This window comes from Rhyacophila brunnea, unplaced genomic scaffold (genome assembly GCF_057557595.1).
Source record: "Rhyacophila brunnea isolate RB1 unplaced genomic scaffold, BYU_Rbru_1.0 scaffold_13, whole genome shotgun sequence".
In the NCBI taxonomy this organism is placed as follows: Eukaryota; Metazoa; Arthropoda; class Insecta; order Trichoptera; family Rhyacophilidae; genus Rhyacophila; species Rhyacophila brunnea.
This window is the reverse complement of record NW_028232785.1, coordinates 4,847,567-4,991,745: the sequence shown is the minus strand read 5'-3', so window position 1 is coordinate 4,991,745 and position 144,179 is coordinate 4,847,567. Positions and strand designations below refer to the sequence as shown.

General features: G+C 34.9%; 4 protein-coding genes and 1 long non-coding RNA gene across 5 annotated transcripts; 2 read left to right on the top strand and 3 right to left on the bottom strand.

The window, feature by feature from the left end:
• Positions 1-12,228: 12,228 nt before the first annotated feature.
• On the bottom strand, positions 12,229-14,783 carry LOC147076225 (uncharacterized). Its single transcript, XM_085940343.1, has one exon. The coding sequence runs from the start codon at positions 14,539-14,541 to the stop codon at positions 12,229-12,231; it is 2,313 nt and encodes a 770-aa protein (XP_085796469.1). The 5' UTR covers positions 14,542-14,783.
• A 35,320-nt stretch (positions 14,784-50,103) lies between these two features.
• Positions 50,104-56,366, bottom strand: LOC147076224 (uncharacterized). The gene is made up of 5 exons (XM_085941483.1): positions 56,168-56,366; positions 55,205-55,348; positions 53,372-53,518; positions 52,065-52,202; positions 50,104-51,758 (listed from the first exon to the last, which is right to left on the bottom strand). The coding sequence occupies exons 1-5, from the start codon at positions 56,333-56,335 to the stop codon at positions 51,345-51,347; spliced, it is 1,011 nt and encodes a 336-aa protein (XP_085797609.1). The 5' UTR covers positions 56,336-56,366; the 3' UTR covers positions 50,104-51,344.
• Positions 56,367-84,613: 28,247 nt separating this feature from the next.
• LOC147076223 (uncharacterized) lies at positions 84,614-90,462 on the top strand. The gene is made up of 4 exons (XM_085941358.1): positions 84,614-84,808; positions 85,209-85,340; positions 87,309-87,461; positions 89,761-90,462. Exons 1-4 carry the CDS (start codon positions 84,674-84,676, stop codon positions 90,367-90,369), a joined length of 1,029 nt encoding a protein of 342 aa, XP_085797484.1. The 5' UTR covers positions 84,614-84,673; the 3' UTR covers positions 90,370-90,462.
• A 25,240-nt stretch (positions 90,463-115,702) lies between these two features.
• Positions 115,703-120,376, top strand: LOC147076222 (uncharacterized). The gene is made up of 3 exons (XM_085941217.1): positions 115,703-115,942; positions 116,829-116,960; positions 119,282-120,376. Exons 1-3 carry the CDS (start codon positions 115,799-115,801, stop codon positions 119,459-119,461), a joined length of 456 nt encoding a protein of 151 aa, XP_085797343.1. The 5' UTR covers positions 115,703-115,798; the 3' UTR covers positions 119,462-120,376.
• A 7,960-nt stretch (positions 120,377-128,336) lies between these two features.
• Positions 128,337-129,821, bottom strand: LOC147076221 (uncharacterized). The gene is made up of 3 exons (XR_015069798.1): positions 129,779-129,821; positions 128,981-129,150; positions 128,337-128,730 (listed from the first exon to the last, which is right to left on the bottom strand). It is a non-coding gene; the product is annotated as an uncharacterized LOC147076221 (long non-coding RNA).
• Between the last annotated feature and the right edge of the window lie 14,358 nt (positions 129,822-144,179).

The following is a 144,179-nucleotide window of genomic DNA, read 5'->3' as shown; positions in this document are numbered from 1 at the left end:
TTAGTTTGGCATTTATCGTCAGATGCACGGAACATTTTAAATTTCAAGGTTCGTTATATTATGGGAGGATTTATACGAGCCATCAGTCATATAATTAAATTGAACAAACACATAAATTGGTCTCGCTGTTCTAACAAATAACATTTTATAATAGTGTCTCACTTTACAAAATTATTATGTGGGTTTCTCTAACGTATATCTTTTTACATAGCCCTATCACTGTCTTATCAAAATATCGATCAGACTTTGGAAAATGATTAATTTTATATAGAAAACATTCAATTAAACTACTTGTGCATTTTTATTTTTACGCATAAGCATTTTATCTACAAATAGCTAAAAGTAGATTTTTTTGTATATAATAATAAATGGGGTATCCATGATTTAAGGGCCTAAATAAAGTACGAGTTCTTCATGGCAACGGGAGTGTTAACAGTGTATGTCTTTTGTGTAATAAAAACTGTGTGCAAATGCGACACAGTTCCGAGCGGCCTACGTCATCCGTATAGCTCTAGTTAGTTTTGCTGCAAACACTGTCCCTGTACTTTTAACTATGAGTTTTCGTAACAATTGATACCACATTGACATTGTTATTGATACCATTGCCCACAAACAAGGCATTTATTTCCATTTTGGTAGTATTGACTTGTGTGTCCCTGATAACTACCTTAGAAATCGGAAGCATCACTTGTTTGTTCTCCCGAGGTGCAGAACTAACCTACCTTGGTGATGCCAATTGGGAGGGCAATAACTCTGTTCAACGAAATCGCTTCGGATGTTGATATATTCCATCTACGTGAGGATAAGTATAGGTGGACGTTATTTTATAAATTCTTGAAATAAGGTCTGCTTAACTCATCCGGTGTACTTCCTTGTACTTATATATTTTTTTGTATTTAAACATTTATACTGTGGAATCTATCTCTTTTATTATGTACCTAATATTGTTTTAATAATATTTCGTTGTTTCTAAATGTCATGTTGTGAACGTCTTAAACTTATAATTTGAAATGTCCACAATATGTAAAATAAATGAATGGGATTGAATTGAATTGAATAAAATAAAGTCAGCTGCTGTAAACATGGGACTCCGGATAAACGAAACTAAAACAATGTACATTCCTGTTCTTGACAGTGCAACAAATGATAATAAAAGTTTTGTTATTGGCGGCGACGATTTTGAAACTGAATTCATTTATTTTTCAAGGGTAGAAATAAATCGCCGGATCATTTATTTTTGAATTAACATTTAGTATTCTTCTAGAGGTTTATAGCAATTGGTTTGGCCGACATAATTTTCGAGTATGGACAAGTTTCCTTCAATTATATTCATAATATTATTTAGTTTTATTTCAAATTAATGTATACTAATTACTGATATTGACAATTCTAATATTATGGTAGATTAGTACCCAATGTTTGCAATAAATATGCTTGATGTCATTATATTTTTAAATACTTGTTCTTATTAGACAACGGCAGACACCATGTCCATATTGCAGAGTGTAAGAGCTGAGAACTCTCGAGTGTGTGGTCGAGCTTCACACGTATTGTCAGTCGTGCTAAAAATATTCTTGGTTTTATAACAAACGTAATATTTTATTTTTCAGAATATTGTTTCAGACCCGACATCAATAACATTGAAAAGAGATACTCAGCTACTTGACATCAAGACTGAGTCTATTGAAGACGTAAAATATCCATTCAATTATGAAGCTCAGCAACAGGGTTGTTCTTATTCGGAGAGAGTGAATCGGGTAGGTAGTTTTATTTTAAATACTGATAGAAATACTGATCGTGTGAAAACTGTAAGAGATGGAATGAACAGACAAATGTCAATACCTACATAAATAATCATATATGCTATTTATTTACCAACAGTCTTGATTCTACAACGCAAAAAAATGAAAGCCGATGTTTTATTAATAGAAACAAAATGAACATCTTGACCAACGTTGAATGTCTCAATACGTAAATATTTTGTTCGCTATGGTTTTTACTGCCATGGTTCTGGCCATACTGAATCCCATTTACAATAGACGTACCCATCCCTCAGTTGATAACCTTTCCATGCAACATTCAGTTCCTACTTTCACCTAACGTATGTTTCTTCATGCGGTGGGTGCAAACGAAATAAAGGCCCGCACAAGATGCCTTTTCTAGAACAATCTCCCATTAGATTTCCCAATACCGTAAGTAGGGTGCACCCTTATCAAAAAACCGATTTTTTTTATTTTAAAATGTAGTTATAAATAAATTATTGTTGTTTCAGAAGGCCACTAAACAATCTGATATTAATTTTCAGGGAGTTGATTTTAAAGAAGAGTATGTTGAAGACACAATAAGCCAAAGCATTCATGAGGTTCCAGAACCCGGTTGCTCTTATTCGGAATTCACACCAGTAAATCAGGTAGGTACACAATATTCTAAAAAAGTTGAACATGCGTTACGTTCTGAAACGGAGAAGTTTATGTCAGAGGGTTTGTTTCCACTTTGAAATCACACAACGGGGCAAGCGAATATAAGTAATAGTTTTCTTTTCATAAGAAATATTATAACGAGATATGTAGATGATATGCTTACTACCACAATTATTGTTACAAATTATGTAACAATTGTCAATATGTCACGAGTGCTTTGATATTAGGAATGGTATACTGTTTTTTTTTTGGCTGAGAAAACGCAGATGTGCGCGGGTATAATTGCACCTGCACATATTCATTTTCAATTTGTTCACTATGTTATAAAAAGTTACATTGAAATCTTCAATGCATAAAAATATAAACACTTATATTATGTTATCGTCATAAGATTAGACTTATATGATTTTTTTTTTATTTATACAATTGATATAATCAATGCCTACCAGTAAAGCAATTAATTACACAATATTCCAATATATTGTAAACAATATTGTTAATGTGACTTGCACTCAGGAAGAAGTACTAGTCTGCTGTTAAAAATATGTAGGTGGTCACCGAATATAGGTACATAGGATAAGGATTTTTTGATGAACATAGATAGAAGACTGGTGTCTTATTATGAATCTCCATAAAGTCTAGTGAATTCAGTATGTGGCCAGATTCCCTATAAGTGTTATTTTTAGGGTTAACGCATACCTGCCATATATATCTAAAGAAGATAATATGTTGTGTTGGGAACATAAGCAATCTTCTGACATAATATATTAAGGATTCATGAGTATTTACTTGAACTAAACATACTGATATATCTTACCAATACACCATTTCATTCTGTAAAAAGGTTCCTACATATCGGTAAGATGTTTGATTTTTAAATCTTATTTTCTGATATACCTATGTTGTTTGTCACCCTTTTAATGGAATATACTCCACGTTATTTAGTTGATTCCTGCAACCACTGCCATGACATATTCCGCTAGTCTCGGATTGCCAGAGAGGATCGTAGAAGTACAAGAGCCATACGATGAAGTACAGATTGACTATCAAGACATTAAAAAAGAATTGGGGCTATATGAAACGATTACTAATTTAGTCAGTCGCAGTGCTAAACGTAAGCAAATACAATCTAACGTCACAGATTCCGATTCATTAGAGGCCGTTATAAGGTTAGAAAAAAAATCGTTTTATAACGAAAATTTTGTGTGCAGTTTTTGTTTTGATATTTTTACATCGCTATCTCTATTACAGCTTCACAAAGCTTGTCATAAAAAAATATTTGCGGAGAAAACGGGTAATTACTTTAGCCGTCGATCTAATCCGATGAAACTACAGAAAATGACTCATTCTGGTGAAAAGCCGTTTAAATGTGATCAATGCGATTACTCTTGTAGACTATTTGCTGATATGAAAATACACAGAAGGAGACATTCTGGAGAAAAACCTTTCAAATGTGATCAATGTAATTACTCGTGTATTAGATCTGGTGAAATGAAATTGCACAAAATGGTACATTCTGGTGAAAAGCCATACAAGTGTGACCAGTGTGATTACTCGTGTATAGGATCTAGTGGGCTGAAAATGCACAAAATGACTCATTCTGGTGAATATCCATATAAATGTGACGATTGTAATTACACTTGTATACGGTCTGGTGCTATGAAAATACACAAAATGATTCATTCTGGTGAAAAGCCATTTAAATGTAATCAATGTGATTACTCTTGTATACAATCTGGTGATATGAAATCACACAAAATGGTACACTCTGGTGAAAAACCTTTTAAATGTGATAAATGTAATTACTCGTGTGTAAGATCTAACAGGATGAAATCGCACAAAATGGTGCATTCTGGTGAAAAGCCATTGAAATGTAACCAATGTGATTACTCTTGTATACAATCTAGTGATATGAAAACACACAAAATGGTACACTCTGGTGAAAAGCCATTTAAATGTGACCAATGTTATTACTGTTCTAGAACATCTGGTAGGATGAGAAAACACAAAATGTCTCATTCTGCTGAAACCATGTAAGTGTGCCCAATGTAATTACACATTTATAAAATCGGATTCGAAGAAAAAACACAGAATGACTCATTCTGGTGTTTAGTTATTTCGATGTTGTCAGTGTTATTCATATTGTGCACGTTCGGAAAACATGAAACTTCAAAAAAGTTACTCATTCTGGTGAAACGCAATTAGAAGTGATCAATGTATTTACTCATTTACTTCTAGTTTTATAAAATTACAAAATTACTCATTCTCCTTCGACTTCGTAAACTTTGCCAGCATATCACTCAACTTTTGTTTATTACTTTTAAAAAATATTTTTAATTATAAATTATTTTTTTTAACTTGGTCAGACATGGATCCTTAACACCCAAACAGTGTTCTAGCCTGCAAGTTTTGGCCGCCGATTCGAGATATCCCCAGTTGTGTGCTAGCTCAGGGTATTGGTTGAATTCAGGATTCACAAAAATAATTAAATAAAACAGTATTTTTCCTTTGGTGATCATGTTGCTTTGTATTTTACAATTGTACATGTACTGTACAAAAAAAGAAACTTGTGGAAAGTGACATAGGTATTTATTATTATCGTTTCTGTAGTCCCTAATTAACTATTTCTTAATATCACTTATATTCTAATTATTATTGGTCGACATTCGTTTTATTTTAGGCGCGAGAGAGTTCGCGTCTCAATTCCACGTCTGCTCGCGACTACGTGTTTTTTCGACTCCTTTAAATGTTTTTTTAAGGGCCGCCTGATAGTTCAGCGTGTACAGTTATGCAAAAGAAATATCATGCTATCTCTCTTCCACTCTTACATCTTTTACATCCATCTCTTTCATACTCATAAAAAATCTTACATAGACTTACAAGTTATTCCTGTTACAAAATTATTTACAATTTCAATGCTATGAAACTTAATACATATTATAATTAGAATTCTAAATCTAAAATTTTCCTTATATCCAGATAGCCAAGTGATTTATTTATTCCGGCTCCCCATTGACGACGGGAAGTCCAGGAGCAAGTCAATACATATGGAAAAATATTGTGAAATTAATTCTTAATGTTATGAAATTGCGAAATCATATTATACCTATTCAGGCACTGACCATGCACAGTACATGAAAAATGAATATTCGATAAATAATACCTACTATATTTTTTATTGCGATCTGGGTCCCAGGAATCTAATGAAAACCACAAATAATTTCGAGAACTTAAAGTCAGACAACGTTATCTACAAAAAAGTGTTTTTTTTTTTTTTGAGATAACGTTATTTTACATTTACGGCTAAATGATAGGCAAACAACGTTATGTCAATCTTTTCTAATTTCTTATTAAATCGTCAGTAAAGTTTAACGCTTATTACATAAGTTACCCTTGTTTTCATATTTTTTAAAAACTATCCCTATAAATTTTAACATCATCATAAGCAAGATAAATGTACAATACACAATAAAATATAAATATTAACATTAGGTTTTAAATAAACATTTCCCTTGTTAAGTTACAAGAATCTAAAATAACGATTTTTGGCTCTCCTGTAAAGTTGCACTTTTGTAGATAGTGTTGTTTGACACTAAGCCCTCGATTTACGCAGACAGCTGTTTTGGGCTATACACCCATCGCATGAACAGTCGATGGGTAATTAACAAAAGTAACTATGTTTTTTAAACCATTATCCTGTAGGTCTGTCACGTAAACTCTAGTTTAATTAATGTAATAAAAATTATGTAAAATTGTATTATTCTCCGTGTAATGTTTTCCGACCGGCTGTAGATTTGTGAGGGCTTATTATTCGGTAACAGTCGTAAAACCATGAAAACATGTGACTATCAAGTTAATAACTTTTAAATGCTTATCCTGAACAAAAGTGTGTTTTGCACGTATGACGTTATTGCATTACACAAATGTCAACTAAATTTATAAAACAATGTATTGATTTGAAAATCAGTTAATCGATACTTTCGTGAACAAAGAAAAACTAACGTCAAAAATGCATTTAAAGCGTCGGCGATCTCTTGTTTCACAGGAGTATCGAAGCCAGGGCCGTTTGAATTATCCATATGTAGATCAAACCATTGCCCTGTGTCCACATCAGATTCGCTGCCTTCTAGTTCACGTTTAACGTCCATCTTGCGGAAATATTCAAAAACAAGGACAATAATAATTACTTTGTATGACATGCGACGTAGGAGTACCCATAGATACCGGCCATATACCCAAGCGATGACGGCCCAGACAGGAACCTAACCTTAAAATTATATTTTTTATTATATTCCGGATCTATCATTTTCTCGGCATGTGGCGTTACTCATGAAGATTATATTATCTTAAGGATTAAAGAAAATAGATGCTAAGCTTTCTTCGGCATTTATATATCATGAAATTCCTATAGTTCCTATATACGATAAGTCCACTTTTAGTCAAAATTGAGATAATGATAACATTTCTTACTACCGGCAGCGCTCCACACTAATAAATTGTTGATCAGTTCATAACGGCGATACATTCATATGAAAGGAGAATTTGAAAATCACGATGAATTCCCATCGGCGATAAGTCCACGGTGCGGTTTGTTCCAAAGGCCGATGAGTTCATGCGACCTTGTAGACAGCCAATTAGCATCGAGCATTTGCAAAAATCAACATGGCCCTTGTACCTAGCAGTTTGCGTTATCAAAAGTGTTTCAAGTTTTTAGTAGAAATACAACGAAATAATGTCTGACCTTACCCATAATGTTTTGCTAAAGTGGAAGGAAATACATCAAGGAAACGAGTCATCAATTAGGAATTATGAAAAAAGAACGTGGTTCATCTGGAAAGGTATTTAAAATACCACCATTTTGCTTTGAATGTTGGCAAATACTGGGTAATTGAGAAATTCCCTCGAATTAAACAATTGTTTTTAATTTAGTTATTTCCTTATTTTTTTGTAATTGTTCTACCTGAACAAAATAAAATTTGTGTGATTGTAAACTTACCTCGTTTCAAATATTATTTTTTTAATAACATTTTGTTCTGTTAAAAATTACTCAGATAACGTTTATTTAAAAAAAATATATATTGTGATTACATTATTGATGGTGCATTGAAAGTGCATGTTGTTTTTTTAATGTATGCTTGAATGGCTAACAACCATTCCTCGTAAAAAAGAGTGTTAATATAATCTTCACTCTGTGGAGGTTCGTTTGAACTGCTTAGGAGCGATGACGGTAATTAGGTTATTTTTTTTTACATTTGTGTATCCTTTTCTACTATAACTTACCTAAAAAACCTTTTAAAGTTACCAGCTAACCATGTTAATATTTTTTTGATTTAATTTTATTAATCACTTGTTTATTAGATGAAGAGAAGACAAAACTTATGTTCGATTCGTTCTAATGTACCTATTAGGTTTTATGATAATAAATAAATTTAAAAAAAATACGAATTTTATTTTACTGACAATAATTTCCACATCACGATTGAAAGCATTCTAACAAATTATTTTTGTTTTTATTGAAATAATATTTGTTTTTATTTCATCGTTATTATTCGTTTTTATTTCATTAATTCATCGTTAGGTTGAGAAACAAAGACCGATAAGTCACACCTACTGGGTTTCTAAATATGATTAATTTGACAGTTGGCTTCAAATGCCGATAATTCCATCACTGTTTTGTCAATTTCTCCGTTACTCCTATGAAAATGATTAATTTTGTTGTGAATATTTGTTTATAAACAACAAACCACTATAGGAGACCAGGAACTATACGACTCAATTGAGATGTTCATATTAGTATTTACACATTTTGCACCATAGGGGTAACTTGTATTAGTTATATTATAGCTTAATAATCAATACGTACATATTATTATTCACGCAAACAAGAAACTGCGTTTGGTCTTATTATCCCAAAATTCCAGCCTTATATTATTCTATGCAGAGTTCGTTTTAATATCTGTACCTCAGAGGCAGACGGATGCAAGTGCCAAATACCCAATTGTTCAGGAGAGCCAAAAACAATTTTTATTTTAAACGAATATTCATAACTTCTAAGAAAATATACATATAATGATCATTATTTTTTTTATTCTAATTCAATTAAATTACTTCTGGAATATGTAAGAAAAGAATAAATATAATACAATTTTAAGTATATCTAAAAAAATAAAATAAAAAACGTAGTGTGGATTTGCATCCTTCGGCCTCTAAAATGTTAAATGTGGATTTGTATCTTATTTACCTAGCCAAAATAAAACAAATTATAAGTTAAAAAAATTTATAGGTATAAATATAACAAAGCAAAACACATTTTTTTTTTAAATTTTATTATGTATTCATCATCATCACCAGCCTGAATCTATTCACTGCTGGATGAAGGCCTCGCTAATCTCCAAGTTGATTCCACTTCTCTCGTCCCTGTGCGTTGCGTTGCCAAGTTTTTCCGCAGAACTTTATCATTTCAACGATCCAGCGGCCTCTAGATCTACCTTGCGGATGTTTTGTACCTCTTGGATACCACTTGATGAATAAATTTGTCCAACGATTGTTCTTTCTTCGACTTAAGTGTCCAGCCCATTTCCATTTGAGGTTTTAAGCAAACTCTATCACATCATTAATCCTTGTCTGTTACCTTATCCACTTATTCTTCTTTTTGTCCGTTTGCGTTATGGCAAGCATGCATCTTTCCATTCCACGTTGTGCTACTCTAAATTTCTGAATCTCTCTTTTACATAGGGTCCATGTTTAACACGCATGTAATTACGTGAAGTACACACTGGTTGAACACTTCGCACTTTAGGCACGTGGGAGGTCATTTTTTAAGAAATTATTCGTGCGGCCAAAAGCACTCCAGCCTAGCTTTACTCTGCGAACAATTTCATCAAATATACATCCATCTATAGACACTTGTTGTGCCAGATAGTAGTAGTTTTTCACCTGTTCGAGCTGAATGCCATTGATGAGGATCTCTTTTTGGCCCGCAAAGCAGTTGAACATGACTTTCTTCTTTGACACATTTATTTTCAAGCCTACTTTGTTGCTGACTCCAGTGAGTTCCTGCATTCTGCTTTGGAGGTCTTCTTAGTCTTGCAAACTACTATTTATTGTCATCGGGAAAGCGCAGATGACTCACGTATTCTCCATTTATGGGGGCCTGCGTCATTCCAGTCAAGTTCTCTAAATAAGTCTTCAAGTGTAGCTGTAAATAGTTTAGGTGAGATTGTATCACCTTGTCGGACTCCTTTGCTGATAGGAAATTCGCGATGGGTTATAGAGATGTTGTTGCGCTACTGTATATATTAATGAAAATATTCATATAGCGCCCGGGGATTCCTTGATTTCTGAGTGCATCGAGTATTGAAAATTTCTTTATGGAATCGAACCCTTTCTCATAGTCTATAAAACCCATTGATAGCGGCAGCTTGTATTCCTGTTACCGCTCTGATTTCTCTGATGATTTGGATATGGTCCATAGTGCTGTATCTTCCTCTAAAGCTCATTCTCCTGGCTGGTTCTCGTCTAGTACATAATTGCAGACGGTTTGAGAGAATTTTATCTTAGTGAATTATTGGATTTGCATCCTTCTGCCTCTAAGGTAGGTATGGTACACTTGCATCTTTATTCTATGCATATTGCATATTGGACTAGGACTTCCATCTCTCTGCCTCTAATAAATAAAGCCATTAGCATGACGATTCTTAAAAAAAATCATTTTCCCCAAAAATGGAGTTGCATCCGTCTGCCTCTGAGATACAGATATTATCATTAGGTACTTACTTCCCTTTTTTAAACATGCCCGATCCTAATAGGTGGCCATATACGTACAGTTTTCGTAACAGGTTGAAATAGCACAGACAATAACTGTTCAATAACTGTACGTTAGTGGCCACACCAAAGATCAGTTTAACTACCCCATTTAAATCTGTCGAACTGTCAACAGACGTGCCCATAATAATATACGTACAGTTATTGTCTGTGGCAGAGCAAGTGTCAAAAACTATGGAGGTTAGGTTCGTGGAGATATTACACAGGGGTATTGTTTCAATTAGTTTTAGGTAGAGTAGGGTGAATGCTATAGTAATGGGACATTTAAGGAAAAGACTTTTTTAAAAAGTGTATAAGTCAAAGAATATTAGCCTCTAGGGAACATATCTGATATGTAAAGATTCGGAATTTAATGAATTTGAAGAAAATGCATGTTAAAATAATATAACCAAAAGCATTTATTATAAATTTATATTCTTCGGAAAAAAATGAGAAAACATAGTAATGGGACACCTTTGACACAGTAATGGGATGCCAGTGGTACAGTTATGGGACACAGCATTTAAATCAAATTATAGATTAATTTAGATACCTAAAGTCTTAGCCTAAAATAAATCTTGAAGGCTATACCTAAATACATAAAAAATTTTCACACTAAACTTACAAAAATAAAACACATTTGATGACAAAAATTATAAATAACCCATGTTGTAGAATCTGAAACACAATACAAAATTGTTTTAGTAATGGGACAGTACAGTGTTATAGTAATTGGACACCCGGTAAATAACTGAACACAAAGAGCTAATCAACTGCAATTTTGTAAATAAGCTAATAATAAATAAGCACGAACCATTAAAGTCCACAGAAACTCATTAATATTAAATAAATTTAAGCAAACACAGTAATTGAACAGGCTGTCCGAATAATAAAACGTATTAAAATCTGTTCTAGTAATTGGACATACTTACCATTAGGTTATTTTTCGAGCTGATAAGTAAATCTCAATGTATATAGATATTTCGTAGCCCCACGCTCTTCCCTGAGAAGTTTTTTCCCGAAATTCACAAAACTTGTATTAAAAAAAATGCCATCGAAAGATCACTGTTCCTTAAAGGAAGTGATAGTACAAACACGTGTTTTTGCGATTTTGAGATGACTTCAACTAAGAATAATTATTATATTTTGTAAGTAGAGCCAACTAGCGAGGGAAAATAACAATTAATGCAGTCATATAAAGAGTAAATGACAGAATAGATCTGTGTCCTTCACGCTTACAAAAATGCTTAGATAATCTTATTTTGTGAGTTTAAAGTTGAGGTGTTCCATAGCTAATGCTGTCCCATTACTATAGCAGTCACCCTAGACTTGAACGATGATACACGAATAATTTTACTTTGAATTTATTATGGTTATAATTGTTTTTATTAGAAACAAATTGACATAAAATACACACCTATGACGTTGGTAAAATAAATCATGATTTCGCTAGTGGATTGTGTATTTTATCGATTCTCTGAAACAATATTATAGACATTCTTCGTGTAAATACAAAATATAGGGTGAAGCACCCAATTATTGGCACTTTAAGGGAACTGAGCAGTTCAAGTTCGCACAGTATTCTATCAATTATCTTTCTAAGTTCCTATGTTTCTGATTTAAATAATATGTTTACTTAACTTTTATTTGAATACTTCCAATAACACTTTTGTATTGTGCATATGCACACAATTGTGATATTTCCTGAGTTTGGCCCTTACTCCAATTATTGGCATACTTTTTCCTATTATTGACACAACCTTTTCCAATTATTGGCACAGTTAATAGAGATCCAAAAAAGTGTATTAATCATGCAAATTAAACACGTTTTACACTAGTATTCATACATTTATTATTAGGTAACATTATTTTTAAAAAACCTCAAAAGAAATAATGATTATATTTAAATAAATTCAGGAACTTATTGAGATCAAAAATTCTCAAAAAATATTTAGGTGTCTAAAATAAATTACGTAAGTTCTTATGATGTTAACCGTTTAAATATTTAATCATCATCATTTAAAATGGCTTCAAGTTCTTCCACCGTGTATGATTTCTTACGACTGCTTAAAATTTTATCAAAAGGATCTCTAATCCCATCATTTTTCTTGTCTTCATCAACTATGGGATTCGAGACTTGTTGGTTAACTATTGGCACTAGAGGCTTGTTCAATCTTATATCGGCCAGTACTTTGATTCTTTTCGTTTCGGGTATCATATTCTCTTTTTTTACATTAGGTTCTCTTTCCACTTGACATTCTCTTTTAGTTGTATTTTGCACAGGTCCGAACTGCACTTTCTTACTCTGTTTATTTATTAACGTTGCTGCTGTTTTTTTTGTAAGGTTTTTCTTTTCTCCTTGTTTAGTTTTCACTTCCTTTTGTTTTTGGATTCTCTCCTCTTTTCTTTTCTTGACTTGTTCTTCTTTAAGACTTTTTTCTCTCCGTTTCTGGGTTTCCTTGCTTTGCCATTCGTCTGAAGTTAAGACAAAGGAAACTCTTTCACTTTGTTTAACGCCTTTTCTTTGAGGTGTTTTCGGTTTTACTAAAACGTCACTTAATTTTACAGGGGTTAAATATTCTTTCTGTTGACTAATAATATCCATAATCTCGCATTCTTTAACTACATGTTCTTTGCACGTTGCTATTAAACCACTTTCTGGAATCTCCATTTCGTTTTTATCTAAAGTAACTAAGTCACTTTCAAGCAAAGTTTTGTGTTCTTTTCTTTCAAATTTGTTTTTTCCCATTTCTTCAATAGATTTCTGCACAGTAACTAAATCAAACTGTGAGTTATCAAGGATATCCATAAATAAAATTGGCATCTCTTCTATAGTGATTTCTTCTGTAAGGTTGTCCTCATGTAATATTTCTGATTCTTGGTGCTTTTCATCATGTTGGAAATAGTTCAAAAGCTTTTTCAGGATTTTGTCACTGTCTATTAGAAAGTCTTTGGTAAGAGTTTGTAAGGCATTCAATTTTTTCTCTCCCACTATGTTATAAAACGTATCTTTTGATAGAGACTTTTCTTTGAAATTGTCATTGTTCTTCTCTTCGGTATTTGAATTTTCAACAGTTTTCTGACGTGCTAGGCATTTGTTAAAATTGATTGCATCACAATTCCATGGACATAAACCGGTGGTTCTTAAACCATTTATAACAGTAGAAGGCTTAATGCCGTTTACGACAGCTTCCTTGAGCACAGGAACAAAATCTGTTTTTGTGAGTGCAGCTAAGGGGTTTTCACGCCTCCACTTCAATACACTTTCTTTCCAAGCTTGCTTAAGTGGCCTGAATGCTGAAACATCGGCTGGCTGCAACAATCTTGTTGCGTTTGGATATAAAGCTACCAGAACTATGTCCAAGCTTTTACACAGTTCACTCACTTCCAGAGAGAGGTGCGTTTTGTGTCCGTCAACAAAAAGTAAAACGGGGAGTTGTCTTTTTGTTTTCAATAGATAAGGGTGTAAAACGTTTTTTATATAATCATAAAATACCTCTGCCTTCATCCATCCCGAATCGCTCAAACCAATACCCCAGTCTCCTGGCACATTTAATGTTATATCCTTAGGCAACCTTTTATTCGGAAATATGATCATTGGAGGCGTGGTATCTCCATTGGCAGAAAACGTGAATAGAACTGTTAGAGCAGATTTGGCAGATGCATGGTCTACTTCATAAACATCCTTCTCACCTCTCATTGCAATAACCTTTCCACTTTTTGGGCATAGCTGAAAGTTTGACTCGTCACCGTTGAACACGCGACTTGGATCCGAGAGAATGGTAAAGTAACTGTTGTCTTTTAAGTAGGTTTCAATTCCAATGAACCAGTTTCTTATATCTTGCTCTGACACTGCCGCACTTGATGCTGTGACTGCCTCAGGTGCACGTATACTTAATCCGGGATGACGATACAAAAAGAGTTGGTACCATTTATTACCAGGTATTTCATCTTTGAATGGATTCTTTCTATTTGCTTTCTTTATGAAATGTGCAACACTCAATTGAACATCTAGTTTTCTTCTAGGGAATCCTTTGCGGCAACAGTCTTTAATCCATTTCACCAAAGTCTCTTCCTCGTTTTTGGTTAATACTGTACTTGGTCCTGGAAGGTATTGATGATCTACTTTCCGTAACCTGAACTGAATAGTTCCTCTCGGTACATGAAAGGTTTTTGCGGCCAGTTTTTTACTCATACCGCACTTTACAGCCTCAAGTGCTTTTACCAAGTTATCATGGTTGTATATTTTTCTTTTTATTATTGTGTTGTCGAGAGTCTTCTTCTTCTCTTTCCTCTTTTTCACATTAACTGGATCCATTTTGAATACTTCAGTCTGAAAATAAAGACACAAGCTATAATTTAACCCTATTATTGGCACAAGCCAAAACCAATTATTAGCATGGGGCTAACATTTGGAAAAAACGAGTGTAACATATTTTTATCAATGGAATTACTTAGAGCCTTAATGATATAGGCTATAGAAATTAAAATCTGTTAAAAATAATACTTTATCAAAATAACCAATTATTAGCACATGTGCCAATAATAGGAAAACTACTCAATCACGATACCAAATGTTGGCACCCTTTAAACATAGACAACGAACAATTAACCTTAAATTAAATTTTAAATTCAAATGCCTGGCTCTATCCCGCAATCATTTAAATCGTCAGTTTATTGATAAACACTTAGATGTAGACAAAATAGCAAGGCTATTGAAACATTTTCTTACCGTGGCAGAAAAAAAATGGCGGAAAAAATCACAAAACACAACGGAGCACTTTTGACGCACTATTTTCTCGCTTTTTTTTTAATCCTGGTGTGATGAATGTTGCTTGTCGTAAACAATATTAATTGCTAAACACATTTTTTATACTTGGCAAACTTAACTATGCTTACATATCTAATATTTTTACGTTAACTTGAAGGGTGCTGATAATTGGTGGAGTGCCAACAATTGGGTGCGTCACTATTCCCTTTAATGGACAGTATTAATTAAGTAAGAAAACGGTAATATTTATAAAGGTATTGATTTTATAATATACAATAAATTTAAACATGCCAAAAAAATATATTTACATCAATCATCAGTATAATAATTAATTACTATGATATTATTAAAATATATAGGTACTTAAATTTTATTTAGATTTAGCGACATTGTCATTCACAATTAGGTATATTAATTTATGTTGTGAACGCCTTAAATTAATAATATTTAATATTCACTACATACAATCAATAAAATTTTTATTTATTTCACAAAGACACGTTGCGCACATAACAAATTATTAATTCAAGACGTTCACAACTAGAAAGAAAACAACGCGAAAGTAATTTCATTGAAAAGAAATAAAATAAAAAAACATTTAAAAAAAATACAAATTAAACAATAAAATTGAATTAAAAACATAGGTACCTACATAATGAATCGCTAAAAATGTCTACATCTCTAGAGAGTGCATTGAATAACCGCAGAGCTCTCGCTATTGGTGCCTAAATAATTAAACCTTTGACTTATAAATCAACTAAATGGCTACCCATTCGTGAAGGATTACTTAATATGTTGTACACTTAAAATAAATGAATAATGAAAGGAGTTTTACCTACCAATAAAACTCTTATTATTCATGTTGACTTTGAAGTCCTTGAGATAGGGTTTGCTCTTTCTTCTTCGCGTGAGGATATATTCTACTAATTTATTTTTCTTTTTCTTGTCGTTGGTCATTTCTCCGTTTTCATTTACTGGTTATACCCGCGCGTCTGTTTTTTATGTATAAAGTTTGGCATCACTTTGTTCATTATGATATGACTCAAGGAACCAGGTAGAAGTTACCTGGACTTCAAAGTCAACATGAATAATAAGAGTTTTATTGGTAGGTAAAACTCCTTTCATTATTCGAATTTGACTTTGAAGTCCTTGAGATATCTGTTTGTTATCACCTGGTGTTGGGTATGCCAAATTCCTGTATGTGACAATAATTCATTGACGAGGTATAGACCATCGTGACTTTCCATGTATATGTTGAATAGAGAAGTTAATGGGTTCTTTTCCCCTTCTGATGGTGGTGTATCCATCGTTCTCTGGTAGTTGTCGACTCACTACGCCAGTTACCTCTCTTTAAAATATCATCTATTGGGTATATTTACAGTTTAAGGAAGCCACTACTGAGCGGACACTACCTGGTGGTTCTTGTACCCCTGCTTCCAACAGTACTGACCATATCCAATTCCCTATAACTGTCCTGGTGGTTGGTTTTGGTGATCCTCTTGAAGATATAAATAATTCCGAAATATACCGACCTTCCCCTCTCTTTAGGTTTGACCAGCGCTCGAAATGGAAAAGATTACAAACCGGAGCGCTCGAAAATTAACATGGTTATCAAATTTTATGTGTATTTTATAAACATAAGTGTGCTAGATTTTTTTTTTTTTTTTTTATTATATGGCATATCTAGCTCGGACGGTCAAATTATTTTGTCCACGAGACGGGGCGATAACTTTACAGATTTCACGAACCGGAACGGCGCTCCGGTGCGTTCCGGTCCATTTCGACCCCTGGGTTTGACATGCAGACGAGTTTCCGTAACCAGAATACTGGGTCGATGTTTTGACACGTGGAAGCGCTTAGCTTCCATTCCGATTGACGATGCTTGGCGGTATCTGTATTTGAGCCAAACATTGGCCATACAATTTGTGGCCACTTTTTTCCACTAATCCATTGTCTACTATTACTGAGTAGTGTGAGGTCATGAACCCTTCGTCCCGATGCGAGAAGCAGCCGAGTAGGTGGCTGTCCTGCGAGAGGTTTCGAATAGGTTGTACTCCACCGGTGTTGTTTTCCTAAGATGATCTACCACTCGTCCTGGATCCCAAACCGGTGGTTTGATGGGTTTCATATTTTCAGTTATCATAACCGAAATTTCCTGTAACATATTGTGTTGTACTACCACGTTGATGCTGATATCTACAATGATAATCGGTTTGCAAAATGTGGCTATGGCTGACTTATGCACCAGGATGGTTATGTACGACAAACCCTCCATGTTGTGCATGTAGCCTAGGTATCTGGCCAATTCCATTGGTTGAGGGCTATTATGATCCATTAGGTTCATGTTACCCATGTCATTGTCTTCCATTTGTTCCAAGCTGGTTTATTTTTAGAGTCGAAGGCCGCCATCTGGAAGTAAGAAGTGCCCTTTCTTCCACCATTCAATTTGATGTTATTTCCACCCCACCCGAAATTATCCATAGTTAAAGGGACAGGTCCCGGGTCCTTGGAGGTGGACCGTTGGTCTCCATACCAACTAGTGTCGTATGTAGGTGAGGCATTGTATAAGCATTGTTTCCAGCTTGGTGCCACTAGTGAGTAATTCCTTCTTGCTGAGTTCAGGTGCGCTAGGACTCGTGAAAGGATGTTTGGTGGGGGAAATATCCACGCGAATCTAAAGTCCTACACTCGGCTGAAGGCGTCGTGAAACAGCGCGCCACTGTCTGTAACGTCTCGTGACACATACGTTGCAATGACATGTGCTGTTTCGCTTGCGAAAAAATCCACCTCGGGAACACCCCATCTTTGAAACAGGGGGGTGGTTGCGGTGTTGATGAGGTGCCATTCGGGAATGAGTTGTCTGCGGGAGAGATGATCTGCCACGCAGTTGTAATTTCTGCGGAAGTATTGTGCAGTAAACGTGATGTTGGTTCGACTGGTAAATACTAGTATCTGTCGGCATAGGTTTGGGAGGGTGACAGATTTTGTGCCGCCCTCGTTGTTGATGTATGCCACCACTGTTTTGTTGTCTGTCTGCAGAAGCAGATCTGATCCTATGATTGATTGTATCTGAGATTGAATTGCAAACATCTCCTTCCTGTTGGAATGCCATGCCATGCTAACTGGTCTTGTTTCCACGTACCTGATAGGTGTGTTCATTCAGTTGGGCTACCTAGCCTGTGTCAGACGCGTCTGTCGTCAGGAGGTGATTGATGTGTGTCAACTCTGAGGAGCCTATCACCTGGAGCCACCACATGATGTCCTGTTAGGCCTGTGGTGGGATTGTCGTCTATTGGCGAGAATGGGACCTCGACAATTTTGATGACTGGAGCTTTGTAGCCGTCGGCAATGCAATCTTCCTCGTGGAGGTAGGATGCGAAGTTAAGTCGCCCCAGAAGGGATTGAACATGTGCCTACCTGAGGGACCAACTGCCTTTTTGTAACTGCGTTGTGTCAAATCTGAGGATCCTATCGCCTAGGGCCACCACAAGATGTCCCGTTGGGCCTGTGGTGGGATTGTCATCAATTAGCGAGGATGGGACCTCGGCCATATTGATGACTGGAGCTTTGTAGCCGTCGGCAATACAACCTTCCTCGTGGAGGTAGGATGTTAAGTTGAGTCGCCCCAGAAGGGATTGGATATGTGCCTGTCTGAGGGACCAACTGCCTTTTCCTGCGTTATGTCAACTTTGAGGATCCTATCGCCTACAGCCACCACATGATGTCCCGTTGGGCCTGTGGTGGGATCGTCATCAATTGGCGAGGATGGGACCTCGACCATATTGATGACTGGAGCGTTGTAGCCGTCGGCAATGCAACCTTCCTCATGGAGGTAGGATGTGAGGTTGAGTCGCCCCAGAAGGGATTGGATATGTGCCTGTCTGGGAGACCAACTGCCTTTTTGTACCTGCATTAGCAGCTGATGGTGACGGAGTGCTACACACTTCTCCGGCGACAGAAACCCCCGCTTGTTGTGTGTGTCCTACGTGATGTCCAGGGACCCTCATTGTTGGCTTGGGTTCAGACAGGATCTTTTAATATTTATAAACCATCCTAAAGACTGTAGGAAGGTTATCCTGTATTCCACCTGAATCGAGACTGTTTCTCGGATTGGTTGGCTACTAAGAATTCGTCTAGGTAAGTGAATATTCTCAGCCATTCTTTCGTAGGCGTTCGGCGACCCAATCGGTCAGGGATGCCAACATAATTGGAGCGGTTGGCAGCACGAACGGGAGTCACGTGAATCGTAGGAGCTCCCCTTGGTAGGGTAGTCGAACGAATCGACGATGTTGAGAAGCCATTGGTACCTGGAGGGACGCCTGGCTTAGATCTATTATTACTAGCCAGTCTTCTGTTTGTAAGACGGCTGGAACCTCGTAATGGTGAATTAGTTTGAATGGCCTTGGCTGTAGGAACGCATTCAAACGCTTTCGGTTGAAAACAGGGCATAGGGCCCCGTCTTCTTTCTTGATCAGAAACAGGGTAAAGAGAAAAACCAGGGGTTTGACCCGCTTCTTCTAGAACCCCTGAGTTCTTTAAGTCCTCGATCTGGAGAGTGACCGCTGCTGATTGTTGCGTTTGAAAATCTTTCCGTAAAAGTAAAGAAGGACTTACCAATGGTGGTATCCGCACAAAAGGTATGCGGGCTACGGCTATTATTTTTACCAATTGTTTTGAGGATTAGTTGCCCAATCCACTAACCCTTGCATACCCTTTCAGAAGCTGTCCCGTTGGGAAAAAATCGCATTCTGGAGGGCCGCGATGGTCCTTTTCGTCAGATGGTTAGCTGATCACGAGTGGTTGCACCGACGCAACTTGTCATTTAGACCTAACTCTACGACCGTAGGGGCCGCCAAGAATTGTTTTTTGGGCGTTGTGGCACTCCTTGCCGGTCCCCCTGCTGAAATAAGGTACGTAACGAGGATACCTCAAACATCAGCATCTTAATCGACGCTGGTACGTTGAACTTTTCCTCCTGTAGCAGTTCTGCTGCGCCGTCTGGTGTCCATTGCTTTTAGAATATCCTCCTCACGGTCATTCAGATGTTGCGCCATAATCACTGATCACTTAACGTTCACTTAACTATCACTTAACGTTCGTCCAAGATAATTATTTTGATAGTTAGAATGAACTGTCAGAAGCAACACGTAAACAAAGTAAGAAGTCAAATCCATAATGGACAAAGTGATGCCAAACTTTATACATAAAAAACAGACGCGCGGGTATGACCAGTAAATGAAAACGGAGAAATGACCAACGACAAGAAAAAGAAAAATAAATTAGTAGAATATATCCTCACGCGAAGAAGAAAGAGCAAACCCTATCTCAAGGACTTCAAAGTCAAATTCGAATAATAAAGTTTTATCGTAAACGACGAGATATAGGATGCTAGAATTTCATAACAATTTGACATTTCAATAAACGTGTCGCTATTTTAGAGAAAAATAAGTTATTGAATTTTATTAATTTAAGTGCCGAGAACACGTCAGAGAAGCGTCCCCGTGGACATGATGCCAAATGGTCCCAAATCCAACAAATCATCCGCCCGGTTTGAATCATTTTCAATGGTATGAGCCTAGCAAGTTTGAATTGCATGGAAAGTTGACCATTCTTCTGTAAGTATAGAGACAAAAATGTATTATTGAATTATTTTAGGTACTGGCAAAACAGATTAGTTGTCGGACACGCGTCATCGTAAAAAATCTGTCAAAAACAAATCCAACCATCCGACTTCGTTTATTTGGTTTGAAATGCTATGAAACACACGTACAAGAAAAACGAACTAACTCCTACTTACGTTCTACAATTATTAATAATTTGTAATAACATGCTTACCTTAAAATAGCACGTGGCATCGTCTGCTTCGTCAACCATAGACAACAACGGGAGAGGCGGAAAAAGTAGGACCAGTCGTTGTGAATGTCTCGGCTTTCTACTTGAGTCGGCAATGATCGAGTTCGATTTAATAATCATCATCAGCCGGGGTCAATCCACTGCTGGATGAAGGCCTCCCCAAGCTTTCTCCAACTTTCTCGGTCCTGTGTCGTTCGCTGCCACGTATTTCCACCGAACTTTACCAGTTCGTCAATCTATGGACTTTTAGGGCGACCCTGTGGCCGTTTCGTGAGGTCGTCAGGGAAATCATAAAGCGCTACCAGGAATACAAACTGCCAATATTTCTTGGTTTTTGAGACTATGAAAAGACGTTTGATTCCATCATAAAATTCTCAAATATAGACGCCCTTAGCAACCAAGGAATTTCCAGACGCTACATAAACATATTGAACAGTATATACAGTGATGCCACAGCATGCGTGAAACTCCACAAACGGTCGTGTATATTCCCCATTGACAAAGGTGTCCGGCAAGGTGATACCATTTCACCTAAACTATTCACCGCTACTCTTGAGGACTTATTTAGGAAACTTGATTGGGAGGAAAAAAGTGTTCCAATTAATGGAGAGCACCTGCGCTTTCCAGATGATATTGTTATACTTTCACAAGACCCGAAAGACCTCCAAGGTAGAATGCAAGAACTCGCGGATGTCAGTGAAACGGTCAGCCTAAAGATAAATGTCTCAAAGACAAAAGTGATGAGGAACCTTTTTTCGTACCCTGCGATTATCTGTATTTATGGCACCCAACTCGAGCAAGTCAGCAGCTACTTCTATCTCGGACAGCAGGTGTTCATAGACGGAAGCATGTACGATGAAATTGTTCGAAGAACAAAGCTGGGATGGAGTGCTTTCGGACGTCTGAATAGTAACTTCAAGAGTGACCTACCATTATGTCTTAAGCGTAGGGTGTTCAACCAATGTGTCCTACCCGTGCTCACGTATGGCTACGAGACGTGGACCCTCAACACGAGAGATGTCCAAAGGCTAAGAGTCACACAGCGAAGCATGGAGAAGTGTATGTTGGGCATCACGCGACCATCGGCGACATCAAGGACCGTAAGAGAAACGAATGGGTTAGGAAGCAGACAGGAGTACGCGATGTAATAGACATTGCCAAACAGCTGAAATGGAGATGGGCGGGGCGGGGCATATTGCTCGACGAAAGGATGGCCGTTGGACAATTAATGCCGTCATCTAGTGAATTTAATAATAATTGTTTCATTACCTAGATCTTGAAAAGGTAAACGACTCTCAGTAGACAGTATTACCTATTTTATTTATTACAAGATGAAGATTGTTAATGTAATGCATAGGACACTAATACCTAATTAAAAATATAATATTGTCATCAAAATGAAAATGCAATGCTCTTAGCTACATACGACATTTTTAATTTCATCTAAGATATTAAGTAAGGTGCCCAATAATATAACATTGTTTTCATATTATTATGTATGTTCGAGACGGTTACTAACCTAACTAAAGTACTAACCTTGCTGACTATACTACCCATTAATATATTATTGACTATGGTACAAGACAGCGTGGTGACGCGCGATTATTCATTAGCGCCAAGCAAAATGGAAGTGAAACACGAACCGGATGATTTCGAGACGGATTCAAAAGGACAGCGTATGTTGAATGCTCAAACCGCCAGTAGTACTTTTGAGGTTAGTTTTTTTAAGAAACCTAGGTATCTATTAATCTTAGTTTTTGGAGTTGTGGACCATGAAAACCTGTGGAACTAAATGTGGTAGGGTACACAAGCATTTAATTCACACGAACTGGTTTGTCACAAATGCGAAATTTTGATATATTGAATTGTTTTGAGAAGTGTAATTTATTTGACACTACGCCATAAAGAATTACGCTGACTTGGCTACATTTAGAATTATCACATGACAGGTCAAGTGTCAAAGGATGAAGCGATCTTTGATATTTTTCAATCAGCGTTGAGGCAGCGGGAGCAGAATTGAACCAATATGAAAATAGACTATGGGAAGAAACGATCATTGCGCTTGTGTTTACAGTGTGCTTTATCTATGACGTTATTAAAAATGCCATAACATTCTTAAAATATGTTTTATTTTTTAGATGCCTGAAACGGAGCATGTCAATATAAAAACCGAGATTGATTCTGAACGAGTTGACTTCAAAGATGAGTGTCTTAAAGACATAAAACACACATTCAATTATGAAAACTCTCAAGCCTTTTGTTCTAATTCGGAATACAAACCAGCAAACAAGGTAAACAATAGTCTCATTTTTAACAACCTACCTAGATAATACATTAGGTATTATAAAATAGGTTTTGTATTGAGTTTGTTTTCGTACTATATTCCCTTAATAACTTAAATAATTTTAGATTCTATGCATCGGGACATCGTATTTAAAACTTTTATCTTGTTCCGTTAGTAGAAATATACATACCTAGATGAACAGACGTCAATTTGACACCACATCTTTTTGTTTTTTTGGTTAATGTTTAATGAATATAGATTTTCAGGATTTTTTTTCGAAATGGAAGCGGTAGATGAAATAAGTTTGGAAATCTATGGACTTTAAATAAATAAAATGCTTATTCCCAGTGCGTTAGATTTAACAAAGAAAATACATGTTTTCGATAAGACAGGATAGAATTAAATCAGTCCTTTTAAAGCTATGCATTAAAAATGATTAAGGATACTAAAACCGTGGCAATCAGCGCAAGGTTCAGTGATACAATTATTGCATGTTTATTATTTTCAGAATTTTTTAAGTATATTATCTTAACTGAGAGGTTTTTAGTTAACAAAATCTGGAGTTGGCCATAACGAGAAAATTGTTTTAAAAAACCTGCTTAGATTCTTTTAAATTTTTGTTTGTATTGTTTTCGTTCCAGGTTAACAATATTAAGTGCAGCATACCGTCTGATGAAAGTGATCTCGTCCATATTTCATCACGTTTTGACAACGCTAATGCATTGCGGATTATGGAATATAATAAACGAGATGATAGTATAACTGTAGACAATGCACTTTTGCCTCAACGTGACTTAATCGATGTCTATCAAGACTTGGATACATCGAATAGGAAGGAAGCTCGCATTGTATTGAAGAGAATTTTATTTTATGACAAATATTACGTATGCAACTTTTGCTACAGATTCTTTTCAACCAAAAACATTATGCAAGAACATAGGACTTGTCGCACGTCTCCCGTTTGCATTGAAGCTGTTCATGATTATCTAAAGAATCAATTTGCTTTAAACCAGGAAGGAATCACCGATTCCAATGGAATATATTATTGTGATGATTTACATTCAAAGAAATTAAACATTAGGCATGAAAAAACATACCAATATCTGCACAGAAAAACTGATACTTCTGGGATACATTCCGAATTACATCAACATGACATTAAAATGGAAATGGATTTTCAAGTATGTGCTATCCTGCAAATTTCTCCTGTTGGCGATGTCACTACTACAGCATCTGATCAAAATAGTAAAACTAATGGATACGAAACACGTTTTCCTCAAGACAAATTGAATAAACCTAACAACTCTACAGGTGTACATCTAAGTCCTTGCAGAACACCTGATCAATCTATAGTTGACACCTCGCTACCGTATTATGATATTGAAATCCACGAAAATGATATTAAAAAGGAATTATTAGCCCTGACCACCGAAAAGGAGTCTGCCTGAAGTTTGAAAAAAATACATTCTACGTTAGAAATTTTGTATGTCATGTTTGCTTCGCCTTTTTCTCATCTGAAGACATTTTGAAGGAACACAAATTGGGTCACGGCCTATCTTTGTCTGGCAATGATAACAATAATCTTAATATAAAATGGTTTGCTTGCAGTGAATGCGGATATAATGCGCCAAACGGTCTCACTTTAAAAAAACATATTACAATCCATAGTGGCAAAATCCCATTTCTGTGCAATATATGTGGTTATGGTACAAGAATAATGAAACACATGAAAAGACATAGCATGATTCACAGTGGAGAAAAACCATTAATGTGCAAAATATGTGATTATAAATGCAGAGATTCCGCTAGATTGGAAATACATATACTGATTCATAGTAGGAGAAAGCCTTTCGCATGCAACGTGTGTGATTATAAATGCAGAGATTCTGGTTCATTAAAGAGACATAAACTGATTCATAGTGGGGAAAAACCTTATGCATGCAACTTATGTGATTATAAATCTAGAGCCAAAAGTACTTTAAACGCACATATGATGGTTCATGTTGGCGTGAAACCTTTTAAATGCTATGTATGCCATTTACGATATAGGACATCAAGCGATTTGAAGAAACACGGAATTATTCATACCAAAAAAGCCATTGAGTGCAATAAATGTGATTTTAAAACCTACCAAAACCACCATATGATAGAACATGTAATGTTTCACACTGGAGAAAAGCCTTTTACGTGTAAATTATGCGATTACGAATGCAGAAGGCGTTTGACACGAGCAGAAACGCCGACCTTCAGTTAGTGTTTGTGGCAGAGTATGGTTTAACGACATAACTATACAAATCTAGCCTTGTAGTCAATTCTACTTCTCAATAGCCTTGCGACAACCTCACGACACGGTTCAGACAGGATATATAAGTCCCATGGTTCTAAACTATGGAAGAATCAAGAATGAAATGGTCAAAAAGACCATGAACAGGTAACCACTAGCGTAATCGTTTAGTATTAGGAAGTAAAATGTATGTTGTTAACCTTTTCTTTGTAAATGTAATAAAATTTTACGTAAAAAATTTTCGCCTCCGAAAATCAAGAGTGCTCCAGTGTAATTGGAACGCTGTGACCACAGACCTCGAGATGACACGTCGCGTAGATTTAGGCGCGATCTAATTTGGAAATAATTTCCGGGAAATCTCCATTAAACTTAGAAAATAAGTTATGGGAGAGATTGTTTACGTAAAATTTAGCAAGGACATGCTTCAATAACTTTTATAGCAATAATGGAAGTGTATGAAAATTGAAAAAGAAAATTGAATATTTATAAATTTATATACTGTATAATTGTGAATAAAGAATTTTAATACTAATTTTATCAATACAAGATAGAAGCTAACTACCGTTATAAAAATACTGTAAACGCGTACCTATATTTATAGACGCGTAATTATAATTATAGATTTTGTTAATGCTATAACTTACTGACTATAACGAATATTGTAAAAGTAACAATTGGAAAAACTTAAGATTCTGGCATAGATGGGTTTCTACCCATAAATAATAATAAATCTTAATCGCATCTTGGGTAAATAAAAGAATTAAATACTGCGACTAAAAATACAAATTGACGCGTGACCTTGAACCTTAACTGAATTCTGTCCGACTAGAATTTACGGCCCAGCTGTGCTGGCTCGCGAGGTAAAAATAGATTCAAGGTTACATCCATATTACTATGGAAAAGCCACTATTAAAGACTAAATAAATTTGTAGTCGCTTGTAATTAACATCTTGTTAGGATTAAGCATTTATATATTTAAGTTGAAATGTTAAGTATAATATTATAGTATTTTCACGTAATAATGTTCGTCCGAAAGGTAAATATCGAATGAAACGTTTTCTGCGGGACCGAACAGTTTTATTAAAACTTAGTAAAATTCTATTGGCCTAAAAAGGCCGAGAGTGGTGGAAAGGACTAGTACATGGGTGTCAACCTTTCGTTTTGACATTTTAAATTTAAAGACTGCCATTCCCTTATTTAGTACCCGAATACTTATTCCGATACCTCGATGGAAAGCTAGAAACTTTCCCCTTCGTTTGAACACGAAAAATCATATAAAATCAACTATTTTGCTTACGTCATCGCAACGGCGTATTTAAGGGACTTGCTCTAGAGGGTGCTCGAAACACCCCTATTGAAACTTTATTTTGTGAAAATAAGGTAGAGTAATTTTAACCCGATTTAATTAGAAGATATCTCTATTAGAAAGTTGCCAGGAACGGGAGATATACGTAAATTTATCCCGTGAGAGAAAGATATACATCTGCTATCCCTTACGGACTGTTTCCTGTTAAACCTCTATCCGAAGGGTATAAAAGGCGACCACTTTTTCCGTAAAATTATTAGTTTCTACACTCTTCACCGGCGATCTTCAACAAGCAGCAGTCCTCACTGCCAAGTTGTGAGACACGGTTCTCAGTACATTCGCGATTCCTACGTACCAGTAAGTCCCCCTTCGGCGGGCAAAACGTAACGCGAATAACACGTATCTGTCGGTAGTGACGTCGGCCGCTAAAACGTAGCTCGAATACCACGTATCTGTCGATAGTAACGCGCTCGCGGAGTAATTTTATTTTTCATTACTCATCATACGAGGTGACGTAATTGGGATAAATTACGTGATCGGATTTGTTTTATAAAAACAAATTAATAAACTCAGTTTGTAATAATAAATTTTACAAATCTTTTTCGGAATTATAAAATAAATTTTTGAAACTTTATTAAGTAAACATAATCATAAAATAAATTTTAGTAAACAAATTCATAAACATAAAAACAAATTTTAGTAAATAAATTTGTAAACATTAAGCAAACCTTTTGTAAACAAGTCTGTAAACACAAATAAATATTTGTAAATACACTGTGAACATAAATAAACTTTATAAACAACAATAAAATAAATTCTATTCTTTTATAAACCTAATACTGTGTGACCAAAGAGTAAATTATATTTTCTTTCTTATGGGAAAATATTTCATGAATTAAGAATATCCAATGAATATCTGCGTATACATTCTCTGAATTAGGTGTGACTTTTTGGGAATTCGTGAAAGATTTCACAGAGATCCTATAGTGAACAAATAAATAGTTTACTGATACTTTAATGAGATTTAATTACGGGAACAATGACAGTTAACCTTATTGTGTGACCGTGAACTCTAGTACTTGGATAAATTCGGCACCACACCAGCTGAGAGTTTTATTCGGGAATTCAAAAGTTGTGATACTACAAAGGAGATCCACCTCTCCTAGTTCATCACTAGTCTCCTCAGTGACGGCCCGGTAGCATTATTGAGCTAGCCGTGAGCCGGGTCATGTCATTATGGCGCCCAACGTGGGGCATCTTCAGGTTGCGAAAACCTGAACGATCCTACAACTAAGATCTACTAAAAGATTTTAAAAACAATATATTGTGAAGTGTATCAATGAATTGTGGTTACCTGAGAGGTTTTAAGAACCTTTTACCGGAGCTACAAGAGCGATCTACCTCAACTTTATAAATGTGAGTACAATGAAATAAAGTGTAACTCGCATTAACGAGGAACCAGTGATGAATACTTTTGAAAAATATAATTTGGAGAAGAATATATACGTAAAGGCGACTGTATATAGAATACTTTTCTTGATATACTTGGAAAAGGAAAGAATAAATAAAATAAATACTTTTGGTAATTTATTAGAGTCAGATACCGACATTAAGCAAAAGTATGTCGATGAGACTATCCAAAGGATCTCTCTGACCCTTTTAAACCATAAAGAAAGTATAAAAATAAATTGTGTTACTCACCGTAACAGAAATAATAGAATTAAGAATAAAATGCACAATAAAAATTTCATGTGAATTTTTAAGCTTTTTTCTAAATTAAAGTTGAGTACCATACAAGTATAGGTACAAGAACCCAGACAAAGAAAAAAATTTTTGAAAAAAATAAATTTATACTACTTTGTATATTAAAATCTCGATAATTATCATAACTACCGTGACGTCATGGGTATAGGTACATGAAGGCCTGTACCTATTACAATATAAGATTTTAAACGGAGAAGATTGGACGCTTGTAACAGGAGTTGCAAGCCTTCAGGGTTATCAGCGACAAGCAGCGCATGCCCTCAAAATACTTTAAGCGTCGATTGCGGACGAACGGGTGGTCGTAGGAAGCTGAAAATTGGCGCAATCGATAGCTGAATTTTTATATGAATTTACGGTCGAAGGTCCGCTTCTTCCAACTCCAGGGGACGGAGGAATTCGAAGAAATTATGCCAAACCCTGTTCCGGGTCCGAGTGTAAAAGAAGACTTCATATTGGAAGAAGGCTTGCAAAACGCGCAAGTATTCCCCGAAGAGGATTCATTTTTGCAAGTAAGCACGTCGGATCCCAAACAAAAAATGGCACCACCAGAACCGGCCGTATGTACCCCGTGCCATGTTAAGCCGGAACTCCATTCCACCTATGAGGGTAGCCCAAAGCAGAGCGTTGAGCTTTTTCTCCGACGCTGCAAAGAATATTGCGAAGCTGTGAAGTACCCAGCTGAGAATTGGACAGAGTTGGCTATGCGTCAGCTCAGAGGAGAGGCCAAGACTTGGGCCAAGAATATTGACACATCGGACAGTTGGCGGTCGTTTAGTAACGATCTGAAAGAGCACTTCGAATCGCCTTCAAGACGTCGTGCTCAACGAACGGAGCTCGAACATAAAGAGCAAGGATCTCAAGAGGGAGCTTATGGTTTCCTCCTGAAGAAGATGGAATTAGCCGAGGTACTCCTTCCGGAAATGAAGTCGGAAACCCTGGCTTCAACCTTTTATGACCTACTCACCGTGAGCGATCAAATAAGGGTTAATCAAGAGAAATGGAAGACGATGGACGAGCTGCTTGAAGTAGCTCATACACTTCGACCATTGAAATCGGCATTGGCTTCCGTGCCATCTCCAGCAAATGCCGTCAAGGCGAACAATGAAAAGAGGCCCGCTCAGCAAAATACTTGGCGCGAGAAGCCGCGTTCGGTACAAGAGACTAACGCGAAATCTGATAAGACCACGGAGGCTGTTGATAAAAGGCCTCCACGGCAATCAGACCAGCAAAACGATTCAGAAAGACCTGCGTACCGCCCACGTCCTCGCATTGAAGAGCGAGGCGGTGCCAGACAAAGGCGCTGTCAACATTGTCCTGGCTTCCATGAAAACAAGGATTGCCCAGACAGGCAAGCAGCTCAGCAGACCAGAAAGGAGCCATGAAGACGGCTCGCGGACCGGGTTGATCGTCGATGGCTCCAACATCGGCAAACGTAAGTAACTGTAGCTTCGTCGATACTGACGACAGACCTCTTGTAACAAATAATTTAACGAATTATTGTGCTTCCGCTAACCATTTGTGTAAAAATATTAATAGTACTAACTATACTAAAGCCGAAGCTGGCAGTTTACTTGATATTAATAGCGATGTATGTAGTTTAGATAGTCGATCGTCGTTGCAATCGAGCAACGAAACTTTAGGAAGGGACTTACCTTTTAAATTAGCGAACAGACCCCACGAGGCTGACGTTAAGAATATTATTAGGAAAAGTCGAACTAATCGTCGACTACAAAACATTAATACCTTCGGTAAATTAAGGCGAAATAAACTTAATGAAGAAGAGCTCATAGCATTAGATGACTATAATTGTTATCTTAAGCAAAAATCAAGTAAATGTAAGTCCTTTAGTATTAAGATTATTAAAAATAAGTTACGTAAGCTTAATAAGATTAATTTTGATAGCGTTAAGTTTGAACTAAGAAATATGAACTTAATGTACATAGATAAAGCTAGATATAGTGACGAAAGAGTTGTTGTGTATGATCATCGTCTCAAAGGCGGTGATATACTCAATAACGGAGAACAAGAGTTATGGGACTCAGCTACGGCGGCCCATGACCAACAAAGCAAAATATCTACGGATTTTCTCGGTTCTGTAAATATTTTAGATCCTAGGGACAGGTGTAGTCGGGGACAGAACTTTGCGGCGTGTCAAAAGACACTACCATCTGTAACGACTGCAGACCGTCCAAATAGCGTAGTCAGAAGTACGTGGACAATTGTAGGTAGTACGTTGGATGCGCCGGGTGAAGAGAAATTGCCAACTACTGCAATTGCACGTAATAAAAATAGTTTACCTTATAAAGATTTAAATATTAAATTTGATAAAAATGTTAATGATAAGAGTGCTTTAAATGCTAGTGATAAGTTTGAAATATTTAAAAGTGATAAGTGTAATATATTTGAAATTAATAGCGGGTCGAACGCCGCCGTGTTGAATGGTATGCCCTCTGCGGGAGTATACAGTGCATGGGGTAGGGGCGCGCCGAAATTGATCGGAGGTCACCTCCTCACACTGCCCTTCCGTATCTTCGGAATAGAAACAGACTATGAGGCTGTCATCGATACAGGTGCGACGCACTCCTTGGTGCGTAGTGACCTACTTCGCCCACCAATTGAGCCGTGCGGGAGGCCTCTGACTTTGACCACGGCCGGGGGTGGATCGCTGTGCACTGAAGGAGTCGTCAATGTGAAAGGTTTTCTTCGAGACACACCGATAGAAATACCGGCTTATGTTTCGAAAGACCTTCATATAGACCTATTAATAGGTCTGGATTGGCTAGAAAAGCAAGAAGCAGTCGTGTATATGAAGCGTCGCTGTTTACATTACGGCGATGGCATAAGGCAGACATTGTACTGTAAAACAACGCGGGAACCACTGCCATGTGGTCCTGTAAAATTAGCAGAGCTTGCGCCCGGAATTCCAGAATCGGCACGGATCGCGTTGACTGAAGTCATGGAAGACTTTAGAGACCGTTTTGCTGAAACTGGACCTCCGTGCCGCACAACTGAGTTTCGCATCTTCTTGAATAAGGAGACTCCATTCCGTCTGGGCCCTTATCGCCAGTCGGAACAGAAACGAAGACAGATTCAGGAAGATGTCGAACAAATGATGGTCGATGGAATAATCGAGCCGAGTTCGAGTCCCTACTCCTCACCCATCGTTTTGGTGCCTAAGAAAGATGGGACATCGAGGTTCTGCATCGATTATCGAAAACTTAATACTTTGACAGTAGATGAAGCAACTACCTTACCTCTGTTCTTGGAAACATTGAAAGATCTGGGAACGGCAAAAATCTTTAGTTCATTGGACCTTAAAAATGGATACTGGCAGGTGAAATTACACCCTAGCACTAAACCCTTAACTGCGTTTACGACTGCTGATGGTGGTTGTTACCAGTTTCGCGTGTTGCCGTTCGGTTTGAAGGGCGCGGTGGGGTCGTTTCAAAGACTCATGTCTCAAGAGGTTCTCATTGGACTCGTCAACAAGATTTGCCTCGTCTACCTCGATGATATTATCATTTATAGCGATACATGGGAAGAACACGCGCAGCACTTGCGAATCGTGTTTGAGAGGCTGCAGTATCATGAACTTCGCGTCGCGCCAAAAAAATGCCAGATAGGGAGACAAGAAGTAGACTATCTGGGACATCATATTACGGCCACGGGAAATGAACCGCAGACTCATCATCTAGCAGAAGTAGAAGCTGCGGCGGTGCCAAAGACTCGAAGGGAGGTGCGTGCCTTCCTCGGCCTTTGCAATTGGCTGAGGGAGTATGTAACTCGTTTCGCTGAGATGGCGGCGCCATTGACGAGATTACTCCGAACCACTGTACGATTTCAGTGGAACGATGAAGCTGAGGGCGCCTTTCGTAGAATAAAGCGTGCCCTATCACAGCCTTTGAGATTAGCCCGACCCGACTTTACTAGATCCTTTTGCCTTCAAACGGATGCTAGCGGGCATGGCATTGCGGCCGTTTTATTCCAGCCAAAGGAAGACGGTGGTCGTGATGTCGTTTCCTTTGCAAGCAAGCGCGTTAATGAGGTGGAAGCTCGTTATCATATTAATGAATTAGAAACAATGGCTGCCGTCTGGGGAATCACTAAGTACCGTGGTTACCTGGAGGACAGAAAGTTTAAATTAATAACCGACAACCAAGCCTTAACGTGGTTAAATACTGCAAAGAATCAGAAGGGGAAGTTGGCCAGATGGGCAATGCTGTTATCGGAGTTCGATTTCGAGACAGAACATTGCCCGGGAAAGGAGAATCACCTCGCTGATCATCTGTCAAGATTCCCCCAGAACCCTGCGGGTGCGACTTTAAGCCCAGAAGTAGAGTGTGCTCGTATGGCAGCTCCGACAAGACGACCGGAAGTAGCAGTACTGTTACTAGAGGCAGTAAACATTCGGGAAGAAATAATTACGAAGCAAAGGACGGATCAACAGTTTATTGAACTGATGGCGTCTCTCGATTCTCCCGCTCATGTGAGGAGGAGGCCTACTGGACTGACTGTACGCGACGGGATTTTAGTACACGTTGACAGCGAATTAAACCCTCGATTAGTAGTACCGGAAAATTTAAGAAGAATAGTAATAGAAATATATCACGATCAGTGTGGACATCCGGGTGCCACTGAAACTGACCGATCAATAAGAGAATGGTATTTTTGGAATAGGCGACGATGCGATGTCCAGAAATATGTGCGCGCCTGTAAGATCTGCGCGACGCGCAAGCGAGGAGCGTTGCAGCCTCCTGCCCCGCAGACCTCGCATATCGAGGCTGTGAGACCTTGGGATATACTCACGCTAGATCTAATAGGTCCGTATCCCGTTACGAAGAAGCGTAACAAATACGTACTTGTCATGTCCGATATGTTCTCGCGATGGGTGGAAGCGTTTGCCATGCGTTCTGCAATGGTTACTGCGATTTTACCGCTTGTGGAAGAGCAGATCCTCAAAAGGTACGGATACCCTCGAGCTATCCTTACAGATAACGGCACGCAATTCGATCATCCGAAATGGCTAGCAGCAATGGAGTCGTGGGGGATTAAACACTGGACGACGGGTATTTATCACCCTCGGGCAAATCCTACCGAACGCCGGAATCAGGAGATCAAGAAAGGACTCCGTGTTCGTCTGGAGAGCGATTCTCACGACGAATGGGACATACACTTGAACGACATTATGTACGACCTACGTTGCAGGAAGAACGCCGCGTCTGGCTTCTCTCCTGCGGAAGTATTGTGGGGATATCCTATTTGCTGACCGGGGCATTTTAATAATCCCCTACGGCCAGAGAGCGACGATCGAGTTAGGCTTGATCGCGACGAAATGAATATAGCGGTTTCGGCCCATCAGAAAGAGTATTTCCGAAAAATGGGTACCAACTCTGGCGTTGAGCCGCTGGCATATGAAGTGGGGTGTAAAGTTTATACTAAAGAACACCCGAAGAAGAGGCCCGGAGCCTGCGCCGGCCTCGACGCCCGGTGGTCAGGGCCTCATACCATAATCATGAAAGTGGGAAAGACCCAATATTTTGTTAATCGTCGCGGAAGACCTTATAAATTCCACGTCGAGCAGATCAGACCTTACATTCCGTCAGCCCCGCCTGAAGGGAATGTAACTAGTGAAAGCGCGGACGACCCAGTGGAACCGCCTGCTCCGCTTTCCGAAGCTACCAACGACAGAGACGAGGGAGTGCACGCCCTGTCAGAACGTCGTATGGATGCGCAGGAATGTGCGCGGGAAGAACTACTGGCGAGTTCAGGAACGGATTCCGAACTTAGCAATGGAGAAGCTGAAGTGGAAAGAATTGTTGACTCGACAATATCTAATGAAGAGAGGATCCTTGGCGAGAGGCTGGATGCGTTGGACGCAGTCTTACAAGACGCCCCCATCAAGATAGCGCCCCCCAAGAGAGAATTTAGGAGGATGGGACGATTGGGAGGGCGGCGCCCTGCGAGGACCGACTTCCCAACGCCCTGGAGCAAAGATCAAGGTACTACCTTTGGCGAGTGGCGGGATGCGTTGGACGCTGTCTTACGAGACGCCCCCATCCGGGATGCGCCCCCCAAACGTCAGTATCAGCGTATAGACCGATCAGGTAAGCGTCGCTCAAAGCGATCGCTACCGCCATCGCCTGTAAGCTAAGTCTCTAACTAAACCAAGCTATAAGTCTTCGAGAGGAGCGATAAAGAAATAAGTCTATTATCGAAGCGAGCGATAAGGCTTCGAGAGGAGCGATAAAGAAATAAGTCTCTGATCGAAGCGAAAAACAAGTCTTTTCTCGAAGCGAGAAAGAAATAAGTCTTCGGGGAGAGCGAAACGAAGAAAGTGTTGCTAATTAAGGCGTGGGGAAGTCCGTGACTTTCACGCTAAGTCCTTATTAGTATTTGGAGCTGCGAAACAAACAAGTCTCTAGTTAGAGCGACCAATAAGTCTCTAACTAAAGCAAACAACAAGTCTTCGAGAGGAGCGATAAAGAAATAAGTCTATTATCGAAGCAAACAACAAGTCTTCGAGAGGAGCGATAAAGAAATAAGTCTATTATCGAAGCAAACCACAAGTCTTCGAGAGGAGCGATAAAGAAATAAGTCTATTATCGAAGCAAACCACAAGTCTTCGAGAGGAGCGATAAAGAAATAAGTCTATTATCGAAGCAAACAACAAGTCTTCGAGAGGAGCGATAAAGAAATAAGTCTATTATCGAAGCAAACCACAAGTCTTCGAGAGGAGCGATAAAGAAATAAGTCTATTATCGAAGCAAACAACAAGTCTTCGAGAGGAGCGATAAAGAAATAAGTCTATTATCGAAGCAAACCACAAGTCTTCGAGAGGAGCGATAAAGAAATAAGTCTATTATCAAAGCAAACAACAAGACTTCGTGAGGAGCGATAAAGAAATAAGTCTCTGATCGAAGCGAGAAATGAGCCTTTATCGGAGCTAGCAATAAGACTTCGAGAGGAGCGATAAAGAAATAAGTCTTTTATCGGAGCGAGCGATAAGTCTTCGAGAAGGGCAAGACGAAAGAAAGTGTTGCTAATTAGGGCATGGGGAAGTCCTTGACTTCCACGCTAAGCCCCTAATAGTATTCGGAGCTGCGAAATGAAGAGAGCGTTGCTAATCTAGGCGTGGGGAAGTTCGTAACTTTCACGCTAAGTCCTTATTAGTATTCGGAGCTGCGAAATGAAGACGTGTTGCTAATCTAGGCGTGGGGAAGTTCGTAACTTTCACGCTAAGTCCTTATTAGTATTCGGAGCTGCGAAAAATAAGTCTCTTGATTGGGATTGATTTCAAATTCTGTAGAATGTAATATATAGCTAGGAGTATTGAGCGTTAGATTAAATAGGTTTAAATGACCCTATGTAATTTAATATTAAAGGTATTGTCAGGGGAGTCTCCCTGGCATATCATGGTACTATGCCGTATTTTCTAGTAAGCGGGAACGTGATTCGCGACGGGAAGTCGAACTCTACTTCTGTCCATGGGTCGTAAAGGGAGCGTCTCCGTGAGCCCTCTTCCTTGCGGTTGTCCCTCGGCAGGAAAAGCAGTAGTCGTCCCATACAGCACTCACCGTCCTCAAAATAAAATTTTTAACTTCAGAATTATTGAATTATATAATTTTCTTTTATTAATTAGAATTTTAAGACCCGAATCTGGGCGAATATTAATTACAAAAAGTAAAAGAAAAACTTTGTGTGCGTGCGCAGATTTTGTGTATTTTATTTTGAATATGCTTTACTGTTGCTTTATCGCTTTGCATTTTTACGGTGTCCTGAGGTGTTGCAATGGTGAATTGAGACTAGACATATACAGTTATGTCTTTATTAAGGGTGGACATTTGACACGAGCAGAAACGCCGACCTTCAGTTAGTGTTTGTGGCAGAGTATGGTTTAACGACATAACTATACAAATCTAGCCTTGTAGTCAATTCTACTTCTCAATAGCCTTGCGACAACCTCACGACACGGTTCAGACAGGATATATAAGTCCCATGGTTCTAAACTATGGAAGAATCAAGAATGAAATGGTCAAAAAGACCATGAACAGGTAACCACTAGCGTAATCGTTTAGTATTAGGAAGTAAAATGTATGTTGTTAACCTTTTCTTTGTAAATGTAATAAAATTTTACGTAAAAAATTTTCGCCTCCGAAAATCAAGAGTGCTCCAGTGTAATTGGAACGCTGTGACCACAGACCTCGAGATGACACGTCGCGTAGATTTAGGCGCGATCTAATTTGGAAATAATTTCCGGGAAATCTCCATTAAACTTAGAAAATAAGTTATGGGAGAGATTGTTTACGTAAAATTTAGCAAGGACATGCTTCAATAACTTTTATAGCAATAATGGAAGTGTATGAAAATTGAAAAAGAAAATTGAATATTTATAAATTTATATACTGTATAATTGTGAATAAAGAATTTTCATACTAATTTTATCAATACAAGATAGAAACTAACTACCGTTATAAAAATACTGTAAACGCGTACCTATATTTATAGACGCGTAATTATAATTATAGATTTTGTTAATGCTATAACTTACTGACTATAACGAATATTGTAAAAGTAACAATTGGAAGAACTTAAGATTCTGGCATAGATGGGTTTCTACCCATAAATAATAATAAATCTTAATCGCATCTTGGGTAAATAAAAGAATTAAATACTGCGACTAAAAATACAAATTGACGCGTGACCTTGAACCTTAACTAAATTCTGTCCGACTAGAATTTACGGCCCAGCTGTGCTGGCTCGCGAGGTAAAAATAGATTCAAGGTTACATCCATATTACTATGGAAAAGCCACTATTAAAGACTAAATAAATTTGTAGTCGCTTGTAATTAACATCTTGTTAGGATTAAGCATTTATATATTTAAGTTGAAATGTTAAGTATAATATTATAGTATTTTCACGTAATAATGTTCGTCCGAAAGGTAAATATCGAATGAAACGTTTTCTGCGGGACCGAACAGTTTTATTAAAACTTACTAAAATTCTATTGGCCTAAAAAGGCCGAGAGTGGTGGAAAGGACTAGTACATGGGTGTCAACCTTTCGTTTTGACATTTTAAATTTAAAGACTGCCATTCCCTTATTTAGTACCCGAATACTTATTCCGATACCTCGATGGAAAGCTAGAAACTTTCCCCTTCGTTTGAACACGAAAAATCATATAAAATCAACTATTTTGCTTACGTCATCGCAACGGCGTATTTAAGGGACTTGCTCTAGAGGGTGCTCGAAACACCCCTATTGAAACTTTATTTTGTGAAAATAAGGTAGAGTAATTTTAACCCGATTTAATTAGAAGATATCTCTATTAGAAAGTTGCCAGGAACGGGAGATATACGTAAATTTATCCCGTGAGAGAAAGATATACATCTGCTATCCCTTACGGACTGTTTCCTGTTAAACCTCTATCCGAAGGGTATAAAAGGCGACCACTTTTTCCGTAAAATTATTAGTTTCTACACTCTTCACCGGCGATCTTCAACAAGCAGCAGTCCTCACTGCCAAGTTGTGAGACACGGTTCTCAGTACATTCGCGATTCCTACGTACCAGTAAGTCCCCCTTCGGCGGGCAAAACGTAACGCGAATAACACGTATCTGTCGGTAGTGACGTCGGCCGCTAAAACGTAGCTCGAATACCACGTATCTGTCGATAGTAACGCGCTCGCGGAGTAATTTCATTTTTCATTACTCATCATACGAGGTGACGTAATTGGGATAAATTACGTGATCGGATTTGTTTTATAAAAACAAATTAATAAACTCAGTTTGTAATAATAAATTTTACAAATCTTTTTCGGAATTATAAAATAAATTTTTGAAACTTTATTAAGTAAACATAATCATAAAATAAATTTTAGTAAACAAATTCATAAACATAAAAACAAATTTTAGTAAATAAATTTGTAAACATTAAGCAAACCTTTTGTAAACAAGTCTGTAAACACAAATAAATATTTGTCAACACACTGTGAACATAAATAAACTTTATAAACAACAATAAAATAAATTCTATTCTTTTATAAACCTAATACTGTGTGACCAAAGAGTAAATTATATTTTCTTTCTTATGGGAAAATATTTCATGAATTAAGAATATCCAATGAATATCTGCGTATACATTCTCTGAATTAGGTGTGACTTTTTGGGAATTCGTGAAAGATTTCACAGAGATCCTATAGTGAACAAATAAATAGTTTACTGATACTTTAATGAGATTTAATTACGGGAACAATGACAGTTAACCTTATTGTGTGACCGTGAACTCTAGTACTTGGATAAATTCGGCACCACACCAGCTGAGAGTTTTATTCGGGAATTCAAAAGTTGTGATACTACAAAGGAGATCCACCTCTCCTAGTTCATCACTAGTCTCCTCAGTGACGGCCCGGTAGCATTATTGAGCTAGCCGTGAGCCGGGTCATGTCACGTTCTCACTTGAAGTTACATAATATGGTTCATAGTGGTGAAAAACCATTTAAGTGCACTGAATGTAATTTTTCCTCGGTACAATATAATGGCTTAAAAATACACAAAATGGTCCATAGTGGTGTTACACCATTTTGCTGCAACTCTTGTGGTTACAAATGTAGATCGGCAAAAACTTTAAAGACACACAAAACGATTCACAGTCGCGAACAAAACCACTAAGTTATTTTTGGTACACTACAGAGGCATGTCACCATTGTACTTTCTCAATAAATTAAATAAAACAATCATTGCCCTGACATATAAGCCTAATTTCTAATGATTAGCGTTCTCCAAGGGTGATCCGCATATTATTCACATAGGTATTTTAAAAGTTTAAAGTAAACTTAGGTAATTCAAAACGATGGTACAGCATCGACTACAACAATGAAACGTTCGTAGCCGTAGGTGGATATTTTCTGTATGTGGAAACAACATTATTTCTCGGGTATATGACGATTTGGCGCCGGAAACTGGCCACAGCAGTATGGCCCCCGCTCATTGGCCACCGGAACAATTGGATGCTGGTTTAATTGGACGCCGGGGTAATTAGGCGCCGGTACAACTAGCCGCTAGGACAACTGGACGCCGGAGGAGTGAACGCCGTACTGTCGAATGAAATGTGCAAAGGAATAGACGTACGTTTCGATTTGGTAGAGAAAGTTGACAAGACAGTTTAATATGCTTCTATCTACTTAGTACCTTATACATTTTGCGCTTGATACATTTTTATTACAGATTGACCATTGTTATGCCTTATAATGTTTATAAAAAGAAAATAATTCTTTCCTCGTTGGAACTTAAAGATGTGCATATTTAAGTAATTTATTGTGTATACATAGGTACATATTTATATTTACAACAAACATTAAAATAGAATGGGCTAGAATGAAGTATTATTATCTTTCAGCGTTTTCTCGACTTTATCTTATAATAAAGTTTAAACGTATATATTATTATACAAACATATTTCGGATGCCACCAAAGAGTGCGGCACTTCGTACTCTTGTGGCACAGCCTCAAGGGTTCCGTCGCCGTGGCCGGCCCTCCCTCACCCTGCAGCGATGCTACAAAAGCGACCTACGTGCTGCAGGTCTGACATGGCGGGAGGCACAGGAGTTGGCGATGGACCGAGGGTGCCAACTTGTGCTTGCCCTATGCCCCAATGTTGGGACGTGACAGGGTGAAAAAAGAAAAAGATATATACATAAGTATTGTAAACTTTCATTTGATAGCTGCTAATTTTAAATTTACTAGATTTATCATCTGTTTCTAATATCAGAATTATAACATTTTCAATTTAAATCTTGATCTTTTGATTCAGTTATCTGTGATATATCGTTAAAGCGTATTTTTGTATTGTTAATAAACACGGATTAAAAATAAAAAGTAGGTATTTTGTAAGAATATTGTTGAATATTAATTGTTTGACTAATAACTTGTTCTCATTGGTTGACTCCATTATATTCCCAATACGCTACCATTGTTCCCAGAATGGATGTTTTTACACCTCTTCAGTATTGTAGTATTGTTATTGTTTATAATTACTAATGATCGATTATTAGGTTTTGACGATTTATACGCTTATCGAGTTGTATTATTAATAATAAGGTAAGCGTTTTTTACAAACACTTCAACTCTTTATAATCAAGAGAAGCTCTTATACACAAGCCTTAGTCGACGTGCCTCCATAGACTAATATACTTTTATAGATCAGCCACTCAGGTCTGAGTGGTTCAAAGTAATACTTTGTCTTCTCTAACATGATGAAGCTTGTGGGCTTTTTTTTTGTTTTTAAATCTGTGGTGCATTATGGTAATAAAAGGCCAAAAAAATTATATATTTATTATTTTTATTGCAGAAATATATTTGTACAACAAAAAATAATATTACATAGCATGAAAAATTAATAATATTCCAGACATGGTACATAATATTACATAGCGATTACAGAAAAAGTAATACAAAGAATTAATTTATAAAGAAAATCATGACAAATATAAATTTTATCAAATACAATAAAATTGTGAATTACATTAAGATTTTACAAATTTCAATTTATCCAAAAAACTGATTATTGTTATCTGTCAACAGCATTATTTTTAAAGATTATAATTCAATTAGGATTTAGTCGTCAGAACCCCAATTTCAACAGTTGAATAATGATTGACAAAAGAAATGGCGTATTTCAAAAAAACACTACCTTATTCTTAGGTCAATAATTATTATAAAGCAATCATTATTCATAAGATGTTTATCACACTTCAATGGTCAAAGACATAGCTTATAATAAATATCTTTAGAATCATCTTCAAATGTGTTAATCTTGCCGATTTTTTGAATAATAAAATGCCTAATTCTTGTCAAATTTGGGATCACAGAGATTATCAAAATAATTTTTTATCGTGAATATTTTACAAAAATTATCTCGTAATAAATTATACCAATGGTTTTATAAATGCGTTTAAAAATTAATAAATGTAAAAAATCTTAACACCACTGCACAGTTCTGTACCGAAATATGACTATATTCTAAAACATTAGAGCGAGAGGTTTAAAAGAATACTATTGTATGTAACAAAAATACTTCATGCAGTCATCAAATGTTTAAAATAACTATAAAGGATAATAAGGCTTCAAAATTATATAAATAGATTATCTACAACGTTTAAGGAGTGTCCAGGATCATGGTTTGAAAATACAATAAAAACTCAATTTTGACCTTCGACGAGCATGTCCCCCCTTAAATAAAGAAGGCAATCTTGAAATAACCAAGAAGCTATAAATGACAATATTATTAGGATGTGGACATTCTAGCTCAACTGTTAAGCCTATCAACAGCTCTAGGCGAAGATCGGCATCTCTGTTGAAGAAGTATATTCCTCGAGGAAACATACCCCCACGACAATGAGCCGTGGAGGTTTCCTGCCATACTTTAATTCAAGGTAGACTGCTAGAGAGCCACCAGGGATCCATACGTGTGAAAGAAATATTTGGCAAAGGGGAATAAAAATTAATGAAGCAGGAATTAGAAGACAGGAAAGAACACTGTATTAAAGAATCAATAATTTATTTACAACAACGAGATTACAGTGTTTATGTTTATGATCAAGAGGAAGATGTCGATCCCTCGATCGACTGCGGGCACTGATGAAATAAAATATGTCCGCTCGTTCGCTATTCGCTGATGCCGACAACTGCGCATCTTGCTTCCTTATATACCGCCCATTGGCTTATAGCTTACTTAGAGCGGAATGCAGAAACATTTGTCATAATTAAAATTTCCTTAACCTTTCCCTTACCATGATAAAAAAATTACGCCCGTTCCCATGCCGTCCACTCAGTGTCCCGATAGAAATTTGGCATTTTAAGGCATTTTAAAAGCTAATTGATTGCTTCAAAAGGTAAAGTATGTTTTTAAATACTGTTTAGTCATCGTTTAACATTTTATTCTGTGTATATTACATGCAATTATCTTATAATCGTGTATAATATCGGACATCGATAAAAGTACGTCATATCTAAGCCACGGCGTGTCTCGGTCTGTTTTAAATGGAACAACCAACATACGCTGCCATTTCACGGAGAGTGGGGGTGGCTAATTCATCCGAAGCGAACGAGGGATGTTATTAGGTAGGATAACATCTGTGTGGACTTGCGTTATCACGTTCACCACATAAAATAATAGTTATAATTTTGCAATATCGATTCCCTATATAATTTTAAAACACTGTGATCTTATTGTATCATGTTATTAAGTATTTTTAAAAATCGTATTTTAAAACACATTAAAATAATATACTTACATAAGAACAATTAATCAAGAAAAATACTCCGATTGATCGTATAGTTTCCACTAAATATATTTTAATATCATGTTTCTTATGCTGAAATAATACACATTAATAAATATAAATAACTACGCTACTTGAACTTATACGCACGTATTAAGTCTATACCTCTAAGACTTTAGATATATCTTACCTACTTTTAGATAATTTCCCTAGTATAAAAAAAAAATACTTATAATTTTGCAATATCGATTCCCTGATTATAATCTATAATATAAAAATGAATATTTGTTAGTTTGTTTGTTCGTTTTTTTATGCGCTGCCATACCGTTCATCCGATTGCGATAAAACTTTGTCAACTTATTGCTTGCACTTGCGCGCAGATTATAGACTATATCTTATACATACAAATGAAAGTCTGTCTGACATATGCGTTCCTATACCATTCATCCGATTGCGACGAAATTTTGGTGAATTGATGTGTGCACTACGGGTGCGAGTCATAGACGCTAAATGTAAAAGCAGCTGAAATGGTGGATTGCTTTGAGAGAAAGATCCTTAGGCGGATATACGGACCCATGAATGATGATGGGGAGTGGAGAATTAGGTACAACACGGAACTATACCGCTTATACCAAGATTCAAAACTCTCCAACTTCATAAAACTCCAGAGGCTAAACTGGGCAGGCCATGTCCAGCGCATGCCTGAGTCACGGATACCGAAGAAGATCCTCGAAGGAAACCCAGGAGGAAAAAGGCCAGTGGGAAAGCCACGCACACGATGGCGTGATAATGTTACAAAAGATGCCAACCAGATACTAAAAATCAGGAACTGGAAAAGACGTGCGGAGGACCGTTCCGGCTGGAGGATAGCGGTGGAGGAGGCCAGGGCTCGACTTGAGCTGTAGCGTCATCGAAGAAGAAGAAGATGTGTGCACACCCACAAAGGTTTCTGAATTAGAAAAACTATCTTCTTCTTCTTCATTATATCTTCTTTTATTCATATGGTTCCTATACCATTCATCGGATTGCGATGAAACCTTCGCCAGTTGTTGTGGCAACACCCGCAAAGGTTTCTGAATCAGTACAACCATCTTCTTCTTCTTCGTCGTCTTCATTCTATATTCTTTTATTCTTATGATTCCTATACCATTCGTCCGATTGCAATGAAACTTGCGTCAGTTGTTGTGCCGACACCTGCGAATGTTTCTGAATTAGTACAACAATTTTCTTCAACCTTTTTTTCTATTCTATCTTCTTCTATTCGTATGCGTTCTTATACCATTCATCCGATTGCGATGAAATTTTGATCAGTTGTTGTGCGCATGCCCGCGAAGATTACTGAATTAGAAAAACCATCTTCTTCGTTATATCTTCTTTTATTCGCATGGTTCCCATACCATTCATCGGATTGCGATGAAACCTTCGTCAGTTGTTGTGGTAACACCTGCAAAGGTTTATGATTTAGTACAACTATTTTCTTCCTCTTCTATTCATATGCGTTCTTATACCATTCATCCGAATGCGATGAAATTTTGATCAGTTGTTGTGCGCATGCCCGCAAAGATCTCTGAACTAGAAAAATCATCTTCTTCTTCTTCATCATATCTTCTTTTATTCATATGGTTCCTATACCATTCATCCGATTGCGATAAAACTTTCGTTAGTTGTTGTGTTAACACCTGAAAAGGTTTCTTAATTAGAACAACCATTTTCTTTTTCTTCTTCATTCTATCTTCATTTATTTTATATAGTTCCTATACCATTCATCCGATTGCGATTAAATTTTGGTGAGTTGTTGTGTGCACACCCGCAAAGGTTTCTGAATTAGAAAAACTATCTCTTCTTCTTCATTATATCTTCTTTTATTCATATGGTTCCTATACCATTCATCGGATTGCGATGAAACCTTCGTCAGTTGTTGTGCTAACACACGCAAAGGTTTCTGAATTAGTACAACCATCTTCTTCTTCTTCATCGTCTTTATTCTATATCCTTTTATTCGTATGATTCCTATACCATTCGTCCGATTGGAATGAAACTTTCGTCAATTGTTGTGCCCACACCTACAAAGGTTTCTGAATTAGTACAACAATATTTTTCCTCTTCTTCTATTCGTATGCGTACCTATTCCATTCATCCGATTTTAATAAAACTTTCGTCAGTAATTGTGCCAACACCCGCGAAGGTTTCTAAATTAGTACAATTATCTTCTTCTTCTTCTTCTTCTATTCGTATGCGTTCTTATAACATTCATCAGATTGCGATGAAATTTTTCTCAGTTGTTGTTCGCACACCTGGGATGGTTAGTATTATATAAAATACAAAGTTTGTTGTTTGTTTGTTCCATCCAATTTTGAATTTTTTACTACATATTAATACTATTAATAACGTTTGCATATTTTGGATTCGATTTTAATTTACAGTTCTTTTGTTTGACCTTTACTCCTATTAGAATTACTTTCATATTGTATTACACAGATATTTTAATATTAAAAAGATAATTTCATTATTATTTTTTAAATATCTAAGGTAAATGTATCCACTAAGCGACCCTGTGCGAAGCCGGGTATCTCACCTATAATATAATTTCAAAACACGTTAAATATTTATATAAGAATAATTAAAAACAAAAATAATTCAATCTTATAGTTTCCACTAAAATTATTTAATGTTATGTTTATTATGCTGAAATAATTACACATAATAAAAATTAAATCACTACGCTATGTGTACCTATACGCATGTAGTAAGTCTATAATATACCCACCTTTCGAGAATTTCATAACAAGAGGTTTTCTAGTCTATGTTAAAATAAATATATTGTATCTCCATAAAAATGTACTTTCATACATATTATATATTGCCAAACTGGTAGGTGCGCAGTGTTGCGAAGGTAGGCACGAAAAGTTTTACACAAATAAAGCCACGTCATAATTTTAGTTTGCAAATAAAGTTTATAAAACAGCCGCTAGTTATAAACTACATAAAAACAGTCCTAAAAAACGTTGTTTGTTAAACTGTCTGAAGATAATATGTAGACTAATTTTTTAATACCTCACTTCTATACTATTGTTGAGTGTGCTGGCTATCTCGTGAAAAAATGATATACAAGGATCAAATCATAATATTGAAATTTGAGGCAAATTTGTTAACGAATGATAACTGTTGTTAAATTTGTCTATTTAGTTAAAATTAAAAAAAAGTGAATAAATCAATGCAAGGACCACTAATGCATTGACTGATTTAAAAAGACAAAGTGAAGGCATACATAAAAAATTGGAGCTTTGGAAATCAAAATTTAAAAAAAAAATCGTCATGTTTCCACTTTTAAATGATTTTGCGCCAGATATATTGAAGCAAACAAAAATCTATTTACTGAGCGTTATGATAGTTTGCTAATGCACTTTCCCCATTATTTATTTCACAAATTTACTCTAATAGTAAAAAAATCATTTGATTTCAAAACTATGATATATTAAATATGTAGGTAGTTGTACGTTTGATGTGATACCTATATCATGAGTGATATATGTAATGATAACTCCCGTGTATGTGTATAATTTAGGAAACACTACATTATAGTACTACACTGCCCTTAACCTCAGAGATAGGTAGGTGGGCCCGACAAATATCCTGGCCTAGGGGCTCGCTTTTCGCAAAATCTTTTTTAAACATCCATCGCATGAAAAATAAATTAATTTAAATAAGTATAAGTAGTAATATAAGTAGTAAAACCTTGTTTATTATTTATATATTTAAGTTTTCTTTATTTTTGTATTAGTGCCTACATTTTTGACTATTTAAAAAGGTGTCTGAATTATTTAATGAAATAAAGGGGGGAGGCGCCAAGTTTCATTTTTTTTTAAAAAGGAGGCGTAATAACATTAAGTTTGGAAATCACTGATGTATTTGATAGGAACCGTAATTTAATACTTGTGTATTTTTGTAGATACTAAACATTATACTTACCTACATATAATAAAACAATCATTAGATTTACTTAGGTGGAAGATAACGGTGTGAAAGACCCCTTACTTCAAAAATTGTACTGAATTCCACACCACCGTGGAGGTACAGTTAAATTGCGGGTTTTTTTAAATCTGTGGTTTTCCCATTACGACTATTTCATTGTACTACGTTTTAACTTAATTTTCTAAGCATAACATATTATACAAACTACAAATGAATATATCTACATAATATTATCTAATTAAAATTTAAATGGTGACTCATAACTTTATATTATAATATAAAACAATCGAAATAATAAAACTACCTACTATTATATTTCTAAGAAAAATACTCACTTTCTGAAATGCAAAATATTAAGAATAACATTACCTACATAATATATACAAAATACATAAAAACATTTTATACATGTGATAGAGGTATTTTTTGCAATTTACATTAAATTTAGTCAATACCATTATGTACGGACTATGTCCAAAATGGTATACCAACATAAAATGAATTGATTTTACAGACATGGGGTGCAGAGAAATAATATTATATTATGTTTATACCTACATCAGATTGAGTATGATAACATTTTTATAATAAAATAATATTATTTGGTACTTATGACATTAAAAGCAAAATTAATAATTAGTAGGTAATCTTAAATGTATTAGTCCTACCTAAATAAATTCACTGATTTCAGGGACATAATAACATGGAGTTAATGTTATAGTATAATAACTACATGTAAATGCAACAGTTTCAATATAATTAATTATTTAGACATGTACCTACTCACTAATATTATTTTTTTTAAATAAAAAAGATAAAAATAAATATCAGTAAGCACTTATTCATTAGACGTAACCAACTGAAAGAAAGCATAGTGGTTCGTACCACGAGAATGTCGTGTATACTATACTATTGAAAATACTAAAAATACTTTCTGCGACTATTGTATACCTACATACTTCATAAACAAAAGAATATCTAGTTGTATTTGAAATGCATGTCCTGACTAAATAATATTCTTTTCGGGCATAAGTTATTATTAGTAATTTATAACTACAATATAATTTATTATAGAGGTAGAATATGCAAGTACTCATATGCACAAAGGAAAACCGACCGCTTGCTGTGCGTTTTTGTGCAGGTCACTCGAGGTAGGTATATTTTCAAATGCACATGTTCCACAAACTGATGTAAACTTTACAGACCTTGTAATAAGGGTTGGTATTCTTCTAAATCTGGGTAAAAAGGTTTTTATGACATGCCCGAGATACCGGGAATTTAAGGTAAGTGTTTAGGAATAAACGTCATATGAAGCAAAGTTAACATGATAAAATAAACACTAATAACATTACATTAAGGGTTAGTTTGGCATTTATCGTCAGATGCACGGAACATTTTAAATTTCAAGGTTCGTTATATTATGGGAGGATTTATACGAGCCATCAGTCATATAATTAAATTGAACAAACACATAAATTGGTCTCGCTGTTCTAACAAATAACATTTTATAATAGTGTCTCACTTTACAAAATTATTATGTGGGTTTCTCTAACGTATATCTTTTTACATAGCCCTATCACTGTCTTATCAAAATATCGATCAGACTTTGGAAAATGATTAATTTTATATAGAAAACATTCAATTAAACTACTTGTGCATTTTTATTTTTACGCATAAGCATTTTATCTACAAATAGCTAAAAGTAGATTTTTTTGTATTTAATAATAAATGGGGTATCCATGATTTAAGGGCCTAAATAAAGTGCGAGTTCTTCATGGCAACGGGAGTGTTAATACAAACCACGATGCAGAAACATCGTCCTTAGTTAAGAAAATGTTGTCTATGGTTCACCTCGTATTAAAAGCATCGTTCGTTTTATCTATTGAAAATAATTACGTATTTAAAATTTCCCTTTCCTATATTTTAGGTAAATTATTTTGTTATTGTTAAACATTGCCAAAAAATATTACAACTGCACTAAATAAATGCTATAACTGTAAAAATATAATTAATATTTAATTATAATACTTTCATGTTTCCGTTATCAGTCATTAAACGTGATTCTGCAGGTACCGCAAGAATTTTTTTTTACATGGTAACACTAACTTTAAGCTGTCACTCTGGGATATTATTTCTTAGGACTGGCTTATAAAATAAAATACTTAAAATGAACGAACGAATAAACATTATCAATATCCATATTGAGATAAATTGTTAAATTAATATGAGTATATGGACTGTTTTATAGACACGCGAATTTATTTTGACAGCAGCGGTAAATGGGAATATAGAAGGGGGCATGTTTATAACAAAAGTAGTCTATAGTTAAGGATTCCTTAACTTTATAGTCAGTATAGTCTACAGTTAAATCATCCCTTTCGGCAACTTATCCTTAAGATCGAAATATTTGATTCTGCATTCAGCTCTTACGATGCAACTAAGGCCCTCCTCCCACGGCGCAACTGAAATCTGGTGGAACTGGTTGGTGATGGTACTCATAAACTGACCAATGTGATGATTCGCACACGGCGCTACTGAAACCACTTGAAATAATAATCACATAACCTCAAACTGTCAAACTGGACCATCAGCTGTTTTGTACAAAAACCAACAACACGCACGCTGCCGCGTTTACTTGAATAAAATTAGGTTATTTCAATTTTGCTTGTCTTGTACTTTTGACGTCTTGGGTTGTAAATGGTTATTATACCTAGCATGACACTTGTTCGCAGTGCTACCAATTTTGGTAAGAAAATATGATTTTTAACCGAATCTAATGATGTTGGTACCACTGTTTTACGGTGACTGGAAACTTGAGAGACCGCGCGACTAGCATGTCGCATCTCTTCGCGACCGTTTTGAAGCCGAGAGATTCCAGTCTCGCCGTCAGCGAACCGCCATTGAAATACATTAGCTAGATACTGGCTGGAATTTTAGTTTCAGTTCCGACGGACATAAGTTGCGCCGTGGGAGGATGGCCTTAGGCAAATCGATAATGCATTATTCTTGCCACCAAAATGGGGTTCAGTGTGATCAGGTTATAAATTTAACCGATTCTCTATTGACTATAGACTTGTTGCATATAATTGACATGTCACACCATGAAAACTATGCCGTCTCTTTAGATCTCCGTAAAATATTATCACAGCAAGTATTAAAACTTTCTTATTCGTAAAATAGAACGCAGTCAATTTTTAATCGAGATACGTCTGTAAACACAGATTTCGTAAAAACGTTATGATGACAATATAATATTGCACGTTTTCGAAAACTTTTCATTCAAAATAAATTGCGAGATATGATTTTTTCACAGGTTATGGACAAATATACAAGTATTATAAAAAAATTAATAAAAGTTAGATGTTATTTCAGACTTATGGCGTTTTTATAGGAGCAGTTGGCATGATGAATGCCAAACAATACTGATAAAAAAAGGTGAATAAGGCAAACGATAGCTTGCTATTTGCTATTACTTGCTAACTAAAGACTAAATATGTATATATAAAAACCACAAATTATCAGATTTCTTTAGTCTAAACATGACAGAAGAATCAAAAATGTGAGATAATTTAAAAAAAATTGGGGCGGTAAAAGCATAGGCAAGGATAAACGAAGTATATTATTTATAGTTTCGAAAGCGATGTAGTGACGAACTAAATTAAGAGGTCTTGAGCGTTTAAGACGTTTAAACTGAATGAGTCTTTTTATGAAATTTCAAGTTATAATCTGTTCTACGTGAGTAATCCCATAGAACACATTTAAACGGCTTTTCACCAGAATGAATCATTTTGTGTAATTTCATACAACCAGACTGAAGACAAGAGTAATTACATTAGTCACATATAAATAGATTTTCACCAGAATGAGTCATTTTGTGTTTTTTCATTGGACCAGATTGTATGCAAGAATAATCACAATGTTGACATTTAAATGGCTTTTCACCAGAGTGAGTCATTTTGTGTAATTTCATACCACCAGCTTGTTTACAAGAGTAATTACATTGGTCACATTTAAATGGCTTTTCAACAGAATGAGTCACTTTGTGTAATTTCATCATACTAGATGTAATAGACGAGTAATCGCACTGGTCACATTTAAAAGGCTTTTCACCAGAATGAGCCATTTTGTGCAATTTCATATTTTGAGATTGTATACAAGAGTAATCACATTGGTCACATTTAAATTGCTTTTCACCAGAATGAGTTAGTTTGTGTTTTTTCATTGTGCCAGATGCTGCACATGAGTAATTACACCGTTCACAATTAAATCGCTTTTCACCAGAATGAATCATTTTGTGTTTTTTTCATTGAGCCAGATGCTATACATGAGTAATTGCATTGGTCACATTTAAATGGCTTTTCACCAGAATGAATCATTGTGTGTATTTTCATTCTACTAAATGTTTTAGATGAGTAGTCACATTGGGCACATTTAAATGGCTTTTCAAAAGAATGAGTCATTTTATGTATGTACATATCACCAGATTTTATATTATATGAGTGATTAAATTGGTTACATTTAAATGGTTTTTTACCAGAATGAGTCATTTTGTGTATTTTCACCATTCTGGATGTAAAACATGAGTAATTACACTGGTCGCATTTAAATGCCTATTTATCAGAATGATTTATTATATTTAGATTCTTAACTGATTCTAGAATGCTTTTGAAATTTTTCATTTTACATGCTATTGATTTTTTATGACAAGTTTTGTGAAGCTTCAATAGAGATAACGATGCAAAAAAATCAAAACAAAAACTGCACACAAAATTTTTGTTATTAAAAGATTTTTTTTCTAACTTTATTACGGCCACTAATAATTTGGGATCTGTGGCGTAAGATTGTATTTCCTTACGTTTAGCAGTGCGAATGACTATATTAGTAATCGTTTCACATACGCCGAATTCTCTTTTAATGTCTTGAGAGTCAATCTGTATTTCATCGTATGGCTCCTGTACTTCTAAGATCCTCTGTGACAATCCGAGACTAGTGGAATATGTCAAGGTAGTGGCTGCAGGAATTAACTAAAAGAAAGTGGTGTATATTATAGTGCAAGGTTTGTGGGAATAACAATGAGTTATATATATATAGATTTGAAAATAAAAAAAACAATATTAAGTATATATTTGTTGAGGCACACCTTACTATTGGTTTATGTATGATATAGCAAACCGGAAGTGTATTCTTTTATGCAGGCATTTTCCATGCCTATGTCACCAAATTCCATACAACCAGGTGCTTGAGAAGAAAATGCCGAATGTTGCATGGAAATAAAGACGTTTGATGTATATATAAGATCCGGAGTACCTAGCTTAGATTAGATTATTTACCTGATTTGCTGCATTGCATTCCGAATAAGACCAACCGGGTTGTGGATCCTCATGAATGCGTTGGCTTATTGTGTCTTCAACACACTCCTCTTTGAAATCAGCTCCCGGAAAATTCATATCAGATTGTTTAGTGGCTTTCTGAAAAAACAATAATTTATAACTACATTTTAAAATACAACAAATCGGCTATTTGATAGGGATGCAGCCTACTATCGGTATTGGCAATTCTAGTACGAAATTATTCTATAGCGGACATCATTTGCGGGCTTTTATTTCGCACACGGTTACCGCATGCCTCTTCATATGTTCACTTCAAGTGAAAGTACTGCATGTTCTAAGGAAAGGGTGACAAATGAGGGGTGGGTACGTCCACTTTACATGGGATTCAGAATGGCCAAAACGATGGCAGGTAAAAAGCATAGCAAACAAAATGTTACGTAGGTACTGAGACATTCAACAGTGGTAGAGCAGTTCGTTTTGTTTTTATTAATAAAACATCGGCTTTCATTTATTCACGTTGTAGAATCAAGACAAATGGTAAATCATTGGGATATACAAGGGTTAGACTTGAGCAGTTTCTGATCACTTTAGCAAGTAGTGATACATTGAAGTTATCACAAAGTGACAAATTACGTGGCTGGGACATGTATTCCGGATGCCGCCAAAGAGTGCGGCACTTCGTACCCTTGTGGCACAGCCTCAAGGGTTCCGTCGCCGTGACCGGCCCTCCCTCACCCTGCAGCGATGCTACAAAAGCGACCTACGTGCTGCAAGTCTGACATGGCGGGAGGCACAGGAGTTGGCAATGGACCGAGGGAAGTGGCGCCAACTTGTGCTTGCCTTATGCCCCAATGTTGGGACGTGACAGGGTGAAAGAAGAAGAAGAGGATACATTGTTTAAAGAACATTGTCTAGACCTAGACAAACAGAGAAACAAAGAGTATTGGCCCACTATGGCCGAGCGGTTTAAGCATCGGCCTCTAAGTTCGTGAGTCTCAGGTACGAATCCTGGGTCTAGGAAATACACATTTTTCCATTTCTATTTGTAGTCAGAGTATGGACCTAATAGGTTGGGCAAGTGGCAACATCCATTTCTCGTAAAAAAATCTATTAATACAAACGTCTACTTTTTGGAGGCTCATAATGATCCTGATAAGATCAGACATGGTCAAAAGTAAGAAATTGGATTTAGAAGATTTTGTCGTCACTAGCATAACTGATTATTCAGTTCAGATAGGTCAGTTCATTCCATCTCTTAGACTTGGACGAACAGTATTTCTGTCAATATTTAAAATAAAAGTACCTACCCGATTCATTGGCTCCGAATAAGAACAACCCTGTTGTGGATCTTCATAATTGAATAGGGATTTAACGTCTTTCAAAGACTCGGTCTTAATGTCAATTAGCTGAGTGTCTGACTTCAATGGTATTATAGCCGGGTCTGAAACATTATTCTGAAAAACAAAATATTATATTATAAAATCAAGAATATTTTTAAGAAGACCGACAACACGTGTGAAGCTTGACCACACACTTGAGAGGTCTCAGCTCTGACACTCTGCAATGTGGACATGGTGTGTCTGTCGTTATCTAACGCCAAACTTCAATAAAAACCAAAGTATTTTCAAATATAATGTCTACAAGCACATTGCAAACAATATGTAGTAATCTACGATTATATTTGAATTGTCAATGTAAATAATTATTCATAACTAGCATAAATTAATTTGAAATAAGACAAAATAATATTATGAATATAATTGGAGGAAACTTAATAAGTATGTCAGCCTATTCAATTGCGATTAACCTCTAGAACAGTGTCGACCAAATTTTTTTACTTCACGGCACACTAGTAAATGGGTACACTGGATTTGTGCAGAAGGTCGTTTTTTAGATCTATTAAAATGTTCTCCTCTGTTAGTGTACCATCAAACCTTGCGAATGGATTGATGACCCACTGGTACATTTTGATAATCAAGTGATGGAAAATACTTGGAAAATGATGCACAAAGGAGTTCTAATGTCCTCTGCACTTCTGCATAAATTTTAAATTTGTTTGAGGAAGCGTCTACACCTGGAAAGCGATCAAGCAGAGGTGAGTTTGAGAGTGATGACAAGCAAATCATACAAAAAAGAACCGACTGGTTTTTTTTCCAGATAATACAAAACCATTCGATTTGATGGGATGGAATTTTTGTTCTGGTTTTCATCTTGTTTACTGTCTCTCATTCTCATTTTTTTTATTTTTCAATAAGAATTTGTCCATCTTAACTCTTCAAAAAAGGTGTGTTTTTATTGAAAAACTGGTTAACATTATTGATGCAGATGATATTATAATATTTCTATAATGTATATTATATTATATTAGCAAAATGGACCGTGATATACTAAACTAAACACTGACAGTTTGTGTTAAAACGAATGAAAATTTATCTCACAAAATGGAATGACTGAATAGAAAAAACTGAATACCTAGGTATTATTTAAAATGAACAGTTTTGAGGCTTCTTCCTTCGCGGCACACAGTTTGGCAGACACTGCTCTAGAATGAGAATACTCAATGTTAAAGTAAAAAGAAATGATCTGACGATACATTTCGTCGTTTGTGTTATTAGTATTTGTGACAACGGACCCTAGAAAAACAAATGAATTCAGTTTCAAAATCTTATTTAAATTAAAATTTACAAAAAAGTAGGTATTGAATGTAGCATGGAAAGGTTATCAACTGAGGGGTGGGTACGTCCATTGTACATGGGATTCAGAATGGCCAGAACCATGGCAGTAAAAACCAAAGCAAACAAAATATTTACGTACTGAGACATTCAACGGTGGTCAAGCTGTTCATTTTGTTTTTATTAATAAAACATCGGCTTTCATTTATTCACGTTGTAGAATCAAGACAGATGGTAAATAATGGGATATACAACGGTTGGACTTGAGCAGTTATACTATATATACTGAGGCTTATTTAGACCCTATTAGGATCAGACAAGGTCGAAAGAAAGAAATTAGAATTCGAAGATTTTGTCGTCTTTGGTATTACTGATTATTCATATATTCGAGTGTCGTCAGTTCATTCTATCTCTTACAGCTTTTACACGATCAGTATTTCTGTCAGTATTTAAAATAAAAGTACATACCCGATGAACTCGCTGTGAATAAGAACAACCCTGTTGCTGATCTTCATAATTTGATGGGGGTTTGAGGTATTCAATAGACTCAGTCTTGATGTCAATTATTGTATTTCTTTTCAATGTTATTGATGTCGGGTCTGAAACAATATTCTGAAAAATAAAATATTACCTATGTTATAAAATCAAGAATATTTTTAGGACGACTGACAATACGTGTAAAGCTCGACCACACACTCGAGGATTCTCAGCTCTTACACTAATAAGAATACGTATTTAAAAATATATCGACAACAAGCATACTCATTGCAAACAATAGGTACTAATCTACGATAATATTTGAATTGACAATGTCAGTAGCATACATTAATTTGACATAAAACTAAATAATATTATGAATATAATTGGAGGATACTTGTCGATACTCAATAATTATGTCGGCCAATCCAATTGCGATAAACCTCTAGAAGAATGAATACTCAATGTTAATTAAAAAAGAAATGATCCGACGATTTATTTAGTCGTTTGTGTTATTACCTAGTGTTTGTGACAACGGAACCTAGAAAAACAAATGAATCCAGTTTCAAAATCGTCGCCGCTAATAATAAATCTTCTATTATCATTTGTTGCACTGTCGAGAACAGGAATGTATATTGTTTTAGTTTCGTTTATCCGGAGTCCCATGTTTACAGCAGCTGACTTTATTTTATGGAAATAAATGCCTTTTTTGAGAGCAATGATATCAACAACAATGTCAATGGTTAAGAAAACTCATAGTTAAAAGTACAGGAACAGTGTTAGCAGCAAAACTAACTAGGGTTATACAGGTGACGTAGGCCGCTCGGAACTGTGTCGCAATTTGCACGCGGTTTTTATTACACAAAATACATAAAGTGTTAATTTAGCCGTACGGCACGCATCTTAAAACAAACAATACTACGACATACAACAATCGCGTTATGAAAAAATAACCTCAAAAGTGTATCCAGCCTCGTCGGTGTCCTCTTGCTTTATGTAGGTAAGCAGCTGGGTGTTTGGATCATGATCTACAGGTACCTCAAACCATTGCTTCCCTTCTGCAACAGGTTCGGAGTCTTCTCGTTCACGTTTAATATTCATTTTATGCATGCAGTTGGTCATCAAGGGCGATCGTGGCACACAGAACGTTCTAGGCGTGACTTGACGTAAGGATTTCACCATAGACAAAAAGAGTTAACCGTGTTGCCACTTTCGCAATATTATAAAAATTAAATACAAAACTAAACTTCCTTTGTTACATCTTCACGTGCCGCCTTCCAGTTATAACAAGCAGATTATAACAATCTACCGAGAAAAGTTGACAGCCGGTCAACTTTACACGCTTACATGCTGGTGTGTGATCCTACAGCGTCTGCGCAGTAGATGGTAGCGACCTCCCGGTAAAAAACGAACTGCTCATTTTGACATTTACCGTTTTGACGTTTTAAAATGGAAACATTATTCGGCAAGCATTTTACTTTCATTTACTTTCCACTTCATAGCGCTAGAGCCCGATAAAAGTAACAATATAATTTATTATGATTTCAACTCGCTAGCTTGTGTATATTATCTATGTTTTTGTGCGTATTTTATCTATTGTCTATGATCTGCAACTACTGGCTTGTGGCTTCTCAGCGAATGGAAAGTTTTGTGAGTCATCATCACAATCGCAGTAGCTGAATCACCCGCTTTTAAATTTGCTAACAAACAGCTTGTAAAGTAGGTAGCTAAAAAAACGTGGCATAATATTATTAAAAACAACCCAGTTCTTGGAAAACATAAAAATTGTGATGTGAGGAATAGTAGAAAAACTTCAAAAGTGGCAACACTGTCATTGAATTTAATGTTGTCTTTGAGAAGGAAAGAAGACGTGTATTCTCACATGTCCGTGTCACATTCTTGATTTAAATACGTGTAATGGATATTTAAATGCGAAGTAAATGAATTCGAAGCTGATGCTGAAAAGAAGAGTAGTCGAGAAGCGAACGGTGTGGCGTATATTAAGCAAGAGATTCCTGATAGTGCCAGCGCCAATTTTGAGGTTAGATTATTAAAAGATATTTTTTACCAACCTTAGTTTTGTTAACCGATTTGGCCGATTAACTCAATAATTCTTATATATTTACATGTTCAATATTGTAACCTAACTACTATGTGCCCATAGAGCAACGCCTGGATAGGTTTGTTACCAATGGAAACAAAATTTGTTGATATAGGTATTGAAATGTGCTGGCCCATTGCTGACTCAAGTAGAAAGCCGATACTTCACAACGACTGTTCTTACTTTTCCGCCCATCCCGTTGTTGTCTATGGATGACATGGCAATATTCTAGAGCTCATACTGACGCGTCTGTCGAATTCACACAGGGAATGGTTAGATTTGGATAGATGAGTTACTGTTACACGGTAAATAATAAACTAGCATGAACACACCTTCTTCAAATGTAATGCATAGGTCAATGCTACATATTTTTTGGAAATCGATATTACCACCGGTTTTTGTGTGAAGGACTAGTCTGAGATTGACAGCTGATGAATAAACAGGAATGTATATTATTTAACACTGATAGTTAACATACTTATTTGATTTGAGATTTTTGTATAATTCAATTTGAAACGAGAAAGGGCGATTCAATATGTCAAGTAATATGGGATCTGATTTTGACAGCTGAAAAGTAGACCACTCGTTGCTTGTGCAAAAAATTATGATCAGGCTTTATTAATCTGAAGATGGCGGTGGCTGGCCATATTATAATTCTTCTGACGGCAGATCAAATCGGAAAAGATGAACCTATAATGTATTGCTTCAACCGATTGATGCAGTTTTAACTTAATTGAACCTCCATATAATAAAAATACAACATGCAGAAATGCGATGTGTGTTTGTGCTCAATTTCAGACATCACAATATTCTTCGTAGGTATAATAAAATAATTGTCATCCAATAACATATGTATCTATTTGTTGCTTCGAGCCCTAAAATGCATCTCACTAAAATTAACTCTATGACTGATTCTGAACAAGTTACGGAAAATCAATTATAAAGATCTCGAACCTCATTAGTCATATTCAGAATGCAGGCCAGTACATATATTAGCATGTTTTATTTATTTTAAATACAGACAATTAAATAGCGTTAAATAATATAAAGATGCAAAGTACCAAAAATACAACAAACCATATTTTACGTGGAATGGGTGCCAAGTACAATCATACGTTAAATAGCAAAGTGGCTATGGCTCCAGAAGTAGGTATAGAAAATATTTTATAGTCTATCAAGAGCTGATGGCAGTGATTAATGACTTCTATATTTTTCAAATCATGGATTGTTATCTATTATTATCATATTGCTTTTTTAAGTAGGTATTGTTACCTATGAGGCGAAATGTGGGGGCTGCATTGTAATTTTACTGACAAAAATGAATAAATGTTTAAAAAAATGTTTTTCTCAATTTCCCACACTTTTGATTTATGGCACATAGAACCTTTCTACTCAATGGTATTAAATTATTATTAACTTGATAATATTATTTTGTTTTCCAAACAGACTCATGTATTAGAACGGAGGTTCCCAGATTGGAGTGCACCTGCGTATTCGTCGAAAGTTGATTGTAGTATATTCACGTTGAAATTATGATTTAGAGGTTATGATTGTTGAATAATAGAGAACATTAATTGTTTTCTGTGTTTCATCATCGGTTCTGCATTAAAAAAAGACTATTAAAGTCATCTTCAGCTCAGGACGAAATTTAGTCAGTACCATACGCATTTAACCGCGGGGATAATCGTAATGATTTTCAGCACCTTTCCTGAAAGTCCGTTTTATGGTGGAAAGCAGAGATTACAGTCATGATAAAAACACTTTCTGCCGAACTTACGAATGCTGACTAGATTTATTTTTGAACGTACATAATTTTGAAAAACACTTTCTGAGAAAATATAATATATCCAATAGAAAAAATCTTTTTGAAAAAAGTAAGCCACTCCAGCAGGGAGCGAACCCTGCTCTCCTGAGTTTACGCCCCGTCCGTCGCATTTACCTCTATGCTACGCAGTGACATACTAATTGCGACAAATTTTAACTATTGGTCTTTTTAATACCTACTCATCACGATATCGGTTAGTAATTGAAGTAATATGTATCTACTTTGAATAATAAAAACAACAACCGATTGCCAAAGTAGCTTGATTTAGTAGAACGCTGATGACTAGGTATTAAAAGGCCAATAGTTAAAATTCGTCGCAGTTAGTATGTCACTGCGTAGCATAGAGGTAAATGCGACGGACGGGGCGTAAGCCCAGGAGATGCAGGGTTTGATTCCCTGCTGGAGTGGCTTACTTTTTTCGAAAAGATTTTTTCTATTGGTTATAATATATTCTCTCAGAAAGTGTTTTTCAAAATTATGTATGTTCAATAATCAGAGTGGTACATTCTTAAATCTTGTGAATTATTCGTTGAATAAAAGAAATAGTTAATTATAGATTTATTTTTATTTTGCAATACAGTCAAATATTGATTTTTCAGAACCGTTCATTAGACCTTCAATACATAAAATCAGAGACTAATCCTCAAGGAATTGAGTTCAGCGACGAGTATGTTGAAGAGAAGATACGCCAAAGCAAATTCGACAACCCACAACCTGGCTGCTCTTATGTGAATAGTGGATCAACAAATCAGGTAAACAATATTCTGTGAAACTTCAACAATGTTGGTTACGTCATAGTTCAATCTTTCAACACACTTAGCAATGACTGCAGTGAAAATTAATTATATTTATTGACAATTTTTTTTTTATGGTTTCGTCATTCCGCAAAATATTTTGAATGATCCCTATCTCAAAAATTCTACAGTATGGAGAGTGCCAACTCTATTTCGAATAAGCGTACACAGCAGACATAGATACTAATTTAATAGAAAATCTACAGAGAAAACCATTGAAAACAAAGAACGACACGCGTGAGGTGACCTCATTATTGTTCTCGTGATTTCGGCAGATTTCGCTAACCAACAATGTTCGTTTAAAAGTTCAAAATGTTCTAAGGGATGGGAGCGTCAGTCTGATAACATTTTAAATAAGTACCAAGAAAAACGACATTATATACGTTTTTTTCCCGTAGCGGCAGCTTATTGTGACAGCACATAACGTGATCATAATGTAACTGAACCTTAAAAGGTCTGCGTGAGAAGTAAATGGTATATTTATCATAAACATTTATTTTGAAAGTATCTAAACTTGAGTGAGTGAGTCTTATTTGATAAGGTCTATTTTGATCCACAAAGGGGTGTCCCCAGGGATCAGTTCTTGGACTCCTATGGAATATCCTTTTTGATGACCTGTCGATCCCGCTTCCAAACGACTGCAGTATTATTGCCTATGTGGATGATGCGCTTCTTCTTGTGATTGCGAACAGCCGCAATGGTCTTGAACTAGCTGCTAACGAGGGTTTGGAAACCATTATGACCTTGGGTTTTACTAACAAACTCACTTTTGCTCCGCATAAAACAGAATCCATCCTTCTTAAGGGAGCAGCCAACCTCACTTCAATGTCGCCCACCATCCATATTGGTAGTACTTTAGTTAAAGTCAAAGACAAGGTTACATATCTAGGCATTTTACTGGATGACAAATTATCATTTCTGCACCACGCCAAAACATCGGTGGCTAAAGCCAAAGCAGCTTACCATCGGGTCTCTTGGCTTACTGGAAGTAATTGGGGTCTTAAGTTCAGATTTCTTGAAATAGCTTACGATGAAATCTTTATGAGTATCGCTGGATATGCCGCCAGCACGTGGTATCATAGATGTAAGTTATTGTCCATCCGGAAAACTCTTCTCAGCGGTAAACGCTCAGCATTACTTGCCCTTATTAAGGCTTATAAGACGACTTCTACCGACGTGTTGCTTGTCCTTGCTGGAGTGCTTCCGTTAGACCTGCACATTCAAATCCATGGTGCCACGACCGCCTTGCTTTGTCTGGGAGCGGAGGTTGGCGGTATCTTTATATCGCCACCTTTAGGTCTTGGATCCATGAGCCGGTGCGCTCGAAAAGTTATTGTACGCGACACGGCGCTGGGTGCGTGGCAGGGGCGATGGACCACTTCTTCCAAGGGCAGACAAACGCATTTGTTTTTTCCTAATATAAAGTGCGCATCGAGATAACCAAATTGACTCCAAAACATTGGACTTCTCAGTTCTTAACCGGACACGGTGGTTTTGACTCCAAGCTCTGTCAGCTTGGCCTAATAGAATCCCCGACTTGCTTATGTGGCGAATTGCTGGATGCCGATCACATCCTCTGGAAGTGTCCCCATATGTCGGTTGAAAGGGAAGAGCTTCTCAAGTCGGTCCGACCCTCAGTTGGACCGGTCGGCCATTGCGACTTGGTATCTACGAGGGAAAATTTCTCAGCTTTTAAGAAGTTTGCGGCATTATACGGCGAGCGAGAAGGTCTTTTCTTATCGAGAATTGACCGTAATACATTATATGGAAGTAGGGATCACGCACACTTTAGTGCACGCCAACCAAGGTCTTGAGATGTTGCTCCTGGGAAACTTTTGGCACAAATTTAAACAGTGCCTATCGTTCGTTACGCCACGGTATACGCCTGCATAACGGGTGTGGAGACGTGGTGGATGGTGGAGGGAAAAGCAAGTCTATCTTGATATCAGAGGAGTACAAGCTGGCACTAAAAGATATAAAAACTTTTCGCGAATATGTTTACCTCGAATTCAGCATCTCTTATAAATATGCATTTAAGACTGGAGCTTACAAGATCAAGGTCAGTGAAGGTCAAGTCTGGAGCCGGCTTTTGAATTCCTGTCATCGTTAGGCTCTATGCGTGGTGTTAAGTTAGCATTCGTTTGAATTGAACTATTTAAATTCCATTAGTTTTCAATTGAAATGATTTAACCGATATAACTACATTAATAGATATACATTAATATTTACCCCTTTTCTACCGTATTCGTATTCTACCGTTTCCAGCATTCCAACATGTCTTTAAGGTGTTTTTAATTTATGGGGTATTATTATTTTATATATGCTTTTGTCTTAACATTAATCTAATATTCGATTTCTTTAAGATAATTCCTGCAACCTCTGCCCTGACATGCATCTCTCGTCTCAGATTGTCAGAGAGAATCTCAGAAATAAAAGAGCCATACGATGAAATTCAGATTGATGAACAACAATTTAAAAAAGAATTTGGAGAATATGAAGCGATTACACCATTTATTTGTGATCAATGTGACTACTCGTGTATAACGTCTAGCAAGATGAAATTACACAAAATGACCCATTATGGTGTAAAGCCATTTTATTGTGATCAATGTGATTACTCATTTTCAACATCCGTTCTCTTGAAAAGACACAAAATGACTCATTCTGGTGAAAAGCCATTTAAATGCGACCAATGTGATTACTCATGTATACAATCTAATAGGATGAAAAAACACAAAATAACTCATTCTAGTGAAAAATCATTCAAATGTGTTCAATGTGACTACTCGTGTAAAACATCTAGTTACATGAAAAAACACAAAATGACACATTCTGGTGAAAAGCCATATAAATGCGACCAGTGTGATTACTCATGTATACGATCTAATGGGATGAAAATACACAAAATAACTCATTCTGGTGAAAAACCATTCAAATGTGTTCAATGTGACTACTCGTGTATAACACCTGACCGCATGAAATCACACAAAATGACTCATTCTGGTAAAAAACCATTCAAATGTGTTCAATGTGACTACTCGTGTATAACACCTGCCCGCATGAAATTTCACAAAATGACCCATTCTGGTGAAAAGCCATTTTATTGTGATCAATGTGATTACTCATCTTCAACATCCGATCTCTTGAAAAGACACAAAATGACTCATTCTGGTGAAAAGCCATTTAAATGCGACCAATGTGACTACTCGTGTATAACACCTACCCGCATGAAATTACACAAAATGACCCATTCTGGTGAAAAGCCATTTTATTGTGTTCAATGTGACTACTCGTGTAAAACATCTAGTTACATGAAAAGACACAAAATGACTCATTCTGGTGAAAAGCCATTTAAATGCGACCAATGTGTTTACTCTTGTATACAATCTGGTGCAATGAAAAGACACAAAATGACTCATTCTGGTGAAAAGCCATTTACTTGCGATCAATGTGATTACTCATCTATAACATCTAGTTACATGAAAAAACACAAAATGACGCATTCTGGTGAAAAGCCAAATAAATGCGACCAGTGTGATTACTCATGTATACAATCTAATGGGATGAAAATACACAAAATAACTCATTCTGTTGGAAACCCGTTCAAATGTGTCCAATTTCCTCAATTGCTTCATCTGCCCAATAAAAAATCTGATATTAATTTTCAGGGAAATGATTTCAATGAGGAGTATGTTGAAGACACAATAAGGCAAAGCATTCATGAGGATTACAAGCCAGGATGCTCTTATTCAGAATGCAAATCATTAACTCAGGTACGTACAGAATATTCTATAAAAGTTGAACAATGTATGTACGTTCTATTATGGAGGCTTAGTTTTATATGTATTAACATCTTTTAAATTACATATAATTATTAAAACTTGGCTGATAGGTCATGTCAATGTCATTCCGTATTTCTGCTAAAACATCCTTATAAATAGCTCATAGGTCATTTTTACGGATCGTCAACACATTAAGGGTTATTGAGATGTGACAATATTTCGACAGGAATTGCCGAAATACATCATTGAGTTGATGGAGAGATATATTATTATTGCAATGCGTTTTGCAAATGCATATTATGTTCCGATGTTTACTCATAAGCCATGTAACAAGAAAAAAATTTAGAAATTTCATAAATTTAGGTAGGTACCTAGAAATATCAATTAGTTTTTTTTTTTTTTTTTTTAAATCGTATGAAAATCGTAATAAACTATGATTGTCGTTTATGTATGATTTTAAGTAATAAAATCTATCATTCCAAATCTGTCATCAAGATCATCGAGACTTGGTAAAGACAAGCGAGAATGTCTTTCTCAATTACGCACTCTAGTGCACGCCAACCAAGGTATTGGGAAGTTGCTCCTTGAATAATCAGCTCAAAATTGAAGTTCGCAATACCAATACAATAAACATAAAAAAGCAAGTGGGCGCTGGTAAAATCGTACCTTTGCATAGTCAATATTAAAATGATCCACTATAGTCACACAACAACGTCGTTTGGCATACATGTTGCGGAACCTCACCGAATTCGTTTCAGGCACATTTTATTATACCGCCGCAAGAATACACTGGTTTGCTTTTTAATTATAAAATTAATGTATTTTTTTAGATCCCTTCAAAATACCCTACCTCTGTAAATTTGGAGACTGATTTCGAGCGGGTTGACTCAGAGAATGAGATTGTTCAAGAGGCTGTAGAGCAAAGAAATTATATGGACCCTCAATATAGTTGCTCTTATTCCGAATGCAACCCAGGAAATCAGGTATTCAACAATCTATATATTTAAAATTATCTACTAATATACTGATTACTTTGTTCTGATACCTTCTTCCTCAATTCTGTCCTCCCTGTATGTCAAGATTAAGAAGTATCTTTAAGATGATTGATTTTTTTTTTAATAATATTCTTTCATATACCTACCTATGTTGTTTGTCTTCTTGTAATATACTCCACGTTCTTTTAGTTGATTCCTGCAACCACTGCAATGACATATTCCGCTAGTCTCGGATTTTCAGAGAGAGATTTACAAGAGCCATACGATGAAATACAGATTGACTATCAAGACATTAAAAAAGAATTGGGCGTATACGAAATGATTACTAATATAGTCAGTCACACTGCTAAACGTAACCATATACAATCTACCCACACAGATCCCGAATTATTAGTAGCTGTTATAAAGTTGGAGAAAAACACATTTAATGAGAAAAATTTTGTGTGCAGTTTTTGTTTTGATTTTTTTGCTTCGCTCTCTCTATTAAAACTTCACAAAGCGTGTTATAAAAAATCAATTGCGGAGACGACAAATTATGTAAGCATTCGATCTGATTACAAGAATCTAAACAAAATGACTCAATCTGGAAAAAAAAAACATTTAAATATGATAAATGCAATTACTCATGTAATAGATCTGATAGAATGAAATTAAACAAAATGTCTCATTCCGGTGAAAGACCATTTAAATGTGACCAATGTAATTGCTTTTCTAAACATCTGATCAGATTAAAACACACAACATGATTCATTCCGGAGAAAATATATTATGACCAACAGAAAAAATCTTTTTTGAAAAAATTAGCGTAGTATTAAGGTAATGCGCGGATGGGGCGTAAACTCGAGAGATGCAGGGATCGATTCCCAGCCCGGGGTGGCTTACTTTTTTCATAAAAACTTTTTCTATTAGTTGTAATATATTTTCTCAGAAAGTGTTTTTCATAATGATGTATGTTCAATAATGTTCTTATTTGCATTACCATTTACCTGCAAGATTATTATTGTTATTATTGTTATAATTAGTATACAAAATATGTATTTCTAATTTTTTCAATCTGTTGCTATGTCTTGGATATTATTTTTAAAATAAAATTTTGTACTTTTTTGTGTTTTACTTGTAGAGTTCACTTTTTTACTTCGCATCACCATCGTTAATTTCATTCTTTAAAATATATTAATAATGTTATGATATTCACAACGACTATAATGAGGCAGCTCTCGTGGTGCAGTGCGTAATGCGCTGACCTTTCATCCGGGAGCTCTGTGTTCACCACTTAAATGGACATTTTCACAAACCGGAGCGCTCGATAATTTAACGAAAATATTAACCTACTTTAGTATCTAATTTAATGTGACTCTTATAAAAATATGTGTAATTGTATTTGTTATATGGCACAGGCTTTCAAGTTAATAATTTTCCACAAGACGGAGCGTTAATTTTGAGGATCTTATGATCCGGATCGGAGCACCTGTGCGCTCCGGTTCATTTCGAGCCCTGTCTGGTTTCAATTCCCTGTGAGGACACAATATATTTATGTTAATTTCTCAAAGCCTATGAGTTTGTGATTGTTCAAAATTACGAACAACTGGTACGAAAAAACATGGACAATGAAAAAGCGTGTTTAACGATATGTTGGGGGGGGGGGCTTCAGGATGTTAGATCCATGGGTCTGAGTGATCAGGACGAATCAGTATTATCAAGCACATGATTGAGAACATGTAAGTAGTATAATAATAGGTTTTGATTATTTTGTCGAAACATTATTAAATGTTGTATTATTATTAAAAAAATATAGAAATATATTTTTAATTACCTAACTATTTTTTTACTAAAAGAATAATTCACAAGATGTAAGAATGTAACATTCTAATTATTGAAAACACTTATGACTCCTTTAGCATAGTGGTCTATGTGGTTACATGTAAGTTGTACGTATGCAGTACTTCGTGAGACACGTATTCGTGCGCCGCAGTACGTGAAACATGAGTTCGTGCAACATTTAATCAAATGACGAGTTCTTCGTTGAAAATTTCACCGTGGAATACGTATTCTACAACATGTGGCGTTAGTTTGCTGTTCTAATTAGATTCAATACGAGTTTTATGAGATATCTTTATTGGATTTAAATAATTTTATGTTGAAACTACATAAATAATATACCTATACGATGTGATTGTATTTATAATCTACTTACCTACCTATTTTTTAATGTGTGTTCCTTGTATTACGATGGTTTTAGTACGTATTTTTAAGTGTTTTATTTAGACATTAATAATGTACGAGTATGTTACCGAAATAGCAATATTTTGTTAAATATTATAAATAAATAATATTATAAAATTATAATTCCCTGTGTAATATATATTATTAAGATTAGCTAGTATTAGTATATTAGTAAGTAATATTGCACTTTAATGGTATAAATTATCAACAGCTATTGGTGGTAATTGGTAAAATATTATATTAGGAGATTATCTTTATTATTAGAATATTATGGTTTCAAATGTTTTATTCAGATTCCTATAATCTTATCAAAACATTTTCATAAAAAAATTATGTGAATAATGTTATCTTATTGTATTAATATGTATATTTATATTTGTATATAAAGCCAGATCAAATGTTTCTTATACACATAAATTTTGCGTGTGGACAATGGACTAGTTGATTTGAAACCTTTAGTAAGTAGGCATTATTGATAATACAAAGATGGCAATACCTACCTACTTTAATTTAAAAAAATAAATGTATATAGGTACAAAGGTATATTATAGATAAATGCTGTTATTTAATTCATTTAGGATAATATTGATTTTTATAGATAAGTACGTAGTACCTACTTTAATTTTAAATATTTGTGCCCGAGTTAGGGGAGCGGTCGTTTATGAAGAGTGGGTTCGATCCCGAGGATGTACCAAAATACATGTTGGTTTTTTAAATGCGTCAAATGTGGCTTATTGCGTTTTATTTTAATTAACTACCAAATATGTTTAAATTTTATTATAGTATTATAGAAAATGTGTGTGCTTATTATTTTTCTTGATTATTATTTGAAATATTATTATGGACAATGTTCATTTGAAACATTTTTGTAAATGGATATTATTGAAAATACGAACGTGTTAATAGCTGCATACTTTAATTTAAAAATCAATATACTTACCTATTTAGGTATTATATATATATTATCTATCATTCAAAATGTATAAACAGTATACACAGGCTTTGTGGATTTAAAGTGCTTTTATCTCTGATTGAGGTTAGTGTGGAATGACTGCTTTGCGTATAACTACGCTCAATTATTATTAGAATCGAATTAAAATGATTATCTCTGCGTTGCTTCGACTTTGTGATTGCACTTTGACAATCGCATGTCATGGTCGTAGAAATGGGACTCGTCGCAACAGCCTATGGGAATATACTCGCAATTACTAACATCATGATGTACAACACAAAGTGATACCGATAACATAAACATTATCTAACTTATAATTATTCATTTTAATATACCCTAATTAACAGTCACCTGTAACGCCCGTCCAAATCCCTCGCTTTAATATTTATCAAATCTATTATATTACATTTTACATTACAATTTAAATCCTGTTTATTAATACTAATCTATACCTGCTAAACATTTACATATTAAAGTAGAACATTGAATTACCTATTTATTTATTTATTATTATTGTAGTTTTTACCTCGATTATTTTGTCACATATAGGTATGTGCATGTTCGGTGACCGATTTATTCCTTCTACAGCTCACCATGAGGGGTCCTTAGACCCATCAAGCTGAGCTGTAGGACTTTTGTACATATTATTTTTATCTTTGTCGAGGGTCATCGTCTTTTACCTAGTGGCAGATTTGACTATTAAGGTCAGATCAAATTGGTTGCGTCGCCAACTATTCCACTTGGAGGGCACCCACGGAGGGCTGACAATTTGTGTTCGTATCATTAGGTATTATAGTGGAAAGAGCTTACTCTGTAAAACGCCACTTGCTCGTATCGATAGTTCCAATCCTGGCGCGTATCAATTATTTTAAAATATTAAAAGAAAATTAGCTACAGCTGATGTTTATAAGAGTATCGTACAGTTAGTAGGTTTCAATCATTTCAAGAAGCATAATTAGAGAAGTTGACTTAAATCAGTCGTATGTACATGCACAACGCGCTGCAGTGACGTCCCGTGGGGGTAGGCAGATTGAGCGTCGCTTGGGGGCGGCAGATACTCGAAGGGCGGCAAATCGAGTAGAATTATTTGGTATTATATAGAAATAGCTACCTATATTAGTTATATTATAACCAGAGCGTTGGAGATGTTTTTTTCCGGATGTTTTTTTTATCCAGTACTTACTATATTTTAGTATGATGTCACCACGCTTCGCGAGGAATTTTTGTTTTATTTTTGACTGCTCGGTTTCGTATACAAATGACAATAAAAAATATTTTTACTACTCTTGCTACGTAGACACATTATAAATGATAAATGTAAAATACCAAAAAACCATAATAAATCAGTCATAATACTCATAAATAATATAATAATATAATGTCATTTGCTCAGATTAAAGAGTTCCTTTCATAACAGTGATATTATGTAGGTATACGCGCAAAAGCCGTCGCGCCATAGCTGGCGCCGAACAAGCGACGTAGGTAGGTATTGAAACAAAATAATACTACCTATATAGATTTCAACGTTGGTGACGAAACAAGGAACATTATGGTAGAGATTTATAGGTAGGTACATACCTCCGTATTTTTTAATTTATCCAAATAATTTTGCTAGTCACTCCCGAGATTTAAAAGTTGCTGGATGTCTATTGCAAAATAGATATTCATAATGATTATTAATCCATTGACATTTGTCATAACAAGTCATAATCAATTAGTATTCGTGCATACTATATTAAGTACCAGCTAATTGTAATAAAAATGTACACTAGTAGGTACCTATCTAGATTATATCGTATTTATCGTGCTGTGAATAACAATATCTTCTTTAAGTCATTTTTTGTAAACATATTTTGTGTTGATAATAGTGTGGATTTGGGTATTTTATTTCAATCATCAACGGTTGAGTGTTGAGACTATTAATTAATAGTATATTTATGATTAAAATTAGGTATATATTAAAAAAAATAACGAGGAAAATTATTGTGTTTACATATTGTAGGGTACAATAATGGCATAGAAAAAATGGTGTAAAAATATTACGTCTGCGTAGGTATTACTAAATGGTACAGACCAAATGTGTCAGACATAGGTATCAACCAAATGGCATCTCAGACTCTGATGATTTGGGTAAGTGTTTAACTAATATTATATTTATTTGATAATTTATTTATTGATATCTAAGTTTAATTTTTTATGATTCAGCTTAGTGGTAGGTATATATTTTGTTAGTAATGTATCCATCCATACCATGCCTCCCACAAGAGGGGGCTGACAGGGCTCTAGCCTGGGTCCCGGGCTCGATAAGTGAAATAAACACATATCTCAAATTCGCTCTAATAGCAAAAAATTCGCCTGCGGCGCTATTTTCTTCAATATTATTAATATTTATAATTATGTGGTTGTACGATACAATTTAAAATTGTGTAGCGATACTTAAAAACTCCATTATTCAAATGGGTGTATTAAAATATACAAAAAACACTAAATATACACATCAATTTTAACGCGTACACCATTTGGAAAACATTACTGTAGAGCGTCACACTGCCTTTATCCTTAGCGATAGGTAGGGGGGCTGCCAAAGATCCTAGCCTGGGGGCCCGCTTCAGGATACGGGAGCCATGCTTCATACAACACATTTCTTAGATATTGGAGTAATGAAAGGATGATAAAAAAAATGGGGCGGCATTTTGACGCTGCCTAGGGGCGGCATTTTGTCTAGGGACGTCACTGACGCGCTGTCTACTTTAACCATTATTTCAGCCAATTATAATAAGTTGGATATTTTCGAAAGAAAGTCTTGGTGAAAGGACAATGAGGATCAGCTTCTTATGCTTAGATGGCCATTCATCGGCTGACAATATCTTTTTGAAAAGATGAAACCATTCCTGTAATATATTATACACAAAGTTAACGGAGTAATAAGCAAAATAAAACGAGAAGATTGTTGATAAAATAATATTCTGTAAGTATAACAATATACTCGTACATATAATGTAATCAAAGAAAATTACTTATAAGATATAAATATGTATCAAATAAAATGTTTACTGTAATCTGAATGTTTTGCTTGTTTTCCCTAGCATCACCTCAAGGATTCTACACTTCTCAATGCGAAAGCTAATCGAGTGACCGGTATGAGTATTATGAGTAAGCAACACAGGCTACAAGAAATAACGAAGGGTCTGAAATATTTAGACGATGAAACCTTAGTCCAGATGTCACGGTGTGAGGTCACAGTATTATTTACATAATCCAACACCTTTATGAATTCTTAGAGACTTGGAGTTCTGTCGCTGTGGTGTTAAATAAAAGACAATATATTTTTTTTAAATCTTCCTATTTTTATTTCGAAAACTATGTGATTGACTGAAGGGGCTTAAATTCTACAAAACATTAGAAAATTAATTGTATCGTCATCGAGTATTGCCACTATTATGGAGCACAAGATAAATAATGTAGGTCATTCAAAAGTAATTTAAATTAAACAAAACAATGTAATCAGTTAACGGCCAAGACGATAATTTTCCCACAATATCCATGGCTGCCAAATATGGGGGAAATTATAAAAATCGGCCTTAGTTACCTTAACAACCCGTTAAACTATATTAACCATTACAATAAAAGTACGTTTTTTACTATTTTAATGTTTGTACTTAGCGTATTTAGATAGGTTACAACATTTAAGGGTTATAAATCAATATTTTAATGTGTAGGTAGCAATAGAAAACAAGTTTATTAAATTTATCGGGTTGAATTAGGTATATTTAACTAAGTCGTATTTGTACTAAAATAACTACCTATATAATTAAATACTAGTTATTATCTATCATGCCATGTTAAAAAGTATTCCCATAAATACTATAAGTAATATTAATAATACTTATTCGAGGGTTCTTACAAAGTTGGAGATTATTTTTTAAAAACAAAAAATTACAAAATATTCAATATATTATATACTTATACTTAAACTATGCACATACTTTTATAATCCATTAAGGTACTACTTCGAGTTGAGGTTTTTTGGTATCTTGTAAATATGTCATTAAATTTACTGTGTATTTTTTAATTTTTAATGAGGAAGGTATATGGGTAATAGATAATATCGATGAGTTTCAAAACCCGCTATAACACCTTTTTAAAATAATTGAGATATATATATCAATGGATTCGTTATTAAAATCTCTACATGAAAATTTTATTGTCTCTTTCAAAGTCCGCTACGATTGACTGTCATTTATGAAAGAAAATCAATGTGTCAAACAATTCACGCTATAACACTATGTGTTACATTTAAAATCCCCCATAACACAACTGACCAATAAGAAGCGAGAATCAGACGAAATGCAACATGGCCGCTAGTACATTTATGTTGTGAGTTGCGGTAGGAGTGCTGTTTTGTTGATTTGATATTCTTACGATTTATAGTCTTAAAATGTGTGACGAACTTATAAATATGGTTAATTCTCCAGTTAATAAAGCTAGGAAGAGGTTGAGCCAACCAAAGTTTTGGAAAGTCAACGAAATACGCCATAAACGGTAAGTTAAATGAGACATAAATGTGTTAAAAATACGCGGGTCATCATCTGAATTTCCAGTGGCGTGTAACTCAATTATGGACTGGTTAAAACTGTTCTTTTCTCTAATATATTTTTATAATTTATAAAAATAAGTTTATTTTTCTGTATAAAACTCTATAAAAACCTTTTGATGGGTAAACGTTATCACTTTATCACATATTCAGCAGTGGCAGTGTTATGTTATTTAGAATATTTGTAGTATGATTTTCTGAAGAAAACAGTTTGTTTGTCAAGCACGCCACTGTTTTAAAGAAAATATTTAGCTCTACAGTATTATTCAAATGGTTGCTTTGATATTAAATTTGATACTTTTCATAACATGTGAGCACCAAACCCCATAAAACCGATTTATTGGTCAGGCACTAATGCGAGACGATAAACCATGTAAATTATTAAATTTTGGAGCATTTTTCAATGGCGCCATTCACAAACCGCACTTGTATGTTATCAATGTGTAGGTACTGTGAAATGTTTTATAATTTATTACACATAATAATTTAGTTACTTTATAAGTATAACAAATACCTTTCACATTCAAGTTCAAGTGGTGATGCTACTGGCTCAGCGCGGTGACAGATTATTTGACTCACTTTTTTACATGTTATGAAAAATAAAGAAGGCAAACAATTAATTTACTCGAGTAAAATATAAAATACATGAATGAAATATGTTTGTAATTTTTAATTATGTTTTTATATTAATGTAACTTTTCCCTAACAAAATACGCCGGTTATTAACGAGTATTTCAAAAACCGCAATAACACTATGTAACTTACAAAAGCCGCTATAACCAATTAATCAGTGGACTAGAATACAATATAAATAGATATGCAAAATATTTCCAAAAATAATCCATCATTGGGCAAAAAAAGAAAAACATCGATACTCCCTTTATCCATAAACTGAGAAGTTTTTATTGATTTTCTCAACAAAATGAAAATGTGTTATAGAGGGTTTTGAAACTCAGCGACAAGTCTTTTGAACTCACTATAATTTAAGAATTTATTATTTCAGTAGTTCATTCCATGTCACCATATTATTATTGTAATTTCTCATTCTATTTAGCATTCAAACCTCAACTTATCTCTTTTGTACATCCCTTTTATATTAAAATATTGTTTTATGTAAGTAATTAATAATACTTCGTTTTTTCAATTAATTACATTGAATGCGGTATTATTTGATGCAGTGAACGTACGTACAAAAAGCCACATATGCGGTTTTAGGCGACCACCACCCCATCGATATTCGACTTTGTCCTGACGATAATCGATGATTACATATTGTAGCGGCCGTTTCTAATAATGCAGAACGAGACAAGACTTAATCGGATGTATGTACATTCTTCGATGTATTGTACGGTATTGTACGGTTTTTGATGTACGATTGCGTGTTAATTGCATGTTATGTACACAAAACAATGTGTTAATCGATGACCAAAAAGTATTTAAAAACATGGTTAACCATTTCAAAGGATCATTTATCTTTAAAAACGCTGTAAAATGCGAAATTTCTTAAATGTAGCAGAGTCTAACGCATGGAATCGTACGATATTTTTAAGATTGCATGGAAAAGGTTAACTTGACAATGTTCTTTTGTTGGGTTATTTCAAATAACCTGATGTTATGGATGGGAAAAAAATTAAGACGTTTTTTACCAGAATTGTCATTTTTGATTTCAGTGATTTCAAGCCACCGTATTTTGTACAGAAGTATCAGAATCAGCGGCGGCTCCTCTTATACCATCCAAGTGCTACGCACCGCCTGCATCTTTGAAGACATCGCTCAACTTTTCATTAATATTCATACCTGTATCACACACTTCGCGAACTATGAACAATACTCCGTTCGTGCGCAAAGCGATTACGATCCAAACTACAAACTACCACATTTATTTCTAAACCACTCAAATACATTCAATAAACAAAAAAACACATCAGTGGTTATTTATTTGGCTGAAACATTGTTCGCCCAGAGCGTAAAGTCGTAAACCGTGACATTTAATTTTCTTTATTGATATTAAATCATTTGAACTGTTTAAAAACTCTTTTTAAGAAATATAATGAATAAACAAAGATATATTTAATTTACCTTCTGAGAAGTTCATCGTTTCGGCTTTTTACACTAAGATATTATCTTAGCTTATTGACACGGCAGCCTTCGGTGATTAAGGTAATCATGGAGAGACGCTTTACGACCTTTACGTGGCTAGGACAAGTGTTCCTGATGCCGCCAAGGAGTGTGACACAGCGCACCCTTATGGCACAGCCTAAAGGGTTCCGTTGCCATGGCCGGCCCTCCCTCACCCTGCAGCGGGGCTACAAAAGCAACCTACGTGCTGCAGGTCTGACATGGCGGGAGGCGCAAGAGTTGGCGTTGAACCGATGGAAGTGGCGTGAACTTGTGCTTTCCCTATGCTCCAATGCTGGGTATAGAAGGTAAACCATTGCGCACTACCAGAAAATGCTATTCGGAAGACCACCGGCCGCCACTGATCAAAATAATTAAAAATTAAAATATTTTACACATTAGTATTAATATTCGACAACCTTAAAATGCTTTGCGCCAGAATGTGATATTTCAAAAATTTTCAGGTTAAGATTGATTACACGACTAATCTCATAGATTTAATTTTAACAGCATTTCACCAGAATGAGTCATTGTATACGATCTAAGTGTATCAGGTCATGCACATGAGTAATTGCATTGATCACATTAAAATGGCTTATCAACAGAATGCGACATTTTGTGTCTATTAAGGCTGCTAGAATGTATACAAGAGTAATCACACTGATCACATTTTGAAGGCTTTTCACCAGAATGAGTCATTTTGTGTTTTTTCATAACATTAGATCGGATACATGAGTAATTACACTGGTCACATTTAAATGGCTTTTCACTAGAATGGCCCGTTTTGTGTAATTTCATTTTACTAGATGTTTTAGATGAATAATTACATTGGTCACATTTAAATGGCTTTTCATCAGAATGAGTCATTTTGTGCATTTTCATATGTTGAGATTGGATACAAGAGTAATTACATTGCGCACATTTAAGTGGCCTTTCACCAGAATGAGTCATTTTGTGTTTTTTCATATCACTAGATGTTATACAAGAGTAATTACATAGCGCACATTTAAGTGGCCTTTTACCAGAATGAGTCATTTTGTGTTTTTTTATATCACTAGATGTTATACAAGAATAATTACATTGCGCACATTTAAGTGGCCTTTCACCAGAATGAGTCATTTTGTGTTTTTTCATATCATTAAATGTTATACAAGAGTAATTACATTGCGCACATTTAAGTGGCCTTTCACCAGAATGAGTCATTTTGTGTTTTTTCATATCACTAGATCCGATACATGAGTAATTACACTGGTCACATTTAAATGGCTTTTCACCAGAATGGGTCATTTTGTGTAATTTCATTTTACTAGATGTTGTAGATGAATAATAACATTGGGCACATTTAAATGGCTTTTCACCAGAATGAGTCATTTTGTGTTTTTTCATATCACTAGATGTTATACAAGAGTAATTACATTGCGCACATTTAAGTGGCCTTTCACCAGAATGAGTCATTTTGTGTTTTTTCATATCACTAGATGTTATACAAGAGTAATTACATTGATCACATTTAAATGGCCTTTCACAAGAATGAGTCATTTTGTGTAATTTCATGTTGCTTGATCGTTTACATGAGTATTCACATTGGCCGCATTTAAATGGCTTTTTATCAGAATGATTTATTATATTTAGATTCTTGACATCATTTCGAATGCTTTTGAATTTATCCATTTTATCCGTTATTGATTTTTTATGACAAGCTTTGTGAAGCTTCAATAGGAGTGACGATGCAAAAAAATCAAAACAAAAACTGCAAGCAAAATTTTTGTTGTTAAACGATTTTTTCTCTACCTTTATTACGGCTACTAATAATTTGGGATCTGTGACGTTATATTGTGTATGCTTAAGCCCCAATTCTTTTTTAATGTCTTGATAGTCAATCTGTATTTCATCGCATGGCTCCTGTACTTCTACGATCCTCTCTGGCAATCCGAGACTAGCGGAATATGTCATGGCAGCGGTTGCAGGAATCAACTAATAGAACGTGGAGTATTTTGCATTAAACAACATATATAGGTATATCAGAGAATAATATTTAAAAAATCACACACCTAAAGATATGTGGGAATATTTAAATACAGAGAGGGTAGAATTTAGAGAAAGAATGGGTGTGTTGAAAAGTTATATCAGTATGTTTATTTGAAGTAAATACGCATGGATCCTAAATATATAATTTCAGACGATTGCTTAATATGTTCCCAACACTACATAAATTATCATCCGATGCCCATTTCTAAGGTATGCGTAAGACCTAAAGATAACACTTATACGGAATTTGGCTACATGTTTTCACTTGACCTTATGGGAGTTCATAATAAAACAGCAGTCTCCAATCTATTTTTATAAAACACTAGTAATTAGGGGCCAGTGGCAAAGGGTGGAGGTAGGCTACTAACATCCTATATAAAAATAGTGCACATTAAACTTTGTCAGTCATACGTAATAATACTACAGTTTACAGATGGTGAAATTATTACAGACATTTTAACGTTTGCGGAAGTTACCATAATATACCTCGTGCGAAAAGGATCGAAAATATCTTGTATTCACATTCTCCGAATCCGTAGTTCAGCCAATTAATAAAACAGTAGACACCTAATAATAACAAAGTGCACGTGACATATTGACAATTATTTAAATAAACTTTAACTTTTGTGGAAGTAACCATATCATCTACATTTATGTCCTAACATTTCGTGTGAAAAGAAAAATATATAAGTACCTTATATTCACTTGCCCCGATATGTGATTTCAAAGTTGAAATAAATCCTCTGACATAAACTTTTCCATGTCATTACTACCTACATGCATTGTTTAAGTTTCTTAGAATATTGTGTACCCACCTGATTTACTATTGTGTATTTAGAATAAGAAGAACCAGGTTTTGGATCCTCATGGATGCTTTGGCTTATTATGTCTTCAACATATTCCTCTTTCAAATCAACTACCAGCAAATTAATTTCAGATGATTTAGCGGCCTTCTGAAAAAATAATAATTTATAATTACATTTAAAAAATAAAAAAAAAAACGGTTTTTGCATTGGAAAATCTGGTAAGAGATTGTTCTAGAAGAGACATGTGCGGGCCTTTATTTTGCCTGCAGCTGCCGCATGAAGAAACATGCGTTAAGAGAAAGTACTGCACGTTGCATGGAAAAGGTATCAACTGAGAGGTAGGTACGTCCAGTGTACATTGGATTCAGAATGGCCAGAACCATGGCAGTTAAAAACCATAGCAAGTAAAAAATATTTACGTACTAGGACATTCAACATTGGTCAAGACGTTCGTTTCATTTATTCGTGTTGTAGAATAAAGACAGTTGGTAAATCAATGGGATATACAACAATTGGACTTGAGCAGTTTTACTATTTATACTGAGGTACATTATGATCCTATTAGGATCAAACATGGTTGAAAGAAAGAAATTAGCAATCGAAGATTTTGTCTTCATTGGTATTACAGATTATTCATATATTCGAGTGTTGTCAGTTCATTCCATCTCTTAAAGTTTTTACACGATTAGTATTTCTGTCAGTATTTAAAATACAAGTACCTACCCGATTCACTCGCTCCGAATAAGAACAACCCTGTTGCTGATCTTCATAATTGAATGGGGATTTGAGGTCTTCAATAGACTCAGTCTTGATGTCAAGTAGCTCAGTATCTCTTTTCAATGTTTTTGATGTCGGGTCTTATACAATATTCTAAAAAACAAAATATTACAGCGAATATTTATACAGTACATTTTAATAGTACATTAAATATAAAAATATTATGACAGTGTTGGCAGCAAAACTAAGTGGGGATATATACGGTTGACGTAGGCCGCTCGGAACTGTGTCGCAATTTTCACGCGGTTTTTATTACACAAAATACATACACTGTTAATAACGTCCGACGACACGCATCTTAAAAAAACAATACTACGACATACAACAATCCGTTATGAAAAACTAACTTCAAAAATGTATCCAGCCTCGTCGGCGTCCTCTTGCTTTATGTAGGTAAGCAGCTGGCTGTTTAGATAATAATTCAAAGGTACCTCAAACAATTGCTTCCCTTGTACAACAGGTTCGGAGTCTTTTAGTTCGCGTTTAATATCCATTTTACGCATACAATTGGTCCTCAAGTTGATCGTGGCACACAGAACGTAGTAGGCGTGACGTGACGTAAGTATTTTGCCATAGACAAAAATAGATAACCGTGTTGCCACTTTTGCAATATAATAAAAATTAAATACAACACTAAACTTCCTTTGGTACATCTCCTCATGCCGCCTTCCCGTAATAATATTCCTAGTCCACTTATGTCCAAAATTATTGGATTGGATCTAGAATGCTAAATTTTTGATAATAATTGTCCCATGTCAGTTAAATTCATTCGGATTTAGACGTTTTTTGCTCGTTGATAGATTTATGTAAGTTCCAAATAATGATATTAATTATTCATCTAGATCCACCTGAGCAGCCGAAAGCAATTATATTATGCAATAATTGACTTCTGATCATTTTGGTTAACAATACAGTAAATAGGTAGGTACCTGGGAAAGTACTATGTAGGTAGGTGAGCGATTTTGAAAAATAATATCCCGAAAGATAATATTATTATCACATCGTCATTATAATATTATAATATTGACCTTATGTGAGTAAAGGTGTGGGCAGACACTTGTCTTATTTGTAGATCCATCCAACACTTTTACCAACTTTGAAAGTAAAAGAATTATTCTTAAACTTAAGGTTAGGCAATATAATATCAAAGCACACCTATCTGTGGTTCGTTGAACCGTCAAACTTTTTCAGTTAAAAACTTGTTATAAGTAGTTTAATTCGGCATCGTTGATATGACCGAATTGACCACGTTCAATGTTTTTTTTTAATTTTCACCCAACTGAGGGTCCTTCTTTTGACCCAAATACATGTCACATAAGAAATCTCTGAAATATAAATGTTAACAACATCGTCATAAACCAACTTATTTGTTTAAATAATTTATGGTACCTACGCATAAAATGCTATGATTTATTTTGTACTGAAGTACCTGGGTACTTATCTAATATCATATTATTCGCTATTGACTCTGAAGTCCCTTGAGATGTTGATCGTATTTTTGCCTTGTGTTCTTCTGCGCTGGCCCCGTTTTACCCCCTTTTCTACTCGATTATTTACCTCTCTGGTTGTTCATCTTGTTTTTTACCGGCTGGCAGGACTGACGCTTGTATCGTGGCGTGCTTTGTCTTTGGTATTCAATTGTGTGATTGTATTGCTTTTGTTCGAAGCGAGAAAATTTTGTCAAACGTTTAACTGTGAAATTTGTGCAATAATGGAGCGTAATGAAGCCAACAACGTCGCGGAGTGACTAGCGATGGAGACCGACTCGAATGAATCGGAATTGCTGTTGGACGATCCAGTGGGTGAATTGAGGGCAACAGTAATGTCTCTTGACAATAAGGTATCACAGATTTTTTCAATCTTGACCCAACAGGGCCTGCCTGCAGCGGTGCCTACTCCGCAGAGGCCGACGGTAAATATCGACTCTCCGGTAAGTTTTTTACGGCCGCCCGCAAGGCCTGAGACAGCGGAAAAACCCAACAGGATTCCGTTGCCTGTATTCAGCGTCATAGTTCAGGAGCCTGCTTTTCCGACGCCAGACAAAGCTCGGGTAGCGGAACTTACCAGGCTCCAACTGTTCGACACAGATAATTGGGCGGGGGTTCGCAACGCTGAAACCCAAAAACAATATTTGGCGGCCCCGTCTTTCGTTGAGTTGGGACTCAACGATGAGTTACGCCCCTACGACCATTCATCGCAAACAATACATTTAGTGGAGCGTACGATTGCCGGCCTCCAAAATGCAATGCTTGCTCAAAAAGAGTGTATTCGGGACGCGTTGCAGCGAGTGGTCGACTCTGTCAGCGACCACACCATCGGTACTGCTCTTTTTGAGACGGTCGTAAAGGAGTTCGGGCCCTCTTCAGCACTCAACAAAGTGTCTGAAGACGTCACCCGAATCCTTTGTGGAAAGCGGGCAGAGTTAGTTCAGACGAGGCGGAAGAAAATCCTCTCCGGTATAAGAGACACCTTCACCCGAGAGGCTCTTAACAAGATCCCACCTACCGCCGAACACATCTTCAATAAAGATAAACTGGCGGTATTCCTAGTGAGAGGTGGGGGTCGTGAGAAGGTCTTCGATCAGACCACCAAAGTGGTTGACCAGGTCAGGGAGAGTCAACCTAGCACTTCGTCAGGTGGACGCAAGGACACCTTTCGGAGGCAGGGATATACGAGAAGGATACCAGACCAGGTTAGGGGTGGCCTGCCGAGAGGCCCACGCCCATCCAACTGAGGTTTTCCCAGAGATAACCGAGGTGGTGCAAGGGGCACTTACCCAAGACGCAGGTGACCGGGTCTCCCTCACCACGTTCAAAGGGGGACGCCTCCAGCATTTCCAGGAAATCTGGCAGGCCAAGGGTGCACCACCACCATTATTAAAAATAATAACGGGAACCCGTATTCCGTTTATAAAGAAACCCCCTCTAATAATGCCTTCCGTGCAATTCCAGAAGGATTTCCAAACGCGACAATCGCCGGAGATCACTTCACAAATCGCGGAACTGAAGAAATCGGGAGTATTGGAATTGGCAGAACCATCTCCAAGCTTCCTCTCAACCCTGTTCCTAGTAAGGAAGCAAGACGGCAGTCAACGACCCGTCTTCAACCTAAAACGCCTAAACGGTTTCCTACAACCAAGGCCGTTCAAACTGTTCCACCACTTCAAGGTCCCAACATTCCTGCAAAGACTGACTGGAGAAGACTGGTTAGTAAAAATAGACCTAAGCCAAGCGTACCTACATGTACCTTTAGCTATACAACATCGTCGATTTCTTCGGCTAGTTTACCAAGGAGAACTCCTTCAATTCACGTGCCTTCCATTTGGACTGTCGGCAGCACCAAGACTGTTTGCCTCGTTAACAAACTGGGTGGCCGAACACCTCCGGGGAAAGGGTATGAGAATCGTCACTTACTTAGACGACTTTCTGATGGCAAATCAGTCCAGAGAGATTCTCCTGTCGCAACTGACTTATATGATAGATTTCATGCAAGCTCTAGGCTGGATAATCAACAAGAAAAAATCTTGTCTGATTCCAAGCCAACAGCGGGAGTTCTTGGGTATCACGTGGGATACTCACAACAATCGGAAATATCTATCAACAGAGAAGTGCACATCACTTCGTCACCACCTGCAATTGCAGATCCAAAAAGGCAGTTGGTCGCTCAGGCAGGCCCAACGCCTCCTCGGGCGACTCAACTTTGCAACCTTCGTCACTCCACAGGGGAGGTTGCATTGCCGACGTCTACAACGTACGAGCGCTCAATTATCGAGGAGCCACCCTCACAAATCAGCATCGATTCCTCCACAAGCTCGAGAGGACATCATGTGGTGGATTCGAGCGGTGGGCTCCTCAGGAAAGATTCACAGGGCAACCTACAATCACTTCCTCACCACAGACGCAGCCGATTCAGGCTGGGGAGCGCAGTTAGACGAGTACCACCTATCAGGTACATGGACAAAACGCCAATCCACGTGGCACTCCAACCGAAAAGAGCTGTTTGCGGTACTTTCAGCCATACAACTCCGGGAACAAACGCTCAGGGGATCAGAATTACTCCTACAAACCGACAACAAAACAGTGGTGGCCTACATCAACAACGAAGGGGGCACAAAGTCCGCAAGCCTACTAAGTCTTTGCCGACAGATCCTGGAAATCGCCAACCAGGCCAGTATATCATTGACTGCACAATACCTTCCAGGAAAATACAACTGCGTGGCAGACCATCTCTCACGCAGCAAAATTATCCCAGAATGGCACCTAGTTATGGCGGCTACAGCTCCCCTACTTCAAAGATGAGGACTCCCAGACGTAGACCTGTTCGCGTCCAACACAGCCCATGTTGTCGCAACGTATGTCTCACGAAATCCGAACGATGCTCTTGCACTGTTCCACGATGCCTTCAGTCGACAGTGGGACTTCAAACTAGCCTGGATATTCCCGCCACCGAATCTAATTCCACAAGTATTGGCACACCTGAACATGGCAAGGGGAAAATATTTACTAGTGGCCCCATGGTGGAAGAAGTGTTCTTGGAGCGCAGACCTACAGCAGAGATCACTGGAACCCCCCTACCCGATCCCGCACTTGGAGTCATTTCTAGTGGATACAGTGACAAACCATCCACCTCCACAAGTCCGGGACCTATCACTCCAGTTATGGATAATTTTGGGTGGGCAGAGTTAGTTTCTAGCTGGTCGGTAGAGGACAGATCACTTCTCACTTCTGGCTGGCGACCATCCACTTTGAAGACTTATAGACCGGCATGGGACAAATGGAAGACATGGTGCATGGCCAACACGATAAGCTATAATACCCCCGAGCCGATTGAAGTGGCTAGATACCTGGGTCACTTATACAATAAGGAAGGTCTTTCGTATAACACTATTCTTGTACATAAGTCAGCCATAGCTACCTTTTGCAAACCTATGATCAGTAAAGACATCAGCAGTAACATAGTTGTGCGTCATATGTTAAAAGCCATATCCACCCGCAAGACTAGACCTACAAAACCACCGATTTGGGATCCTAGAATAATCGTGGACTACCTCAAGAAAACAACACCACTAGTATACAACCTATATGAGGTTTCACGCAGAACAGCTATACTATTATTACTCGCATCGGGACGACCGGTTCATGACCTTACCCTACTCAGTATAGCGGATAATGGCCTAGTCGATAATGGCGACCATATAATTCTATGGCCAGTGTTTGGTTCCAAGACGGACACATCAAGGCACCGCCAATCTGGATGGTAATTAAGCGCTTCCAGTTGCCAAAACATCGATCCAGTTTTTTGGCTACGAAAACTTATCTGCGTTTCCAATGAGAGAAGAGAAGAGGGTGGTAATATTCCGGCATTATTTATCTCGTCAAGAGGCCCCCCAAAACCTGCGACTCGAGCAGTCATTGGAAATTGGGTGAAGTCAGTACTCGCTGAAGCAGGGTACAGGAATCACCAGGCAGTACTCGATCAGCAGTCACCTCTCTAAATTGGTTAAAGAACTACCCCATAGATGACATCCTGCAGAGAGGTAATTGGCGCCAAGAAGCTACTTTTAAGACATTTTACCAGAGACCGATAGACACACAGACTTCTACAGCGGGGGAACAAAATATGTTGACCTCTCTATTCAGCCCGGTACACTGAGCCTAAAAGCAAGGAGATGTTATACCTAATTCTCATGTTAGGTTCATCCACCTTATCTTGCAGGATCTATCTTGCTTTACCAGGTGATAACAAACAGATATCTCAAGGGACTTCAGAGTCAATAGCGAATAATGAAAGGAGTTTTACCTACCATTAAAACTCTTATTATTCTTGTTGACTCTGAAGTCCAGAGAACACCTACCTGGTTTCCTTGAGACATATCAAATTGAATACCAAAGACAAAGCACGCCACGATACAAGCGTCAGTCCTGCCAGCCGGTAAAAAACAAGATGAACAACCAGAGAGGTAAACAATCGAGAAGAAAAGGGGGTAAAAAGGGGCCAGCGCAGAAGAACACAAGGCAAAAATACGATCAACATCTCAAGGGACTTCAGAGTCAACAAGAATAATAAGAGTTTTAATGGTAGGTAAAACTCCTTTCATTATCTATGATGTAGTTTTAGGTAGGTAATGATTTTTTCATAATTACATCAACAGCATTCAGACCTACAAACTTATCTGAAAAATGGGATGGGAGAGACATTGTCAAAACAACCCAACCAAGACTCGTAACTGGGCAAAATCTGACATTCGAATGGAATTTTCAGAGTTGCGTCCTATTAATTGTTTGTAGTTCCATTTTTGGCCATTCAATAGATAAGTACGTACGTCTGTAAAATTGTCGCAGTGACAGTGCAGACGTTTTGTCTATGGCCGAGAGATGAATTAACTTTAGTCAACTGTCTATTGTCACGTCTGTCAATCTACTTACCGAGTCTTGTGAAATTTTTGCTTCAATTAAACTTCGTAAAATGGATATAAAACGTGAACTAGATGATGGGGAAGTGCAGCATTGTTTTGGTTTTCCCATTATCCATCCAAACAATCCGCTTACAAACATTTCTATAAAGCAGGAGAATGCGTACGATGTCAACAGGACTATTGAGGTTAGGTTTTCCAAACTTATTAATCATTGTAAAAAAATGTTTATTCTAAGTTGAAGTGGTTCCTTACTGATGCAAATAAAACAGTTGCGTGACATACCTATTGGACTTTACTAACTGAAACATCCAATAAAACTTATACACCGTTGTGTTGACACTTAAGTAATAACGATTGTTTTACCAAGTAGGTACCTACCTACCTATAGGTCCTGCGTCCCTATGGCTGCAGGCTAACTACTTTCATTCATCTGAAGACAGCTGTTGCACGTTTATTAATAATAGATAAACAGTATCAAACCGTGATAATACCTATGTCACATACAGAAACCGTGTGTGTGTGCTCAACGCATAATAATATGGGTGTAAACACGTATTATAAAATACCTTATGTCTTGTGTTTCAGAGCCCTGTAACCAGCCTTGTCAATGTTAAAACTGAGATTGATCCTCTGCGAGTTGATTTCAAAGAAGAATTTGTAGAAGACAGTGATCCGCAACCTAGCTGCTCATATTCAAAATGCGAGCCAATAAATCAGGTGCTTACATACTTATACAATATTGTGTAATATACATACATCGTGCTTGTAAGTGATCATGTCTTTTTGGCTCGGTTATTATGATAACATTGAATACAGCGTATTTTGTAAGAATATGTTGTATATAAATTTATCGTAACCAACAAAACGGTACATAATATATTATCAATGTTTAGATTTTAGCTTCATCGGTGCTTTGTTTTAGGTTAGGCAATGACATATTAATGTCATTGAGGATAGGTACTAGATTTGCGAAAAGGACTCCTGTTATTTAGTATATTTTGTATTCTGTTATTGACATTCATTAAGTGCGTCTCATAAATGTGTTGCATATTAAACCCGGTGTTGTGCGTATCTACAGCGATGTTTTGTTCTGCATATTTATTATTTAGGAGCAATGTTTCATGTCAGGTATTTAGTATTATTGTTTACTGTGTGGAAAGCAGCGAATTGCAAAATAAAGTCAGGTCTTGTGTTCAATACGAAGGTACCTATCGAAACATTTTATATTTTTTATTTTTATTTAAAGCTCCTTTTCCTATGCCACGAAGCGCATAAAAAGTAAACAAACAAACATGATACACAAATAAACAACTAAAGTCGTAAAAACATCATTTATTTGAATAAAGTATATAGTGATTTCCATGGCCCCCACATCCTTAAGCGGGCCCCCAGTCCAAGCTCTTTGGTGGCCCCCCTACACATCACTAAGATTTAAGACAGTGTGGCGTTCTATAGTAGCGTTTTTTAAATGGTGTTAGAGGTAAAATTAAGGGTATTCAGTGTATCAACAAATATGCAATTTCACAACCACATATTTTAAAACGTTAATACGCCTGAAGGAATTTAGCCCCGCAGGCGATTTCTTTTTATGATTAGAGCAAATTTGTGATGTGCGTTCTTCTCACGTATCTTGTCAATTCCCAGGCTAGAGCCCTGTCAGTCCGCCCTTTGTGGGGGCCATGGTGATTTCCAAAGGTCAGTTCAATTTTCGTCTGGCAAATCGTCTTAATTCCTTTTCTTAGTGTTAGATTATGGCCAAATGTCTTCCACTGAGTAACCACCGATAAATGTATTTTGAAGGACCAACAAGTGTCAAAGGTGGTCCGACGAGTTTGATGACCCGAGACTGTTTTGGTCTTCAACGAAACTCTTATTGGTGTAATAATTAGATTCATTTGCGAACATTTGCGTTCACATTCACTTGAAGAAATGGTAATAGAATTCAATGCGTACATCAAACGCGATAGTTTTCCAGATATATTTGTCTTTTCGTATGAGATGATTCAGGAAAATTAACTTGTACTATGTGAGCGCGAACATTGTTTTGTCTAATTGCTTTTGAAACTCTAAAAATGGGTATCATTGTCACCAATTAAATTTTATTGTAGATGCGCTAGAGACTTTCAATGTGTAATACGCAAACAGGTGTTTGTGTGCTGTGCTGTTGCCATGCGTTACAGACAGATGACACATAACATAATATAAGTATAATATATTATTTAGTATTTGAAAATGTCAGTGATTAATTTATTCATGCTCATAAAGTGTTGTGAGTTATATTGTGGAGTACAAATTAAAATAAGCACATGTAATGGTACGCAGGGTAGCGAAAATTCGGTTAGTCGATATATCTAGTTAATATCACTGTGTAAGGATTATGACAATATATTTCTGTACTAACTAAATGACTATGCGATCACAGATTTTTCTGGTTTGATTTCTTTCTTGACTATCTTTATGGTAGGTATGTTTTTGTCGATTTTTGTTTAACAAAAGTATTAATTGGTCGAAAACAGTTGATTTTTTGACATCTCTATTGAGGTGTAACTTTTTAATAGAAGGCAAAAATATTTTGATACACTATGTCACTATTCTACATACACAATTTTTCGATACACTATATTATATTTTCAGAAGAAGACACTGATATGCTTTTATATTTATAAAATTAATGAATTTTTTTAGATCGCTTCAAAATACCCTTCCGATTTAAAATCGGAGACTGATTTCGAGCTAATTGACTCAGAGAATGAGATTGTTCAAGAGGATGTAAGGCAAAGCAATGATGCTCACCCTCAACCTAGTTGCTCTTATTCCGAATGCAACGCAGGAAATGAGGTATATAGAAATCTATTAATTTAAAATAATCTACTAATACTGATAACACTTAACAACTTATATCATATTGTACACTTATTTCTTTTAAATTCGATCCTCCCAGATGGTCAAAATTCCTACATAATATATTATTTAATAAATCCTTCACTCTGGTCAATTTTTTTCAAAACGTATTAGCTTCTCTGATCAAAATTCTGGACTTTCTTGTAGATGTTTAAAGTAGAAAACTTGCGATGTTTATATTAAATAATAACTTAATACTTATCCAGCGAGTGAAAAATGTCAATAAATTTGTTTGTTGTACCTGAATATACAAGAAAAACTCATTTTTCTAAATTTGATATTTTAAAAAAAAAACTTCATTAGATTTAGAACACCGTGTTTGACAATTCGTATAACTATTACAGACTGACGAAATGGTTTTTGTTACGATTTGCAAAAAAATGCTTTATAGGATTTAAATTTACTAAAAGTAATACGTATGCATTTAATATATTATTGTATAGTATTATATATTACCCATATATTATGTGAATAGTTCAGAACACAGGTAACATAACCGTAAATGGTACTTCAATTCTTGGAGCGGTTTCTTTTTAATTATCCTGCGACTCATTGCAATTTCGTTCGCATGCAGACTCTTAATTGGCTGTAATATTCAAGATGACGTCTGGTATTAATTTGTGTATAGGCTACTTATGTAAAAGGGGCGTACCTTTGGGTCGAATGTATAAACAAGCGATTCCACTAGTTTTGATCACTGTACATGGTGTTTAACACATAATATTTACAATGTACTTAATAAATGATATTTGTTTTAAATTTTGTTATAACAATAAAAATAGTTTGCGATTTAAACCTTTAAACCAATGGTAACGTGCGTTAATCAGAATATATTTTGAAAGTATGAATTTTTTTAAAGCATCCGCCCACATGAAGTGCCGGCTTGTTTACCCAACTGAAAATAGTCTATGGGGTCCAAACAATTTGTTGGTATATTTGCCCCAACTATTCTATTCTTTGAGGTGAAATGGTGGTAGACAATGAGTACCTACCATGTTTTCGATGAGTTACATGATGTGGTAGGATTAATGGGTGTTGAAGGTCTTATATCTTCTTCATCACTATCATCGCTGAGATATGCACTTCTCCTTATTTTGGGCGGGATGATATCGCTTTCACTATCTGTATCATTATGATAATTAACGGCCCTCCCGATCAAACTATTTTCTTCACTTTTTTCGCTCAAAATCAATTCTATCAAATGTATACAATTAATATTCGTCGGCACTTGTATCGAAATGATCATTGACATTTTTGGTGTTTTCCATGGTGATTGTTATTTAATTATTTTCTAATCACGTCAATTACTGTAGTTATTTTTAATTATTAATAGATACTGCTATGGAACGGCGAGATGAACTTCATTAAACACAAATTTATATTAATTTAACTGGCTTTATTAGAATGTAATATAATTATAATAGATTATATTGTGTTGGACATTGATTTCTTAACCATTACTAGATGCACTTATTTACGGTCGAGACAATACTGAAGTTGAAAGGGTACTAAGATTATATTAAATAATCATATTATTCAGTGCATTGTTAGATATTTACATTAATAAGAGAAGTGTAACTCAACAGAATATACTTAATTCATACAAAAATAATGAGGCGTTCAAAGGACATTGTAAATAACAATAAAACAATTAAGATAAGCAATCAAAAGCGTTCTTATAGCCCGTTATACATTGATTGTTTGATTACACATTCGATATTAGCTAATTTAATTTAAGTTCAAATTATTAAATGTATTAAAAATATCATATATATTAGAAAAATACTAGTTCTATAATACAATCAAATATGGTCACTGTCAGTGGGAAAAGCATTGTAATTCCGCCCCTTATACGATGGACTATCTCAAAATTATTTGAAAATTAAAAATATTTATTCAGTTGGATAGATAGGTACATCAATTTTTCCAAGAATTTATTCAACCCAACGGTGGATACTAACGTAAATTTGATGATTTATCCTGCATGTTACAATGTAGTTAAATTTGTCGGCAATAACATTTTGTAGAATTCGTTTTCGATTTTGATAAATCGGGGAGTAAATGTATACCTGCTCTGCAGCTGAGCTTCTTACTAGAATCGTTCGGGCCAGAATGTCTGGCCAAGAGAGTGCAAAGAGTTGATTTGAAAGATTTTTGATTTTTTAAATATTATTCTCTCATATACCTATATCGCGTCTGCCTGTGTTAATGCGATACTTCACCTTACCTATTTTAGTTGATTTCTACAACCACTGCAGTGACCTATTTCGATAGTCTCGACGTGTCAGAGAGGATCATAGAGGTACAAGAGCCATACGATGAAATACAGATTGACTATCAATACAATAAAAAAGAATTGGGGTTATATGAAACCAATACAAGTACAGTCAGTCGCACTGCTAAACGTAAGCATATCCAATCTTACGTCACAGATAAAAAACTATTAGTAGCTGTCATAAAGTTGGAGAAAAAAACCTTCAATGACATAAATTTTGCGTGCAGTTTTTGTTTTGATTTTTTCGCATCGTTATCTCTATTGAAGCTTCACAAAGCTTGTCATAAAAAATCAATAGCGCATAAAATGGAAAAGTACAAAAGCAGTCTATCTGATTCCAAAAATGAAAACATAGTAAATCATTCTGGTAAAAAGTCATTTCAATGCGACCAATGTAATTACTCATGTATAAAATCTAGTGTGTTGAAAACACACAAAATGACTCATTCTGGCGAAAAGCCATTGAAATGTGACCAATGTAATTACTCATGTATAAGATCTAATAATATGAAAATACACAAAATGACTCATTCTTGTGAAAAGCCATTTAAATGCGACCAATGTAATTAATCGTGTATAGGATCTAGTGGGATGAAAACACACAAAATGACTCATTCAGGCGAAAAGCCATTTAATTGTGACCAGTGTTATTATGCATGTATTACATCAAGTACTCTGAAAATACACAAAATGACACATTCTGGTGAAAAACCATTCATATGTGCCCAATGTGACTATTCATGTAAAACATCTAGTTATATGAAAATACACAAAATGATTCATTCTTGTGAAAAACCATTTAAATGTGACCAATGTAATTACTCTTGTACAATATCTCGTAATTTGAAAATACACAAAATGACTCATTCAGGTGAAAAACCATTTAAATGTGACCTGTGTGATTACTCTAGTAAAACATCTGGTAATCTAAAATTACACAAAAAGACTCATTCTGGTGAAATACGATTTCAATGTGACCGATGTAATTACTCTTGTATAACATTTTCTAATATGAAAAAACACGAAATCACACATTCTGGTGAAAAGCTATTTCATTGTTAACAATAAAATTACTGTTGTATTCGATCTAGCGATATAAAATTAGACAAAATAATTCATTCTGGTAAAAAGCTATTTAAATGTGACCACTGTTATTACCTTTGTATAACATCTCGTAACATGAAGAAATACAAATAGTTTTTAATATGATCAATATAATTACTCGTGTATTGTTGCATTATAAAGTACACAAATTTACTCATTCTGGTAAAAAGCCTTTTAAATGTGATCAATTTAGTTACTCTTGTATCACATCTCGAAATATGAAATTACACAAAATGCCTCATCCTGTTGAAAAGTATTAACGACTATTTCTGGTGAACAGCCTCTTAAATGTAACCAACATAATTTATTGTGTGGGTATATCATCTGATGCGATAAATCAATAATAATTCATAATATATTACATCCGGTGCGATGAAAATAAACAAAATGACTCACTGGTGAAAAGTGGTTTAAAACTGATATTATTAGTTTTTCGTGTATAACGTTCGGGCGAAAGTTTTAAATGTAACAACTGTAATTTCACATGTATATCAACTGTTGGATGAAGGCACACAATCAAATTCATATTGGCTCATATAAGATATTATGATAATTTTGTTGTTATCTTATATATAGAAACTGTATCATTCATGTATCTTAAATTAGTCCAGAACTAGAGTCCAGATCAACCGATTGAGTCAATTTTAATTCTGTACGCATGGCATCAACATTACATGAAAATTGAGATGTTACTGCATTGTTGTATTATCAGAATTTTTCGTAAAATTTAATAATAAATAAATATAACTAAACTGGTAGATTTAATATTCATATAAACAACAGGTTTAATAAGGGAAATATACCATCAATTTTATAATTCATTACTAAACCATGATCGAGCTACTCTATGAAGAAGTTGTAACATTATTTTGTCTTTTTATCTTTATATTTATATATTTTTTTTGTTTTAGAAGGATTTTAGTATAATACAATAAAGATAATAAAGAAAAATGTTATAATAAAATAATTCAACAATTAGTTTGTACAATTATAAATTCTTTCTAATTTTGTCAATCTGTTCATCAATATGTTATCATGTCTAGGATATTTTTTTGACAATAAAATTTAGTTGTATAGTTTTTTGTTTTATTTGTAGTGTACTTTTGTACTTGCCATAATTTTTTTCATAAAAATAATGCTATGATACTCGCATCCGGAATAATTAATATAATATTAACCTAGCTAAGTATCTAATTTTATGTGTATCTTATAAAAATAAGTGTGTCAGTTTTTGTTATAGGTAGTAATATGGCATATTTATCTCAGACGGTCAAGTATTTTTTCATGAGATGACGGAGCGATAATTTTGGGGACCTTATGAACCGGGACAGAGCTCTCTTGCGCTCCGGTCCATTTCAAGCCGTGTCTGGGTTCGATTCACACAGGACAAAACTCATAGCCTGTGTGTTTGTGATTGGCTGCGTTTGGCGCTGTTCGGGTTGCCAGTCGTAGGATTTCAGGTATACTCAGTGGGTCAAGTATCATAACAATCTTGATGAACCCTTTTGCGCATATCGGAGAAAGCACTATAATCATTCGGGCACTTCCATCATTAATGATAGATGGTTTTCAAGCCGATGGATTTAATAATGTCATGAGTGGAGCATTACCAGTAAGTACTTTATTATAAAGCATTCCAATCAATACTCTACCTTAGAATAAATTCCATTTATTAAAAAAGGAAGTCTCCGAGTTAACAGAATAGAAAATATTGCTGTTTCTAAGATGACTATTGGAAAAATTGTGATAATCGACTGGCAACTCAACTAATAGAGCAGGATGCTAAGCATCTTCCTGAACAATGAGATCAACGCAAGCATTCACCTGTGCGTTACAATCTGCATCTGCCAAGACCAAGTCCAATATGCGTAATTTCAAATTTTTAATTTGAGAAAACTGTTAACAGTGCACAGAGATAGCGCGCAGTCTTGTGGCCAGGCTCTGCGTTATGATGAGAGATCCATCTAATTTTTGCGAGTCGCGTCATTGCTGTCAAAAATATGGTTGATTGTCGAGTATACCTAGTCATTTATGGTATTATTATTGGTTCTGTAGCCAGTGAGACTTGGCAGGTTGTTGGGCTAGGTAGGTACCTCACTTTAGCCTCAGATCAAAAATGTTGAGGAACAGGAGTCCGGAGTAGGTGGCACAAGTTTTAAAAAGGCACAGATAATAAAACACTGAAATTAAACTCGAGGATTAATTTGTATATTATTTTTATTTGTTTATTTATTTAGAAAAGAGTATTACGGCATTACAGCGATTGGGCAATGCGCCATAATACAAAATTATAAAAATGGTTTAATTACAAAATAACAACCAGTATAACAATAAAGTAGAAAAGACAGAATATGCTTATGTAGATATTAGAGTAAAATAATAAATATAATTATAAATTTACCCTATTTAACACGTCCAAAAACATGATTGTAATTAATTAAAAACAAACCAACCTTAATGGTGCCATCAAATAAGACAAGTTAATCGCACGATACACAGCATCATGAAAAAGCACATCAGTTTTGCGACGAGGTATCATGAAGACCGTAGTGTTACGAGTAATATTGGTGGGAACATGAAAATTAATATTTGCAAGTATATACGGATTGTAAACGAACCCACGAAGAAGTAAAGAGAAATGCTTTAATAGAGCAATCACTCTTCGGGTGGACAGAGATTGCATTGATAGCATACCCAAAAGAAAACTATTATCTCTGTCATAAGGAAAGAATCAGTATGTTTTTAAGTAGAGAAATCTAAGAAATCTATTGTGGACTCGATCCAACTTAATTGTGTGGACGAATCTGTTAGGTCTCCAAATAATGCTGGCATGTTCAAGAATACTCAACACAATTGATACGTATAATATACGAGGGTGGGTCAATAATTCCTTAGAAAAAAGCATTAAAACAGGTTTTATTTTTGTATTTTTTTTTTATTTCTCAACATAATTTCCTTGGAGCTCAATAGACTTGGTTAGACGTTTCTCAATTTTTTTTAAACCGTCAGAAAAATAAGTTTTCGGAAGGTCCTCAAAATAAGCATTTGTCCGATCGATGACTTCTTCATTTGAAAAAAAAACGTTGTCCACTTAGCCATTTTTTTAAGTTTGGGAAAAGGAAAAAGTCACTGGGGGCTAAATCTGGCGAATACGGTGGGTGGTCGACCAATTCGAACTTCAATTCTTCAATTTTAGCCATTGATCGTAAACATGTGTGAACACGGGCATTGTCCTGATGAAAGAGGATTTTTTTCCTGTTTAAATGAGGCCGTTTTTCTTCAATTTTGTTTTTTAGCTGGTCCAATAAAGATGCATAATAATCCCCTGTTATTGTTTTTCCTTTTTCCAAATAGTCAACGAAAATAATTTCACGCGCATCCCAAAATACAGTAGCCATAACCTTACCAGCTGATTTTACGGTTTTCGCCTTCTTTGGACATGGTTTGCCTTCGCAATCCACTGCTTTGACTGTTCTTTCGTCTCGGGAGTATAGTGGTGTATCCATGTTTCATCTACAGTCACAAAGCGACGAAAAAATTCATCCGGATTGCGTTGCATGAGCGACAACAGAGCTTTAGAGGCCACCACCCTACTGCGTTTATTGTCGACTGTGAGAAAACGCGGCACCCATCTTGCAGAAATATTTTTCATGCCCAATTTGTCATGTAAAATAGAAATGACGCTACCTTTTGAGATCCCTGTAACCTCAATTATCTCACTCAACTTTAATCTTCGGTCACTTAACACCATATCGTGGATTTTATTGATCATTTCTAGTGTAGTCACCTCTACAGGACGTCCTGAGCGTGGTTTATCCTTTGTTGATGTACGACCACGTTTAAATTCATTTAACCAGTTATAAATAGTTGCAAGTGAAGGAGCAGATATGCCGTGAACTAAATCCAACTCATTTTTTATTTCCTTTGCTGTTAACCCTTTTATATTAAAATGTTTAATAACAACTCTAAACTCAATTTTCTCCATTTTCCATTTTTCCATTTTCCACAAGCAAATTTTTTTTTAAAATGTACGAGAAACACACAACAACCCGACCAATCTGATTGAAACTTCGCAGCATACTGAATCGGTAGTGCCGCTGCATGAAAACAAACCGCTTGCAGTACTAGTCGCGCCACCTGTCGGCTTTTCTAAGGACTTATTGACCCACCCTCGTACCTACGTAGCACTCGGACGTTTGCAAATGATTTTGAAACCTTCATAACAAAACCAAGCATTTTGCTAGATCTAGTACTGATGTGAAGAAGAAGCTGATTTAAAGTAAACTTTGCATCATATAATACACCTAAATCATTTACCTCCATTACCCTACTCACTATTATACCAGACAATGTATATGGGAACAATAAGGTGTGCCTTGAACGACTGTATGAAATAACATGACATTGGAGGTAGCAAATTCAAGTTTATTCAAAATAGACCATTGCGCGATAGCATCTAGATCAGACTGCAGAATGCTAGTAATTTTTGAAATATCAGTGTATGAAGTTATTGGGTTTAATATTAATATTTATTTATTATAACTAAGTTACAGAGATCGTATCGTGAAATAGACATAAAAAAGAAAGGAAATGATCAATATCATTTACATCGATACAAACAATCAAAACCTAATAATGGCGCATCTGGACTCTAGGGAATTCCGCCAGATGACGGTGGTTTGAGAACCAAAGTCGCGAAATACAAAACGGAAGATAAAAAAGGAAATTAACGATATAGTACAATAGAGATAATATCTATGTTATAAATTATCGAGATAATATTAAAAGACTTAATCCTTGGTCAGACTAACAAGGAATCTTGTTCTTAAACACACAAATTAATATTAAATAATTACCAACACACTTTACAGTTATATTGCATGAGAAAAACACTATTATAATATTCAATAAAGCTATGAGAGAATGTTCGTCTTATTGAGATTACTTTAAAAAGAATCGCAGGTTATACAGAATACAACGACAATAGGTTGTAAATTCTTAATAGATATGGAAATGGGAGAAATATTTTAAATAGTAATATTAAGATTAATTAAAAGATGGTGTGGATGATAATGGTACTCAATGTTTTTGGCGGGCGGGTAGCTGAGTTCGGGGCCTTCGGGCGGTGGTGCAGAGGGAGACCGTCAGGTCTGCAGGTCATGCAGGTCGTCAGGGAGAAAAAGAAGCCTTCTCCTCCTCGTGGAAGCTTATTTAATGCCTCCTTGGCGTGTGTCATAGGGGTGGGGGGTTCGGTCAACACCTGTGGGGACTCTATTCGCCGCTTGGGGGCGAATGTCGGCGGGTTTTATATTCAAAGTTTATGGATTGGCTTTAGGTGATAGTCAGATCATCGTAGTGTTTATCAGTTTTCTATTAATACGTTGATTGGGGTGGTTATTTGATCGACGAGGTCGGGTTTGTTCTTTCCGCTGGGGTATGGTTGTTGCTCGGGGTACGTACAACTTTTATGCAGGGGGCGCTTTGTTTTCCGAACTAACGCAACATGCCAGGTACCTGTCGTTTAGGGTGCTTTGGCCTTGGGAGGCCGGACCTTGGTGCGTCGCGCTGTCTATATGACTGCATCGGACGCATCCCGTTGGTCAAGGGGTTACCATTCGTACTGTGGTTTGTTAGGTTGGTAAATTTTGATTTGGTAATCGTACATAGTGGTTTACAATAAATTATAAATCGACAATCTAACTTTTTGTCATTTGAAAGGTGTTTTCAAGGTATGTATGTTCATTATATGGAATATTACATTATCAAATCTTGTTAAAAGAAATCGTTTATTAAATATATACATGTCCTTAATTTCTTAAACATTAGATTGCATGTAAAAAATAATTGACACTCTTGCTATTGTGTATCTTATGGATTGTTCTAACTCTTTATGAAACAATTGATAAACCCTTTAGGTGAAAAATAAGACCAATCGCTTTACACAATTTTGACACAAACTGGTTCGCGTATTCGCAATTGAACGAATCGACGACTGATATTAAAAGTAACGTTTTATAATTTTTCAGTTCGCTATGAACACATTTAAATAGCTTTTCACCAGAATGAGTGATTTTGTTGTAATTTTATGAAACCAGATGTAAATGAGTATTACATTGATCACTTCTAATTGGCGTTTCAACATAATGAGTCATTTTGTGTTGTTTCATATATTCCGAATGTGCACAATATAAATAACACTTTGACAATATCGAAATAACTTTACATCAGAATGAGTCATTGCGTTCTTTCTTTGAATCAGATTTTATAGATGCATTGCTACATTAGGTACAATTGCATGGTTTACAACAGAATGAGAAATTTTGTGTTTGTCATATAACTAAACCGCATACAAGTGTAATTAAATTTATCACATTAAAATGGCTTTCCACCAGAATGAGACAGTTTATGTAATTTAATCTTACCTGATGTTGCAGAGCAGTAATTACATTGGTCAAATTTAAATGGCTTTATAACAGTGTACCATTTTGTGCAAATTCATGCATCACATTTAATGCATGAGTAATTACAGTGATCACATTTTTAATGTTTTTCATCTGAATGTTTAATTTTGTATATTTTCGTATCACCAGATTGTATGCAAGAGTAATCACATTGTTAATAGTCATTTAAATGGCGTTTCACGAGAATAAGTCCTTTTATGTGTTTGTAAACCACGTGATACACATACAAGTGACATTCGTGAAAGACATTCGTCACATTAAAAAGGATATTCAATGTGTAATATCAGATCTAATACATGTGTAATTAGTACTGATCACATTTAAAAGGCTTCTGTAAAAAACTGGTGTTATTTAAACGGCCTTTCACAAGAATGAGACATTTTATGTGATTTCAAATTAGTAGATGTTATAGAACAGTAATTACATTGGTCACATTTAAATGGCTTTTCACCAGAATGAGTCATTTTGTGGTTTTTCATCGTATAGGATGTAATACACGAGTAATCACATTGATCACATATATATGGCTTTTCACCAGAATGAGTCATTATGTGTTTTTTCATACCACCAGAATGTATACAAGAGTAATCACATTGTTCACATTTAAAAGGCTTTTCGCCAGAATGAGTCATTTTGTGGTTTTTCATCGAATAGGATGTAATACAGGAGTAATCACATTGATCACATATATGTGGCTTTTCACCAGAATGAGTCCTTTTGTGCCTTTTCATCGCACTGGATGAAATACACGAATAGTCACATTGATCACATTTTGATAGCTTTTCACCAGAATGAGTCATTTTGTGGTTTTTCAACAGACAGGATGTAGTACATGAATAATCACATTGATCACATATAAATGGCTTTTCACCAGAATGAGTCTTTTTGTGCCTTTTTATCGACGAATATGAAAAACACGAATAGTCACATTGATCACATTTTAATGGCTTTTCACCAGAATGGATCATTTTGTGACGTTTCATCAAATCGCGTCTCTTGCATGAATGATTACATTGATCACATTTAAATTGCCTTACAACAGTACGCGTCATTTCATGCATTTTCAATGAATCAGATGGACTGCTATAATTAACCATCTTTTCTGGTTTTAATTTTTTATGACAAGCTGTGTGAAGCCGTAATAGAGATAGCGATGCAAAAAAATCAAAACAAATACTGCATACAAAATTTTCCTTATGAAACTGTTTCTTTTCAATCTTTATAACAGCTACTAATAATTCTTGATCTGTGACTGTAGATTGCATTTGATTACATTTGGCAGTGTAACTGACGGCGTCTGTATTAGTACTGTGTTCATAATATATCCCGAGTTCTCTCTTAATTTCTTGTTCGTCAATCTGTATTTCATCGTATGGCTCTTGTAATTCTGAGATTTTCTTTGACAATGTGACACTAGCGGTATCGGTCAATGCACAAGTTGCAGGAATCAACTAAAAGAATATCAAAGTGAATAGTAAAAAATGTATTTAAAAAAAAAAACAATTAAATAACAACCACTGAATACGCATGAACCTTAAATATATTATTTCAGACGATTGCTTAATGTAACCACAGGATTTGCTAATGATGTATTTTGTACGCATGTGGCTTAAATATAAAAGGAATGCGAACCCAGATACAGATACACTCATATTGCGTCAATTACATTGAGCTACTTTACGGGCTGTCTGTTGGCAAATGTACAATCTGCCTGAAAAGTCGTCCAGTGTCATCATTGAACAAGCTAACAAGCTGATTGTAAACAACCTACCCGAGAAAAGTTGAAAGCCGGTCAACTTTACACACTACACGCCGGCGTGTAGGCCTACTGCATCTGCGCAGGAGAGCGTACTAGCAACCTCCCGGTAAAAAAACGAACTACGTTCTGTCAAAATAGTCGCTGGCTTGTGTCTTCTCAGCGAGTGGAAAGTTTTGTGTGTCATCATCACAATTGCAGTAGCTGAATCGCCCGCTTTTAAATTCCCCAACAAACAGCTCGTAAAGTACCTAGCTCAATGTAATTGATGCCTAATACTGTGAGGATACCTAATGAGCAAGTCTGGAATTCATTTCTATCAGAATTGTTTAATCCGAATTAAATATATTCGTTGACGACCTCTATATCTTTGAGCAGCAGATTAGTGGGTAATATCATACCTATATGATTTTTTATTTTAACAATGTAGACTTTATCATTTGAGGTTTACTCTTTAATATTTGAATTCTTATGAATTTAAGTTTCGTATAATTGCATTTGAGTCGTTTTTTGCGACCTAGATTCGCCTTTCGGCATCTTCAAGCACCACGTACACTTGCCAATAAGTAAATACACATTGTGATATTTGGTATCAGTACATACTATGAAACTATTTATATAAAGCATGTATTTTACTCACTTATACACTAACACTTTCTTAATAAATTTGAAAAAATATCACTTATTATTATCTTCACAGTAAATGCTGCGTACATTAAAATCATACGCTATGACAGCATATACACGAATTGTTGAAGTTTTATAGAGTATTGTGTTGGACATACCTGATTTACTGGTTTGCATTTTGCATAACAGCAACTCGTCTGAGGATCCTTGTGAACGGTCTGGTTTATCGTGTCTTCAACATTGTCAGCATTTAAATCAACTCCCTGAAAATAAGTACTATTTAATTTTGTAGTGGACAATATTTATTCTTTTAAAGGGTTCTGAAAAACAATGATTATTAACGAAACTTTATAATAAAGCAAATGGAATGTGTTAACAGCGTGAACCCTATTATCGGTAAAGATAAGATCAATGACAATTAATAATAACCACAGCAAGTAAAACGTGTATACACTGAGGACATTTGACGGAAGTCAAGCAGTTCGTTTTGTTTTGACTATAAAACAAATCAACTTTCATTTATTCACGTTATACAATCGGGTCAGTAGGTTAATCAATAGAATATTTCGTTTTTTAGTGTTTTAACCTAATGCGTTAAAATAAGCATATTATATTTCATTTTTTTTATTCTCTAGTGCCTGTACATTGTTAAATTTCCTCGAACACCATTTGTAAATTCACCATAAAGGTGCTGTAGTCGAAATTTGCACTAAAGATAGACAACCATGACGTTAAATGCGGATTCTTTGAGATTAAATTGGTAGCACGAGACTGACAAGATATTATATTCGTTTTTCTATGCATTTTGAATTAGGAAAGTGAAGTGACATAATAATCAATTTTTGAATGGGCATAATAATTAATAATAAGCCCCGCCTGCAGCCGCGAGGTCACGAAGTTACAGCCTCACAACTATGAATTGATGTCCGATTGTTTGACGGACCTATTGTTCAAAATTTTCTGCAAACATTCGCTACGTATGTATTACCATTCTTCGAACAAAACCTCAGATAACCGCTAAAGAGAAAATTGCCTGGGAAGCGAATAGGTAGTGTCCAAATATACCATCCCCCCTCAAAGAACGTTTCAAATTCAAAATCAGCAACTTAAGCACAAATTTAAAAACAACATAAACATATAGGTCCCTGATAAATATCACTAAATAAATATTACGCAAACGAACACGCATTTGGACAGCGTTCCTTCACACAGGTCTACGTACCTGGACGCCTTTCTTACAAAATGCATTCAAATTTGAATGCTTCGGCCGAATTTACCGTTCAGAGTTTCAAAAATTTGTAAGTTTACCCCCACGCACTTCCGAGCATGAAAGTACCCCTTGCCTTTAGGATTTTCAGATATTTGAAAGTAAGTATCGATACGATATCGAAGTCGAGATATACGACCTCTCGTCCGCCCACGGCACGGCGGACGCCCAAGATTTGTTTCAGTCTAGTATTCCCGTGTTATTAAATATTCGTATAACCCCTACCACGCAAGATCGTAATAAATAAAAGATGTCCAGTGAAACAACAAGTGAATACTGTGAAATCTGACAAAAATAAACCCACCCTTGAAATGCCAGTGCTGTGTGAAGTGAAAGTTCTCGGCAAACCGTTTTAAAAATCAATGTTTATCCTAATGTATTATTACCAATGCTTGTCTATGCTTCAGTGTAAATAAATCCAGCTCTGTGCGATGCTTTCAAATTGAAAATCTGTGTTATCAATATAACTAATTGTGCCCGTTATGATGTCCCTCACTCTCCAAACATAAAAAAATGACCGAAGGAGGACTACACAACACACACGTGAGTTCTATAAGATATTAGTAGGCATGTGAATAATAAAATGACATAATATTGGATACGTTTAGTCTGCTAGGTATTATCTCACAATTACCAGTACACAATCCACCCCAGTGTGAGTTCTATTGGCATTATAGGTACCTACCTAAGTAAGGTGAATTGTTTTATCGCTGTCAAATAGTACCTATAGGTGGTTAGAGGTAGTTACTGGTGACTTCATTCCGTCACCAAATCATTCCAACGCTTCACACGAATAGTATTAATATAAATAAAAGTACTTACCCGAATCATTTGTTCCGAATAAGAACAAACCTGTTGCGGATCTTCATAATTGAATGGGGGGATTGTGTCTTCAATAAGCTCAGTCTTGATATCAATTAGCTGAGTATCTGTCTTCAAAGTAATTATTGTCGGGTCTGAAACAATATGCTGAAAAACAAAACATTATGTTATGAAATCAATAATATTTTTTAACAAGACCGACAATAGCGGCCTTTACACGCGCGTTCTTTACCGCATGCTCAGGGGAGTACACGTCAGATGTCTGCTGCTGCAATGATTTACATGTCAACTATATCCTGCGCAGCACAACGTTTTGAGGAGCGCGCCGGGATTGAGCGTCTGAAGGCATTTCGTGCGTTCATTACCGCGTGATCATAGAAGTCGCTGGAGCGTAGAACAATTCAACGGTTTTAGCTGTCAACTCATATGAAGAAATACAAAATTACAGCTAAAACAACTATTGGTAAAATGATGGCATTATTATTTGTTGATTCTCTGGAAAATGTTTATCCCAAGAAGGTAATACATTTTTAAAAACTAACCTCGTCAGCGTGGCATTGATCATCAGCATACTCTTGTTTGATGCAAGTATTTAACTCTGGGTTATTTCCTTCTAAGGACACATCGAACCGACGTTGCTCATCTGCATCAGGCTCGAAGTGACCCGTTTCACGTTTAACGTCCATTTTACGTTTTGAAAGCGTTTGTTCTCAACGATTATCGAGTCACACTAATGAACTACTGACACACCGGTATATTCTGGCGGCCGTGATAGTAGACAATGATTGCTTGTGCCATAGACAAAAGATAGAACAGTATAATATGATTGCCACATTACGAAACTTATTATTTTGATACTGTACATTACTAATCTAAACTAAATATTATTATAGTAATAAATTAATATGCATTCTATCAATTCTATTATAAAGTGCAAAAATATTATGAAACATTTGACTGGACATTTTGTCTGGTCGGGTGTGAGTTATATTAATTAGTGTGTTATATTGAATTTTATCAATACACGGTACATATTTTATTATTTCGCTTCGATTCTTGGAAATACTTAAAATAGGTAGCTCTTCGGTTCGGGAATAATTATTATTAAAATCTATAAGCAGATACTAGGTATATTAATAGTATTTACATTGTTTTTATCCGACCATGTCCGATCCTAATAAGATCATAATATTATTGTCTTCGGGCTTGACGTTTTGTATTAACAGATTTTTGGTTTACGAGAAAATGGATATCGGATATATTTTCAAACACCAACTGAAGGTCGGCGTTTTTGTCTGTGTCAACTACTATTATAGTCTGAAGACGCCACCTGATGTTAAGATGACGTCAGAATTCAGTAGGTATATTTTTAATTTATTTTAAAGCATATTCACGGTCATTACGTGACACATCAGAATCAACTAAGGATTCAATTTCAATGTCACTGTACACGCGTATGTACTATAATATTGTGGCACCAATTTATTAGGATTACGGAAGTGTTAAATTAAAGGTCCAATTAATTAACGTTTAATTATTTATTTAAATTTTATAATTAAAATAATTTTTATACATAATTTTATTTGGTAAACTTATTCACAAATATTTTATTTACAATTAATTCGAAAGTATTTATTTTATTACATACGTCACACAAATTCATGAGGTGAGAGTCAATGTCCTCCTAAGATTGAGGACTATTGGTTTGAGTAATTGGGTCCTCGTAGAGGTACTGGAAACCGGCTGCTATGCGCGGCTGATAATGAATGACGTCTTCGTAAGATGATGCAATTGTTTACATCGAACGAATAACAAATCAAAATTTTAAACTTAGTAACCTGGACGCTGTCCGGTAGAGGGGGGTACGGAGGGAAAAATGACAACATTTCTGGCGAAACACACTATAGATATAATATGTCGAAATCTACGTTCGATTATATATACTAATCGCCCATTGATCGGAAATGTTTTCATATTTAGCCAATCGTATGCTAACCAAATGTCTTCATTTCTAATCAATTGTACATTGTTCAAAAATAGATCTTTTATTTTCTTACGAAAGAACCAGAGTTTATTTCATATAATAATCCTTACCTACTCATGAATTCTTGCGCGTATATTTATTTTGCAAAAATAATATGTAAAGTAGATAATCTTATAATTCTCTTTCTAATACATTATATATGTGTCCTTCTTTCATTGAAGCCTTAATATAAACCAAACATCACATTATTTAAGGACATCGTTCAACTAGTTAAAATATTTATGAGGAAAAAAAAAATAAAAAAAATATTCGTAATTATTTATGATATTAGCAAAAAATTATTTCTATGCATTACATTCGCTTGATTCTATTCAAAAGTTAGTTTATTTGAATTAGTTATGAATTTACAACATTTGGATGATAATGATAACACACAAATTGTTTACATAGAAGTACTTATTTAACCTTATAATCTAGAGTAGACCCATGGTATGTTTACAATAACATGACTCTTACGATTGTACGTCATATTATTATATTACTAGGTATATAAGTATTAAACATATATAGTAATCCGCAGTTTAAAATAAGTTACGAGGGTGGATCAATAATTCCTTAGAAAAAAGCATTAAAACAGTTTTTATTTTTGTATTTTTTTTTTATTTCTCAACATAATCTTTTTGGAGCTCAATACACTTGGTAAGACGTTTCTCAATTTTTTTTAAACCGTCAGAAAAATAAGTTTTCGGAAGGTCCTCAAAATAAGCATTTGTCCGATCGATGACTTCTTCATTTGAAAAAAAACCTTGTCCACTTAGCCATTTTTTTAAGTTTGGGAAAAGGAAAAAGTTACTGGGGGCTAAATCTGGCGAATACGGTAGGTGGTCGACCAATTCGAACTTCAATTCTTCAATTTTAGCCATTGATCGTAAACATGTGTGAACACGGGCATTGTCCTGATGAAAGAGGATTTTTTTCCTGTTTAAATGAGGCCGTTTTTCTTCAATTTTGTTTTTTAGCTGGTCCAATAAAGATGCATAATAATCCCCTGTTATTGTTTTTCCTTTTTCCAAATAGTCAACGAAAATAATTTCACGTGCATCCCAAAATACAGTAGCCATAACCTTACCAGCTGATTTTACGGTTTTCGCCTTCTTTGGTCATGGTTTGCCTTCGCAATCCACTGCTTTGACTGTTTTTTCGTCTCGGGACTATAGTGGTGTATCCATGTTTCATTTACAGTCACAAAGCGACGAAAAAATTCATCCGGATTGCGTTGCATGAGCGACAACAGGGCTTTAGAGGCCACCAACCTATTGCGTTTATTGTCGACTGTGAGCAAACGCGGCACCCATCTTGCAGAAATATTTTTCATGCCCAATTTGTCATGTAAATTAGAAATGATGCTACCTTTTGAGATCCCTGTAACCTCAATTATCTCACTCAACTTTAATCTTCGGTCACTCAACACCATATCGTGGATTTTATTGATCATTTCTGGTGTAGTCACCTCTACAGGACGTCCTGAGCGTGGTTCATCCTTTGTTGATGTACGACCACGTTTAAATTCATTTAACCAGTTATAAATAGTTGCAAGTGAAGGAGCAGATATGCCGTGAACTAAATCCAACTCATTTTTTATTTCCTTTGCTGTTAACCCTTTTATATTAAAATGTTTAATAACAGCTCTAAACTCAATTTTCTCCATTTTCCATTTTTCCATTTTCCACAAGCAAATTTTTTTTTTAAATGTACGAGAAACACACAACAACCCGACCAATCTGATTGAAACTTCGCAGCATACTGAATCGGTAGTGCCGCTGCATGAAAACAAACCGCTTACAGTACTAGTCGCGCCACCTGTCGGCTTTTCTAAGGACTTATTGACCCACCCTCGTATATTAAAAAAAAACAATAAAGAATTTATTTAATATTAGCTATATAAATTATGTATGACTATTTTTAATACTAACATATACTATATACTTATAATATTACTAACTTTAATACTTACTTTAATTTTTTACTTGATTGATTCTATACAAGAATATTCACATTGGTCACATCTAAATAACTTTTCACTGGAAGGGGTAATTTCTGCCAATATCGTACTGGATTTAATACAAGACTAAGCACACTGATTACATTTATATTTTTTTTTACCAGAATGAGTTGATCTGTGTAATTTCAACGAATAATTTGATTTACTGGAGTATTTTCATTAGTCACATTTAAATGGCTGTTCACCGGATTGAGATAATTTGTGTATTTTCATGGTGGTAGATAGAATACACGAGTATTCACAGTGTGCACATTAAAATGGTTTCTCACCAGAATGAGTCATCATGAGTAATACACGTGTATTCACATTGGTCACAACTAAATGGCTTTTCACCAGTATGAGTTAATTTGTGTACTTTCATGGTGGTTGATCGAATACATGAGTATTCACAGTGGGCACATATAAATGGCTTTGTATCAGAATAAGTAATTTTGTGTATTTTCATATAATATGTTGTTGTACTTGAATAAACACATTGATCACATTAAAATGGCTTTTCACCAGAATGAGTCATTTTGTGTATTTTCATGGTGCTTGATGAAAAACAAGAGAAACCACATTGATCACATTTAAATGGTTTTTTTTTTACCAGAATGAGACATTTTGTGTAACTTCAACTGACTAGATGTTCTACAAGAGTAGGCACATTGGTCACATTTAAATAGCTTTTCGCCAGAATGAGTCATTTTGTGAATTTTCATATTACTTGATTGCATACAAGAGTAATTACAATGGTCACATGTTAATGGTTTTTCACCAGAATGGGTCATTTTGTGTAATTTCATCTTATTTGATGTTATACAAGAGTAATTACATTGATCACATTTAAATGGCCTTTCCCAAGAATGAGTCATTTTGTGTATTTTCATATCACCAGAATGTATACAAGAGTATTCACATTGGTTACATTTAAATGGATTTTCACCAGAATGAGTCATTTTGTGTATTTTCAAAATACCAGATGTTCTACAAGAGTATTCGCATTGTTCACATTTAAATGGCTTTTCACCAGAATGAGTCATTTTGTGTATTTTCATATTACCAGATAATATACAAGAGTAATTACATTGATCACATTTAAATGGCCTTTCACAAGAATGTGTCATTTTGTGTTTTTTCATGGTGCCCGATGAAATACAAGAGTAACCACACTGGTCACATGTAAATGGTTTTTCACCAGAATGTGACATTTTGTGTATTTTCATACCACCAGATTGTATACAAGAGTATTCACATTGGTTACATTTAAATGGCTTTTCACCAGAATGAGTCATTTTGTGTATTTTCAAAACACCAGATGTTCTACAAGAGTATTCACATTGGTTACATTTAAATGGCTTTTCACCAGAATGAGTCATTTTGTGTATTTTCATATTACCAGATAATATGCAAGAGTAATAACATTGATCACATTTAAATGGCCTTTCACAATAATGAGTCTTTTTGTGTATTTTCATATCACCAGATCTTATACATGAGTAATTACATTGGTCACATTTAAATGGCCTTTCACCGGAATGAGTCATTTTGTGTATTTTCATATCACCAGATCTTATACATGAGTAATTACATTGGTCACATCTAAATGGCTTTTCACCAGAATGAGCCATTCTGTGTATTTTCATATCACCAGATTGTATACAACAGTATTCACAGTAGACACATTTAAATGGTTTTTCACCAGAATGAGTCATTTTGTGTAATTTCATCTTATTTGATGTTATACAAGAGTAATTACATTGGTCACATCTAAATGGCTTTTCACCAGAATGTGACATTTTGTGTATTTTCATACCACCAGATTGTATACAAGAGTATTCACATTGGTTACATTTAAATGGATTTTCACCAGAATGAGTCATTTTGTGTATTTTCAAAACACCAGATGTTCTACAAGAGTATTCACATTGGTTACATTTAAATGGCTTTTCACCAGAATGAGTCATTTTGTGTATTTTCATATTACCAGATATTATGCAAGAGTAATAACATTGATCACATTTAAATGGCCTTTCACAAGAATGAGTCTTTTTGTGTATTTTCATATCACCAGATCTTATACATGAGTAATTACATTGGTCACATTTAAATGGCCTTTCACCGGAATGAGTCATTTTGTGTATTTTCATATCACCAGATCTTATACATGAGTAATTACATTGGTCACATCTAAATGGCTTTTCACCAGAATGAGCCATTCTGTGTATTTTCATATCACCAGATTGTATACAACAGTATTCACAGTAGACACATTTAAATGGTTTTTCACCAGAATGAGTCATTTTGTGTAATTTCATCTTATTTGATGTTATACAAGAGTAATTACATTGGTCACATCTAAATGGCTTTTCACCAGAATGTGACATTTTGTGTATTTTCATACCACCAGATTGTATACAAGAGTATTCACATTGGTTACATTTAAATGGCTTTTCACCAGAATGAGTCATTTTGTGTATTTTCAAAACACCAGATGTTCTACAAGAGTATTCACATTGGTTACATTTAAATGGCTTTTCACCAGAATGAGTCATTTTGTGTATTTTCATATTACCAGATATTATGCAAGAGTAATTACATTGATCACATTTAAATGGCCTTTCACAAGAATGAGTCTTTTTGTGTATTTTCATATCACCAGATCTTATACATGAGTAATTACATTGGTCACATTTAAATGGCCTTTCACCGGAATGAGTCATTTTGTGTATTTTCATATCACCAGATCTTATACATGAGTAATTACATTGGTCACATCTAAATGGCTTTTCACCAGAATGAGCCATTCTGTGTATTTTCATATCACCAGATTGTATACAACAGTTTTCACAGTAGACACATTTATATAGCCTTTCAGCAGAATGAGTCATTTTGTGTATTTTCATTCCACCAGATGTTTTAGATGAGTGGTGCCATTGGTCACATTTAAATGGCCTTACACGAGAGTGATTCATTTTGTGTAGTTTTAAATTTCCAGAATGAATGCTGTAGTAGTCACATTGATTACATTTAAATGCTTTTTTACCAGATTGAGTCATTTTGTTTTGATTCTTGAATTTGGATCGCATTCTTAAATAATTGACGGTCTCTGCTATTGATTTTTTATGACACGTTTTGTGAAGCTTTAATTGAGATAGCGAGGCAAAGAAATCAAAACAAAAACTGCACACAAAATTTTCCTTATTAAATGATTTTTTCTCCAACTTTATAACAGCTACTAATAATTCGGGATCTGTGAGGGTAGATTGTATATGCTTACGTTTAGCAGTGTGACTGACTATATTATTAATAGATTCATATACGCCTAATTCTTTTTGAATGTCTTGATAGTCAATCTGTATTTCATCGTATGGCTCTTCTTCTTCTCTCTCTGTCAATCCAAGACTACCAGAATAGGTCACGGCGGTGGTTGCAGAAATCATCTAAAAGAAGGTGAAATATCGCGTTACCATGTAAGCAAGCGACTTAGCTATATGAGAGAATAATATATAAAAAATCAAACATCTTAATAACACACATAGGAATCTTGACAAGCATGGTGGATTAAATTTAAAGGAAAATGGGTACTTATGTTGATCATTATTTTTATTTGAAGTCAATTCACATGGGAGTCAGTATTTAAGCAGTAGACTAGTAGATACTTTTCTTGAGTGGAAGTCACACTATCTTATTTAAATTTATGGAATATAATATGTTATTTTTTATATAATAATAATGAGATTCGATTGGGTGAGGTAATTATTAACAATAATTAATCGTTCCTTCGAAACTTACCTTATCAACATCAGTAGCTCTTGACATTTTTGGCGACTTGTTTATACTCGTAATAATCGGTGAAAGTATTAAATAGTTTTCTTTGACGGTCATTGAAAAATTCCCAATTCGAGTTCCGAAATGAATGCACTCTTCTTTTGGAAATACACTTTTTTCTTTATTACTCTTATCGTCGGTGTCATTTGTTGGTTGCCGCTGAGAATGATAATCATAAGAAATATTACAATATAATTTATTACATAGAACATAACTGTTATCGATTAAAAAAACAAACACTTACATCAGGGAACTCAGAAATAATGGGAACTGAAATACATAACGGGTAAGGCGATAGCAGGTAACCGACTCAAGTAAGGAAGAATCCGGGTTAAGCTTACACACGTTTCAAGAATACGTTTTACATCGAATACTGAAAACTGCTCTCGGTTTATGCATTTACGCTCATTTAATGTTGGTGTTTTACACACACTATTGCACATGCATAATGCGTGCTTCATTTTCGAAGGACACTCACACATTAAAAACACTGCATCAAGTAGCGGTGTATTGAATATACCCTATCGTTAATCTATTTATTATCTGTTCTGTGACTAACATAATAATAATATGTTGAGTAGAATCTAAAAAACTAGCCTCAAAAGCGTGGTTGGGATCACTAGCATTCTCTTGTTTGTTGAAAGTATTAGATTCTGAGATATTTCTTCGTAATGCCATGTCAAACCAATAATTCTTTCATGACCAGATTCAAATTTCGCGTTTTTTTTAGATTATCATTAATAAATTCGTGTCCGACGTGACAATAGACTTTTGCCATAGATAAAGGATATTGATAGTATTACCATATTAGAATTATCATAGAAGAGGTTTCGATTATTCGATAAATTAATGTTAACACTAAAACTATCCTATAAAATAGGCACCTTGTAAGTTTAATAGCGAAATCGTTTTAATGAATAAATGAAAACGACATCTACAACCACTGCGTTGATACAAAGCCTTGTCTATCTTTTTGTACAAGCGCAATTAGTAGTGGTCCCACTGTTCAGTTGTAAAAATCAGATCGATCACTTGACATATTGATTTGCAAAATCACTTTACCATAAGCCTTTTTTCGTTTAGTGTATTCTATAATATTGTAGAGTAAATAAATAATTATTGTCGTTTTGAACTACACTGAAATTTAACCCATCGATGGCTCAGTTCTATAGTGGTACAACTAGGAGTTAGTTGTTTTGAGCAGTGACGTCCCGTGGGGGTAGGCAGATTGAGCGTCGCTTGGGGGCGGCAGTTAGTCAAAGGGCGGAATGAATGATTAGGTATATACACCCGATCCTCTTTTTGCACGAGGAATACGTTCCAAAGAATACCGTGCAAAACAAAACCATGTAAAAAAAGATAAGGTTCCCATACAAAAATGGTATATAGGTTCCATTACCTTAAATCAGCTCATAATACGAAATTCTTGAACTCAAAAATAAATCGAATTTATTTAAGTATTATTTATACATAATATACATAATTTTCGATTTAAAATAAATTTAGCATGATAAATATATTCATTCAGTGTCGCTACTCGACAGTAAACGAGTTCGTTTACTGTTTTTTTTTTGCTGGTGAAAAGGCACTTACATCGCTGGAAATATTTAATGACGCTCTCTTATCGAACCCGAAGTGACTGACTAGTGGCGCCATGTATGCACGCATGTATATCTGGGCGGCATCCGGTGATAACATATGTATGCACCAGTGGCGTGCGGTCCATTGCAACGCAATTTTATGATAAATATGTACATACGTAAGTACGTATTTGTATTCTTTTAAGTTTTTAATATAAATAAAAATTAATCGCTTCTTTTTTTAAACCGTGTTATTTCGAAACCGTGCAAAAAGAGGATCGAGTGTATAGCAATACGTAAGTACCTAAACTTAGTAACGGAAATATCTTTCCATTAAAAAATTCACCTCACTGGTTGGAAACAAAATGTATTAATTAACATAAAAAGTTTATGTTTGTATGTATCCAGTTAATGTATGTATTTTTTGTCGGGTTCACGATGTCTAGTTTACGTCCGTTGTCATTAGACGTCATGATCTTGATGGCCAGCAATTAAACGGGCAGATTTGCAAATTATAGGTAGGTACATATTTACCTAATTAATTTATCCAAATATTTTTGCCAGCCACTCACGAGTTTTCAAAGTTGTCAGGTGTATTTTTGAATGTATGTATCTGAAACCGTGGACTCGCAATATTGTCTATTGAAGTAGAGATGGCGTTTTTGTAATGTATCCATACAACACATTTCTTAGATATTGGAGTCATGAAAGGATGATAAAAAATACTGTATAGAAAATGGGGTGGCATTTTGTCTAGGGACGTCACTGGTTTCGAGTGATGGCTCAGTTCTTTATTAGACGGTCCTGTACTGGCTGACCATAGTCGAACACAACCGAACCTTAAAAGGTTCAGTTTTATGTTGTCAGACTATAGTTCATAGATTGTTCTTCTTATTTACATTAATGCAGTACATTATATTACTATAGATATTGTCATAATTCTCAATCTAAATAAACAATACTGGTCTAATTTATAATGGATTTAAGTTTTGTAATATTCCATTTGAGTAGTTTTTTGCAACCTGGGTTTCGCCATTTGGCATCTTCAGGCATTATCTGCAGTCACCAAAAGATATATACACACTGACAATGAATACAATTAATTCTAACTTATATAATAAACTAACACAGTAAAGTAGGTACAAACTTTATCAACCAACTATTGAGTCAAGGATAACATGTAACCCACCCCAACATCCACATCTACCATCATAATCATTCCACCAATCAATTACAGTCATCTATGAAAAGCGCAAATATTATATTTCGTACAATTCCGAAGTGTTTGAATTAACAAAATTAATATACTTAATATAGGTAGCAATGATACAATGACAATGGAACGTACCTGTGAATCGTTATTGAACATTGATGAATCCGAGCATTCACCAAACTCTTGGAAGGTTTGTGGTCGAAGAGCATCTTCATTATTAGCCAGAGATACGTCATGCATACACTTGTGATTGATCAGAATCTTTTTTGAAGAGAAAAATGCATAACATACATCGCATACAAAATTGTTGTGATAAAAGGAAGCTCTTGTCAATTTTAAACATATTTCTTTTTCGGAAGCATTCACTATTTCCTGCTTAATGTCATGTTCGTGTATTGTAATTGCATCGTACGGCATTGCGGCTTGCATATCAGGAAAGTCGTGTGATCCGTGCTAAAAAAAATGAAGAGAATGCTCCTTCAATCATTTTCTTATGAATATTGTGGATATAAATTCTCCATTATTACTTTTAAAATATTAAACTATGACTGTAAATAGGTATATTGTTGAAATTTCCTGCAATATTGTGTACCTACCTGATTTACTGTTTCACGGTCCAAATACGAGCAGCCAGGCTGCGGGACTTCGTATTTGTTTTGGCGTATTGTTTCGTCAACAAACTCGTTGAAGTCAATTTCCTGAAAATTAGTACCCGACTTTATAATATGCAGGTCTTTCAAGGTGTCTGATAAACAATATAGCATTATGTTTTAAAACATAATAAATCGGTTATTTAATAAGGGTGCATCCTAAAACTAGCATTGGTAAAATAAGGCAGAAAAGTGAGAGACGGACCCCCACCTAACTGTTCCAGATAGATTTTTGCATCCTTTCGATCGCCATTAAAGAAATATTATCTGGACCTGCCAAGGATTTCGGGTATAGTCTAGAAACCATAATTTCATAGCTGACTAATCCAAAGAACCAATGAGCCACCTAGAGTAATTTTTTTTTGTTAAATGGGTATAAGTACCAATGGGTATTTTCTTTACTTATCGACCGCTAAATGATAAAGTGATTCATTTTATCAAACTTAGGTTAGGTTTGTATCAAAGTATTAGCACAAGTTGGTTGTGATTGATGCAATACGTGCTATATGTGCTGACGGCCTATAACGTTTGGATCACAGGTTCGAATTTTTGTGAGTCTGGCAAATACTTAAATGTTTTTCATTTTGTGTTTGAGTCAGAGTTTGGACCTAATAATTTGAGCAAGTTGCTAACTTCCCTTAATTGTAAAAATAGTAAATAGTAAAATAGTAATACTCTGTGAAGGTCCATAAAAAGGAGGATCTGACACGGTCAGTAGTCTTTCATTGTATGCTATTACGAACATGGTTTAAGTCGGACTTTTTCGCAACATTTTACAAATTCTCTTGGAGCCCCGGGGTATTCACGGCCCGATTGGGAATCACTGCTATAATGCCTATGTAATTCTGCTCTCTATTTGCAATGACAACGTGTTTGCAGCCCCATTTAGGAACTTCTAGGTACGGTAAGATGTGCGTTGCCATATGTTTTTTAGGTTAGATACAAATAAAAGCTGATTTTATACCTAATGATAATGAGACACGCAAGGCGTCACAGATTAGCGGAGTGGTGTCTTATTTTGACGTTTTATAATGCGTTTTTTGGTTTAATTTTGAACCCAGTACATTTCTGTATCGGTAGTAAATCTATCAATGCGATGCTCTGTGTTCACGAATAAAATATTTTATAAAATTTGAGTTCGTTGCAACACTAAGCTTTGACTAACACTAATAAAACTTGTCGTCAATAATATTTAATCGACACCACTGAACATGTAGGCATTACAAGTATTTTGACTTTCACAGCACGGATTAATAAAAGTGAACTAAAATGATAGGTTATGGAAAACTAAAAACTAACCTCGATCTTGATGTCAGGATCATCGGCTGTCTCTTGCTTTATACAAATTTTGACATTCGGGGTATTTGGATGCAATAATGGCACGTCACACCCTTTGTGCTCGTCCGCATGAGCATCGAATTCACCCGGTTCACGTTTTACATTCATTTTATACATTATTTAAAGCAAGACTCCTCTACGGAACGGCGCGGCAAAATAATATTATGTAAGTGGGTAGTTTGACAGCTGAGTCGACAGGAATAGATATTCGAGACCATAAACAAAATTAGGAGCCTTTATTGCGTTTTGTTTGTTCTTGTCTACATCGTATTATAATGCCGGCGAATGTGGGAAACCCATGGATGCTACTATAATTTAATAAGAAACCAAGAAGTAATCATATACCTATGCTTAACGTGTGGAGATTTCGATGGGTGATGATTTAGATTAGCCCCTTATAAAAACCCGAATGCGAAAAACAACGGCCGGTGAGCGATTGGCAATAACATTGCTTTCCAAATCCTGAACTATTTTGACCCAAACAGCATTTATTTTAACTCATTGTTTTAATAGTCGGATTGTGCGCAATCCCACAATAGTGGACTAGTTTCCAAGATTCTAATTAAATTAATAACAGTTTCATCCATCGATTCCACCACGATTTTGCGAACTCTTATCAGTTTTATCCATTTCATTACTGTTTATATAACAATAATTATAACCGTGTAACTGTGTCTACTGTCAAGATGACAAATAATACGAATATGACAAAATAAAAGACAGAAAAAACACTTCCCGCGCGGTCTATGCCCCATAAACAATACTATATTATGACAACACGTTTGACATAGACGTCACAGACAAGGGCAGAGTGTCACACAAACTTACTGAGGTGTTTAAACTGAGCTGAAAAACTATGACATTGAAGGCTGTCATAGATCGTTTGATATAATATATATTATTATGACAATCTATGACTTCGTATTTACACTCTGTGACGCAGGACGCCAAAATAAGAAACGGGACCGATCGTCATAGAGTCTATTTGAGCCATTAGCGATTTGTAGATTGCCTTTGGTTACGTTTTATACTTACCTCACATTTGACCAGACACCAGATGTATCAATATTTTTTGAACTTTATAATAATATAATTGATAGGATGCATAATAGGTATTATGATATTTAGTTTACTATAAATGCATCAAATTATCTAAATAATACATAATAATATTATAATGTGGCAATACTATAAAGTGCTATCTTTTGTCTATGGCTGAAAAAATCATTGACTACTATCACGGAAGTCAAATACCGGTGTTAATATCGCTTACACTTCATTAGTGACTCGATAATCTTTGAAAACGAACGCTTGCAAATCGTAAAATGGACTTGAAACGTGAAGCAGGTGACTTCGAACCTGATGCAGATGAACAACATTGGTTCGATTTCTCCTTACAGGGAAATAGTCCAGAGTCAAATACTTACATCAAACAAGAGTATGCTGATGATCCCTGCCACGATGCCGAGGTTAGTTTTTCAAAGGTTATTTTATTCTCTCTGATGGTAAACATTCTCCAGTGAATCAACAACTGATAACGCCGATTACAGGATAAACAGGATTACAGTATATTTCAGAAAGAATTACGTATGTAGATATTTTGGAAATCGAATTAGGAATTTATCAATAGCCGTAGAATGAAACTATTTAACACTTTCAACGATTAGGTATAATTACTGTAAATGAGATGCCAGCGATAGTTAAACCGATTTATTTACATAAGGTAACGTTAGTACATTCGTTTTAAATTAACATTGCGTATTCTTATTTTAAAGTTTAATTCACTATAGCAATTGAATTGGTCGACATGATTGAGTATGGACCAGTCTCCTCCACTTAGAGGTGTCCTTATGACATCTCCATAATTATATTCGTAATATTATTTTGTTTTATTTAAAATTAATTTATAATAGGTATAAATTGACATTGACAATTAATTATTCAAACATTATCGTAGATTAGTATTGTTTGAAATATGCTTGTTGTCAATATATTTTAAAATACTCGTTCTTATTGATGTTTGGCATTAGATAACGATATACACACCATTGGGTCTATTCTATACTTTTCGACCGATAAAGTGATAAATATTATCAAACTTAGGGTTGGTTTGTATCAAAGTATTAACACTTATTGTAACAATTACAATACGTTGGTTGTAATTGTTGCAAACCTACCTACCCTAAGTTTGTTAACATTAACGCTTAAGCGTTCGATAAGTATTGAATAGACCCACATGTCCTCATTGCAGAGTGTAAGAGCTGAGACCCCTGACGTGTGTGGTCGAGCTTCACACGTATTGTCGGTCTTCTTTAAAATATTCTTGATTTTATTACATAATGTTTTTTTTTTCAGAATATTGTATCAGACCCGACGATAATAACATTGAAGAGAGATACTCAGCTTATTGACATCAAGACTGAGCTTATTGAAGACATTTATGAAGATCCGCAACAGGGTTTTTCTTATTCGGAACAACTGAATCGGGTAAGTACCAACTTTAATTTTAATGAATAAGTACTAATCATGTGATGGGGTGGAATGATTATAGTGACGGAATGAACTGTAGAACATTCGAATATTTTGATATCGTTAGCTGTCACCGGTAGGTACCATAGAAATAATAAAACAATTTTCATAGGTACCTACTTAATCATTTTTAGATTGTTCTTGTCTTTTCTGCAATCAAGAGCAATACAATATCAATAGGTACCTATTGAGTATAGTATTTATAAAACATACCTATAGTTGAAGTAGGTACTTCAAAAATAGGTGCCTACTGGGTAAAGTATTCAGATAGCAGTGGAGGAGTGATAAAATAAGTCGTGAGAGCGCTACCTACTTTAAATGCAACCATTCTCAAAAAATGCACTTTAAACAATTCAACGCCATTTAGTCAAGTGCTCAGATAACATAAAACAGCTCAAATCCAACCGTTGTATATCCCATTGAACTACCAACCGTTCCGATGTGAATAAATGAAAGCCGATGTTTTATTAATAAAAACAAAACGAACTTGACACTCTTGAATGTTTTAGTAGGTACGTAAACATTGTGTTTGCTATGCACTGCAATTTGGTTTAATACTGCCTACCTCCTACCTGTTTAGTACTTACCTCTTAGTTGTTATCCATGCGACATTCAGTCAGTGCTTCCAACCGTACTATAATTTATAGTGCAATACTATAATTTTAAACCCGGGTAAAATGTAAAATACTATAATTTTGCTCCAAATATGCCAAAATACTATAATTTTATAGGATTCGAGACGGAAAATGTTCCTGTACTATATTTTATACAGAAATACTATAATTTTTACGCCTTTGTCATATAATCAGCATAGAAAAAGATGGCAACACTGCATTCAGTACTTTCTTTCACTTCTAGCATGTTTCTTCATGCAGTGACTACAAGCGAAACAAAGGCCCCACACATGATTCGCGATTTCCGACAATTAATCATTTTTGCCAGTAGGTATCTAAAATTAATCCAATACCACACTTGTCTCTAAAACAGCAACACATTGACTGAAATGTCAACTTGAGATGAGTATCATGAAATTCTAACCTGCTACAGCTCGTTGTCTACGAGAACACAAATTTAATTGTAGGATACATTTTTATTTTAAATGTATAAAATATAAACACTGCTCCATGGCACCCAACGACGGCCGAGAGACTTATATTATAGGTAGCGTAATAATATATCGATAAAATGACAATTACGAAATATTTGACATAACGAAAATCATAAATGAATATTGTTTTTAGGTTAAGTCATGTCGGGATATTTTTTTTCTTAAGTTGCTTTGTGTAATTATGTTATTATGTAATAATTATGTATAATTATTATATAATAACTAATGGTTTTGGAACAATTTTTCTTAAAAGCTGTTACCTATATTTTGATATCTGGCTTATAGAGTTAAAACTAAACTTAAAAAGTGTTTTGACAGAGTAAGATGGTTCCTTTGGATGGCTCAGGTAATGCCGAAAAAGGATCGGAAATGAAAGTTAGGTACCTTAATCTTTTGATAGATCAACAAATCAAAGAACCTCATAATCATTACGTTTACCTACCTATTCGTTTCGGATGAATCATTTAACTCATCACGTACCGCGATAGCTCGTTACATACATTATATTCGACATTAAAAGTTCTAGCTATAGGAAGTTACTCTAGCTATTGAAGTATTCCCTCAGATTAGACCTCTTTTTATTGTGTATAAGCATAAATCCATTACAATCCAAAAACATTACTACGCCAGGGATTGCCAACCCAACTATCGCAAGTTTTTTCTAATGTGTCGTCAACTAGATGGTTGACGTAGACGGTGCTGAAAATATACAATAGGTACTTTCATTTTAAAATTCGGCAAGGGTGCCAGTAAGGATTTATTTTTTCGGTCTATTGTCAACTGTCTTGATTATACAACGCGAATAAATGAATGCCGATATTTTTTAATACAAACAAAACGAACGGCTGGACCAATGTTGAATGTCACAGTTCGTAAATATTTTTTATTTGCTATGGTTTTTAACTGCCATGGTTCTGACCATTCTGAATCCCATGCACACTAGACGTACCTACCTCTCAGTTGATACCTTTTCCATGCAACCTGCAGTACTTTCACTTTACGCATGTTTCTTCATATGGTAGCTGCAGGCAAAATAAAGGCCCGCACATGATGTCTGTTCTAGAAAAATCTCTCAGATCAGATTTTCCAATACAGATATTACGTTGCACCCTTATCAAATAACTGATTTGTTTTTTTTTTTTAATGTAAATATAAATTATTATTTTTTCAGGACGCCGCTAAACAATCTGAAATTAATTTGCTGGTAGTTGATTTCAAAGAGGAATATGTTGAAGACATAATAAGCCAAAGCATCCATGAGGATCCAAAACCTGGTTCCTCTTATTCGGAATACACAGTAGTAAGTCAGGTGGGTACACAATATTCTAAGAAACTTGAACAATGCATGTAGGTAGTAATGGCATGGAAAAGTTTATGTCAGAGGATTTATTTCAACTTTGAAGTCACATATCGGGGCGAGTGAACATAAATGTAGATGGTGTGGTTACTTCCACAAACGTGAAAGTTTATGTAATAATTATCAATATGTCACGTGCACTTTGTTATTATTAGGTGTCTAATGTTTTATTAATTGGCTGAACTACGGCTTCGGAGAATGTGAATACAAGATATTTTTTATCCTTTTCGCACGAGGTATATTATGGTAACTTCCGCAAACTTTAAAATGTATGTACCTAATAATTTCACCACCTGTAAACTGTAGTCGTAATAACGTAAGACTGACAAAATTTAATGTGCGTTATTTTTATGTGGGATGTTAGTAGCCTACCTGCATCCTTCGCCACTGGCCCCCGATTACTAGTAATTTATAAAAATAGATTGGAGACTGGTGTTTTATTATAAATCCCCATAAGGTCAAGTGAAAACATGTAGCCAGATTCCGTATAAGTGTTATATTTAGGTCTTACGCATACCTTAGAAATCTGCATCAATAATATATGTATTGTTGGGAATATAAGCAATCGTCTATAATTATATATTTAGGATCCATGCGTAATTACTTCAAATAAACATACTGATATAACTTTTCAACACACCCATTCTTTCTCTAAATTCTTCCCTCTCTGTATAATTTTCTTATATATATTTAACTGCCCACATGCTCAGCGTAGGTCACAATGGAGTTTTAATGCTATTTTTAAAGCATAACTCTGGACATTCCTTAAACGTTGTAGATCAGTGGTTTCCAAACTTTATGTTACTACGCCTCCCTTTTAAAAAAACCTAATCTTGGAGCCTCCCCTCCTTTATTTCTTTAAATAATACAGATATCTTTTTAAATAGCCAAAAATGTACTACTAAATGCAACAAAGAAAAAAAAATAATTATAAATAATTACAAGATAAAAGGAACTTATTATATACAACGTTTTTAAATTCTGTTAAACCATATAAACTTGACTTGACTGGCTTAAACGATCAAAAAAATTTGTACTTGACATGTCATATTGATTTCCATAGTAACGCACGTATATATAAATAATTTTGTTGCCCCTAACAACCAATAATGGTGTCGAAATAACTTTTTTATACAAAATAGAATTAACTGAAAATGAATTCAATTCAACTTAAAGATGGCTAAAAGAATTTAAAAAAATGCATTGACATTGTGTTCTGATATATTCTAAAAGTTTCACATGTCTAGTATTACCAAATACAACCCTTCTCCATAAAAAGGTCTCGAATGCCGTATCAGGAATTTAACATCAATATTAAAATACCCCTGAAAAAGTTAAAAAGCCCTGCACTACAAACACAAAATTTGAACATTTTTGCAAAACGAAGGCGCTACCTCGGTATCCTTTTCAAACCAAGACCATGGGCTCCTGCTCGCCCCAAGATAACAAATAACATTCAACCTTGAGATAGTTCCGAACGCATCGCTTTAGAAATCTCTCATGTAACCCGCTCCGCACCTCTCGCATACCGAGCCAGCCCTTAGATTTGTGATTGAGATAATGGCAAGACAGTGCAAATTCCTAGGCGAGGGAGGACGGTGGATAGTGCCACGCGCTATGGTCGACGTGGCCGCGCGGCTTTCCTCAATACAAAAATGCAGGCCGCGCTTGTTCCCAGTTCTTTTCAATTCTGTGACCCCTTTTACCATTTTTACGTCAATAACGATACATATAACTACCCTTGAAATGAATCACGTGTCCAAAAAAGTGCTTGGGCGCCAATGCCGCCGGTGTGACCAAACACGTGCACAAAAATATCGACAATAATGTGTGTAATCTAAGATCCTTGTTGTAGCCTATATTGTAAATTTATCGATGTTTGCCTATGTGTTAGCTTAAATAAATTGCTTTTCTGCGCAAAACTGTCAAATCAAAAATGTGTTTTATCAAAATTATATCCTGTCCTGATGTTACACATAACCTCGAACCTGAAGTGATACCGGATCAGGACACTTACCTAGATGCACATGAGTTCCCTTTCCCCCGGTATCATTAGCTAGTCGGGAAGTTAGTTAAAAATCGATTGCAAGATTTTACCGGACAAATAAGATTACGAGTTAAGAAAAACGTTGTTAAATAAATAAGATTTTACTAAGTATATTTATCTCTACATTAATTTGTTTTTCATGCGATGGATCTGCTTGTTTCTTAGCACTAAGTGCACTTTTTCTACTAAACGGGGTCGATATTTGGATTTCATTGCAGCTAATGCAGAAAATCCCGTTTCGCATAAAAATATGATAATACGAATGATATAGCCGTACCTACTTTACTTACAACTTGCATTGATTTCTTGACAAAGTATTATATTACTTCTTCACTTCGATTCAATCAAAATTGAACTAGGGGTTTTGTTTAATTCTATATTTTTTTTTCCTTTTCAATAGTACTCAATCCAATTTCATCAAATCATCACTCAAATTCAAATTGGTATAATATGTTGATTGGCATATGCAGATTTGATTCAGCAATCATCATAATATTGGTATCACATCAAATTGCAATGCACAACCACATATTATATTTAAAATATTTAACAGTCTCGAAGCAAAGTTGCGTACTGATTATAAGCCATGTATTTGACCATTCAAGTGTGATAAATATCTGACGAATACTATAATAAATACTATTTTATGTAATAAAATACTTTATGCAGTTATCAAATATTTAAAATAAATATAAAGGAATATAAGTCTTCAAAATTATATAAATAGATTATCTACAACGTTTATGGAATGTCTAGGATCATGCTTTGAAAATAGCATAAAAACTCTATTTTGACTTACAAGGCGCACGTCCTCGCTTAAGGTGTGTGATTTTTTTAATATTAATTTCTGTTATACATACATATAATGTTGTTTAATGCAAAATACTCCACTTTCTTTTAGTTGATTCCTGCAACTACTGCCATGCCATATTCTGTAAGTCTCGGATTGCCAAAGAGGCTCTTAGAAGTACAAGAGCCATACGATGAAATACAGATTGACTATCAAGACATTAAAAAAGAATTAGGGCTTAAGCATACACAATCTAACGTTACAGATCCCAAATTATTTGTAGCCGAAATAAAGCTAGAAAAAAAATCGTTTAACAAGGTAAATTTTGTGTGCAGTTTTTGTTTTGATTTTTTTGCATCGTTATCTCTATTGAAGCTTCACAAAGCGTGTCATAAAAAATCAATAGCGGATAAAATGATAAATTTCAAAAGCATTCGATACGATGCCAAGAATCTAAATATAACAAATCATTCCGATGAAAAGCCATTTAAATGTGACCAATTTAATTACTCTTGTATCCAACCTCGTCATATGAAAATACACAAAATGACTCATTCTGGTGAAAAGCCATTTAAATGTGACCAATGCAATTACTCATCTTTTAGATCTAGTCGGATGAAAATGCACAACATGACTCATTCTGGTGAAAAGCCATTTAAATGTGACCAATGTAATTACTCTTCTTTACAATCTAGTGATCTTAAAATACACAAAATGACTCATTCTGGTGAAAAGCCATTTAAATGTGACCAGTGTAATTACTCTTGTATAAGATCTGGTGATATGAAAAAACACAAAATGACTCATTCTGGTAACAGGCCACTTAAATGTGCGCAATGTGATTATTCGTGTATACTATCTTATAACATGAAAACACACAAAATGACTCATTCTGGTGAAAAATCATTTAAATGTGATCAATGTGAATACTCGTGTATACTATCTGCTTACATGAAAAAACACAAAATGACTCATTCTGGTGAAAAGCCATTTAAATGTGACCAATGTAATTATTCATCTATAACGTTTAGTAGCATGAAAAAACATAGAATGACTCATTCTGGTGAAAAGCCATTCAAATGTGACCAGTGTAGTTACTCATGTATCCAATATAATGTTATGAAAAAACACAAAATGACTCATTCCGGTGAAAAACCAATAAAATGTGATCAGTGTGATTACTCTTGTATATATTCTAGCAGCCTTAAAAGACACAGGATGTCGCATTCTGGTGAAAATCCATTTTAATGTGATCAATGTAGTTACTCATGTGCAGGACCTGATGCACTTAGATCGTATACAATGACTCATTTTGGTGAAGTGCTGTTAAAATTTAATCTATGAGATTACACGTGTTATCAATCTTAACCTGAAAATTTCTGAAATTGTTGTCGAATATAAGTACTAATGTGTACTTACAATATTTTATTTTTTAATTATTCTAATACTTCTGTACATAATACGGTAAGTTGAAATCACTGAAATTAAAAATATCACATTCTGGTGAAAAACTTCTTATTTTTTTTGCCTCATCTATAACAGCAGGTTATTTGAAATAATATAACAAAAGAACATTATTTATTTAACATTTTTAAAAATATATTTATTAATATATATATTATATAAAAATATAATATATTGAAAAATATATAGTAGAGGAACATTTTTCGTCTTGAATCCTTTAAAATTATAGTATTTCGGTATATTTGGCGAAGATTATAGTATTTTACATTTTTCGCGAAACAAAATTATAGTATTGTACTATAATTATAGTACGGTTGGCATCACTGATTAACGCTGTCAAATTGTAAGTATACGCCATAGTGGTTTTAATAATGCTATGCGAACGCTGACGAGGAATAGCCACTCGAGCCGAGTGGACCCACCATACTCTCACGAAAGTGTGTCTGCATTAAATCGGGTTGTGATTTTTTGTGTGGAAACAGAGAGTCACTACATTGGTCATTCTTCAAACATCCATAAGGTACCTATGTACTCTACAACAGTATTCACGAGTAGCCAATGACATTATTAATGGACAGCGCAGTCAATACAGTAGCTGGAAAGTAAATTCGCGCATAGTGACATTCGCACATGCATAGGTAGACGTCAAGCAATTTCCATTATGCGATATCACGCATCGGAAATTTATAGGAATATCACCTGTATTGTAATGGTGTTAGAACAGTGTTTCTAGTGTAAATGTTCATTTGAGCGAACCCTTTTCGAACCGAACCATTCAGCAGACCGACAAAAAGCATTAGGAATTTATAGCAATACCACCTTTATTGTAATGGCGTTAGAACAGATTATACCATTCGGCAGAAACGACACAAAAGTGTCATTTTTTCCAGATGCTTCGTCCATAATAATGTCATTGCGAGTAGCCGTTTTAAAATAGAATGACAACAGGCAAAGTGCTAACAAAACCAACATCACATTGATTAACAATGCCACATGGCAATTCATATGTATTTATAGTAATATAATTAAAAATAGAACAATATATTGGGTAATAATGTTCTCAAAGGGAACGAAACCGGTCGTTAGACAATCATGTGGACCAATTAAATTACTAGATACCTACTTATATTGTTTTAGTACTATCACAAGAACATTTTCGTAATTTAAATTCAAAACGAACGTTCCAAACTTATTTTATCTTAATCAATTAATAGAGCGTACCATTACTGGCGACTTATTTACAATAATTATAATTGGTAAAGTATTCAAGAGTTTCCTTCCACAGCCGTTGAAAAATTACCCTTTCTATTTCCGAAGTGACAACATATTTCTTCCGGAAACGCATTTTTTCCTGTTTACTTAAAGTATGTATCATGCAACCTGCATCAAACAAACGAAATCGGACGGTTGGGTTTGGGACCGTTTGGTAAATGTCCACGGAAACGCTTTTCTGACAACTAATTAGTGTTGCCAATGCTTAAAATTAATTCAATCATTTATTTCCATAAAACGGCAACTCTACGTCACAACACCATTACCAAACAAAACAAAAACCTGTCAAAAATTAACTTTGAAACGTCAACCGGCAGTCCTTCAGCGCGTCCGAATAATAATTATTGTACAACACTACAACGAAGCCTAACAACAGTTAACGTGGTCAAACAGAAATTGAGACGAAGTTTACGTAGATTCAAAATGGAACAAGGTAAGTTGTTTCAGACTATTTAAAACAAATACCAAAGTGTTGTACCCACGCGTATAAAAGTCAGTTCTGCGGAACTGTCTATATTGTCGTAATAATAAATAGTTTGGCGTGGTCGCGGTGTTACAGATATCTTTGGCTAATACTATATCGATGTATATCTCTTACTCGTCCCAAGATAATCAATATTCATGAGTGAGATGTTATGGACACCACGTGGATTTCTTGCAGCATCTCGTTCCCTACTAAACATAGCATGGGTTGGTGTTTACAAAGTGCTTGGTATTTTCACAACCTTTAAATACGCAGAATTGATTTTCACACAAAAAAGTGACAACCATGAATGTCTCAAACATTATAGTTAATACTCGCAAAATTTCAGCTGCCTAATAACATTACAAAATATTCAGTTTACACAGCAATGATAAACAATCTACCCTATTTTGCTTTCATGTATAAAACGCATTTTTGAATGGCTACCTTCATACTGATTATTAATGTGTATACATTTTGTTTCAGAAATACCTTTGTGCGGATTGGAGTACCGCAGCACCATTGTGCAATTGACAATCTTATGTTTGTGATCATTTGAGCCGCGTTGACTCGGACCGAGTGCCATCCAAGCGCACTCGTATGAGACAGCTTTATACAAATTACTCCTATCCAAGCTAACTTGGATAGGAGTAATTTGTATAAAGCTGTCTCATACGAATGCGCTTGGATGGCACTCGGTCCAAGTGTACTTGGACCGTGCGAACGCGGCTTTACCAACTGATTTTTTATATTTCCTATGTATGGTTGTATTTGTCCGACACAGTAATGTGTCACATAATGTTCCTTTGCTATTTTATATTTAAAAATAATATTTCCATTAACATCAAGTTTACTTTTGATCTGTGCTATAGTTTTTGTGATAGTTAAGTTGATTTGTTAAATACTTAAGTGACCTTTTCCATTATTGTAATTAAAATTCCAATGCCCATTTTTAATCTAATAAAAATATTAAAAACATTCTACATTTTCTTTTTTAAGCATTACCATAACAATATACTTTCCATCATTAATTCACTTTATTTTAAAATTTGATTGAACTGTATTGGCAAGATTTGAAATTAAAACTAATTGAATCAGTTTTAGAATTTATGAAAACTAGTCTCAGAATTAGAATTTATGCCCAACATCATGATGTAATCTCAGTAAACTAGCACTAGAAAATCTGGTGGTGCCGGATGGTAACCTACGGAATGGTACTTATGGAAAATTGTAAAAAAAAACAAGTTTTAACATATTATGATTTTATTTCAATAAAGTAATATGTAATTTTAAAAGAGCAGTCTAGTTTTATTGTTATATCACAATGGTATCCTGAGATACAACGCGAATCTTCTATATCTTTCCAGATCAGCCAGTGGGTAAGTACCTGTAAGGCGTGGCTAAGTCTATCATTGCATCTTCCTCGACCATTTCTGATAGATATTGTTTTATTTATATTCATAGCATATTCTTTTTCTTCTTAATTCCACGAGTCCCTTCTCCAGCAGTTTTTAGCGTATATGACACTATGCCAGTGGCTGAAATCACACCCGGCTTTGTGAGATTTTGAACCTGAATTGTGTGGTTGTATTCCAGTGAATTATTTTTATATGATATTATATTCGTTAAATAATAGGCACTTACAACACCGAAACAAATATTATGTAGGTACTGATTTCCACACCACCCTGGAGGTATAGTGCTATGGTGCGTTTTTTTTTACTTTGTGGTTTCCCCAGGAGGCATATTCCACAGCGTTTTATATTTAAAAGTCTCTTCATTATGGTCAATATAAGTAATATATATGTACACAGAAAAAGAAGCCTTCTACATATTTTTCGAAGCTCAGTATAAAGTTGACTGAGCTTCGAAAACAGATGTTTGCGATGGATACTGGTATGACTGTAGGAGCAACGAGGAGGTATAACGCACCAAGCAGCCTCTCATCGCACTGAGAGTGAAGAGGCGACATTGGACCTGGCTCAGCCACGTACTGCGGATGCCAGAAGAGAATTTCAACATGGCTTGCCTGTTCTTCAATTCAACTGGATTCCGGCGTCCTAGAAGGCCGTTAAATACTATCTTAAGAGTATGTATGGCGGGGCTACGGGATGCTGGTTTGACCTGGAACGATGCAAGAAAACTGGCAAGCGACAGGGATTCTTGGGCGCGCCTCGTGGTGTCTATATGCTCCAACTAAGGGATGGATATGGCCGAAGAAGAAGAAGTAATACTTTTGTTATACTATTATTATGTTGAAACTATTGCTAACCTAAGCAAAAATAAGTATATACAATGTATGTCAATATAACTACCAACCTATATCTAACCATTAAACAAAATAGAAAACATATTTATAGTGAAGTGTGGAAACAAATATAGTAACTAATAAAGACTAGTTAGGTACCTAAATAAAATTAAAAAAACTAGACTAACTAAAACTAATAACCTATATCTAACCATTAAACAAAATATTAAAGACAAATTACACTAGGTAAGTGGTACTTTGAGAATACCAGGTAGGACTCCATTCAGTTGATACTTTTTGCTCCCACAAAATCTATATTTTGATGAAGTAACAAAATATACCTACTACCGGCGAACAACAAATAGATACCATAGAAACAAGTTACAGATAAAAACATGATAGGTAGGTACTTAACTGAAATATTGAACTCTGCCTATACATATACTAAAAGCATTAAAAATTTTATGGAAAGTTCCTGAATACAAGAAGTTGAGCTATCTCATTTCGTCTATCTGCACCAGTTGTACTATTATTGCGGGATAAATAGGATGAACCTGCTTCAACACTAATTCCAGTAGGTGAATCAATATCCCACTCAAACTGGTCATTTAAAGACATATTGTGTAAAACACAACATGCTCGAATAAAGTGAGTAATTAAAACAATGTTTTAAGTGGTAGAGTTGTCTAAATTTTTGTTTCAGTAGACCAAATGCGTGCTCAATTTTGATTCTACTTTTACTGAGTTTGGTATTATAATTAATTTGAGTTTGATTTAGTACTCCCCTGGCTTTATAAGGTGTCAGCAAATTCCTAAGGCAGGGATATCCACTGTCGCCAAGTATATATTTGTCGTTACATTTACTTGGTAGTTGTCTATACAGTGAAGAATTTCGATATACTCGACTATCATGCACTGAGCCTGGATATCCAACATAGATATTTCGAAATTTGAGATTATCATCACACACAGCCTGCAACTAAAATAAAGGATAGTTAGTCATACAGAAAGCAATAAAATCCCGCAAACAAGTATGGCTCGAATGAGATTTGTGATTTTCAGCTAGGTACTTGGAAAACTTATTAAATAACATTCTTTGAACCAGTGCTATGATTAAATTTATTCTACTAGATTATATATTCTTTAATCTAAGGCGAGTCTTTTTTATTATTTTAAAACACAATTATATCTAAAACAAAGAAATATCATAGAAAAATATCTTGTCTTACCTGCATTGAATAATATGATTTCCTATTGATGTATGACAATGGATCATCTTCTGGCTTATCTATTTTTATATGACTACCATCAATGACAAAGATGACTCCCGGAAACCCGTTCTCCCTAAAAGCCATCTCTATAACTGCTTTCTCAGAATTCGTTGGCCATTGTATTATTTCTGGGGATAAATTACTAATAAGCACAGTCACTCTTTTGATGACTCTGGAGAAAGAACCGATAGTGATATTAAATCTATCAGCCACATCTCGAAATGACGCAGTTTGATGTCCAGCAAACCAAAGGAATATGAGTAAATGGTTAGTGGCGCTGATTCTATCATTGCCGCCTCTGTTTTGGGTTGGAAAATAAGAAGAATTTTGAAATCGCTCCGTGAGATCTGCATGCACATTTCTAGAAACGCGAAAATGCATCATGAACTGCCTGTCCGTGTACTCTGCAACAGTATCTTCGCAATAATTTTCATTTTTCTTATTGACAATGGGCTGAAAGTCTTCCAGCATGAAAAAATCATCATCAGACGAATCTTCCAACGACCATTCAAAAAATAATGGGATACATTGAAATAAATCCATTGTATTGAAAACCAAAAATACAAAGTACTAAATCTAAAATATTAATATTAACATAACACGATGATCTTACACATGCCAGAGAATGCTGTTTTTAGGCATGTCGATTTTCCTTAATCCTAAAAAATATTATATTAAAAGTCAAATGCCGAGAAAATAACAAACGAAATATTTGTAGAAAATATTAGATCGATATCGTTTTCAGGTTATGTATACTTTTTAATGATTTCCCGTTTGACAGATCGTCTTAGTCTATGAATCGTCCGAATTGGTTTGAAGTTTCATGTCAAACCATTTCTGATGATCCGAGAACGGTTTAATTTTCAATGATACACTGAACCAAACGTCAAATCTCAAACCATTTCTGGTCTCATACAATAATTTGTATGTATATTGTCTATGGTTTAATTGGATTTGTTTCGTACAGTTTTAGTTTTGTATTTCGTAAAGGTCGTTTAGGTCGTAAAGGAAGTTTAGTTTTGTATTTAATTTTATAATATTGCGAAAGTGGCAACACGGTTAACTCTTTTTGTCTATGGTGAAATGCTTACGTCAAGTCTCGCCTACTACGTTTTGTGTTCCACGATCAACTTAACTTGGTGACCGATCGCATGCATAAAATGGATATTAAACGCGAACGAGAAGACTCCGAACCTGTCGCAGAAGGGAAGCAATGGTTTGAGGTACCTGTGAATCATGATCCAAACAGCCAGCTGCTTACCTACATAAAGCAAGAGGACACCGACGAGGCCGGATACACTTTTGAGGTTAGTTTTTCATAACGGATTGTTTTATGTCGTACTATTGGTTGTTTAAAGATGTGTGTCGTCAGACGTAATAAACAGTGTATCTATTTTGTGTAATGAAAACTGCGTGCAAATGCGACACAGTTCCGAGCGGCCTACTTGACCCGTATAAACCCAGTTAACTTTGCTGCTAACACTATCCCTGTACTTATAACTATGAGTTTTCTTAACAATTGATACCACACCTATCATTGTCATTGTTTTTGATATCTTTGCCCACAAACAGGGCATTTATTTACATGGGACTCCAATAAAAGAAACTAAAACAAAATACATTACTGAACTCGATCGAGCAACAAATGATAATAAATGCTTTATTATTGGCGGCGACGATTTGAAACTGGATTCGTTTGATTTCCTTGGGTAGGTACGTTGTCACAAACAGTAATAACAATAACACAAACGACAAAATAAACACCGGATCATTTATTTTTGAATGGACATTGAGTATTCTTATTCAAAAGGTTAATAGCCATTGATTGGTCGACATAATTGAGTACCTATCGACAAGTTTCCTCCAATTATATTAATATTATTAATTTGTTTTATTTCAAACTAATTTATAGGTACCTACTAGTTATGAATAATAATTGACATTAACAATTAAAATGTTCTCGTAGATTAGTACCTATTGTTTGATTGTTTATTTTGTTTAGTAGGTAGATAACGACAGACACCATATCCACATTGCAGAGTGTACGAGCTGAGACCCTTCAAGTATGTGGTCGAGCTACACACGTATTATCGGTCTTCTTAAAAATATGATTTATAACACAATATTTTGTTTTCAGAATATTGTTTCAGACCCGAAAATAATAACATTGAAGTCAGAAACTCCGATAATTGACATCAAGACTGAGTTTATTGAAGACGTAAAATCTCCATTCAATTATGAAGATCAGCAACAGGGTTGTTCTTATTCAGAGCGAGTTCATCGGGTAGGTACTATAATTTAAATACTGATCGTGTTAGAGATGGAATGAACTGACAACACTCGAATACATGAAAAATCAGTAATGCCAGTGACGACAAAATCTTCGAATACTAATTTCTTTCTTGTCCGATCTTAAGGTGATGTCTCTAGGTAAAGTTGTTATCGAAAAATAGCTAGAAAAGTTTATTAATCGGTAAATATATATTCAAAAGTAATGAGAAAAATAAAATAAAAAATTAAGATGTATCGTGGAGTTCTATATACCAAAAATACGTGTCAAATTCGGTACATTTCTATCGGGTGGTAAGAATGAATGACATAAGATTTATTATCAAAATTACGATAAAAATGTACGTAAATCTATTACCTAGGTAAACGCTAAACGTTAATTGGAATTTATTATATCCTTATATATTTTTTTTCAAATTTAAAAAACATCGATTTAGAGGTTAGAAAGCATGCAATTTAAATCGAAACATCTCGGTTCAGACTTAATTTATCGCAAAAAACGCTTAGCGTTTCTATTAAAAATATTATTTAATAATTTTTAGGCTAGTTATTTAAATTTAATCTTGTATTTTTGTATATTAACGAATCGATTGTAAATAAAATGAATATTTGACAAGACTTTATCGACATATGCTGCTAACGCGGAAATAAATCGAACTATTTTTGAAACAGTACTTGCATAGATTAAAAAATACATACACACACACATACATTGAAAATAAAGGTTCGCCAGGTACGAAGAAAAAAACTGTGTTAATTCTGCTGTCAATAATTTTTGTTTGCGATATTGGAGCATATGTCAATGGACTACATATATCAACCTCCACTTTCTGAAATAGTGTTGTGTAATTATTTCAGATATTTATTACTGTTTTGACGTACCTACCTTTTATAAAGCGATTTTAAAATAAATATAGTTTCATAATAATATAAAGAAAGCATACGAGCGACAATGCCTAAGATACTTCTGACACACATCAAATTTAATCATTGTCTAGTAACTGTACAATTTATCCAGATTTATGTTAAGTGTTTAAAATGTTATAAGTAAAAAAAAATCGTCTATTCACGTTGTAGTCGCGAAAATTATGAACAATATACAATGTTAAAAATAATAAGAATTGTTAAAATTTCTAGTCACAATATTATTCAAAGACAAATTAACCCGATCAAAACAGCCTCGACAAACTTCCACTTCACTAACTTTTGTTCTATATGTTTATCCTGGATACAGCGGCAAACACATTTTGAAAATAGCCGATATACTGGATTATTTGTTGGCCTTAAAATTATTATCTACGTGCCTATATAACTGTATGCCGTCCTGTCAAAAAGTGGAGGTTGATAATTTAGTATGTAGAAAATAGAAGTTATTATTAGTCTCCATAAAATATAGGGTAAACAATTCAGTGAATGAACACATAAGAGGTGAATTTGAAAATAAATTAAATTAAAAACGATTAAATGAACTAAGAAAATTATAACAATAGGTAGGTACAATAAATTGTGTATAACCGTGGTATTACTAATTTTATGCCGTGATGCTTTGATAGTTGAACTTTTCATAATATTTGGATCACTATTTAGTTGCTCATTTATCTGCTACATCATAAAGTCGTAAATATTGTTTTTTTATGAAGCAATCATAAATACAAAAAATTAAGATCTACTTTTCAATCATAGTAGATACCTAGGAATATGGTATAGGTGTTGATAATTTTTAATTATTTATTCGAGATCTTCAGGGAATTACAAAAGTCCACACCTAGAAACCACTGGGCCAATAAGGTTTCTTTTTATATCTCCAAATCCATTTCACTTACACATTTATAGGTAAAATAAATAAAACTATCTTTTATTTTATCTTGCACTGTTCTTTAAAATCGACATTAGATTTTTTCAAAGAAATAACGTTCTGTCTTTTTCTTAGAATATTATGTAATCAGTGGTGCACTTACTTCAAATTCTAAATTTTTTTCTTACGTTTTACAATTTTTTTTTTAATTTGTCACTTATTTTGTCCTTGGGTTTGCTTATCAAGATTTGTTCGCATGTTTATTTACGTTTTTTCTTACCTCCAACTTCTTTTTTATTCAATTCGTTGCGTGTCTTACTTTATTCTTATCTCAGATATAGTTAGTTAGTTAATACAAATCGTCCACTCTGTGGAGGCCCATATGAACCCATTAGGATCGGACATGGTTGAAACGAAATGAATTGGGATGTCTATATAATATCGACATTGTCATAATTATAAATACAGTCGAACTCGGTTATCACAATCTCGGACATAGCGAGATCTCGGATGTAATGAGGAAACAGTCGTTGACATTTGGTATATGATTTTCTCCGTACATTTGTATTCACTGTTATAACGAGATACTTATCGGATATACCGAGCTAAAATACTGGTAATGTGTTGATCGTTTAAAGACATTTCGACCCTAAGCAATAAAATCCGATCGGACAGGATGCCGCCGGGGACAGATTACGTTTATGACACTAGTTAAGTGTCTAATTGTTGTTTTCGCCGACAATAAAAATACCTATTCTCTGATATAACGAGTACCGCTTATAACGAGCACATTCAGCCGGTCCAACCTTCCTAGTAATAACCAAGTACAACTGTATATTCCTTATTTTGTTTAATAATAATTCGAATGGCATTTGTTTTGCTATTCATTTCATATCATTCTTTTATTCCACCTCTAGTAGAAATTCGATGTAATTGTCAATTGTACAAGATTAAACTCAATCTTATAAACATTTGTACTTAAATGTTCATTTACTACTATAAATGAATTTTACTGTAGAAAAATATTTATATTAATTCGTATTGACAACGTAAAAAAATCTGGTTAATTGACTGGACAGGATACCCTTGTATTGCCACTGTAAAAAAAACTACGGTAAACAAAATGTAAAAATCATAAACACTTTAAATCAAATCAAATAGAATTGTAAATATTTTATGGGGAAAATATTAATTGTAAATATTTTTACATAGGTAAGTAAATATATAATAAATTTAAATGCATTTTTATCAAGCTTATGATTTTTAATATGTGGCGACACACAATATTTTATTTTATATTTTATTGCCATCTGGTTGCGATCGACGAAAGTTTTTAGTAACACATTTTTAGAAATTCATGGTAGATGCCTGTAGATGCCTTTAGATGGCGTTGAAGTCACATTTGATCGTAAATTGAGGCAAAGAATTCGCCTTAATAGGATGATATTGTACCGCCAAAAGTAGTGGTTTGTATTAACAGATTTTTTTACGAGAAACGGATGTTGCCACGTGCTCAACCTATAAGTTCCATACTCTGAGACTACAAATAAAAAAAACTAATATTTGCCAGACCCAGGATTCGTACCTGGACCCACGATATTATAGGCCGACACTTAAGCCGCTCGGCCATCGTGGGCCCAATACTAATACCTAATACAATAATTAAGTGTTGATGATTTCGATGTACATATTTGCTTTTTATATACTTGATGGTTTTTATAGTTATCTTGTCTGTTCTGCAACAATTTAAAAACTACTAGATCAATATTTATTAGGTTTACTTCTCTAATAGCACACTGCGTAGAGTAGTCATAGCAGTGGAGGGGTGTTAAAATGAGGTGGGGGAAGACAATGCATCACCACTTGCTAAAGTGATCAGATAACAAACTATAACTGCTCAAGTCTAACCATAGTATATCCCATTGATTTACCATCTGTCTTGATTTTACAACGTGAATAAATGAGAACCGATGTTTTATTAATAATAACAAAACGAACTGCTTGATCACCGATCAATGACTCAGTCCTACGAACATTATGTTTGCTATGGTTTTAACTGCAATAGTTTTGGCCATTCCGAATCCCATGCACACGACGTACTTACCTCTCAGTTGTCACCCTTTCTTTACAACATGCAGTACTTTCACCTTACTCATGCTTCATGCGGTGGCTGCAGGCGAAATAAAATCCCGCACTTGATGTCCGTTATAGAACAATCTCCTACCAGATTTTCCAAAACCGATAGTAGGGTGCATCCTTATCAAATAACCGGTTTGTTTTATTTTAAAATGTAGTTTCAGAAGTTCACTAATCAATCTGATATTAATTTTCAGGGAGTTAATTTCAAAGAGGAGTATGTTGAAGGCACAATAAGCCAAAGCATTTATGAGGTTCCAAAACCCGTTTGCTCTTATTCGGAATGCACACCAGTAAATCAGGTAGGTACACAATATTCTATGAAACTTGAACAATGTATGTACGTACTGATATGGAGAAGTTTTGTCAGAGGTTTTTTTCAACGTTGAAATCACATATCGGAGCAAGTGAATAATAAGGTTAATTTTTTTCTTTTCATACGAGATGTTAGGACATAAATGTAGATGATATGGTTACTTCCACAAACGTGAAAGTTTATGTAATAATTGTCAATATGTCACGTGCACTTTGTTATTATAAGGAGTATACTGTTTCATTAATTGACTGAACTACGGATTCGGGGAATGTGAATACATTTTATATATGATATTTTTTTTCCTTTTCGAACGAGGTATATTATGGTAACTTCCGGAAACGTTAAAATGTATGTAATAATTTCGTCATCTGTAAACTGTAGTCTTATTTATTTCAATGAAAATAATTACGTATGACGTTTATGAAGTTTAATGTGCACTATTTTTATGTCGGATGTTAATAGCCTACCTCCTACCTTCGCCTCTAAGCCCCGATTACTATTGTTTGAGAAAAATAGATAGGAGACTGGTGTTTTATCTTGAATCCCCATAAGGTCAAGTGAATACATGTAGTCAGATTCCGTATAATTGGGTGTTCATCCAAAATTTTTGAATGCGATTTTACGCCAGCTATATAATACGCCCGTATAATTGCGTTCATCCAAATGTAGTACATAAGCATCTCGCCGAACCCGAACACCTAATGCCCCTCTACCATAAGTTTAGCGAACCGATTGCTAAATTCGGCACAGTCCATTTTTGACAGATCGCAACTGACAGCCCGCGTTTGTTGATAATTGTCATAGGTACTTGTTTTCTTCCGTATTTCATTATGATTCAGTGTATTATTTTGATTATTGTCTAATGGTACTATCTATTTTACAATTGATTCTATAATTGGTGCTTTATTTTATTCAATCATGAATGCTTTATTTATAGGTACTAAACTTTGCTTTCGTAGATAAAGCTAATCTACAATGCCGCAAATTTCGTAAAAGCGGCGACGCTTTCAAATTTAAGAGTCTCGTTAGTAAATACACATCAGACGCAGATTCATGAAATCAAATAAATACAAGTACCTAATATAATATTTTGAACAACTCAATTCACATGATTATGCTGGAATCGATCTATGCATAATAATTATATGGTATGTAGGTATACTATCACGATAACCATTTACTTTCATTTGTTTATATTGTAATGATTATTTATTCAATAACGTTTATTCGGCATTCGGATTATCCGGCCATAATGTAGTATTAATCGAAAAATAAAAGAAATAATATGAAAGTAAATGTAATAGCGAGTTCAAAATATATGGACCACTAGGGATATCAAGCGGCAAAATGTGAAAAATTGTCATTTATTTGACAGTTAAGTGCCCATAGACATCAAAAACTGACCATAGAGAAAAAATATTTTTCTGTTTTAATATAAGGAATACTTGTTTCAAATAGACGCGCATGTACAAACACCGTTATTTGAATGGAGCATAATGGAACAGGGTGGCACCCGTATATACAAATCCGCAGATAAGTGGGTGAACACTCGACAAGTTTTATTACGGCAATAAACGGTTTCGGCGTAAGGTGAGACCGTCATAAACCATTCGGTTCGGCTTACTTCCATGGATACCTTGTTATATACATACGTAAAGAATCGGCAAAAATGAATTCATTATTAGTTTTTTGTTAGTTAGAATTGTCATTATACTATAATATATGTAATACATATAATTATAATTCAGAACCCATCAATTTTGTAGATTCGGTCGAGCATTTGTTAGTGTTATCTTTAAGGCTTAGTGCTTGTCCGTGGTGGTTTGACGGGCGTGGCGCGGCGGCGGTGCGGGAAACTCAAACGTATGAACATGTTTCGACGTGTCCGCAGACAATGCGCGGGTACGGGTTTTCGCGCGTGTTGTTTTGGCGCGTCAAGATGAAGTACAATATCGTACATGCGGCGGGCTCTTCCCATACTGCGCGCATAGAGGTATCCGCACTAAATGGACGGGCGCCGACGCGGGAAACGAGCGAGTAGCGGGTGTCTCAAAAAATCATGAGCTTACCGCGCGCGTCTGGTGTATTTTGTGGTATTATTTTCACAAAGCATGGATAGTGCGAAGTGATATAAAGTAGGTATACGTTTTATAACTTTGCACTTTTTACTACACTGATACGCTTCTTTGCCTTATTACGTCGCATAAAATTATATCAAATGATATTCACTTGTATTCATATAATAAATGTAGTACTTAATAAATAAATAGATAATATTATATTATGTAAAAATAATATCTTTAAATTTCAATAATTCTTAACGCACATATAATATTGTATACTTATCTTACTTATATTTATAAAGGTAGGTATTTAAAAAAAAATTGTCTATAATTATTCAATATTCTTTCTCATTTATCTCTTTATCTAATTTCTCTGTATTTAAATTATTATATGATTAACTATGATTATTATAATTTATATGGAAACTTTGTTTGTTGCAATATCTTTTTCTAGTCTATTTTATACATATTTGTAATCTATGTAACTGTTTGTTTTCCTTAATAAAAAAAATATAAACATAATAAAAATAAAATATTTTTAGAATATATTCAGTAGGTAAGTACATCATTTCCATCCTAGAGCCGGGGTTCAAAGTTATGAAGCGTACATTCTACACCTACATTCACACCATATGAACCGAAAAGTCTTTTTTAAACTTTAACTTATATATTATACAATATATAATCAAATTATAAAATCGACCAAGGATACTTAATGGAATTTGAATTTAAATTCATAAATATGAATTTACCAAATAAACAGGAATTAACTGTATCAGATGACAGAGTGTATTCACCATTGGTAGTGTTTGAAGATGCCAAAAGGCGATAGTCGGATCACAAAAAATGACTCAAAAAGAATAGAAAAAACTTATATCAATTAGAATATACTTAATCAAATATTTTCTCGTGTTATTCTTTTTCGAAAAACTTGTCTGGTTGTTCCCGCAGTTTCTTGTATAAGTTATAAAATTCTTCTGTTAAAGTCCTTTCCATATTGATTTCATTGGCCCTATATTTTGCTGCAAAGTTTTGCCATTTCAAGTAGGAGTTTTCCAGTAAAAATATTTATGTGTTTATGGTTTCCAATCCCTGATTTGACGCTGAACACGACCGGACGCGCGCGGGCTACTACCGACACTCTACCCGTGCCCGTCCCCGCGCCTATTCCGCGTCGTACACGCCCCATGACTACGGCCAAGCGCTTACGCATACCTTAGAAATCTGCATCGGATAATAATATGTGTAGTGTTGGGAACATAAGCAATCGTCTGAAATTATATACCTAGTTAATTACAATATTTGATCTATTTAACATAATATTATCAGAGAAGCCCTACATATATAATATGAATTCATACAAAAAATCGATTATTGAAAACGAAAATGTTTTTATTTGAAATATAATATATGCAAGTCAGCGTTGAAAAAATAATATTTTGAATCATTTTCCAAGAAATGCTTCCCACACAGTAATGAATATTGAGATGGCACCCAGCTCTCCCGCCCGACTGCGTCAATCCACAATTTCCGAAGAACTTCATTTTCGGAAATCTGAAATAATTTAATTTATATAACATTATAAAATTGCTACATATACTCCATTACATACTTCATTTAAAAACAATTTTTTGTTTGGTATTCTTAAAAATATATTTAACTCTGAAATGAAATGTAATATTTATGTAAATAATGAATGTCATTAACTAGCTCTAACAGTTTTTACTTTGAAAAACACATCGTATATTTTGGGTTCAAAATAATATTATGCATACGGCCCTCGATTTTTCGCAATAAACAACCATTTGACGTTTGATGTAAAAGTTGTGAATTGTTATTGTAAAAGATCTTTTAGGAAAAACTATCAATGTATAAATAATTAATAGTATGCATATTGTTCCGAAATGCTGTTACTCATTTTTATTCTTCCATTAATAAAGACTTTTTTACCGAATAATAACTTAGAATAATACAACACTCATTTGTCAATAAACGTAAAAAAAAATGTAATATTATTATTTTAAATACCTGTGAAAAGATACGCCGGCATTTTTCCTGGCTTTGCATCCTATTGCACTGCAAGATACCTTTTTTACTTAAAACGTCGACGAAAATATCTTACTTCTTTCAAGATCGAGAGAATAACAATATTATATCCGCCATGTTGTTTTACAACACGAACTTGAAATAGCATCTCCAGAATACCAACTGTCTTTCTCCGATTCGTATTTTTTAGTACATAAATGATGGCATGTTCCCTCTCCAGTCTTCAATCTCATTGCCTACAGTGAAACCTTCCAGGCATAAAAATATAAACACTATATATTATATCGCCATAAAAATACACTCATATGATTTTTTTTATTTATACAATCGATGTATTTTTTTAGATTCCGTCAAAATACCCCACTAATATAAAACTGGAGACTGACGTCGAGCGGGTTGACTCGGAAAATAAGATTATTCAAGAGAATGTACGCCACAGCAATTATGAGAACACTAAAGCTAGTTACTCTTATTCCGAATGCAACCCAGCAAATCAGGTATAATAATATCTATTCATTTAAAATAATCTACATTAACCGTATGTTACTATTTACGGGTAGGTTTTCAAAGTAGATGAAGTTTTCAAAAGTCACATAACTGGGTGAAAGGGTGATATTGGGTGTGAGTAAAGAAATGCGTGCCTATATCCAACTTTTATTAAATACGTTGATCTTTCACTGTTGAAGAATGAAAACAATAGAAACTGAGTACAATTTTCATTAAAAAATGACTTATTTCTATCGGGTGTGCTTGACAGTGTATATAGCTTCATATATCTTCACTTTTTATGCAAGATTCGCCACTTTTGCCTCAAGCTGGTAATGTGGAATTTGTGACTACAGCCATGGGAACAGCATGTATAATATATCATATATTAAACAGGTTGTTCCCATGCCTGTAGGCACAAATTCTGTATATGAGGAACACCGCTCTTTTGGTGTATCATACCTAAACCGATAGTAGGATGTGCCTCAACAAATATCTTGTTTTTTTTTTATTTTAAAACTATATAATTAAAAACTCATTTTCATTCTCACAACCCTTCCACTACTACATCGCATACTAATCTCCATATTACATACATTATTATGTAGTGCTGGGAACATAAACAATCGTTTGAAATGATATATTTAGGATCCTTGCGTATTTCCTTGAAATAGACATAGACAAATTGTCAAAATTCCTACATTTCTTTTATTGATTGATATTTGTCTTGTTAATGCAATATACACCACGTTCTTTTAGTTGATTCCTGCAACAACTGCCATGACATATTTCGCTAGTCTCGGATTGCCAGAGAGGACCTTAGAAGTACAGGAGCCATACGATGAAATTCAGATTGACTCTCAAGACATTAAAAAAGAATTGGGCGTATGTGAAACGATTACTAATATAGTCAGTCGCACTGCTAAACGTAAGCAAATACAATCTTACGCCACAGATCCAAAATTATTATTGGCCATAATAAAGTTACAAAAAAAATCGTTTAGTAACGAAAATTTTGTGTGCAGTTTTTGTTATGATTTTTTTGCATCATTATCTCTATTGAGGCTTCATAAAGCGTGTCATAAAAATGTCAAAAATCTAAATATAATAAATCATTCTGATAAAAAGTCATTTAAATGCGACCAGTGTAATTACTCATGTTTGACATGCAGAATGATGAAAATACACAAAATGACTCATTCTGGTGATATGATCGTACATCAAATGACTCATTTTGCTGAAAAGCCTTTTAAATGTGCCCAATGTGACTACTCATCTAAAACATTTAGTAAAATGAAAACACACACAATGATTCATTCTGGTGAAAAGCCATTTAAATGTGACCAATGCGATTACTCTTGTAGACAATCTAGTGCAATGAAATTACACAAAATGATTCATTCTGGTGAAAAGAGATTTAATTGTGACCGTTGTAACTACTCATGTATAGCATCTGGCACAATGAAAGTACACAAAATGATTCATTCTGGTGAAAAGCGATTTAATTGTGACCGGTGTAATTACTCATGTATAGCATCTAGCACAATGAAAATACATAAAATGATTCATTCTGGTGAAAAGCCATTTCAATGTAACCAATGCGATTACTCTTGTATACAATCTAGTGCAATGAAAATGCACAAAATGAATCATTCTGGTGAAAAGCCGTTCAAATGTGTCAAGTGCGATTACTCATCTATTACATCTGGCATGATGAAATTACACACATTGACTCATTCTGATGAAAAGCCATTTAAATGTGACCAATGTAATTACTCTTGTAAACAATCTAGTGCTATGAAATTACACAAAATGACTCATTCTGGTGAAAAGCCATTTAAATGTAACCATTGTGATTATTCTTGTATACAATCTGGTCCAATGAAAAAGCACAAAATGACTCATTCTGGTGACAAGCTAATTAAATGTGACCAATGTAATTACTCGTGTATCGAATCTGGCACCATGAAATTACACAAAATGACTCATTCTGATGAAAAACCATTTAAATATGACCAATGTAATTAATTTTCTAAAACGTCCGGTAAGGTTTTTTTGTGTGTATATGCATGAAATGTTTTCAAATTATTATGTACCTACCTATGGAACTTTTTAGGATTCCATATTTTTGGAATCTGCCCTTAAGCCCGCCCCTGTGCTGATATCGTCGATGGCCTTGTCTAGAAGTTCTTTATTATACCTACCGAGGTATTTTGGGCATGTTGTGGAATTTGAAACACAATAAAAAAAATGTTTTAGTAATTAGACAGAACATTGTTATAGTTATTGGACACCCGGTCAACAACTGAACACAAAGAGCTAATCAAGAAAAGCTCTTATACACAAACCTTAGTCGGCGTGCTTCCATAGACTAATATACTTTTATAGATCAGCCACTCAGGTCCAAGTGGTTCAAAGCAATACTTTGTCTTTTCTAACATGATGAAGCTTGTGGGCTTTTTTTTTAAATCAGTGGTGCATTATGGTAATAAAATGTCAAAAAATTAATATAATTATTATTTTTTTTTTGCAGAAATATAAATGTACAAAAAAAAAATATTACATAGCATGATAAATAAATAATATCCCAGACATGGTATATAATATTACATTGTGATTGCAGAAAAAATAATACAAAGAATTAATTTTTAAACAAAATGATGACAAATATAAATTTTATCAAATACAATAAAATTGTAAATTACATTAAGATTTTACAAATTTCAGTTAATCCAAAAAACTGATTATTGTTATCTGTCAACAGCATTATTTTTAAAGTTTATAATTCAATTAGGATTTATTCGTCAGACCCCCAATTTCAACAGTTGAATAATGATTATACATACATATAATAATTATTATACAGTTGGTTGGAAATTATACAATTAATTTGGTATGTACTTAAGTATTATTAATTGCATGTTATTGTCATGAAAGGACTATATTTCAAATACAATACAGATACTATTTACATGTATAAGCTTTATAACTGCACTGATACGGCTCTTCGACTGATTACCTCGCAATAAATTAGATCAAATGATATTCACTAATTGTATTGATATATTAAGTATTTGTAAATAAATAGGATATACATTTAATAAAATATATTACGAAGTGCAAAGTTATGAAGTGACTACTCTACATCGATCATAAAAAATGTTCTAAAACGGTGTTCAAGGTGAAATATATTTTTTAAATTATTAATAATTGTAAGAGTACATTATTCTCAGAAGTAATAACGGAAAACCATCTTGAAGCAGAGAATTATTTACCTTACATCCCTAATAAAAACTGCTCATGCACATCATCAAGACCACAAAAAACGACTTGTATCTGCTAAAGTATTAACTGCAATAGTAATTTAATACAATTATAAATTTTACAATTTATATTCTACATTGTTTTTTTTTTGGGAATCTTAGTAGAAGTCCTTTATCTTGCAGTGGATTTAAATTAGCTGATTCATATAGTTTTATAAATTTAAAGACAATAATTTTACTCATCAGTTTAATTACCTATTTTCTGGAGCAATAATAACCCCTCGAAAATTTAAGCTCGAAAGCTACTGCACTGTTTTCTAAGCAGAAATATTGGCTATCAGAGAATCTTTCGAGTGGACACTGAAAAGATTAAAGTTTCACAGATACAACTATGTTAACATATTCTCAGATAGCCAATCTAGTCTGGTAGCTCTCCAAAGCCTATCATCCACACACCCACTAGCAAAGGACATTTTAACACTATCAACACAGCTTCGAATGATAGGTACAATGCCTAGATTCTTCTGGATAAGAAGTCACACAGGGATATCCGGAAGCGAGGAAGCTGATAAATACGCTAAACAAGCCACAACAGACAAAAGACCTTTAACCTATACACACTTCCCTCTGAGTTACTCAAAACAAAAACTAAACGAAGACACCATAGAGCTATGGAACCACAGATACACAACATCCGCCACAGGATCAATAACGCAGAAATTTATTCCAAACATAAACTCTGCCATCACTATTGCAAGGAACA

What these genes read in the sequence shown, in the direction of transcription:
- LOC147076225 (XM_085940343.1), bottom strand. Translation starts at nt 14,541, where the DNA reads ATGGATCCAGTTAATGTGAAAAAGAGGAAAGAGAAGAAGAAGACTCTC.
- LOC147076223 (XM_085941358.1), top strand. Translation starts at nt 84,674, where the DNA reads ATGGATATAAAACGTGAACTAGATGATGGGGAAGTGCAGCATTGTTTT. An exon ending in ATGTCAACAGGACTATTGAG is followed by an intron (nt 84,809 to 85,208) that starts GTTAGGTTTTCC and finishes CTTGTGTTTCAG; the next exon opens with AGCCCTGTAACCAGCCTTGT. An exon ending in AATGCGAGCCAATAAATCAG is followed by an intron (nt 85,341 to 87,308) that starts GTGCTTACATAC and finishes GAATTTTTTTAG; the next exon opens with ATCGCTTCAAAATACCCTTC.
- LOC147076224 (XM_085941483.1), bottom strand. Translation starts at nt 56,335, where the DNA reads ATGACCAACTGCATGCATAAAATGAATATTAAACGTGAACGAGAAGAC. An exon ending in AGGCTGGATACACTTTTGAG is followed by an intron (nt 55,349 to 56,167) that starts GTTATTTTTTCA and finishes TTTATTTTTCAG; the next exon opens with AATATTGTTTCAGACCCGAC. An exon ending in ATTCACAGCGAGTTCATCGG is followed by an intron (nt 53,519 to 55,204) that starts GTATGTACTTTT and finishes TTTGTTTTTCAG; the next exon opens with AATAATGTTTCAGACCCGGC.
- LOC147076222 (XM_085941217.1), top strand. Translation starts at nt 115,799, where the DNA reads ATGGACTTGAAACGTGAAGCAGGTGACTTCGAACCTGATGCAGATGAA. An exon ending in ATCCCTGCCACGATGCCGAG is followed by an intron (nt 115,943 to 116,828) that starts GTTAGTTTTTCA and finishes TTTTTTTTTCAG; the next exon opens with AATATTGTATCAGACCCGAC. An exon ending in ATTCGGAACAACTGAATCGG is followed by an intron (nt 116,961 to 119,281) that starts GTAAGTACCAAC and finishes TTATTTTTTCAG; the next exon opens with GACGCCGCTAAACAATCTGA.